Below are 143,595 nucleotides of genomic sequence, written 5' to 3'. Positions count from 1 at the left end.
TACTGTGGAGGAAGCAATTGCCAAGGATTTATCGTCTTTGAATTATGGGATGTTGAAATTTTCTTTTTGAAACTCATGATTTTAGAAAAGTTAATTTAAGACATTACATACATATTTTAGAATAAAAAATTATATTTTTTATTCAAGAATAAATGCGAGTGTTTTGACTGGGAAATAATTTAATATAAAGTTCTTAATCATTAATAAAGAACATCAAATTTAGAAGTTGATTAATAACAAATGAAGAATACATATATTAGAATTTTGTAAAAATACTTATGGAACAAGTATTTCACACTTGGTGAGCGGTAATTTTAGGTTACATGTTATTCTCCATTAGTAATAAATAAGTTGTTTATAATCAATGGTAATGAATTATTTTTATATTGTTTTATTATAATGTACTAAATTTTTTACACTTTTGTAATAGATAAAGAATATTGGAGTAAATTATTAGAGAATGGGAACATGTTTTTTTTATATGGTTGTTAATGTGATCGAAGGTGAAGTTTCACTTGAAAGAAAATTGTTCACTCAAGTCCTTATACGGAATAAAAACGATAAATGTTACATTGTTTTTGGTATTTGGTTATTTCTTATTAAAACTTGTATCTTTTTATAGGTTTTTCTTCTCCAAGAATCTAAGGACAATTAGAATGTTTTTGTTATCATCAAAACCTTTACACAAGGATTACATATCATTAGACATTAGACGGTCTAAAGAGATGTACACCAATATAAGATCTTAAACTGTGTTTATCTTAACACAAAGACGGTTCCTGGAAACTTATGGGAAAAGAGGGTGGTGAATTGGATTACATAAGGATTTCCATACACAATTTCTTGGGTGAAATAGGATCACAGGCAACACTCTCTACTTCATACTAGAATTTTGACTATACTTTATAATCAAAGGGACTCTTATGTCATACACTATATCCAAAAGGTTTTATGTACATGATGATTACCCATGTTGGTGAACCACCTACATGACTAAGGAGTCATGTAGGTAATGGGTGCTTTGAGTACCATAAAAATGTGAGTAGGAAATTATGGTTGACTTTGTGTTTGTTAAATATATGCAAATGAATAATATGTGACATGTGGAGTAGCAATTTGGATCATTGTGGACAAATTTAACGTTGAGATGTGTACATGAGAATATGGTAGTTGCTTTCAAATTATTGTTTCATTAATGTTGTTGTAAATCCTAAGTGTGTAAGTCATTTTAGAATAATGTGTATGTTTAATATTTCATGTACAATGTATCTTGATTGACGCAACTGATAAAGTATAATTGACGCAACTTTATATCTTAACTAATTTTAGACGTGTATTCTCACAAATCAATTTTCTTCCAAAGTTAGTTCATATGATAATAAAATGCAGTATAAATAGATAAATGAAATATGACAAGGTATTTTAACTAGTTTGTGTGACCATGCTAACTACATGCAGTTCTCAATCAATAAATTGAGTTTCACTAAGCATAATAATATTGTGAAGTACAATATGAATATTCTTTAGACCCATAGTCACTTTTGGCTAACCCTCGTATTCTTTGACAAGCAACTACTACTATAAGATACATGAAACATATAAGTGGTGATCAACAAATCAAGCATTGGAGAGGATTATCGTTTGTTGATTTATATGATATTCGTACACTCTCTTGTAGTTAGTTAATAGAACACGAATATTGTTGTCTATGAAGCTTTTGATGCGCATAGAAATTTCTGCAGAGTTTCAACATAATGCAACATGGTCTATCTTTGTTTTTATATAGGCTTTTTGAAGAAAGTAGTTGTTGTAAATACGCTTCTAACCTTTTAGCATCTTCAGCTCTTTCGAATTTCCTTTCGTCCGATGAGCTTGAATATGGAGGATACATTAAATGCACTCCATTTAGCATTAAATTCTTGTTTATTCTTTTACGTAACTTCCTAAAAGTTCGATGTACTAATCTCTTCTTGGACAATGTGTCTTTGGTTGACTTTGTCTAAAGTGCATATCATACAAAGCAAATAGTCTTTCTATAGTTGTCAATGCTAGTCTAAGAATTGTTGAAGAAAAACAATTTTATTTGTTTATCCATTGTACTTGCAAACGAAACTCCTTGTCAGATGAAAGTAAGAAACATCTCCTGCAACATAAAATAAGCATATAGATATTCGAAAGATATAAGGTTACCTTAGACTATGTGTGTATCGTCTAAACATCAATTATGCATGTCAAACATAAATATAAGACTACATAGTGTTGTATCATCTAATAGACAAAACATTTTTATCTTCAAATGATTTGTTGTTGAACTTAACTATCATCTTGCAGATGAAACATAATCGTGTTTATACTTTAGATATTACCAACAATTAATCAAAATCATAGAATATTCAACTTTTACTCTAACAAATTATAAAACAAAATATGAACAAATACTTTTTATAAAAAAATAATCAAAATCAAATTATGTGCACATAAACAAAATAATCACTTAGTCTAATTTTTATTTTATTTCTTAACATGTATCCTATAAATCTTGGTTAGTACTTCCCTTTTTCTTTTATAACACACTTTGTCCATTTTTCACCCTCTACATGCATCATGGAAAAAACCCCATAAAAGGGGTCCTCTTGAAATGGCTTTATTAACACTCACCATTTCTTATGATGAAGAATAAGATCAAAAGAGTGAGACCAAAAGAATAATGCCAAATCTTAGAACCCTAATAATAGTGACATCTAATTTGGATAGTTTATTGGTATGATCATTACCATAATGCAACTACACAAATGATCAAAGTGTCACAGGTCCCACCATACCCACTATCAGATTCTCACACCAATTTTATATACTTGTGAATCCTTTCAAAACCAACTTTCTTATGAAAAATGTAAACAAGAAATGGAGACTAGACAAATATCAATTATTTAGGTCAAATTTGTTTTCTCTTCTTTTTTTTAAGAACTAAAAATGTGTTTGATGAACTAATTTTTGGTTTAGAACCACTAGTTTTTTAAAATAAAAAATTAAAACTTACTTTCAGGTAATCTAAGTAAATCGTTTTCGAATTAAATAAGATTTTAAATTCAAGTATGGTAAATAAAATAAAGTAATTAAAAAATTAATCCAAACTTTCAATAAAATAATTTTTTTTATAAAGTTTTCGTGCAATAAAATAATTGATAAAGTAAATATATAAAATAAAAATAAAAAACAACTCATCAATTTTAAACTATTTATATTCTTTAAGACTGAGTACATTAATTCCATAATAAATAAAGTAATAATTAAACTACGGTAAAACTAACAAAAATTGTCTCGGAATTACTGTAAAAAAAAACTAAAAAAAATAAACATATATAATAATCTTCATTTATGATAATAAATAGGAAAAAAAAAACATTTTTATAGCCTAAAAATACCAATAATGTAATAATGACCTTAAAATACCATCATCTATTTTTAAAGAATTAAAGCACGAATTAAATAACATTATAAATAATATTTAACCATTTAATTTTCTTTCTTTTGAGTCTTTGACCTATCCCGTTACATAACACGTTAAGAACTATTTACTTTCAATAACTCAAATTTTTCATTTCATCTTTTTTATTCATTTTATTTTAAAAATTATCTTAAGTAAAGAAAAAATTAGATAAGATTTTGAAACATGTTTTGAAAATTAAAAATAGGATATTATTTTAAACAAAAACCTTTTGTACCTCTGTTTCTTTTGTACATGCAAAAAAAGTTATTATCATTATCATTTATATTAAATTTGCTATCAGCATCGAAAAATTGTTATCTAAGATCTTATTTACATATACATCCTATTATTATTATTAACTATTGCTGTTCTTATTATTATTTATTATTATATCTGTCAATTGTTATCTTTCATTTATTTTTTATTTACGATAAATGAGTAAAATAATAAAAATATAATTAAAAAAATTATTTCTCGACTTGGTTGTTTTGTACCACAATTAAAACATTTTATTTTTTACTCTTTCAAATTTTGACTGCAAAATATTTTTTTTTTCGCGTAAAATTAGATGGTGTTAGTAATGATTAGGAAAATGGTAATCTATTTAATATTTTGAAAGATTATTAATTTTTTATTGACTCCAAATTATTTAGAAGGATAATATTTTAGCCATTTTGTAAATGAATTTTTTCAAATAATTAAAAGTTCATCTTTTACTTTAATTTTCTCTTTATTAAGATTTTTAATAAAAAGTGACATTATTTATTTTTTATAAAGAAAATTTGGTAGTATTTATGTTATTATGTCTTTAAATACTTTTGGAAAGTGAAAATGTTTCGATTTTAAGTTCGTTGAGATAATATTGTTAGGATCAATAATTGTACTTGAGATATGTTGGAGATCTCACATTGACTAGAGATTAGAGTATTTCATTGTATATAAGTGGGTGCAAACCTCATCTTATGAGCCGGTTGTATGGGTTGAGTTAGGTTTAAAGTCCATCTCGTAATATGATATCAAAGTCCTTTAAAGTTTATCCTAACAAATGTTTACTGGCCTTATCAGGTCACTCGCTACCAGAAAAAAAATGTATTTTAAAGTGCATTAACATCAATAGGATTATATTGGAAAAAAAAAGGTTGGTATTTTGAGAATTTTGCTTAGATTGAAAATTCAAATAGTGTAAAGGATACGTAACTAACAATATTTAATCCATAGACTCTGAAAATAATATTTCACAAGATCCAAAGACTTGAAGACTTAAAAGATGACAATTTTCAATTAGAAAAAAACATATACCTAATTTGAAGAAATAAATATATTTAAACTTTCTAAAAGATCATGCCATTTAATTTAATTAAATTCATGTAATAAATACTAAATAAATTATTATTTGTCACATTATCAAATTTACTATGTTCAGCACCATGAATTAAAAATGACGTTTTACGAAATATAAGGATTAAAAAAGTGAAATTTTCTTATTAAAAGATAAAAAGAGATAGTGCTCCAAATTTTGCAAACTAAAAAATATTTAATAAATCGTTTTTGTAATAACTTTATATGTTAAAGTCTCATGTAAAATATACTTATAATATCTTATACAAAATATTAATTAAATCTTCTTTAGTATGTGTTTCTAATATAAGATTCAATAATATAGTTCACTCTAGTTGTTTAAACACTAAAATATGATATATATATATATATATAGTGATTCGAATTAAGTTTTGAAGCAGCTTAATCCGATTAACTATTTATTTATTTATATATATATAAAAACTATTTTAAATAATTTTTTAATCTAAAAAATAATATTTAATTTAATTAATACAATAACTAATTATTTTTTATCTCAAATTATTTTCTATTTAATGTTTTTTTAAGTTTATCTCCAACCACATTAATTTAATTTTACGTTATTTTTTATTTTTTATAAGAAGAAAAGGTAATTTTTAATATATATTTTAAAATAAATAATTTTATTATAAATATAATATCATATTATATAAAATATTTTCTGTTCAATAAGTTTTTAATATATACATATATTATTAATAAAAAATATAAATTAAAATATAAATTACTATATAATTACCAACTGTAAAATATAAAGTAGCTGAATTTAGAAATATTAATCCAACTTTGTTAGAATTATTTGAAGTTGTTGAATTTAAATTCATTAATATAGTCCAATTAAAAATTGAAATCTGTTAGAGACAAGATTAAACTTTTTGTTTTCCAATTTGTCCCAATTTGAGTGTTCCAATCTTCTTGCTGCCCATCATTATGAGCACTACAATAACACCAGTTTTCAAAATTAAACAGAAAAAAAAACCCTAAAAAACATCATGTAAGAAATGTTTTGTTAATGATTTACCTAAATTAAACAAAATGTGAAAAATAAACAAATGTACAACAACATAAAACAGACAAAACTATATATACTAGTTATAAGTTAAGGAAGATATGCACTTACAAGTTCTCTTATTCAAGAATCTATCACATTATTTTAGTCAAAAAAGTTATGTAAGTTTACACTGCTTATCTATTAAATATATTATTTTATTATTTTATTAGATTTTATTTACTTAACTTGGGCATGCTTTATTTTTTTAATCAAGTGGTTCCAAAAAGTGTGTGCTACAAATATCACTAATCCACTTTAATTATTATCCCCTTGCTGCAGGAATATATATATAATAATTTTTTGTCATCGTGGTTAATTTTATTAATAGTTATATGTTTTAACAACCTAATTGATATTTTCATTAGAGCATGTTTTTAATGCTTTTTCATCCATAAAACTCGAATTTGAAAATTTATTTAATTATTTAAACTCAGTCATTAAAAGTATATTAATGTCATATCACTGAAAGAAATTAATTCATAAATAATAATAATAATTTTACAGTTTTCTTTAGTTTTATATATTTATATGATATTGGTCATGTTTGAGACATCCTTTTTATAGACTGAAAATTTGCCAAACCTTATCCTTAGTGTTTGAAAATAAGTTTATTTTTAGCTTTAACAATTTTGTAACATACCACAACCTATATAAAGTAGCATCTAGCAGTGTAACATCTAAAAATACACTTATTCACTAAAAAAAACAAAAATAAAAGACTAAAAAATTAAAATCAAGAAAAAGCACAATTAGAAATAGATTTTTTTTTATAAATAATATAAATAACAAAATTCAAGAATTCAAAGAAAAACAAGTAAAAATTAAGGAAAAATTAGAAGATGGCACAAAAAAAAACCTAGAGAATATATCAAAGTGCATAGTGATGTTTACCATTAGTTTTTATAAATTCTTTGATAAAATTACTTTTTTTTTAATTTTTTTTAAATCCACTTGGAAAATACTTGGTGTATTACACTTGAATGGGAGTTGTACTTCAATAACTTCTCCATCAAACAATTTGAATCTTAACTAAATCATCAATCTTTAATAGTACTTAAAATATCTCTAGAGTTCATCAAACTACATCAATTCTTAATAAAAAAACTTCTCATAAATATTATGTCATCAATTTTGATATTTTTCCTAATATTATATATATATATATATATATATAAATCTTTTGAGGTCATTAATATATGATGTTTATCTTGAGACTCTTATTTAAACTTTTGTTATAGCTCTTATATTTAACGATATTCCTCAAACTAATTTCTATTAACATAATAATAGGAAATATATTTTTCTTATTAAGATTATAGACATGTACAATTTGAGAATAAAGAAACTCAATCATGGTGAATGATTGATATGATGACAACTTCTTTGCATTTCGTACACTTTGACTTTTTCTTCTTTATAGTTCCTCCTATTCTCACTCATGTTTTGTATATTAAAGACAGAACTAATTTCACCATGCTAAAAGAAAAAGAAAAAAAATTAAACTTCTCTTTAAATATCTAAATTTTATTTTTCTTACAGTTAATATACGTATTAATAGTGTAAAAAAAGGTATTCCTGTCAAGTGTCCACTAAAAAAAAATCATTAGTACAATTATAAAATAGTTATTATAAAATTTAATAAACTTGTAATATATGATAGAGTGTATTTAAAAAACCATATTATTCATTAAGTACGTTGCTGATAAAAAAAAATCATTAAGTACGTCATATTTCTTAATAGTTTTTAATACGGAGACTTACGTATCTTTTACGTATCAAATTATTCAAGTCAGCTCTTGCAGTTTAGTTAGGCATTTTGTGAGAAAATAATCTTTTATTCTCTTCAAAAAAATTGTAAAATTTTCACTCATCTTCATGGATAATAATAGGGTAGCAAGATAAAAGAAAATCTTCTGCAAAGAATATGTTATTAATTGTAATTTGAGAAAGTTTTTATTTTAATTAAAGAATCTTAATTTGGTAATTTTAAAATGAAAGATGAAATTGATTCTCAAGTCAATGTAGCTTCTTCCTATATACATGGTCGAATTTTGAATAGGGTTTCTAGGAAGTTGATGATCCAACAAGGTTCAATTCGAGATCCAATTAGACTCACATGTATTTCTACAAAAAATTCTACAAATTTATAAAGAAACTACATTTATGTAATTATCTATAATAAGAAGAGAAAAATGATATTTTAATAGTCTACACTTCAAATGAGGAAAATATTCTTCTTGGATATCTCTTTTTCTTTAATTCTTTTAGTTATAGACATTGTTAAGGATCCAATGTGATATTTTTTAGATGGTTCTTCATCATAGATAGTGACCAAGTAAATTTTATAATAGGTGTTAATATATGTCCTTAGATGACATGAACATTATATTTTTATTCATATTCAAATTTATTGATTGTATTATTTGACTTTAATTTTGGTGGAGTTAGTACTTGCAATGAATAATTGAAGATTTAGAAGGGTAATTACATCAAGTACAGTATACTTGTTTTAGATGTAGTTGTATAAAATGCTTTATTTATCTTCTTGCTGAAGATTGTTTGAAATATAAATTTATTGTTATGTTGTTCGTTTTTATATTAGACCAGTCATAACATCAAAACTATTACTTTAAGTGATTACATTTGAGTTATGTTCCAATTATATGTATGAGAAAATTAATGAGTTATTTTACAAAAAAATCAAGAAACTGCATCTAGGTATTTTTTTCAAATGGTTCCATTGGTGTCATATTTTTGTAAAGATCATTCAAGTCAAGTTAAAGGAATTTTATTGGGAGCTTCTCCAATACTTGCTTTTAAGCACTCCAAGAGAAGACTAAGTGATGTCAACTTTGGTTCATCAAATGCAAGTAGTAAAGCAAAAATATTGAACAAAAAGTTGTAAAATGGAACATGAACTTGCAAATGTTAAGGGTCAAATGCACACACTTCTCTTTTTTCATTGCATCTAGATGCCACATTCATGAAAATTTGGTTGTTATAGTAGTGGTTGTTATAGTAGTGGCATTAGTTAAATCTTACATATGTAGTTGGTGATCGAAATTGATTATATTATTTTATTTAATTTTAGGCATAAGTTCTTATGAGAGTTGTTCCGTCACTAATTAACTTAAGAGGATCATCGAAAGCAAGCAATGACGAAAGAAAAAAATATGATTTGCTAGTTTTTTTTATGTATTGCTTTTGAATGTTTAAGATTTTAATATTAATATAACAATGTTTGAATGCTTGCAGATTATGCTTCTTTACATCAAACAATTTACATTAATGAAGTATCTTTGCCTTTCTCTTATATTTTCTCTTTTATTTACTCATGTATTTCTCTCTTCAAGGAATGATCCATGAAGGAGAAAATGAGAAGATTACTCCCATTTTGACCACAGAATAAGAAGACAATCATATAAGTAAATTAATTCTCATTCATTCAAAGGTGATTTTTGCAAGAGGTTATTAGCTCTATATATAGATGTTTTGGCCCTCTTGCCCACCTTGCTAAAAAGAATGTGAGACTTAAAAAACAAGCCAAAATGCAACTACAAAAGAATCAAATTTCGAGTCTCTAAATGTCCAAACAAGGATTGCCCCATTTTGCACTAAAATTCTCCTATTCCACTCGGTGTGGTACTTCTACTCTACACTATCTTTTCCTCTATTGATTGGCCAAAAAGATGAGTTTTCCTAATGTTCTTGGTCATCCAATTGAGGTCAAAAAAGGAGGCCCAAATAAAGCCCACATATGTCTTTACAAAATTTCACAACAAATACAAGCGAAACTACACGTATACAATATCTACAAGATTAAGAAAAATGAAGAAAATCCTAATATTCTACTCTTCAAGTGTAGAGTTTTTCTCCATGGTGTTATCGTTGGATGGTTTCCATCAGCTATATAACAATGTCAATACTTGTTAGAACAACTGACTCTAACAGGGGGGTTGAATAGATCTTGTAGATTCTTTCTCGCAACAGACTAGACTAGGTCGTCTAATATTAAGCCAAGCAAACAACACAACAAGATTTATATTGGTTCACCCTCAACACACGAAATACGTCTAGTTCTCCCTTAAGCATACAACTTAAGAGGTTCCATGAATCAAATGAATGATTACGAGTACGCCAACCTCTCTAGGTTATTCTAAGTAGACAAACCTCTATAGGTTACAACGAGTACACTAATCACTCTTGGTTTAACCTCTCTAGGTTACAACGAGTACAATAACAATAATAACAATTACTATAAAAAATATTAAGATTATGCTTTTAAAAATTAAAAACCAAATTTACAATATTTTTCTTAATTCTAAAAATGTACCGGTCGAGACCGAACGAGTCCCGGATATCTCGGTACCCAGTACCAACCAACATGTTTAAAATGCATTAAGATCAAGAGATAATTAATTAGGCTAAGTCGTATAGAGAATTAGGTAATACACTCTTAATCACGATCCATATGTTAATTTCAGCTCAACAGTAATAAGGCTCATCATAGCCATGTAAATAAACATAACTTTCAAGGAAAATGTACATCATTATTACGCATTTATTGCATTGAATACCAAACACTTACTAGAGGGTCGAAACACCTCTTGCAGTTGTCCTCCCGACCGAGAGCAAATGAAGAAAGCAAAGTTTGACCGAAGATAGTGAAAGAAAGAAAAGAAAGGAAGCAGAGTTCGATCAAACCTAAAAAATTAGAAAAGAAGGAACGAAGAAAGACAGTACCAACCAATGAAAAAAAGTTAATTGTTTAGCAGATAGAAATTCTCTATACCTTTTATACGAAAAACAAAACAAATTTAAAAGTGCTTCAAAATTATTTAAAAACAATCAAATCAAAAATCCATTTTTGACAAAACTGTTTCATTACATGAGATTATTCTACAAATTGTAACAATCAACCATACTTCATTCTAAGTGCAATTCCTTTAATACCCTTGTCATATAATAGATATCCCTATCTCCACCTAGACTTTAAACTCATAACATTAATATGCCCTACCTAACATGCTAAATACCAGAGAATATATATATTTATATTAATTAGAAAGGGATATGAATGAGAGTATTGACTTTGTCACAGCAAGTACCAACGAAACCAGGCAGCTGAGAAGAAAACAAATGAAGAAGAAGTGTGTTTGGTGAATGGTAAGTCTATTATGGGTTACGTGCAGGGAAAGAAATTTATAAAAATAAATTATACGAATAAGGTACAAAATATCATTCCATTATGCACTGACATAAGTCAAAACAATTCATTATCTTATACTATATAATAATACTATATAATAATACAATATAATAATGCAATAATATGTGCATGACATTGCTTCTCAAAATTAATAAAAGAGATAATTCAAGTTTTGGTTGCAGTTTTCTTGTGCTTATCAAATCAAACTATTTATGAATGAGATAGTGCCAGCTTCTAGGTTAATTAATACGACACTCACATAAAATTACAAATAAAATATCGCTTTCATTTCATGAATTCAAAATCTTATTTATAATGTTTAGGTTTAATTATGTATCAATCCCTAAAATTTGAAATAATTTTTATTTTAGTCCTCAATTTTATTTTTTTAGTCTTTTAAAAATGAAAATCAAAACGTGATTTTACTCCTTGGATTTTAAGTTTGTGAGACTGAAATGAGTTTTATTGTATTGGACTTCTATAATTAATTACATTTTAAAATTTAAGCTTTTAGATTTCAAATAAAACGATTTCTAATACCAAATTTAATATTTAGGAATTAAAATTGCATATTTTATTTTAATATAGTTTAATATTTATATTTTTATAACTTATTTCTACTTTGTAATGCAATTAGCATTCTTCGAAGAATGTCTAGTCCCCTAGCAATACGGGATCCTTACATAGTTTTTAACAATATAATAAATTATTTTTATTTTGTTACGTATATTATTCTATTTTGTTTTTTACCTATATTTTATGTGAGATCCTCTACATTTTCATTTCATTTCTTGAAACTTTTTTTCTTTTCCTAAGACAATTTTTTTTTCTTCAAACTTCTTTCTAAAATTTTGGAGAAGTTTTTCATCTTTTCTATAAATCAGTTCTATCACTACAAGAAAATCATTAAATAATTTTTTTTTTAAAACAAATAATTATTATTAATTATATTGACTAAATTATACATTATTTTATAGACTACAAAATTATTGATAGTTAAAGTAGTTTTTATTATTAATAAAAAATTATCAACTAATTTTTAAAATAGTATCTAACTTAGTCAATATAGTAACTACTTATTTTTTGTCTCTAGAATTAGTTTCTATTTAATAATTTTCTAGTTGTGTATCCAAGAAAAGTTGGTAGAGTAAAAATGATTTATACCAAGTAAGTTTCTCTTCACTCTAAAGTTTTCCTTTCTTTACTCTTTTTGCCTCAATATGTGAGTATTTTAAGATCTTATAGGTTTCAATTAAGAAAATTATTCTCTAAACTTTGTCAACTTCTAATAAGTGTTTTAATTGTTTATGTGGTGTTTCCTTATGTTTTTTTAAAGTGTATTTGTACTTCAATTCTTTTCAATCTTAAGATTGTTATTACTTATTAAACAAACAATCTTTAGATGAAGATTTATTTTTTTTAATTAGTTCAGTTTATTTTGAGTTAAAAAGTATGTGGAACATGAAAAAAAGTTTGGAGTTTTTTTTTTTGATATAACACTATATTAGATACATGTTAATGAATTGGTATGACATTGATTGATTTTGATTCAGAAATACTATAATAAATATTATTAGCAAGAATCTATGATGATGAAATTGAAATTTATATAGGTGGAAAGAGATTTGGAAATGTTAATAATGTTTATGTAAACTTTTGGAATTGAAATGAGTTGTGATATGCTTTTTTAACTTGGTTAAGTATTATACAATAGAAATATACATTTTTGTGTTGTTTTAACTTTGTTTTTTACATTGTGTTTGATTGTTGGAACCCTGGGTTAGAAGAAAAATAAGTAAGAACGAACTAAACTCTAAACCCTAAACTCTGAACTACAATAATTTAACTATGGTGTGTGATTTAGTTTGTGTACATTAAATTGCATGTTTTGTTAAGTTTGAGGTGTTTGACCATAAAAAAATTGTTTAAAATTAATATGAATATGTTATTTATGTTGCTTTTTGAATGTTTTATTGATTGGAAAATTGAAAATATTAAATTTATGTTGTTATGTTGTCCGTGTAATATTTGTAAGTAGTTATTAGAGTGATACTATTGTAATAACTACTTGTGTTATTTAGGTATTAACTACGGAGGTACCATTGAGTTTGTGAGGCATATTGTGAGCATTAGATTAAAAGATTCAATGAGATTCTAGATTTTAGTGATATTTTGAGTCATACAGTCAAATGTATCAAATGCTAAGAGTTAATGGAGATTTCTAACATCAAGCCACAAGTGAACCGTCTATGATAATCTACTAGATATATGTAAAAAAATATCATGTCACGAGAGGTTGAGTATATTTTGATGTTGTTCTTTACATACTTAATAAAAATAATAGTTCACCCTTATTTTGTGTTTTGTTTATTTTTGTGTTTTTCACTTAACCAAAATCTACACATGTACCTACACTAGCTTTCACAAACTTAATCAACCCTTCCAAGACTTTCCCTACAAGAATATCTTCAACACTCATTCAAAATTTTCAATACCCAACCTATGTTAGCCTATAACTTAAACATTATATCCTTAAGCCTAACCAATATGTAACCTACCCAAAACCCAAACAAGAACAAACTAAGAAATCTAATCTTATAAGCTTAGTTTGTCTTCAATCTTTTTCACTTATATTGTTTTGGAAAAACATTGACACCGTTTGTGAATCTGTTTCAAGTATTTGTGAATCTCTACTTAGATTCTTTTTTCTTATTTGTTATCTATTTGGGTATGTAATATAAACATACATCAATAAATGTTCAAAATTCGATCTCTTTTTATTATGATTTTCTTTATATTTATAGGCATCAATTTTCATAATTAAATGGGACAATAAGAAACAATATCCAAAAATTTTACAGTGTGATAATCCGTTAACGAAAATTACACAAAAAATTTATGGTGGTTGAGACCATGGTTTATAAGGTTTGATCGCCCCATACTCGTCATGGGAGGTATCACACCTTATTCTCAATTCCTGATTTCGATTCGAGGTAATTTTTGTTAAAACTTTGTTCAGGCTGGTTTCATCTTGAGATTATCATATGAGGTACTAATTCCATCATGGACCTCACCTTCTTATTGTCTAGGACCAGGACAACATACTTAACCAACTACTTACTTAACAAATTAGTGTTACTCATATGTTAATTAGCACAAAACAAGAATTTAATTGGGTATTCAAAAAGGAACTTTATCTTTATATATTTTAAGAATAATAATAATTATTATTATTATTTAAAACAATGAATAATTAGATGATATTCACCTTTAATATTTGAATAGTTAGTTTTATTTTATTTCTTTAATTTTTAAATATAATTAAAAGTAAAATAAAACTAATATTATATTTATATATTGTTATAATTTTTTAATAAAAAATAAAATATAAATATAACATATGTATCTTCAAAGCAAGTGTCTCTAATTTTTTTATGATAAAAAAAATAAAATTTCATTCTTATCATAATTATTAAAATAAAATATATTCTTAAATTTATAAAAAAATACATTCATAAAAAATAAGTATAAAATAAATAATTTTATTATAATTAATATTTTTTATTGTAAGTAGTTAATTGAATTTTAAAAAAAAATAGTTACAAAATATAAAAAGTAAAATAGTAAAATAAATTATATTAATAAGAATAAAATTGGTTACACTAAAAATTGTTATAAAGTAAGTATAAATAGAAATATCTTTATTAATAGTTAGAAATCATTGATATGTTATATTTAGATGTTTACTATTATAGATTAAATTATTGAATAAAACTTGCTATTAAAAATTAAAAAAAAAAAATAGTAGTATAAGTAAACATGAATGAGTATCATGTCGTTGTCTCACCAACAAACAAAAAACATTGTTTCGTTTTGAACTCTTTTTTCTAACTTTGCTTTTGTCTCTTCTCAGGTTTTGATTCCTCGTATCTCATTATAGACAACAAACCATAAAAATAAAAATAAAAATAAAATACAATATCTTATTTTTCCAAATATATAATTTACTTTTTTTATTTTTTTCAAGATTGAAATATTAAGTCTGTTAAAATTATAAAATTAGTAATTTTACTTAACTGTTGTAATTTCTGTTGTTTGATAATTCTATTTTGTTATAAAAATTTAAAACTTATGTGAAAATTAATTTTAAAATAACTTTAATAACACAATATAAATAAATAATTGTAGCACGATGCTAATTAAAGTGTATACGTGAAAATCAACATATAATATGCATGATTAATGTTTTAAGTTGGATGGTTGAACCAAGATTAATATAGAAAATAATTATTTTATTTCTAAATCGAAGTAAAATTTGTGATAAGAAAATTGAAGAACAAAATTATGTTTTAGTCAATTAAAATTGCCAGGTGTCAACGTATGGAATAAACCACAAGAAAGAAAAATGGAGCAAAAGATAATAACTACAAAAGGAAGGTTTGATTAAGAATCAATTTATGGAAAAAGAAAAAAAAAACATTAAAGCGACATTTTATGTTTATCAAGTTCTATTTATATTTCGTATTTGTAGTTTTATTTTAATTTATCTTTTTAAATATTTTTTTGTAAAAATAAATTTTGCTACAAACTGAATTTGAAAAGTATTTAGAAAAACATTTGATAAAACAATATTATTTATTTTCTAATAAAAATAATTTTAAATATACTGTTAAAACATTGTTATACTATTAAAATACAACAGCAAAATGTTATTATTTAAATTTTAAAACTAATCCCAAAATTGTTATTTTATATTTTACCTACAAAACAATAAATAATAAAAAAAAGTGTAGTCCCACTTTTTTTTTTCTCTTTTTCCGCTTTCTCTCATTTTCCTTTTTTCTCTTCTTTTCTTCATCGAGTGAAGAGACATGTATTAATTATATTCAATCAAATTTTCAACAAAAAGTAAATTCATATTTATTTAAGCTCATAATGGGTCTCTTAATTTTGAGGGATTCTCTTCTTTAAGTTAGAATTTTTTCGTAAAAAAAATTATTTATGTTTTTTTTATAGAATTTTAGGATAATTGATATGGATAAGAAGTTAATCTAATAATTGGATTCTGGATGATAAAGTATATAGTTTGTTAAACCGAGTTTTGATGAGTTTATGAATTTTAATAATTAAGATGAGTTTATGAATTTTAATGATTAAGATTGAATTTAAATGTTTGAAAGATAAAGTTTGAACAAGTCATGATTTGGATGGATCATTTTGAACTATTTTGAAGTTGTATTATTAGAATGTTTTTTAGAAGAACTTTGAAAACACATTTGATTTTATTGATGTTGATTTTTTTATATTTTTGTTCAAGCGAGTTGCTCAAGCGAAAATAGTCTTGCAACTCAACCTTATTTTTTGTCATGTTTTCGCTCAAGTAAAGAAATTTTTAGTCCAGCGAAAACAACACTAAAAATCAACCCCAAAATTTCACTAAAGCTAAAATATTTTCACTCAAACGAGTCTATTCTCACTCAAGTTAAAATTTTTTTTTTTTCCTTGTCTTTGCAATAGATAGAAATTGTATATGAATGTTTATTTAAAATGTGCAATGAATATTAAGTTATAAATTTAATTGATTTTGTGTTTTTATTTAAATAATTCATTATATGGTGATACTTGCTAAGATTGATGGAATTTGCATGAATTTGTGGTCTGATATTTGGGGTAGTATGTGAACTATTATTTAATTTGTGTATTAGAGTATTGACTCCAGTGTTGTAATAGATATCCCCTTACTTCAATGATGATCTAAGCTATAGAAACTAAGATATTATGCGATGAGAGATGAGTTCTTGCACACTGACATGTAGATGCACGACCTTGTATTGAACTTACTCGGATGTCATGATTCTTGGATTCGCTTGTAAATCTAGGTACTATATTGGATTAGATGTTAGTCTTTGGTAGGACATACTTATTATAGGTCTTCCATGAGTCATTTGTCGATATCCTGCTTGTTGAATATCCTTGATTGTATAAGTTCATGTGTGATATATATTGTTATTATATGACTGACATTTGAAGGAGATTGATTTGTTGTGATATGTTAACTAAAATGTCTTCTTTTACAAATTTTTTTATGTAAAAAATTTATTTCAATAGAATAAATTTATTTGAAAAGGTCTGCATATTTGTTCTATGTGTACGTTTTGTGAAAAACACGAGTAATCTATTCAACATTTATTTTTTGAATGTTCTAATGCTTTGTGTATTTAGAGTTGCTTGAAATTATTTTTTTCATGTCTTAAATTTTTTTCTAACCTTATTTTTTCTGAAAATACAAAAAAAATGATAATTAAGATATATAAGATATTGTCTTTTGCAGGTAAGGGTAAAAAAGGTGGGTCCCTTTTGATCCAAAAAAAAAATGGTACCATATTATTTCTTCACAGATGTAATGCAACTGTGTTTATCCTTTGATCTTCATATTGACAAAATTCCAACTGTCTCACAACGTACACAGAGGCAGCCTGAACACAATATTAAAGACACTTGTGTCTGATATGTGTATGTGTATTTTAGCTGGTTAACACTATTTATCTTAACGGTGTAGAAACCATAAGAGCACGCACTTCTCCTCGTTTTACCCTGTGTTCGATATGTGTATGTGTAAAATCATAAATGTTTGATTAGACTTCTACTTGTAAATATCTTGTATTTATCGGTTTTATGCGTTTATAAATAATATTTTAAAATGCTATCTACCAGGTACACCGTAAATATTTGAGTTGTTAAAAAAAATGTATAAATAAATTACTTATAAATAATAGTATATATTACTAACAACCTAACAACCCCTTAAAAATTAGGAGAGGATAAAATTGAGTAGGGTATTTCTTCCTATAAATACACCTACTCCATGGAATGAGAGGTAAGTGATTCATTTTTCTAATTCATTACCATTATAGATACTCAAAAGTTCTAACATAAGGTACTAATCTATTATTATTGGAACAATAATAAAAAATTAATGTATTACTTTTTCTAAAGATAAAAAAAATACTATTTTATGTGCCAAAATTTTCTTTTATTTTGAAACGACCAAATCTAGTAATTTGACTTGCCAAATTTTTCTTATCCACCCAATTATTTTCCCTATTTTATTAAATTAAAAGAGAAAAACCTTCACCAAGTAAATCTTATTTTCCCAAATTTTCTTAAAGTAAACAGTGGTTTTGTTAATAAAATTCTTCTTTTTTAGCAGCACAATTATAGAAAATTGCAAGAAAACGCGTTAGAAAACACATTATTCGTAGTGATAAAATCATAAGAAATAAAAGAAAATACAAACTTAGAAAATTCTCAAACGACCCTCAAAATAATGATAAAATTATCGATTCGTAAATTTCTTCACATTTTCATCTTCTTGTTTGCACTTTCATTCCAACACGTTTATTACCAAAATTTTCCCATTTTTTTATTTATAATTTATTTATTTTTCTCAATTACTCATTTAAATTAATTATACTTTGTTCTCTTATTATTTTTTAATATTTTTTAATTTTTCCTAATATTCTTTAAAGTTTACTTTACCCAAAATGATTTTGTGCTATATGCAAAAATATGTATATATATATATATATATTCACTTTAGGAGGATTTTCTTTTTCCTTTTGTTTTCCATTTTGAAAATGGAATATAATTTAAATTATTATTTTCCATATTTGTTGTATATTTTTAATCAGTTTATAGACATGCATATTATGAGAGAGAGAGAGAATCCACTTAGAGATTTTTTGAGTTCTGAATAAATGATATAAAATCAATAAATGATATAATAAATAGTAAGAGTAATTTTGATATTATCAACGATGTTAATCAAGTTTTTAATGTATGCATAAATAATCTTGTAAAGACAAACTAAAAGCATTTTATTCCTTTTCTTGTTTGTTAATGCTTATAATGGATTATTTTTCCATATAAATAAGATTTATATTTAGATGTATTTGGTAAAAAGGTGATTTGAAAAATCAATTTCATTTGTTTAAAAAATAAAAAAATTATGAACTTATTTATGAAAATTAATTTCATACAAAAATAATTAATTGTTATAAATAAAATAAGAAAATAAAATTTAACTGTAAAATATTTTTTCAATTTTTAATTACAGATGTCGAATTTTAGAGATAAGGAAAATAAATAATATACTATAAAAATATTAAATAAAAACTAATTTATGAATTATATTAACTAAATTTAATATTATTTTAAATATTAAAAATGTTATTAATATTTAAAATATTTTTTATGATTAATTAATAGCTTTTAAATTTTTATTTAATTAATTATTAAAATTTTAATTAGTGATTAATTATTTTTAATTTTTAAAATTAGTCCTTATTTAATTATTTTTTTGACATATATTTTTATGCATTTCATAATTTACCCCTGTGAGGAAAAGAAGACCATAAGAAAATTATTAACCAATATTTTTTTTTGTAAAATTTAGCTATACATACAGTAGTTGAATATGATAAACTTTTATATATATATATATATATATATGAATAATTATAATAAATAAAATAAACATTTTTAGAAAAGACTAAGCAAAAGAATGAGTTATTATTACCTTAAGAGGAAAAAAAATTATCTTAAGAGGGTTATCACCTTACCATTAACAATTAAATACGAAAAATTATATAATTATGTCAACTTTATTATATTCATTTATTGAGTATTTATTTTTTTAAAATATACGTAAATCACAACTAATTTAATCTTCTAATTTAAAAAAACGAACCAAATTTAAAAAAATAACCAATTTTAGCCTATACTAATATGTCACGTAATTACTTCAAAAGTGTTACATGTTTGTATATGAAGGACAATTTTTAGTATATATATTTTACATTTCTATTTTATTTTTAATTGTATCTTAAAAAAACTATATAAGAATATACAAAAATAAATATATATTTAATATTAATGAGAATAATGTTATTCTGACACATAAGTTTTAATATTTTTCTATTATAATTAAAAAGTAGTGCATAGAAATTGCTTAATGCTTTAAAAAAAACAAATAATATCTGTAATTAAGATTTTGTAAAGTTACAGCATTTAAGCTTAATCTTCTGTCTAAAATGCCATTCATTTAATAGAGGCTTTGTTTTCATTCACTTTTTTATGCTGTTTATCAAATTTCCCAAAAAAGAAAATTGAAAAACTTGATTTAAAAATAAAAATTAAATGTTATAAATTGATTTTTTCTTTACAAATGTGAAGTTTCTTATTTTTAGTGCCATCTTAATATTTCACATTCTAAATTGAATTTAGCATATGCAACTGTGTTCTTCAAAATTATCATTATTTCCAATTACACCTCATAGTTCTGAATATTTATACAAAAATAGTTTTTTACTTAGTTGTTTCTTCTTCTTCTTCTTCTTCTTCTTCAACTTCTTTTTCTTCTTATTTTCTTCAACAATGCATTAATTAGCTGTGAATTCTCCTCTGGAGAGAGAAAGAGGGAGAGAGACGTGTCTCTCACCATTGACGAGCTTCTAAACTTTCTTTCCCGCGAAATGGAGAAGAACACATAACAACACAACTTTCTCTTTCTCTCTTTCTTCCTTTAAATTTTTATAACTTTTTTTTTCTTTTTTGAAATTGTAATTTATAATTTTTCATCCTTCGTGAAACTTTGGATGCCCCGTTTTGCCATGGCACTGTGGAAAAGTGGCGCAAATTTGAATTCTTCTGAATGGTAATGCGCGTCCACGGAGAAATGTGAGATCCAATCAGAGTCTTTGTTCAACGCTGTTGTTGACATTTCCACGACCACCACCACAGTGTTATTTCTTCTTCTGAATGTTTCACCTTAGAGGATTATCAAACATGGTGAATTTCTAGTCGTTGGCCTTGGCTTCCTTGAACATTCTCTTGCTAAGTTGATTCCTTGACCGTTTTCTGGGCACCCTTTGACGTGTTTGTTTCTGGGTGTTCTCTGTTTTCTGCATATATATATTGTATACTTGGTGCTTTTCCTCAGCATTATCTACAGATATTCTAGCAGCATCTCTGAACCTTTCTGTTATTTTGGTAACAGCTTTTGTAATAGTCTTTTTCCTTCTTCTGTGATCAGCCTTTCTCCTTTACTTTTGGGGTTGTTGGTTTGATTTGTTTTCTTCAGTTTCGTTGACCCTTAATTGGGTAGAGGGGTTTTGAGTATCTGGGGTTTGGAATTGTGGTTGTGCTTGAAGAGGGGTTGTGGTAGGATGCATTGAAGGGTTTTATTTTTATTATATTTGGAAATTCGAGAGTGAGTTTGAGTTTGACAAGGACTTGGAAGGTTGTTAGTTTTGGTAGTTGTTGTCTTTGGTGGTTGGTGTTTAGAGGTGGAGCAAGTAGCTCTTCTTTCTAAGGGTGTTTTTCTTCTTCTTTGTTGTTGTGGATATTGGTTATTGAATAGTGGACTTGGGGAGGAGAAGAATGAAGGGTGGGAAGAGAAGGAAGTTGCATCTTAGCAAAATCTATTCATTTGCATGTGGTAAACAATCTCTCAAGGAGGATCATTCGCAGATAGGAGGAAGAGGGTATTCCAGGGTGGTGTTTTGCAATGAACCAGAGAGCTTTGACTCTGGGATAAGGAATTATGCTGATAATGCTGTGAGCTCTACAAAGTATAATCTTGTTACTTTCTTGCCTAAGTCACTCTTTGAGCAGTTTAGGAGGGTGGCTAATTTCTATTTTTTGGTAACTGGCATCTTGGCCTTCACAAAGCTTGCTCCTTATACCGCTGTCAGTGCTATCCTTCCTCTGATTATTATTGTTGGAGCAACTATGATCAAAGAGGGCATTGAAGATTGGCGAAGGAAACAGCAGGTACTAAATTCTGTCTTCTACTTTATCATCATAGTGGCTTGTGAGCTTATTTTATTGAAAGTAATGTTCTTGAACCTTTTTGGCTTACACGCTGCAGAACAACTGTGTAGATTTGGAACGACTCTGATTTTTATTTTTTTTTAATTTGATTTGGATCACTTAAAGTATCTGTAAACTCTATAGGGTATAGCAAAGACCCCATGACTTGAAGAATATCAGTAATTTTTGAAAGAAAATTGTTGTTTCTTGAAAGGTGGAGGGATTGCTAGTTTATAAAATGATTCTCTGTTTCCTTTTATGGAATGTCAGTTAGTTTATGGAAAATTCTAGCTATTTTGTTCAGATCCTTACTGTGTCTTGTTTGAAAAGGATATAGTTGTTAATGCTATCTCCCTGATTAAATTTAACACTGGAGTTGAAACCGCATAATAATTTTATACAATTACAGTGTGCTAAAAAAATCAGAAAGTCCTAAAATAATATCTAAAAAAATTTCCTGCCAAAACTTTTCCTACATTTAAAGTCCTGTTGTCTGTGCTAATATGATTTTGATTTTCAATTTGTTTAATTAAATATCTGTTTGAGATTAAAGTAGTAGAACGCTAGTTATTTATATTAAGAAAAACTAAAGTGCTAATTGTTCAGCATTGTTGGAGTTTATAATCTAGCTAGTGGAATCCTGCAGGACATGGAGGTGAATAATAGAAGAGTTAAAGTGCATACAGGGCAAGGAAGTTTTGAATATACTGAGTGGAAGAATCTGAAGGTGGGGCATATAGTGAAGATACTGAAGGACGAATTCTTTCCTGCAGACCTCCTACTGCTTTCTTCCAGTTATGAGGATGCATTCTGCTATGTTGAGACCATGAACTTGGATGGGGAGACAAATTTGAAGTTAAAACAAGGGTTGGAAGTAACTTCTTCCTTACACGAGGACTTTGAATTAGGTGATTTTAAAGCAACAGTAAAATGTGAAGACCCAAATGCAAATTTATATTCATTTGTTGGGAGCATGGAGTATGAAGAACAACAGTATCCTCTTTCTCCTCAGCAACTTCTTCTGAGAGACTCTAAACTTCGTAACACAGACTATATATATGGAGCTGTCATCTTCACTGGTCATGACACAAAGGTCATTCAGAATTCCACTGATGCCCCTTCAAAGAGAACAAAGGTTGAGAAGAAGATGGATAGGGTTATCTACTTCATGTTTTGTATTGTGTTTCTAATGGCATTTGTTGGATCTATTTTCTTTGGCATTTCAACTAAAGATGACTTGGACAATGGAGTAATGAAAAGATGGTACCTAAGACCAGATGACTCTACAATTTTCTTTGATCCTAAAAGAGCACCAGCTGCTGCTATACTTCACTGTTTGACAGCCTTAATGTTATATGGTTTCTTCATTCCCATCTCTTTGTATGTTTCAATAGAAATTGTCAAAGTCCTTCAGAGCATCTTCATAAATCAAGATATCCATATGTACTATGAAGATGCAGACAAACCAGCCCACGCCCGTACTTCAAACTTGAATGAGGAACTTGGCCAAGTTGATACAATACTTTCTGATAAAACTGGAACTCTGACCTGCAATTCAATGGAGTTCATCAAATGTTCCATTGCTGGGGTAGCTTATGGCCGTTGTGTTACAGAGGTTGAGAAGGCAATGGATAGTGGTTCTCCTTTGATTGATGATTCAAGGGGCTCTCCTGCCAGAAAGGCTCCCATCAAAGGATTTAACTTTACAGATGAAAGGATAATGAATGGAAAATGGTTTAATGAGCCTAATGCAAATGTTATTAAGAATTTTTTTCAGTTATTGGCAATCTGCCATACAGCCCTTCCAGAAGTTGATGAAGATACAGGAAATGTTTCATATGAAACTGAATCTCCAGATGAATCAGCATTTGTGATTGCAGCGAGAGAAATTGGTTTTGAATTCTATAAAAGGACTCAGACTAGTTTATCAATCTATGAATTGGATCCAGTTTCTGGTGAAAAAATTGAAAGGTCAGTTTTATTAATTGCTTTGTTTCTTTAGTAGCTACAGTTTTTTAATGCTGCATTTTTCAGTGCTAATGAACATAAGAAGATTAAAATTGAATTTTCGCTGAAAAAGACAGATGCAATTATATATTATTGTCTTGTAATAATAACAACAGCTAATGCAATAAAAATTACTTGGAGATAGCAAACTCTCACTTCTGCGGCTAATCTTAGTCAATAAATTAGTGTTATAGCTGCACAGGGATGTGGAGTCTTATATTGATACTTTTAAACTAGAATGACTGGCCAAGTAGACAATGGGTGAAGTTATGTGTTTTATATCTGTGTGGACCCCAAAGATGTTTTAATATTGTTTTACAACCTATAGATGGAGGAAAATAAATCTTTTAGTTAAAATTTAAAATGGGCTAGGCCTAAAATGATCCATAATAGCTAGTTTGAGGGTGGATGATTTTCCAAGCCTTATAAGGAGTATTTTGATTATTACAAATTCTCTTTGTTATTTTTAAAATAACTTTTAAAATGTAGTATAGTATTCCTAATTCAGGTATTGTTTATTGCCCTTTGGAATCCAAGTAATGCACAATGCTTCAGATATACATATACACTAACTAATTTCGTGTTTCAGGACATACAAGCTTCTCAATGTTTTAGAATTCAATAGCTCAAGGAAGCGAATGTCAGTGATTGTGAAAGATGAAGAAGGGAGAATTTTGTTACTCTGTAAAGGTGCTGACAGGTTTGTGATAAACTAACCTGTGACCACAGTATATTGGAGTTCTTACTGGTGCATTTAACCCTTTTGACCCACCTTTTTTCTTATTTTCATGCAGTGTCATGTTTGAGAGGCTTTCCAAGGATGGGAGGGAGTTTGAGGAGAAAACCTTGGAACATGTGCATGAATATGCTGATGCAGGTCTAAGGACTCTAATTCTGGCATATCGTGAACTTGATGAAAACCAATACAAGGAGTTTGATAATAAATTTTCTCAAGCAAAAAGTTCAGTTAGTGAAGATCGGGAAACACAGATTGAAGAAATATCAGATAAGATAGAAAGGAATCTAATCCTTCTTGGTGCCACTGCTGTAGAGGACAAGCTCCAAAATGGGGTGAGTAAGGAAAAAGAAATGGTTACATACAAATATATGACAATTGAAACCGAACTTGAAATGATGCTTCTCATATTCTTTTATAGGTTCCTGATTGCATTGACAAGCTTGCCCAAGCTGGAATTAAGATCTGGGTTTTGACTGGGGATAAAATGGAGACTGCCATCAATATTGGGTATAATATACTGATTATTCCCTTTTAACATTTGCTTCAGAATGAGAATTTTTCTCAAGATGTATGACATCAATGTACATTTCAGTTTTGCTTGTAGTTTACTTAGACAAGGAATGAAACAAATTGTAATCCAATTGGAAACTCCAGAAATTCAAGCATTGGAGAAGGCCGGAGACAAGGTGGCTATTGCTAAGGTAATATAAATTTCAATCTTGAGTTTTTATTTGTGATGATGTAGTTTGCATTTTAAAGAAGTTATTATTTTATTATAATATACCAATAACGCCTTCTTACATGGACAGTTGATGCATTCATTGTATTGTGCTTTACACAGATGATGATTTGAATTTATATTTCATGAACTCATCCATTCTAGTCTTGCAAACAAAGCATCTTGACAGAGTGATACTAATACTAATTACAATAACTGCATTTTCTTGGCATTGTTGATGCAAGGATGCAAGGATGCAAGGATGATGATGCCTGCATTCTGTTTCTTTCCTTTTGTTTTCACACATTAAAACTGTTCCTTGCCTGTGTAATATGTTGAAAGTGAAGGAATTGCTTGACGTGTAAGCTTGTTAATTAAACCAGAGTTAGAAATTGAGGTTCTGATATTTTTATACTGATTCATGTATTAGGCTTGTAGAGAAAATGTCCGCCATCAAATATCTGAAGCTTCTCAGCAGCTTACTGCCTCCAAAGGAACCTCTCAGCAAGCATTTGCTCTAATTATTGATGGAAAATCACTTGCTTATGCTCTAGAGGATAATATGAAGAACATGTTTCTGGACCTTGCAGTTCGTTGTGCATCTGTTATCTGCTGCCGTTCCTCACCAAAGCAGAAGGCACTGGTATGTTTTAATCTATTCTATTTCTTCCTCTCTATTTGATATCATGCCCTCATTCTTGTTTCAATTCTGATAATGATTCTGGTTAGCAAGCAAAAGTAATGTTTTATTTATTGGTTCCCCTCTATTAAAGGTCACTAGATTGGTAAAATCTGGTACTGGTAAAACTACATTAGCTATTGGTGATGGAGCTAATGATGTGGGAATGCTTCAAGAAGCAGATATAGGGATTGGAATCAGTGGCGTTGAAGGAATGCAGGTACTCACCAAACTGATTAACTATTTGTGTTTTGTTCTTTAATGGATTTTGTTTTCTTACACTTTTTTAAATCCTTCTGTTATTATTGTTCCTCCCAGGCGGTTATGTCTAGTGATATTGCAATTGCACAGTTCCGTTATTTGGAAAGGTTACTTCTTGTACATGGACATTGGTGTTACCGAAGGATCTCATCAATGGTATAGGCACTTATATCCACTTCTCAACATTCTATTGATCTTGGGGATTTTTGGAAACTTGGAAACAGCCTCTTTAAGTATAGTGGCTACTTTTTAAAAATATATGGTGTTTGGTACCTATATTTGATAATGGTTCTTAGGGAAGCCAATTTTGAATCTTCCATAGGTTTTTGTTAAATTATTCTTGGAACCACTCATTCGTCGAAAGGTCGATAAATACCACTTGGTTTTGAGATGAAATTTGACAAAAATAACCTAAATTTATGACTAGATTATCTTAAGCAATCCTAAACCATTAAACCAGTTTTACGAGTTGCCAACTGACCCATAGACCATAAAAGATAATCTGAAACCTTTGGTACTTGTATTAACTTGTTTCATTCTTCTTCTGACAGATATGCTATTTCTTCTACAAAAACATCACATTTGGCTTTACTCTATTCTTATATGAGGTGTATGCATCATTCTCTGGGCAACCTGCATACAATGACTGGTTTTTGTCAGTCTATAATGTCTTCTTTTCGTCACTTCCTGTGATTGCTCTTGGGGTCTTTGACCAGGATGTGTCTGCTCGGTACTGTCTGAGGGTAAGCTTACAGTTCAGGACATGAAATTGTGTTTCTCTTCTCATGATGATTTTGAAATGAAATTTTTCCTTCGTAAAATAGTGAGTTGAGTGATGGAAGAGTAGAGAGAATCCACCATACAAAAAAGATAACAAAACATTGCAATATCATATGATTACATCCACATTAGACCTATTTGGTTTTTAGTTTTTACCCTTTTCTAGTGGCTTCAGTTGCATCATGATATTAATATGATGACTTAGGATGCACATTGCAAAGGGTAGCAATAATGTTAAAATAAAAAAGTCACCTTTGTATTATACAACTTAAATAAGCCCCCTTTTGGCTGTATCCAAAGTAAAACTCAGTATGCATTGATTTACTGCATTTGGGCTCTTAGTTTACATCTCTGATGCTCATTCCATGTTGTTTGCATTTCACATGGCAGTTTCCTATGTTATATCAAGAAGGCGTGCAAAATCTTCTCTTTAGCTGGCGGCGAATTTTCAGCTGGATGCTTAATGGCTTTGTTAGTGCCATATTAATTTTCTTTTTCTGCACAAAGGCAATGGAGATTCAAGCCTTTGATGAGAAGGGAAGAACTGCTGGCAGGGATATACTTGGAGCAACAATGTATACTTGTGTGGTTTGGGTTGTGAACTTGCAAATGGCTGTTGCTATAAATTACTTCACCTTGATTCAACATATTTTCATCTGGGGTTCCATTGCTATCTGGTACCTTTTCCTCCTGGCATATGGAGCAATGTCTCCCAGCATTTCAGGAAATGCTTACAAAGTCTTCGTTGAAACTCTTGCTCCTTCGCCTTCCTTTTGGATTGTGACATTGCTTGTTGTGATCTCAACACTTATCCCATACTTCTCTTACTCAGCAATACAAATGAGGTTCTTTCCAATGTATCACGAAATGGTACAATGGATAAGGCATGATGGAAAGACAAATGATCCTGAATTCATGGCCATGTTGCGGCAAGGATCATTGCGGCCAACAACTGTCGGTTCAACCGCTCGCTTAGCGGCAAAGGATAATGACTTCAAAGACAGTTCAACTAACCATAGATAATATATGTTGACATATTTGTTTCAACAGTCAAATGATGATGCATAGTTAGAGTTTACCAGCTTTATTGTGCATAGAGTTACCGGCTCCTCTCAACCAGAAAGCAATGTTGCTTACATCTACTTCCTTGGTAATGCCATGGTTCATTCACATAACCAAACCATCATTTGGCTGTCAAATTTGACAGATGAATAAAACGTATACCTATTTTTTTAGCCATTTGAGGTGTAAGTGTTAATTTATAGTCTGCTTTTTGTATCATAGATTGTAGCAGTTAGTTACCGTGTACAGCTTGAATTCTTTGTATGATTATATAGCATAGCTTCATATTGTAGAAATCAGTTCCTTCATTCCTTTTCAGTAATTCTTCTGTTGCACCTATCATCTTAGAAATGCCTTCATTACTCCTTGTTTTTCTTCATTTCTGTTTTCTTCATCTTTTGGAAATAATTGAGAAATGAAATGTGTGAAGTGCTGCTACTCACCTTTGTATCTCTAGTTTTTGGGAAGCCTCAAACTAGAAGTATGATCAGAATTGTGGCCTGAACTATTTGAATTTTTTATGATCAGAATCATAACAGCTAAATTCCTTCCACTTGTTTTTTCTCCAAACTCTTTTAACCCTCTTTAGTTCTTAGAAATCCATTGAATAATTTCATGCTCCCACTTTATTCGTTCAGCAACACTGTTCTTCTTTGCATCAACATAATCAAAACTCTTAATCTGCAAGACCATATAGATTACCTGCTTGTTTGTTTTAGATTCTATTATAACTGTCTTTGATAGAATTAATTTGGAATAGTTATATATAGTGAGATGTATATTCAAATTGATATTAATCTCAATTTTTACATTAAGATGCATGTCATATCATGAAGAAATTAAGAAATATAACCAAACATGCATGGACATCCCAAACAGCATCATTTCCCACTACTTTTGACTGAATTACACCTCCAAGCTCAGTATGTTCTGCACATTTCTACTTTCCTTTGAAAAGATTTCTTCCAAATTGTTTACTCATGACACTTCCATCTGCTTCTTATTCTCATTTCTTTCCTAAAAGCATAAAGGGTATATTTGAGAGTAAGGTTTTAAGGAAAAAGAAAAGGAAGATTACTCTTTTTCTTTTTAAAAGGTTAACTCTTTATTGTATAGAGCTCTTTTACTAATGTTTTGAGATACTTTCTTATTATACCAGTTTATTAGTTTTGTAAACTCAGGGTAAAAGTTTAGATTTTCTTTTGTAAATGTATATGTATAAATAAATATATTCTTTTTTTTTTATTTATGTTTTTTTATTAAATTATATATAGGGAAGTTACATCTGATTTGATGAGCTGATATGAATAGTCTGTAAATAGATTTGGTTAGGTTGAAATTATTAGAGACCAAAATTAGGCTTTTTCTTCTTGTACCCTCATAATTGTTCTTTTTGTACCCTCATAATTACTAATTGCACTCCCATAATCTTTAATCTATAGATGCACAAATCAACAATGGAAGTGAAGGAAGAAAAAACCCATAAATTAACATGGTCCAAATTTGGCCTAACATGTTTAGTCCACAATATAATAATTATAATTTTAGAAATAAATAAAAACCATTTTTTTAAAATATATATACATATATTAAAAATTATATACCAAATCACTCGCCTAACAATTAAGATTATTTTTATTTATTTGTAACTTACATTTTCGAAAACAAGTATTTTACCCATTTAAAATATAGGCCAAGCATTTTTTTTCCTAACTGTACTTATTTCTCTCTTATAAATATGTAGTCTGAGAATAAAACATATGTATATGCTAGCTAGAATAGAAAAGAAATAAAATATAAGACTTTATAATATATTTATGTTAATCACAAATTAGTGCCAATTAAATTTTTAAATCAAACCTTTAAAAAAAAATTATCAAAAAAATCTCAAAATATATCAGAGCCTGGTTTCGATCCAGGGACCTGTGGGTTATGGGCCCACCACGCTTCCGCTGCGCCACTCTGATAACTGATGTATATTTTAGTTTTCTTTTTTAATTTATATTAATTTATTATTTTTTAAAATTCAATGTTATAATTGGACGTTGTTGGCACTGATTGAGCGACACCTTCTTCAACCTCGCGGTATGCGGAACGGCATCGTTTCGTTCTCCATCTGTCGTTTGCCACTGCATGAGCGTCGATTCCTCAGCCATTTCATTTCCGATGACCTATACGACCCGCCGTTTTCCCCTTCTCCGAAACCCCTCAAAGCAAACAAGAAAAACAAGGATTCCGAAAACGGAGCTACCAAAAAAAACGGAGCTCCGAAGAAAAACGGACCCCCAAAATTGCCTTTTCAATCGAACCTCCCATTCGACTTCAGTTACTCTTACTCGGAAACCCACCCTTCCGTTGGGCCCATAAGCTTTCGCGAATCGCCCAAATTTTCCCCGTTTGGGCCTGGTCGGCTCGACCGGACATGGACCGGCGTTATTGCTCCGGTTCGGAGTGAACCGGACTGGAAGAGGGTAGAGGAGGAGCGAAACCGGGTTCTCGGAGCGCCGCTCACTGAAGATGAGGTGGCAGAGCTCGTCGAACGCTACCGTCACAGTGACTGTGCCAGGCAAATCAATTTAGGTTTTGCTTAATTTTCTCAACTATTTTCAATTTTTCACGAGGAAAAACTAAAGTAAAAAAAAAAAAAAAATGTTTTTGTTTTTATTTTGTTATCATTTTTTTATGGTTGTTCCTGTTATTTATACTTCTGGGTTAACACTGTACTGGAGATGCTTGTGTAAAATCACTGAAATGAGTTTACTTATAATTCTGTCAATTAATTAGAACTTTATTCTTTTAAATAATTATACATAAGATGGTTTGAAAAATCACAAAATTTCTAATGTTGTAGGTTTTTTGTTCCCTAAATACGTACACTGGTGACATTTTTTGCTGTGAAAGAACGAAAAATTTGATTCAGTTTCTTGAAGCAAAGTGGGACACTTAACATGTTCAGTTTCATGAGATTATTTTGTGGTTAAATTTTAATGTTTAAGGATCAATCTGAAGTTCAATCATATTCTTTGAAACACTAAGTTGAGAAGGTTCAAAAATCAATTTGACATTAAATTATATATTTTTATGTTTTATGCTAGAAAAACATGGTATTTAGCTGTTGTTTTATTAAAGCTAAGTGTTTTTGGTACAAGTTGTGATGCAAATACACATGCAAATCTGTAATGAATGACAAAGCAGTGAACATAAAATTCAGATATAAACTTAATATTCGATTTGTGGTAGTTTTTAATAGGTATGCCAGATTTGTGGTTGCACAAGCGTTGGGTTATTGGGTTTGAGTGACAATGAAGGACTGTAGAAGAAAGAATAGGAAGAAGTTGACGAACTGAAGGAAGAACTTCTCTACAAATATACTTATCAAAACTTTTGAAGTTCTTTGTTTCAACTTCAACTTTAACCAGTTTTTATACATAGAAAGGTAGGTCAAACACTACCTCTGAGTTATAACTCTTCACTGTTCTATCTAAAGAGCATTCAGAGAAGATAATTTGTTTATACAAATCGATGAGTTGTTGTGTAATTAGCTAATGATGTTTGTGTTGTTGTTCTAGGAAAGGGTGGAGTCACTCACAACATGTTGGATGACATCCATAACCACTGGAAGAAGGCTGAAGCTGTGAGGATTAAGTGCTTGGGTGTGCCAACTCTTGACATGGACAATGTTTGCTTCCACCTTGAGGTCAACATTACTGTTTGTTCTGCACTTTCAGAGGATTCATCATTCTTAATGCATTTCTTTTCCCCTGATGTGTGTTGCTGTGTCCACAGGACAAGTCTTGTGGGAAAGTTATCTACCGCAACATTAATATACTGCTTCTGTACAGAGGGCGGAATTATGATCCCAAGAACCGTCCAGTTATTCCTCTCATGCTGTGGAAGCCTTATGCACCAATATATCCTAGACTTGTGAAGAATGTGACAGAGGGTTTGACATATGAGGAAACAAGAGAAATTAGAAACAACGGATTGAACTCAGATCCTCTCATTAAACTCAGTAAGTGAATCATTGGGCACCAAAGCTTGCTTTTTGGTTATAATCAAGCTTAAAGTAGTATTGGATTGGTACATATGCTAATATAGTAATATCTGATTTCAATATTCAGCTAGAAATGGTGTGTATGTGAATGTGGTGGAGAGGGTGAGGGAGGCTTTTAAGACTCAGGAGGTGGTGAGACTGGACTGTACTCATGTGGGAACCAGTGACTGCAAAAAGATTGGAGTGAAGCTAAGGGTATGTCTAATTCTCTATAATCATGATAAAATTCACTGTTTTTTTTTGTCTTTATGTTAGAAGATAAAAAGTGCATGTGGTGCTTGAGATTTGAATGGGGTTCCTGCTACTGCAGGATTTAGTGCCATGTGTCCCTATCTTGTTTAAGGATGAGCAGATAATCCTCTGGAGAGGAAATTTGAGTGAAGAGCAACCTTCAGAGTCACAATGTCAGCAAGTAATACAAAGTTGATCTTCATTGTTATTTGAAATTACAGTATGTAAGGCCCCATTTATTTGACTAAATGACTTGGTTTAGAATGAGTTTGTTTGTCAGTCACATTTGTATTCATCACATAATAATTGAATGCTCAAGTCCATCTGCAGGGGAAAAATGCACTGTTTAGAACTGAATCCCCAAATCATCTTGCAAAAGTTCTTCCTATTTTTTTTATTTTAAAAACTTCTAAATTATGTAATTGAAAAACAATTTTGACTTTTAGATTATACAACCCATAAGTCATATTTCACATAATTTTTTTTCTAAATTACATAATCTAAAAGTTATTTTTTACATAGTTTTTTATTGTGTAATTTAGAATATATTTTTGACTTTCAGATTACATAAAAAAAAAAAATTATGAAAAAACTATCATAACTTTACAAACACCTAAGTTGTAATATAATTAAAATGTATAACAATGTAAATAAAGCCCCATCAATTCATGTGGATCTCGACCTTTAAGAAGAAAAGTAACAAAATACATAAAATTGTTTTCTTTACAACCGTGTCGAGAAAATTATCTCTATGTGAAAACAAAGACATAAAAATATCCAACAAAAGGAATAAAATTACTAAACAAGGAAGAAATAGAAGAAGGGAGAAGAATAAGCATCCTTCTAATTATACTACTTTGACTTTTACCCTAATGAAATCCTAACCTAAGACAAACGACAAGAGAAGAGTTTTTATTTATAGGTGAAGATAATTCCAAAGGATAATAAGTAAGTGAAAATAAAATAAATCAAAATTCCCACAAAAAGCCATCTACAAAGTCTTCTAAAGTTATACTTCATCAAATCAAGAAATAGTATTTTCCTATCATTATCTCTTACTTTCGAGAGATTTTCAACAATAAAGGAGTATGAAATTGATTACTTTTCTTTTTCTAATGAGACTCTCTTTGGGCCAATAAAATCCAGAAAAATTTATAGCTTATCATGTTTATGACTTACATAATTTGTATATTAATCACACAAAAAATTAAAAAAAATCTACATTTTTATTTTTCACTCTTTCATATCATTATGCCTTGATTATTATTGTATTATATTTTCATAATTAAATTAATATTTTTATTTAATTTTGTCTTAGTCTTTTAAGAGTCTTCATTTAGCATTAAAAAGAGAGAATTAAAAATATTCTTTTAAAGCTAGTGATGAGTTTGCCTCTTGTTACAATAACAGTGCAATGAGCCTTTTCTCCAATGAAAATTTTGAAAACATAACTATGTGCTCAATAATGATGACATTGAGTTAAATTGATAAATTAAGGTATGTGGCTTGTTTGATTATTAATTAAATAGACAAAACAAGGAAATTAATTTAAATATATCGTTTATCTAATTGTTTATATCTAATGATGTTTTCTCTTTAAAATAATTATGGACATATCATAACAAGCTTTCAAGAAAAATAAAATAAAATAAAAATGTATGAATTTCATTATAAACAAAAACTCATAACATAAGTTAAACTTTAAAAAAAAAATTTAATATAAAATAAATGTAAATCTTGTCTTATAAATCGATTTTATAAGGTTAAATTAAACTTAAAATTTATTTTTTAATAATAAAGTGAAGGGAATTGTTTTAACTATAATTATCTGCAAACAAAAAATAAGGCAACATTTCTTGCATTCAAAGCTAACATAGACAGAAGAGATAAAGAAAAATCTAACATCTCATCATCCAATTTTATGCTTTAAATGATTACAAGATCTAAAACTTGAAACAGATCTGTGAGCTTTGACCCAACCCTGAAACAAAGACTTTGCCATGAAGCAAGAAATTATGGCCTCATCAACCAGCACCAAGTGAGAATTGAATGAGTAAGATTTGAGTTCTGATTCCAACATAATAAAATATGGTGTTGATAAAACAACATTTGCACAAACATTCATAAAATTGTCACTTATTATCAGTGCAATGTCACAACAAAGTCCATTCCCTCCCACCTTTCAGTCTCATGATGCAAAAAACAAAAAAGCTTTTTGCCCTCCTATTAGAAATTCATAAGAACATGTTTAAGACACACAAAAAAGAGTCACACATCTACTCTATCATTATTACATAACAAATCAACAAATATGTTAATCTTTGTCATGGTGAGTGCTGTAGAAGGTTACTTTTTACAAATTCTAATTACAAAAGCAAAATTGCTGCCAAAAAAACCAGCTAATGAAAAGAATGATGAAATTCAGGCACAAGAATGAGGATATTAACCAGAAGCTGTCAATTTCACAATCAAAAGCAAGAATGCACCTTAGCTTAGCCATATCTGCAACCAACAAAAACTCAACCAGAATGTACACAGTGCCTTTTCATGGATTCATACTAGCACGGCTAAAGAAGTCTGTGCTGTAATTTTGACTACCAAATGCCATCCTCCGAAATAATCTTATTTCTTCAGATTGTTGTGCAGAGTCAAACACCTCACTTTCCCCAAGTTGCATTCCATTGGTTAGATCAGAACCTCCTAAGCTATCAAAAGCTCTAACAACCTATGAAACACAACAGTTCAGGAAAACCATGTCAGTAGTTTGTGCTTTTGCTTGTTGATATGATCCAAAAGAACATTTTGCTGCTTTTCCAATATCCAATATTTACCTGTCCCATGCGAGGTCTCTTTGAAGCTGAATGCCGCACACAAGCTGCAGCAACCTCAATCATGCAATACAATTCACTCTCAATATAATTCTTTTCCAGCCTTGGATCTGCCAAAGTATTGAATTCCTCAGTATCGATTGCCTGACTCAGTAAAGGCCGAGCCTGAAAAATAAAGTAGTGGCATCTTTAAGTGAATATGTTTGACTTTTACAAGTTTAGACAGGTTCTGGCTATTAAACTATACAATCTTATGCTTTCATGCATGCATGCAACTATTGACCCAAGTAGAATCATAATAGCCAAGCAATATCCAGAGGCATTGTTCTTCATCTTTCTTCAGCAAGATTGAAGGCAAAAAAGTCATAATCTTGTTAAATTATGAAGGACCCTGAAAGTTTCAGATACAAAGTTGTGAACTAAATTATGCATGCTAAACTCAAAACCAAAAAGTTCCAGTCTTTTAGCTTGGTTGCAACCACGGCTATTCTACAAGGCTTGCAAAACAGTAAACATTTTTTCATCCTTATCATACTTCAGTTACTATGATAAATGATACAATTTCAAAAGGGAAGAAAAACAAAATCAAGAAATAGACTTTAATCCCATATGTTTTAATAGAGTCTAAAATATTGGGCTTCTCAAGATTCGAAAAAAGATAGCAACACTAGAAAAAAAGGCATCTTTGTATACCCATTCAACCAGGCTTTCATCTCCCAAAGGTTGGGATACATCTACAGGCTTCCGTCCAGTAATTAGCTCCAAAAGCACAACTCCGAAAGAATATACATCAGACTTCTCAGTCAATTTGCCACTTGAAGCATATTCAGGGGCAACATACCTTACAAGAGGGTGGAAATCAATGTTAATACAGGATTTTGCTCTGAATAGTCTGAATGGAAAATGAAATAGTGAAAAAGAAAAGAGAAGTTTGGAGACATAGTAACGAATGCTCACCCAAAAGTTCCCATGACACGGGTGGTAATATGTGTGTTTGCATCAAGAGCTAATTTGGCTAGCCCAAAATCTGAGACCTAACATTACAAATTAGAGTATAAGATTTGGATGGACATAATAGAACAAACTATCAAACTTTGAATAAGGAGTATAACAGATACCTTAGCTTCATAATTGAAATCTAAAAGAATGTTTGAAGACTTGATATCCCTGTGAATGATCCGAGGGTTGCCTGAAATGTGAATGACATTCAACAGGATTAATAATAAATAATAATACAACATCTCTAACCATATCCTACTAGATGAGTCAGCTACCTGCATCAGTTGATGCCATTGAGTTCTAAAATTGATACAAGTCATAAAATTATCCATATTTGACTGGATTTTAGGTTCACAGCATATTAACTAACTCGGCTGTCCTATTTTATGTAGCACGGATACACTGGACACGACACTATGAGTTTATAGAAATTAATTGTATTTGTCCTTTTTAAAATTGTGTTAGAATTGTAAAATATCCAAAAAATTATCTATTTGATTGGACACTTCACCGATTCGTATCGTACGCGGGTCAGTATCCAATAAGTGTCGGACACAGGAACAAACCAGTTAAGAAGTGTGTCCGAGCTTCATAATTTTGTCCAATCTTGTTTATGATAAATTTATGACTAAAAACCCCTATATTTGGTTATGTGGTTCCCCCTTTTGTCAATTATTACTAAAGAGATTTACTACGAAATGACTTCTAAAATTTAGTTTATATATAAATTAACTTTATTTTATGGAGAAGTTAATTCACTTTTATTTTTTATTTTTCTCTCCAAAACATGTGTTTGTTGAATAATAAGACCCTTCTTTGTCAGGAAAAGTTTATGCATGATGTCCACTCTCCTAGCTCCCAAAGTACATCTACTGTCTACGCTAAAACGTTTTCTATCACCCTCATCAATTCACATTCATTCAAATTCCGGACTAGAGTTAAGCCAATTCCAAAAATTAAAATTTGCAAAAAGAAAGTGGAGTGATAAGCATTTATGTGCAGACAAGGAAAAAAAAAAGGATTGATAATTACAGTCTTCATGCAGATAAGCTAGTCCTCGGGCTGCACCAGCTGCAATTTTAACACGGTTTGCCCATTCTAGCACAGGCTGGCTTTCCCCTGCAAATTACAATTTCAGTTAACAATCTAAGATAATCATCAAACTGAACTGAATCATTCCTTTATCAGAAAGATGGAGTTTACCATGTAGATGGAAGTAAAGGGTATCGTTAGAAACGAAGTCATAGACAAGTAGTCTTCTGTTGTCTTCAATGCAGTATCCCACTAAAGAAACCAAATGGCGATGATGTATACGACTGATAATTTCCACTTCAGCTTTGAATTCTCTCTCTCCCTGACCTCCACCAATCTTCAGTTCTTTCACTGCTATCTCTCTTCCATCAGGAAGCTGTCCTTTATACACACAACCAAATCCCCCCTCACCCAAAAGATTTTGACTTGAGAAACCATTTGTGGCCTTGATTAGTTCTTCGTATGAAAACCATGATCTTGAGTGGCCTAGTCCACCAGGATCAGATGGTGTGTACACAACATCACTGCCAGAGCCACTTTGTACAAGAGGAGCTGAGGAGTGTGTCTTGAAAAAGGATGAATCTGGACAAAGTCACACACTTCAATGAATTTAATGCCAACAAATCGGCTAAGGTTTAACCTTCTTAGATTACGAAATGGTTCAACCAATCTAGCATATGTATTAAGAAGTGGACTTTAAATCTAATTCAACCTCATGAAATGTTCTAATCTTTAGTTGATATACAAACAATATGAACGAACAATAAACTGGTTCAAGCCACATAACAAGAGTGAATTTACCTGATTCAGGAGATGAGGCCAGAGTGGATGGCATAACATAACCACCATTCACAGGAATCTTTCTCTTTTGCCTCCTCATGCACCACATAAGAACACCGATGAAGCCAAGAAGCAGAAATCCACCCACCACACTAATAGCCACTACACCAGCAGTGCCAATTCCATCTCCACCAGGGGTTGAGTCTGATGTCGCATTGGGAGGCGGGGATGGGGGCGATGGTGGCGGTGGCGGGGCCAATGGAGTAAGTGAAGGTGGTGATGGAGGTGATGAGCTTGGCGTAGAATTTGAAGGTGGAGGTGGTGAGGAACTTGGTGTGGGAGGAGGACTAATGCTAGAAGGAGGGTTGGAGGGTTCAGGTGCTGGCGGCGCCGATGACCTGGGTGGCGGCGCATGCGCTGCTGGTGGAGGCGAATTTACCGGCGGCGGCGACCTAGTTGAGTTACTGGGGGGCGGTGCAGCCGGAGCAGGCGGTGAATTTCGTGGTGGCGAGGCTGGTGGCGGCGTGGTGGCCGGAGGAGGTGGTGAATTTCCCCGCGGCGGTGGTGGTGGGGTGTTGTTAGGTGGTGGCGCTGATGGTGATGGTTGTGGGGGTGGTGGTAACGGTGGTGGAGATGTGTTATTAGGAGGGTTTGATGGTGGTGGCGGTGAAGGAGGGCTTCTTGATGGAATTGGTGCTGATGGTGGGGGTGGAGGTGGAGAGCTCGGTGTCACCGGTGGCGGTGGAGATGGAGAGCTCGGTGTCACCGGTGGCGGTGGAGATGGAGAGCTCGGTGTCACCGGTGGCGGTGCATCCGGAGCTGGCGGCGGAGATGGCGGTGGTGATGGTGGAGGTACTGAAGGAGGGGTTGTTCCAGACACGGGGGGAGGTGAAGAACTGGGCGGCGATGACGGCGGAGAAGATGGCGGAGAAGGCGGCGGAGAAGCAGGTTGTTGTGGCGGAGAAGTGGAAGAAGGGGTTTGTTGCGGAGGAGGAGTGGTGGTGTTGGAGGGTGAGGGACCAGTGTTGGAGGAGGATGGCGTCTGTGACGGTGGCGAAGCCGTGGATGCCGCCGGCGACGGCGACGCTGCCGACATGTGACGTCTCAATCTCAACACAAAGCAAAGTTCTAAACTTTAGATCCCATAATAACAATAATAACAACCAAAATTCTTAGAGCCCAAGCAAAGATGAAAGCTTTGGATGAATGCAAGCAATTATCACCAAACTTTAACAACCAAAACCAATGTCTCAAGTGTCACACCTCAAAATCTTGTCACAGAACAAAACCCAGATCACAGAACAGTGCCAATCTCTGCATCACATGGGAGGTTCATAACACTCAATATTCCTTCTTCAATGTCAACAATATGGTTATTTATGGCACTTTTGTTCCCCACAATCTACGAAGATTCTTTTGTTGTCAGATTTTGCTGACATGGTGGGAGCACCCAAAGCAGCACTAGGAGAAAGAAGAAGCAAAAGGGTCCTCCCTAAAACCTCAAATACCTTTTCTTTCTCCGCCTTGTTAGAACAGTGCCTAAGAAATCTTGAACGCGTTTTCGTGTTGTGAGTTGAAGGCAATAAACATTGATGAAAAATTCAACATAGGAGAAGATGTTTGAATTGAGGGTGTGTTAAGTTTATCTGTGTCGTGTCTGCATAGGCTAGGCTTCCATGGGGTCAGGAACACGGTTAGACGATCTGTGTTGTGGTGTGGGGTCGCAAATCCAAAACCCACGTGACAGCAACTCCCCTGAATGCTACCTCACAATTCTCTTCTTTTATAACCTCAACACCACATTAATATATGTTCTTTTTTCAATCATTTTTCCCATTACAATCAATATCGATATATTTATAGATAGGTTGGTGATCTCACATCGATTAGAGATTATAGTCTTTATTATATAAAGTGGGGCAAACTTCAATCTCATGAACCGGTTTTGTGGGATTGAGTTAGGCTTAAAGTTCACTTCATAATATGGTATAAGAATCATTTCGAGATTTTCCTAACCAGTGTTTGTGTTGGGTCTATCGTGACACACTCTATTGAGCCGCTAACCCATAATATATAGTTTTACGCACGCATATACCATTTAAGAGACGTATCTGAGTTTTATATCATCACCGCTGCCAAAGTACAAGAAATTTTAACTATTATGATTTAATTTTTTAATTATTAAAATAAATAAAGCTTTAAAAAATTAATAAAATTAGTAAATTGTGTTAAATTACTTTGACGCATTGTAGTTCACATTGACACAATTTTACAATTTTAATTCAGGTTAAACACGTCTTGGAATTAAAAGGTTCATTCTCTTTATCCAAAAACAAACCTTTATCTTCAAAATTTATGTGTTAAGTTTCCTCACAACATAAAATGTGTTCTTAACAAGATAATTTAAAAAAAAAAATACGAAACTCAAATCTTATTTATATTTCTCAATTAAAATCGTTTTCACGGTTGAAGTAAACGGTGTAATAAAATAACTGTATTTATGATTATTTTAAATTGATGTGATGAGACCTCTAATTAAAAATGAAAATTAGTCTGAAAAGATTAAAAAATTATATTTGAATTTGTCTATTTATATATTAGAAGAAGTAACATTTTTCATTTTAATTTGTCTCAATAACGTAAATACTGTTCAATTTTATTTTTTTTATAGATGGAATTCAGAATTGTGTTCCAACTTTGACATTAAATTATAATATTATTATAGCAAATAATAAATAAAATAGGCCACGACGTAGCGGCGCCGTTAATAGAATTGTCAGCTTTATAAAACTTTCCATTTTTTACATTTTTATCATAACTTCATGCCATTAGTAGATAAATGATGTGAATCAATTATAATTTAATTTAAAAAATAAATAAAATTTTGGTTATGTCTTTAAATATATAAAAAGATAATAATTATATCTATACAACTTAATTTCATATTGATCACTGAATTTTACAACTTAATATAAAAACATCCTAGAAATATAATTATATATTAAATTAGTTATTATACATTGTAGCTTTATAAGAAAATGGTCACACCAAATTTAATAAAAAAAAAATATTTATAGTACCTTTTACTCCCTCGATAATAAAATAATAAAAAGTCGTTTTTTAAGTAATTAATTTGTGATACCTTAAAAAAATTATTAAATAAAAATTAATTTTAAAAATTAAAAAAATTATTGATTTTTAAATTATTTTTTATTATTAATAAATAATTTTTAAATTAGTATCTAATTATATGTTTTAAGGAAAAAAATATATTTTTTTAATAAATTTGATTTAATCTCTCATTTTTTTTTTAGTTTTATACGATTATATAATATCTAACATGATTTTTATATATAAAAAAATTACCCCTTAATTATTACTTTTGTCTTTGAAATCCATGTCGCAAGGTTTGATACTATTTCTTATGTTTGCAACATTTTTCTATGTGTAAAAAAATGTGATTTGATACTTGAACAAGTAGTAGATAAAAATATATAATTAACAATAACTAGATCACATCATCAATAATAACATTAATTAATTTAATTTGTCATTACTAATGACCTTTTGGTTCTTGACTTAATTTTTTAGTGGATAATCTCCAGCTTTAGTTTCGTAGACAGATTATTTTATGAAATTGAACCATTTTATAGTATTATTTAGCAAAGTGGGGATTTAATATTGAACTTGGACATGCATGAGATTAAGAATAAAATATTAGAATAACGTGAACATGTTCACATTATTAATTAGTGAATGCAAAAGACAAAAAAAAAAAAACATAACATAGTAAACTCTTACTTTTCTTCTTGTTTTTTTTTTTATGTTCTTGTTCTTGTTTTTCTATGTTATTGCAGAATTCATGAGTGAGTTTTGTTTCATGATCATTTTGTTGGTTAAGAAAATTGCTGTTGTAGGTTGATTATTGGAATTTATAAATCAAATTAGCAATTAAAAGAGTAGTCTTTCTTAACTAACTTATATTTATCAATTTAACTAGTAATATATTAAATTTGTTAACAATTTTTGTATTTTTTATATCATTGTTAAAAGTTATGGAAACTTATATATCTCACTGTTTTTACTTAATTAATCTAAATGACTATACTATATGTTAGTCCTCTTTTCTAGACTTCATGAGAGAAAACATGACTTTATTTTGTTAATTTATAGTATTTATTATAAAGTAATAAAAGTCTAATAATAATTTGAAATGATTAATGTATCAAACATTTTTAAAAAGTTTCTAAAAATATAAACAAATTTTCAAAACAATATCTTATATATAGTGACAAAGTAGAATATCCTTGTGTAATTTTAAATAAATGTTAATTAAATGTTAAAAATTTCACATCGACTAAAAATAAGGTCAATAGTATATAGGTGAATGCAAATTTCACCTTACATGTCGGTTTTGTAAGGTTAAGTTAGGCTTAAAGTTCACTTTTTAATATGGTACTCGAGTCATTTAAAGTCTATCTGACCAAGAGTTTGCTGAGTCTGAGATAGACTTAAAGTCCATTTCTTAAGATGATATTAGAGTTATTTAGAGTCTCTCATAACAAGAGTTTGTTGAGTTTATCGTATCACCTTCTATCATACCGATATCTGATTACATATAAATATATAGTCTCACGCATGAGTTGCTTGGACTGGACGTGAGGGGGTTGCATATCTCATATCTGCTAGATATAAGATCAATTCATAGTATTTAGCTGATTTGTCGGAGATATTTCTCACATATTTCAGGATATGAATGTGACTCACTAAGTACTATTGTAACTATCGTTAGTATCATTTATTGCATGCCTTAAGGTGATTTTTTACTTGATCGATCGGTCATCAGATCCGAGACTGAATCGTCCGGTACCAATCGGTACAACTACAAACCTCAACTTAAAGTCGATTTTAAAAAGATTAAATTAAACTTTGTACTTCTTAATATTTATTAATAAATAAGAATGTATAATTATTTTGAGGTGGAAGATCTTTTTAGTGAAGCAAAAGTGATTATTGGTTATGAAAGTGCAAAACCTAGATTTGGTTGAATTAGAAAGTAATGATTGTTAGATGATGAATGCAAGTGGACATGTGGACCACCTTCTCCATCAAACCTTCTTTCTTTGCCTACCCGTGATCATCAAATATCCTCTCACACACCAAAATCCTTTAATTTAAGGTAAGATTTTGGATCAACACCTTCTTAACACTCATTCCAAACCTTCAAATTTGTCCCACTTTTTAGCTTTTTTTTTTCCTTTTTTTAGTCTCTTTCAAAGTTGCGTTTCTTTTACTTTCTTACTTCTTCTGCTTTTCTATTTCCTTCATTTTATGTTTAGGAAATTTCTTCAAACACTTGGTAGCTTTTAGTGGAAAAAAACTACGTCTTATTTGGTCCACAGATAATAGAAAAAAAAGTATTGTTATATATTTAGAATAATTAAATAAAACTCTTAAATGTACTTCTTTTCGATGTTATTATAATCCAATAGATTATTAATGTTTGTTCCATCAATCACTATTAAGTATAAAGTTACCAAATAGAGTATCAAAGTTATTTTTGCAACTTATTTAAAAAATATTTTAATAGTGTGTTTAGATGAAAGTTTCTTTAAAGAGTAATTTATTTTTATAAAAATTGAAATGTTTCATGATAAAATATTTAAAGAGAAATTGAAATTTTTGAAAATTATAACAACATTTATTTAGATAATTTCAAATTTTATCTAAGATTACTTTCCACCGATGTCAATCAGGATTTTTTTTATTAATATTTATCATAATGTACATTGGGATTATTTTTCGACCAACACTAATCAAGGTTTTCTCGACTAATATAGACAAAGTTATTTTTTTTATGCCACCAAAGTTTTTTTATTGATGTTAATGACATTATCTTTTTATTGATGTAATTTAGAATTTTTCAGTAGATGTTTATATTTCAGTTGACACATTGAAATTATTTTTTTGTTGATATAAGTCAAGATTATTTCTTAGGTAGTTTTTTGACCAATATTGATGACACTATTTTTTATGGATGTCAACTACATTTTCTTCGTTAGTAATTATTTGATGATTTTTTTTATTTGGTATTACTTAATGATAATTATTCTATTTGATGGTCATTAAAATACTATATCCAAATAAAAAAATAAAATGCAATATATATTAAAATGTCATTCATAAATTACATGCCTTAATAGTATAAAATGTTTGTTTGATTTTTTTTTCATCTCTATTTTTATGTGTTTGATTGTATTTTTAACATGAAATACCATATTCAATCGAATAGTGGATGAATACACAAAAAAAATTATTTTAATTTTTTTTATAATTTCTTTTGAAATTTTTATTTTCATTTTGTTCTTAAATTATTTATTTTATTATAAATTAATATTTTGTTGGAATTTAATTTCATATTTTGTTTTTTAATATTTTCTATTTTTACAATTTTTAAATTAAGTTAATTATCTGGCAAAGTCAGCTTACGAGTCACTCTACTTGCTTAGCAGTAATTAATTAATTCACTTGTAAAATTAAGGAAATTAATCATTTTAGTAAATAACATTAAATTTGTTCTAATTAAATAGATTAACTGTGTATCAATCTAGTTTTCCACTAATCATTAAAAATGCAAATTATATAATAAGAAAACAACTTTGTAATAAAGGTTTTAAAAATAAAAGCTTTAAAAAAAAATAAAAAAAAAAAAAAATAAATAAATAAATATATATACATATATATATATATATATATATATATATATATATATATATATATATATATATATATATATATAATAAGAATACAACAACTTGTGCCTACCTACAACCGATGATTTTTTTCTCTTTTAAATAAAAAAAAGTTCATTTCATTTTATATATATGTCTAGTCTGCTTATTTTTATTTTTTAAGTAAACTTTATCTATTTCTTAAATAAGTGATTATTTAAAAATTTATTTATTTCTTTTAAGTTTAACTAAAATTGATCCTATATTTCACTATAAGAATTATAAAAAATGAACACTAATATCTGTTTCCATTGTATGATAATATTTATTGGAAAAACAAAATCCAGTTGAAGGTGATTTTGTTTGTTGAAGATGATTCATAGTTCTAAATTAAAAATACAAATTATTCTCTTATCTTTTCATCTTCTTTTTCCTTTTTCAATGGACACCTGAGAAAGCCATTGTTCTCTGCAATTAAAGTTCTCTTCATTAACCTTTAGAGTGAGAGTTTTAGATGCCATTTTCCTTCTTCATCTAAGTGTCGGTGATTCATGAAAAATCTTATTTATTATTGTCTCCTAAGGTTATTGAAGGTTTTTTTTTTAAATGTTATATTTGTTCTTTGATAAAATAATTATAAGATTCTTTCTTTTATTCCTTTTACTTTTACATCAGTATATATGATTACAAAATTAGATGAAAAATATGATAAAATTATGTAAAAGAATAAAAGAGTTAATAACATTGATATTGATGCTATTAATTGTTGAGGTTGAAGAAATTAATTATAAAAGGTTATATATTTTTATAACTTTCAGTAAAACCTTTTTCAATTAATTTCTTCAATCTTGAAATGTCAATAACATCAATATTAATTTATATATATATATATATATATATATATATTATAAAACTAAAATATTTAAATATATGATTTATTATATATTGTATTAAGATTATACTGTAGTAAAAAAATTAATTATGTACAAACCTTTTTCAATTAATTTTCTCAACTCTGAAATGTCAATAACATCAATATCAATGTTTATATATATATATATATATATATACATATATATGATTTTTTATTATATAAAATTAAAATAATTAAATATATTAAAGTTATATTGTAGTAAAAAAATTAATTATATACAATTAAATTATATTGTAGTCTAAATAAACTTTTACAAAAAGCAACTACATAAATCAGCATTTACTATATTTCACTCTAAAATCTTTGCAACTACTCAAAATTTTCATTGGTTCCTTTATTTTTAAAAAGTAATGCTCTTATTGACTAAATTTTCTGCCAAATGCAAATTTCTCATTGGTTACTTTATTTTTTATTTTTTAAATTATTGACTAAATTTTCTTTTGACTATATTAGAAATGACATATTTCTTTTCATGTCTTTTGCAGTACTGAAGATTTGATGGGTCATGGTTATGCATAAAATACTATTTGGGCATATGATTATAACATATTTGTTTCTATTAATCATAAGTCACCAAAGTGATATAATGGGACAAAAAGTAAATAAAGTTTTATGAAAAGCAACATCACATTCTAAATACAAATTGGATTGGGCAGTATGATTCAAGCAAAGATGGTAATCATTTTCCACTGTCATTAATTAATTTTTTTAACCATATTATTGATATTTAGTATTTTTTATTTGACTCTCTTAATAATAATAACTAATGTTCATTGAGAAAATAAATTGATTATTTTTAGTGAACCTCTTCTCCTAATTTAATAATATTTTTTATAAATTCAAAATTTTACTTAAAGAGAACCAATCAAATAATTCTGGGACCCCATTTTCTTAATGTGTTTTGGACATGATTGTGCTTAAGGTGAAAAAAAAATCCAAATTGAAAAATCAAATTCATAATTATCCATATTAGTTTTAATTTATTTAAACGGATTTATTTCAAATCCAAATCCATATTTTTAAAATTCAAATTCAATCCATTTAATTGGATATGGATTAGATACAGTTTTGGATTATCTAAATTGCTTTTGGGATGAATTTTGACTTGACCCGATCCAAGTTAAGCCAAGACAATCCAGCCGAGCGGGCCCAGGTCGATGTCTAATCGAGCAGTCCCGGACCCATATCGGGCCCGGGCTGATTTCAAGCCGAGCGCGCCCGAACCGAGCATTCCCGAGCCGAACTCGAGTCGAGCAAGCCCGGGCTGATTTCGAGTTGAGCCAAACAGGCCAGGCCAATGTCGAGGTGAGAAAGCCCGGGTTGATGTCAAGCCAAACGGGCTCGGGTCAATGTCGAGTTTCCCAAGCCCGGGCCGATATCGAGTCGATTGAGCCCGGGCAGATGTCGAGTCGATTGAACCCGGACAACTCGACATCGACTCGAGCCCGCTCGACTTAACAGCCCACTCAACTCTACATTAGCCAGGACCCACTTAACTCGACATTAGCTAGGGTCCAATCGACTCAACATCGACCCGGGCTCGCTCTACTCGACATCTGCTCGAGCCTGGACGACTTGACATCGGTCCGGGCCAATCGACTCGACATCGGTCCAAGCCCAATCAACTCAAGGTCGGCACGACATCGACCCGGGCCCGGACGACTCGATAATGGCCTGGGCCCGGATGACTCGACATCGGCTTGAGCCCGCTCGACTCGACATAGACCCAGGCTTGCTCCACTCGACATCGGCCCTTGGCCGGGAGACTCGACATTGGCTCAGGCCCGATCGATTTGACATTTGGTCTGGGCTCGGACGACTCGACAATGGCCTAGGCCCAGATGACTCGACAATAGCCAGGGCCCAATCGACTCGACATAGACCCATGCTTGCTCAACTCGACATCGGTCCAGACCCAATCGACTCGACATCAGCCCAGGCCCGAACGACTCGACATTAACCTGAACCCGAACGACTCGACATCGATCTAGGCCCGGACGACTCGACAATGACTTGGGCCCAGATGACTCGACATTGGTCAGGGCCCACACGACTCGACATAGATCAAGGCCCACTTCGCTCGACATCGGTTCGGGCTCGTTCGGCTCGACATCGGCCAAGACCCAATCGACTTGACATCAACTCGGACCCGCTCTACTCGACATCGACCCGAACCCGCTCGTCTTGACATCGACCCGGGCCCGCTCGGCTCGACATTGGCCAAGGCCCAATCGACTCAACATAGACCCAGGCTTGCTCCACTCGACATCGGCTCGGGCTCGTTCGGCTTGACATCGACGCTTGCCCGGGAGACTCGACATTGGTCTGGGCCCGAACGACTCGACAATGGCTTGGGTCCAGATGACTCGACCACGGCTCGAGCCCGCTCGGCTCGACATTGGTTAGGGCCCAATCGACTCGAGAATTTCCAATTTCCAATTATTTTAAAAATATGAAACAACCTGAAATTATATTACAAAATAAGCTTTTAGTAAAATAGACCTTTTTTCTAAATTTCTTTCTACTAATAGTTAAAACTCACTAATTTGTAATCTTTAATCTATAGTAATAACAAATTTTAATGAATCCCTTTTTCTCACCTTCACTAAAAAAACTGTGTAAATTACATCAATGTGTGTAATTAAAACATAATTATTTTAGCTTCCATAGAAAACATTGTTGTCATTATTTGCTCAAACTAAAATTTAATTAATTATTCAGTGCCTGACTATTTGATTAAGAAAAGATTCATATTCAATTTGACTTCTAAAACATCACTAATAATCATTACATACAACTTCCAACTACTTTAGACAAATTACAAAAAGTGTTCAATACTTGCCTAAATATTTGATATTAATTTACACTACCAATGTTGACAAAAAGAAAGAATGAAGAGAAAAACTAAGATTAAATGTGTCACCAAGAAAGATAAAATGATTCCAAGTTCAAAAAAAAGAACTTATCAGGCAGGGACAACAGATAGATGTCACCATAAATTATGTTAAAATTCCAGAACCGGTTCTGCAAAAAATTATGCTTATTGGTTCTGGTTTAACTTACCTTTTCTGTTAATCTGGCCAACCATAATCACTCAGCTCTATATCAACTTAGCCCTTTTTGCTGATATTGATTTTCTTCTTGAGATGATCTCAGCAGCCCAACTTTTTCCTATTTCAGTTTGAAACTTCCCTGAAGACCAGGTAAAAGATGAAGTGATTGACAAAGGTTCAAATAAAATTTATGAGCATTTCATTTATAGCTAGAGTTTCAACTCTACCTGCAGTTGAAAGGAAAAATTCATCCAACACTTTTCCATGTTCTGCACAAGATATATAAAATTTGAGATACTGGCATTCCAAGGCGTATCATGATGAAGAGTATGTACCAAAAGCTAAAGTACCATTCACTTTGGGAAGAACTATCAATTATCAACTCATTCAACATAAAAGAGCTGGAGGAATTCAACTGTCTCAAGAATTCCAAACTTAAAGTGGTGTCACAGTAGGAATTCAACGGCCACATGCAATATATCTATTTATAACGTACCTATTTCATACTCCAATGCTTGTAGAATCAGTTCAACCTGATCAGAATGTTAGGAAAAGGACAAAAATACAATTAGAAATGAACTGCAGTGTCATGAAAGCATAAAAGGCAATGCAATTTATACTTTAACTATGATATTTTTTTGCCTAAATTTGTTACTAAAAGTTTTAAACTCCTTATATATAACAACTTTCACGTTTCCCTTAATTATAAAAAAAAAAATTGGCATGTAGAGGTCATGTGCCATGTCATGTCTGTGCAATATTTTTTGCCAAAACTGTACCAACTGAATATATATAGTTTTTTAATTCTCTGCAATTAATTTTGTATAGCCGGTATTCAGAGAATCAAGATCTTTTCTTTATGTGTGGAACATACTATCTGTCCTAGTCTCCAACCATAGACAAATCTAAATGTTATTTATTTGGTAAATTCTGTTGGATTTAAGAAAAAAAACAACTGATTGTTATAATGTAAGCTTTGGAAACTTGATGGGTGTACATCATAGGATTTGAACTTGGTGGTGCATTAGAGTTGATATGGATTGTTGATGCCCAGAGGAGGAGGAAAAATGGAACATGAAAATTTATTACTAAAAGATTAACTAACTATACACTAACATACTCTAACAATACATGGGATTCATTACATTGTACTTTGAATCTAAGTGTTAGTCTTTTACTTCGACTAAATTGAATTTATAGGCCTCATATTCCTTTCTCTCAGCCTTATCTGATATAGCACAGAAACAAACATTAAGCCACTTATTCTTGCAGTGGAAGAGTAAGACAGCTAAATTCCTATGGAAAAATATTATTGGGATCCTAGGTGAGCATTGGGTGGTGTGCACTTGTATATTGAAGGCAGTTTCTGATGATTTGATATAAAGGACATGCCATTATGAGAAAACTGATAAAAACAGTTTTCATACTAGGGAGCACATTTGTACCTTGTCAAAATCCTTCACAAGATTGGCCTCTAAAGAAGAATTGTTTTCATACTCTGCCCAAAGTTCTTTAATCTCTTCAGCTGCAATAAGACAAAAAGTGACCTTCAGTAAATTTGAGGTCAAATTTGGAATCTCAGTAAAAAAATTCAAGAAAAATAATTTATGAAACCTCTCATCCCTCCACCAAGAAGTTCACACATTTTGTTCAAAGCTTCCTGCTCCCTTCTGCTCTTTTCAGCCTTGGGCACACCATCAGAAGGTGTTATATCTCCTACAATAGCTGTTGAATGCAAAACCAAAGTCAAACTTCAATAAATTATAAATCACCAATGTATCAAAGAAGACTTGATACCTTAACGAATTCCTATGTATACTTGAAGAAAAACAATGTGTTCAGTAATCACAATCACATACAACTAATTAAAAGTTCATATAACAAAGTCAAATAATCCAACGTACTTTAATTGAATCCTTTTTATTTTACATATTATAATGAAATATGTAATACAGCTGAAAATGAAATGCAATACCTTTTTTCAAATGTTTATCAGGCTATGTTTGGTCCACTTTCTTTTCCAGCTTAAAAATTACTTTAAAATTAAAGCTCAAAATAAGAGCTTTTAAAAATAAAGTAGAAGTTGTTTTGACAGTTTTCACTTCTTGAGCAATTCATCCAATGTAAAATTTTCCACTAAGATTTAACATAAGGAAATACAGCAACATTTCAATCAGAGGAAACGAGAAAGATACCTTCTGCAATATCATGCACGAGTGCTATTTTAATACATCTGTACAGCAGGAAAAAAGAGTTTAAAGAGAAACTCAAGGGGATAACCTAAAGCAAATCTAATAATAAATATAAATAAAAGGAATCTTACTACAACAAAAATAAATCTACAAAGATAAGAAAGTTTTGGACCAAAATCAGTGAGGTGAGAAAAAAATATACTTGCTCATACTATTACACAATTAGACAGATAATATTCACAAGGGAAAAACAATCTATTATTTTGGGTTATAACGAGAGTGTATAGCTTACATTTGCGTAAGCTGTCTAGACTGAACTGAGTACAAATTACAGATCTCATAGAAAGAGAAATATCTCACTAATCTGTGACAACAACAAATTACCTAGCAGCTTTGCAAATGGATTAGAGGGGTCAAGCTTGAACAGGAACTTTGAAAAGGGAAATTCATTGTCCAGCCATGATTTAACGCGAGATTTTATTTTTTTTAAAAGAGGAGAAATAAAACAGCAAAACAGTAGAATGGTATGGCCCTAGCTTAAGTCAATATCTCTAGCAGCACAAATTGTTTCTTATTTTAGGTTATTCTTTCTAAGAAAGGCTGGTTCAAAGTGGTAAAAATGATCTATTGCAGGATTTGCAACTTAAGCCATAAAACAAGCTAACACTGAAAACTTAATAGTTAGTACATTGTTCAAAACCAATGTCGTTAAAATTGCAAACTCGCATGATTCTGCGAGTATGGAAGAGGAACCAAGCTAATATGGAGGGTGGATCCCATGCTGCGCTGAATCGGAGCGAGTATGCGATGACGCTTGCTGAATCGGGGGATTGTGGGTTGTGTCGATCCTTCTCGTCTTCTGATGCTAGGATTTGATGGCCCATTATTGATTAAAAAAATCCGACTCAACCTAGAAAAGGTTCAACACTCATTACCTTTTTTCTGCTAGGGTTGCAATTGCAAATAAAAAACGAAGAAGACCCACGAGGCATACGTAGAGCCTTCATGAGTCACGACCATCGTCGACACTGCAGCACTCATCGATGGTCACCACCTTCGTAGTCCCCGACGCTCGCTGCCTTTGCAGTTCCCGAAGCTTGTTGCCTTTGCAGTTCCTGAAGCTTGTTGCCTTCGCAGTCCGAGGCGATCACTTCTATTATCCTTCTTGCTTCTGTTTTGCTTGCCGCTCTATTCCTTTTGTTGTAGTGTTTGTCGGTCGGTTCCTTTGGTTGTTTTGCTGGTTGCTCAATTTATTTAGAATTTGAAGGGAAAAAAAGTGGTGTCAAGTGGTTTAGGTTATGCTCCTAGAAGAGGAAGTGGAATTGGAGCAAGGACTGATCTAGCATGGAGTCATTATGTTTCTATTGACGGGAAAGCAAGAAATGTGAAATATAACTATTGTGAGATAGTATTAACCGGTGGGATTTAAGCATCATCTAGCAAGGACTTCAAAGGATGTTGGAGCATGTATAGCCGTTCTTAAAGATGTTAAAAAATTAATGTTGGATGTGGTTTCTGTGCACAACAAAATTTGATTAAAAAAATCAATAGCTAGAGAAGGCTTTATGGGATAGTATAGTAGCATAGGTGAGTTAGAAAAAGACTAAGTCAAGAAGAGAGTGAGGAGTTGTCAAGTATTTTCAAGAAAAGGGGTGTTCATACTACTACCAATGTCATTTTCAAAAAAAGTGATAGGAAGGATGCGTGTCAAGAAATTGCTCTATTTTTTTAAACAATGTTATTCCATTTAATGTAGAAGAGTTCAAGAGGATGCTTGAGTTGGTTGCAAAACATGGTGTCGTATTTAAGCCACCATCATACCATGAAATTAGGGTGAAATATTTGAAGCAACAAGTTGAAAAGACCAATCTGATCTTGGAAGTACATAACCTATTTTGGAAGAAAAATGGGTGCACAATAATGACATATGGATGAACTGATAGGAGGACTATAATATTTTGTGGTAAATAGTCCAAATGGGGATGTCTTTTTGAAGTATATTGACATTTCTAACATATGCAAAACAACTGAAAAAAAAAATGCAGGATGATGGATGATGTTGTTGAGGAGGTTGGATAACAGAATGTCATCCAAATTGTAACCGATAATGCAGCAAATTACAAGGCAGTGGAGAATTGTTAATGCAAAAGAGACGAAAGTTATTTTGGACACCTTGTGCAGCCCACTGCATTGATTTAATGTTGGAAGATTTAGAGAATCATGACACAATAGTATTATTCTGTATCCCCTTTCCAATCCTCCCAGGATCCTTGAGTTTCACAACATTGTTCCAAACATTGAATGAATGCAAGAACCCATATAATTTACCCTTTAGTCTTCAAGGACATTCTAAAGATTTATCAAAAAGGCCAATAAAGTAAACCAAACCGAATATAACAAAGCATGGGATAGAAAGGAAATAATGTAAAACATAAAGGCCACGACTACTTAATAGAAGACACAATTCATTGAAACCTTTCAACATTCATCAAATGGAACACATGTTCCAAGCTAAGTGATTTCAATATCCAACCAAAGACAATACTAAAGCAATGTACCCTACTTTCACAGCTTCAACCATGGAATCTAAGCATGCATCTCATAATAAAACAAAACAACAAACCAACAACAAAACAGAAATGAGCATCACACAAGTATGTATATATTGAGAATTTCAATGTAAACCTTTCTCTATTCAATCCTGGAACATCACCAGCAATCAACGCCATTAAAGCCATGCGGTACATATGATCAGCAATCGATTCAGCACCTTTTATCCCATGATTAACCCATCCTTTCCTTTTTGTGGTCTACAAGGCATATATATATGACAGAGAGAGACCATATTACTTTTTTTCAGTATAAAAAATCTAAAAAATACTAGGATACAAATGTATAGTACAAAAAAGAAAAATCTTAAGCTTCCTAAGTCAAAGTGTGCACATTTATGACAGGTATATTGTTTCAGCATATGAAAATGACATGGGAAAGAATATGTTACTGACGATAATGACTCTATTTTAGTTTATGTGTTTTCATAAAAAAATGTACCGATAGTAAACCTCCAATAAGAGGGTCTATGCTTAGAAGAATAAGAATGACAGCGGTGGAGTAAATCTTAGTGGCTACTAACAGAGAAATAAAAAAAACTGGTAACTGAAAATACGAGAGTAAGAGTGCTGGATCCCTGGTACATAATAAACCTTTACAGTTTAAAGGTTTATTATAGGAGAAAGAAAGGATTAAATAAAGGACAGAAACATTTTTTTATACCTGTTATTATTAGTTGGAGTTTTTTTATGCTTCTGTTACATTTGTTAAAGAAATGTATTTCCCTTCATATAGGTGCCCTGGTTTCAACATGAACAGGGTAGGAAGTTTTTGACTGTGTAAACTGGAAATTCCAATGTAGAAAAAGAGAGTGCTCCTTTTGGGGATGAACGTGTTTACATTGGTCTTTGAAATTCTTGATACTCGGAGAAATAGATATTCCAGTGACCTATTCTTGAGAGAAGGAGGAGTAATTGTTATTCTCACTACAGTTTGGCAATCTCAGAGAGTGAGTCCTAACAAAGTGAATATATTCTTGATTTAAATTGAAGTATCTCAACTAAACTCACTTTATATCAATGATAAACACATTCTTACTTTCTCACTTTACACATCCATTAGAAGAGTTAAATCCTTGTCAGCTTTACTACAAATGCATCTAGTGTTCTTCCCCTAAGTAAATTTCATTTTAACGTTAATAAGATCGAACTGAATATCTATTAGAAATACATTCAATTTCTAAGGCTTCTTTACCATCAGCCTTTTCAACCCTCACTGTTACAAACCAACCCAATAGTATAATTTGAAAGTAGCCACAAACTATCAACAACAAAGAAAACAGCCAATTCCCCAAGAACCCTTCTCATGCAATGGTACTACCAATAAAAGATGCACACACCTTCAACCACACAAGCATGCGTTTCCTTAACCAACACAAAAAGGGAACACTTTCTTACTTTCACCATTTCCAGTACAAGGGGCCATTTGAAAGTGTTCATTCGACATTATAAAACAATGTTAACAGAAAACAAAAGGGCAGGTGACACTCACAAACCTACCCAACCGACGCAACATAAAGAAATGACATCATACATAAGATCACAAAAACCATAGTTTTTTTATTCTTTTCCATAAAAGGGGGTAAAACGGGAAGTCCAAGATCACACATGCAACAGAAGATAGAACCAATGAAACACAAATTCCACAGGAAAAATTAAGTGATTGTTCTTGTGGCATTTGTAAGGTACCTTAAGGCGGTGACAGAGAGTGAGAAAATCAATCACCGACGAAGAAGATGATAACCCAACTGCAGCATGAGAGTGTTTCTTGGCCGAACCGACGGCATCCGAGCCTGAGGCCTGGGACCGAACCGAGACGAGCCTGAGGGTGGGAGTGCGGAAGAAGATCGATGGCGCGAGAAGCGAGCGAGAGAGCGAAGCGCGATGCAGCGCTGGAACGCAACAACGGGGAGTGGGTGAATAATGAATCGCCATTTGTTTCGTTGTTTTTAAGGAAAAAAATGTTTTGTAAAATTTGATGTTGTCGAATGAAGTGAGAGAGAGGAAATGAAGCGTTTTGATCTTTGTGGGACAATGTTTTTTGAGTGTGTTTGGTTTGGTGGCCGAGTCGTGTGATGTTGGTTTGCGATGGTTGGTTAACGATGAAGCTATGTATTGGGGTTAAGTCGTGAATGGTGGAAATTGTTTGAACATGACTTCACCATATTATTATAAAAATAAAAAATAAATCATTTTAAACTTGTTATAAAAATAATTATGTTATAAAAAAAATTAAAATATATTTATATATAAATCTTTATTATCAATTTATTTATATATATATAAAATATAATTTTTTTCTGTATTTTTTATTCGTGTGCATATTAGAGTTTATGTTACCTAACTTGTACCATTTAAAACACAATTTACAATTTTTGATGATATTATTTTATTTCAATAAATTAATACTTTATATTTCGATGTATTTAAATTTTAGATATATTAAATCAAATATATTTATTATTATTTTATGTAACTTGATCTATTATATTCATAACTATATATACTCTACATTAATATATACACCAAACAGAAAATTTCTTTATATTGATCCTCGCTGGGCGCGCATCTTTATTATTTTTTATTATATGAAAACATATATAAATTTATTAATTTTACAAATAAATAATTAAAAACTAAAAAATTAATCAATTTACATATAATTTACAATTTAAAAAATTAATACGATTTAAAATATATTAATGAATATATTTATGTTTATCTATAATAATATTTATCTTTATGTTGACTCAGGTGGGGAAAAGATGGGTCTGAGGGAGAGAAAATTAGGAGGAGTAGAAGAGAGTGGTTACATAATGACTTTTTATTTTTTATTAAAAAATAATATTTATAAAATTATTTATTATTTATTGTAAATATTTAAGATAAATGTTTTTATTTAATTTTTTGAAGATTTTTAAATTAGTTAAAAGCATTTTTTATTTAATCAAATTACTTTTACTAATATTTTAATATATATTTAATAAAATATTTTTATATGTTTTAAATTAAACTAAATAAAACATTTTTTTAATTTAATCCCTTTTAAACTTTTATCTTTTTTATGTTTTTTAAATTTATTTTATTTCATTTTATTTAACTGTTTGGAGTGAGCACAAGGAACAAGAACAGCAAGAGAGAGAGCGGAGGGGCAATTTCATCTTTTACATACTTGTAGGGGTTGCAAGAAGAACTTTCGGGGTTTCAAAAGGTAACTTCCACAAAGCCTGCACCCCAACAAATGGCTGCCTGCACCTCAATTATTTGGAAAATATCATTTTATCCTTCTTAAAAATGATTTCCAAATTACTTTTTCTGGAATATTTTCATAATATACTTTCCAAAACATATTATGAATTACGGATTTATCATTCTAAAAATTAAAAAAATATATTCCAAAAAAAATATTTCATAATAATCTTTTGTTTTTCGAATTTTCTATTTCAGAAACACACTTTACTTAAACACCTTTTACTTACATAAGTCCTATTCTAGAAGACAATTTTTTCTTGCACCATATCAATTCTAAACTCCACCTTATCATTTTTCTAAATTTTCAAAATTACCCTTATTCCAAATTTAAAAATCCAGAATAGTAAATATAATTCAAAAATAAAAAATACATTATGGATAAAAAAATCTGGAAAATAATTAAAAAAAAATCTGGATAAAAATATCCAGAATTCAAAAATGTGTTATGGATATCTAAATCCAAAATATTTTCAGATAAAAGGTTTTTGAAGTAATTTTTATTTACACCTTCTTTTATTTAAGGTTATTTCTGTCATTTTGAAGGGATATTTTTGTCATTTTTCAATAAGAAGTTGGGTGCATCTTGGAATTGACATGGTGCAGGGAGCATTTTCCATTCTGGAATCACCCAAAATTATCAAGAATAATTCTGGTATTTCAAAGAATGTAGAGGTGCAGGAAGTAAAATGTAGGGGTGCAGGAAGAAATACCTATGATCTAAATGGGTAATATTTTTTTCCTTTGGCCCATTGAAAAACGACGTCACTCACCTTCTCCAAACGACACTGCGTTCTCTAGTATCAGTGGATGAGACGAGAAGAACAAAGCGAGCAGTGAGCGCCATCGGATAATTCGCTACAGAGGTAACGGTTTCTTTCGTTCCTTCAACACACGTTTCCTTCGAAATCCTCTGTTCTTCCATTTATGTGCTTTTTGTAGGGAAATAGTTGTGTTGAGTTGATGTTGTTTTTGGGGTTTAAGAATTTTGATTGTTGGTGCTAAACACGCTTGTTTCAATGTTGCATATCTTATTCATTTCTCAGAGAACTAGCTCCACATGTTTCACTTCGGGATTTTGTTTCGTTTTAATAATCACATCATGAAAAGAAAATGTTAGTGGAAGGGACTTATTTTTTTCGATTTGAACTCATTTTTTATAAATTATTGAAGAAAATGATGCTGGAGATATGTCATTGTGTCTCTTGTTGCATGTTTAGTGGCGTGGTAGCTAGTTTTCTAAAAACTGACAGAAGCAATTTGAATTGAAGTCTGATTATGTGAAATGCTAGTGTCTATGAGCTTACACTTGGGGATTTTGTTTCAATATTCACGTCATGAAAAGCAAACGTGTTGGTGGAAGGGATTTATTTTTCAATTTTGGCTTGATTTTATATGCATTCTAAACTCATTTCAAACCTATTTGATGTTAATTGTTTTCTGGGTCTTATTTGGGGGGAAGGGGCTGTTATGTAATGACTATTTTCTCTCTCTTTTTTCTGTGAGGTTTTGGTTAAGTTGTTGTTGAAGGTGGCAGTGTTTTGTTTTGCAAATTTTTGAAGAAAATTATGCTGGAGACGTGTCATTATGTCTCTTGTTGCATTTTTAGTAGTGTGGTAGCTACTGTTTAAAAAGTTTCGACTTAACCAATTTGAATTGAAGCTTGATTATGTGAAATGCTAGAGTGTAATGTTTGAAACTCGGGGGTAGCTGAGCTGTTTGACAAAAATGAACATTGCACAAGTTACTGCATGCCAGCCTGGGATTTCTGGGAAAAATATATCTCGGTTGCACAAGCTTCATTCAAAACCATATGGTTTACCAAACAGTTTTGGTCCTTGCTCTTGTGCTCTACTCACCGTAAGAGCAAGACAATCGTTTGGCTTGAAATGTTGGCCTATTTCACAATCTCGGAAACCTCTCCATATTTGCTTAGCTGGTGAAAAAGGGATGATGGGAAATGATGATGAGGTATTGCATATTATTTTGACTTTTGCTTTAGTTTGTTGTTGTTAGAATGTCATAACATGTTAAGGTTTAATGTAAACATGCATATAGTACCCTAATGAAATGGAGTGTAATCAATGATTTGGGGTATGTGATCTTTTTGACGAAGAAAAATCTCCGATCAAGTTACTGCAAGTTGCTATTTTAGTTAAAGAATTATGTTAGGAAATGACGAAGCTAAGCTGCAGGAAGCTGTGTTTTTTAAGAAATATTTTTAGCAGTAGACCAAACAGTTAAATAGAATAGACGAGAAGTAACCCTTTTCTTTTCAATGCCTCTGAAGTACAAAATTGTCATTAATTTTGTCTATCATGGTGAATCTGTGGGAAATGGGAGAGAACTACTCTTTTAGTTATATATACATATTTTCTATTTTAGTTAAAGAATTGTGTTAGGAAATGATGAAGCTAAGCTGCAGAAGGCTGTGTTTTCGCAGTAATATTTTAGCAGTAGACCAAACATTTAGAATAAAAATAGACTAGAAGCAACTCTTTTCTTTTCAATGCCTCTGAAGCACAAGAATTGTCATTAATTTTGTCTATCATGAATCTGTGTGAAAGGAAAGAGAACTACTCTTTTAGTTATATATATGTGTGTGTGTTGGGATATTCCTACATTTTACTGACATTATAAATGTAATCAGAATTCCCCATGGAAATCTATTGAGAAAGCTATAGGAAAATTTAAGGGGCAAAATTCAATAGAGGATGTGTTACGGCGGCAAATTGAAAAGGGTGAATACAGTGGTGGTGGTGGCGGGGAAGTGAAACCACCAGGAGGAGGAGGCGGCAACAGTGGTAGGGGTGGTGGTAGTCCTGATGGCTCTGGTGATTCAGAGGATGAAAGCCTTGCTGAGATGTGGAAAGAAAATCTCCAAGTGTTTCTAGCTACCCTTGGCTTTATATTTCTGGTACTCTCTCTTTTGATGTGTCATGTGTGCACAAATAAGTTTTTTTTTTCATTTAGCTCAATTCTGAAGTATTTGTTTTTATTGTGTGTGAAAATTAAGATTATGAAAACGGGAAGGTGACGTTTAGGTGGAAGTAACATAATAATTGTGTGTATTATTAATGAAAGAAGTCTTCCGAGTTGTACTAGTGTATGATGTAAAATAATGATAGAAGTAGCTAATTGCAGAAGTACATGAGAGTGTAGGAGGCTTTTAAGTTTGTAAAAGATGTCCATATGCAAACTTTTGATGGTATAGAGTCACATTGGACATGAAAAATGATTAGAAGTTAATAGGACATACGCCATTCCTCATTTCTTACACATACTTTTTGCAGTACATTTATATTATCACTGGGGAGGAACTCACAAAGCTAGCTAGAGACTATATCAGGTATATATTCGGTGGAAGTCAGAGTGTTCGACTGAAGAATGCCATGTATCAATGTGGTCTGGTCTACAATACCCTGACGGCACCGAAAGAAGAGGAAGATGACTGCGAGTTTTGGTTGGAGGAGACCATTCTGAATACCCCAACATGGTGGCACGACCCTGCTGATTACCGGGAAGTCCTTAAAAATTACTTTCTATCAGGATCAGATGAGGCCATGGAGATGAGGAATTACTTGGGACTAGAATCAGATGAACATGTTAGGTATTACTTGGAATCAGAAGATGAAGACGAAGATGATGAAGACGAAGATTATGGAGATTATGAAGATGACAATGATGCAGATGACTATTAAATAATTTTTCCCTAGACTCCAGAGCATCCAGTTTTGCTCTCTTTCAGCTATCTTCTCTCAAGTTTAATGGATCTCTGTATGCGTTGTATCATCCTGGTTTTAGTGGATTACCCTTTCCTGCATTTAGGGTTTATATGAACTGAAGTTTATGTGCTGTGTATGTATTTGTTCTATTCATGCTTTTGTTTAATAATTGAATTTAGATATTTTCATCATCTAATTAACATCTAATTTGGTTATTCGTGATTATTCTCTGTTACGGAGTTGTTGGGTTCATTCTTCTTCCCATTTTTGTTATGCAGAATAGAAATAGTATTTGTAAAAGATTTTTTTAAAAAAATGGGTTGAAATTAAATATTTCTTTTGAGTGACTTTTTAGAATATTTCAAAAAATATTTTAAATTATTTTTCTAAAGCAAATATTTTCTTTAGAAATTGCTAAAAATTCTTAGCATCTTCTATAAAGAAAGTTGTCAAAAATTATTAAGTGTCATTAACTAACTTTAATTAGCACCCAGATTGATCCCTAAAATCTTCAATCCATCATACAAATTGATCATGATAACACAATCCGTTTGTAGGTAAGGCTTTCCAAGATAATGCTTATGTATATTCGAAGATGATTGTTGTAGGTGTTGAGATTGACATGCTCCTATTTTGGATTCGTTACTCAAAGACCATCCTACAATCCAATCACATATGAAATTGATAATCACATATGGTATTATATATTGTAATTTTCACTAAACATTGTTAGATAATTTAAATCAAAGATAAAACATATTATTCAATAAGATATTTAATCTAAATTTTGTTATCCAATCAATCATTTTTATTAGAACGTCTATTATAAACACATGTATGTTATAGATGTTTAGAGAGTATATTAAAAATTGTAGCAGTATAAAACATTGTTAGAACAATCAAGATACAAGTAAACCATTCAATCAGCTTTTGTTATCATCAAAACATAAAAACATAAACTCCACACATGATTTTTTGATAAACAAACTATCTAGTGTCTCAATAGACCTCCTAGGGACTTAACAGACCATCTGGACAAATCATCCAAATTATTCAAGGTCTCGATAAGTTCAAGGTTATGTCGTTCCTCTTAAAAGATTCTTTCTCATCTACTTTATTAGAGGTTTATATAATTATCTGATAAAACAAAAGACCAACATCATATATTTTGATTAAATGTTATATGTTAAGGCACTAACATATTTATCAAAAAAGTTTTATTAAAAAAAAAATTAAACCTACTTATTTTATCAAAAAAGTTGTGGCCTTTAATATGGTAAGGCACTAACATATTTATAGAGAAAAATATTGATCATATAAGGAAAGAAGTATTACTACACGATAAAGTTCTTTACTATATTAATATGTAGGTGATATTATTTTATGAGTTTTAGTGTTAACTTTTAGGATAGAAGAAGGAGCAAAATCAAATGAAGCTTCCATTGGTATTTCTTAAAGTTTGTAGCAGAAGATGAGACAAAAAGTGGAGTCCATGAAGATGCTAAAAAAAATGGGACGGTGGTGTTTCCCTTTCAAATTACTCTTTTATTGTATCAACTTTGTTCCCTTCTGTTTGCTTCTCTGCCAAGCATATTCCTCTCATCTTCTCAAACTTTCATAATAATCTTAATTAATATTTTTAGTCTTCTTGTCTTAATTTACCCTATCTAAATATTTTAAGAAAATCAATTTTAAATCTGAAAAAATAATATATTTAGAGAAACTCCAAATGATACAATTGTAAGTTACATAGAACTATAAACATTCAATAGTTTTCTATAAAAATGTATTTTGCTTTTACAAATATAACTCTCAAACTATAATTACATAGTATACTACTGGAGGTTGAACACTCACATACACGTAAACACTCCACCAACTAACTTCTTAGCCATCCCGTTTACATTTAAGATTAATCAGCAATGTCATTAAGTAGGTATCACACAATCATTCAAATTATGATTAATAGGTAAATTAAACTCAGTTGGGTTGTATTAGTACATAACGTCCTAAAACTAAAATCATATTTATAAATAAGAGGTTAGCCTCCAAAAAAAGGTAATGAAACTCTAATCCTATAAAATCTTTGACACTCTTATCCTTAAAATTGACTTAAGCGTCAAAGTTTCATCGCAAATACTCTTACAGAGAAGACTGAAAGAACGATAAGACTGAAAACTAAAACACATAACAAGTGAGGAACACTCCATCCCTACAATAGTACTTTGTAAGAACACATAGTATCTTATCTTTGTGTGCTAAATTTTTAAAAAAATAACAATAGAATGATAATAAGATAGTATGTAAAGATAGTGCATAATTTTTTTTATGGTAGTTTTAAAAAAAATCTTAAGGGTAGATGAATAATCATATCATTCTAAAATTCTATTGTAGTGTCATAAACTAAATGACAGAAAAACATTAAGAAATAATATGAATATTCTATAAAATTTCATTTATAATATAGAAGGATAAAGAAGGGTTATAATTATAAGTAGATCCCATGAAGTGGTAAAGATAATGAGAATTGGAAAACGTAATACGCAAGTGGAATTTGATGAGTCATAAAGCTTTAAGAGTATATAATAAGGACATAATGCCCTTATTGATTGGGGTAGCAAAAATAGACATAGCAAAGGATGAGTCCTACAATCTCTCTTTCTTCAAATATAAAAACAATAATAAGGTCAATTATGTCGACATGAACCAAATGCATGCATGTGGACCACATATCATGTCTTTGCTAAAAACTTATCCTAGCTCAAAATTACAACATCAAATTTTATATTTTTTTATTAAATTCAAAATTATTTTAATTTTATTCATACCAAGTATTTAATTCAATCTTGCTTTAAAAGTTTGGTCGAACAATTTTAGTGAAACTAACTTCTTCTTTTTTTCTAACTTGTTTTTATTTATTTTTAGCGATTGAATAAGTCTTTTACATAAAACCTCCCATTATTAATAGTTTATAATTTATGAAATTTATAAACTTTTTTATTAGAAGTCATTTAGATGGAGTGAATTATTATGTGTGAAGAATCATTTAATTTTTTTTTTATAAAAAACTTTCATGTTAGGCATCACTATGCTACTTGACATCTCAGCTAGGCTAGACTGACACCTAAAGTAACAACAATCATTTGTCATCACATGAAAAAAGTATTATTAAAAAAAAATACAAAAATATGGGAGAGCTAGACCAAAACTCATATGTTAACAAAAACGATACATATGTAGACTATATTAATTTGAAGACAAATTTATTTTTAAAAGATATATTTATAATTAAGAAAGAAAGATATATATAAATAATTTTTTTGTCTCAATTTCTTAGAAAGTGAAACTTTTAGTCCCACTCAAACACAAGTCAAGTCAAGAACTACAATATAAGAAAAATTTGTTTTTAAACATATTTTCCATTTCTATAGACAAATTAAATTTCAACATCAAATACATAAATAATATTGTTAAGGTCAATGAAATAATTTACTAATTATTCCTAATAATGTTATTTTAAATACAATTCAAAAGTTGAAACACCTTTGAAACATGAAGAGAGTTCAATTTCCATAAACAAAACTTATCATTATCTTACCACAATTCTCTTTAAGTTCATTTATTAACCATATATAATTTGAAGTTATACCATTTTATGAATTTTCTCTTTTTATTTCAACATTTATTGAATTTTGAAAATAAACTTGAATAATCATCACTTGTGCCATTGAATATGCAACGAATTTTGGAATGAAATGGAAAGTTCTTGAATTTTATATATAATATATAGAATGGTCAATGATAGTCTAATATCATTTGATCCCAAAATCATGTGGCCACATGCATATCGAATACCTATCAAAGAAGATTTGCCATGTGAAGCTAAAGAAGCTTCACAAAATAGAATAAACAGAAAAAAGAAAAAAAAAGAGTTACTTTATCATCTTCTCAAGCCTCACACTTTAGAGATACCTCTTCCTATGTCTACTTTGATTCAAAAGTTTGCATCTAGATAGCAAAAAAAGTTATAATATTTAATAAGCAAAGTTTTGATTTTGCACAACTTTTTTTTTTACCCAGTTAATTTTTTTTTATAATTTTCTATTCACTACGAGAAAATCAATAAATAGTAACTAAATTTAGAGACAAAAAATAATTAGTCACTATATTAACTAAATGAAAGATTAATTTAAAGACTAAAAAATTATTAGTATCTAAAGTGGTTTATATTATTGATAAAAATTTATAAAATAGTCTATAAATTTGTATCTAAATTAGCTACTTAACTTTTAGTTCCTAATATTTTATATTCTAAATTGATCTTTAAAAGACTAATAGAGACTAATGTATAATATAAAATAGTAAGTAGCTAAAACATTGGTAACTAAATGTTAAGTACTAATTTAGAAATTATTTTATAATTTTTTTATTAATAATAGAAACTAATTTAGATATCAATAACTCTTTTAGTTTATAAAATGGTTTCTAATTTACTCAAATAATAACTAATTATTTTTGGTTTTTAAAATTAATTTTTATTTAATGATTTTCTGGTAGTGATTATATCACACATACTTTGTTTTTAAATTATAAATGCCATTGAGGTGTCTTTACAAATAAAATTATGTAAAGGGGAGATATGAATTAATGGATGAAAATATAAAGATTAAACCCAACTCATGTGGCAAAACTCAACCACCCAAAGTGGATTTGATTATTGTTAATTAATTATAGAGGTTTTGTGGACTTGTATCCATGGTGGAACCCATTGCATACATTAATTTCCACATGCTAGTGGGAGATTAGATTCCACATGATAAGAGTCCCTCCTACTCCAAAGGACCATAATAGCAAGTGCCACCCAACTTTTCCATCCTTGGAAAACCAAATTAATTATCATTCCCATAACCTAAAAACCTCCTTCACCCATAGTTTTACACTTCCCATGCACATTCCTCTCTTCAAAATCCAATGCCCTACAACAATCCCACACAAAAAACCCCATAATTCAAAGCCACCACCCCAATTCCAATCAAAACCAACCCACACTATGGCCACAAAAACCCATCAAACTAAACCATCAAAGATCTTCACTTTCATCCTTGTGCTTGCTTTTCTCACCACTCCCATCAAGGGTGAGGAATCAAGGAAGCTTGATGATAATGGTAATAATGAGAAGTGCTCACCATGTGAGGGTGGTTACACTCCACCACCACCAATAGTAGAGTATTTATCACCACCACCACCAATAATAGAGTATTTATCACCACCACCACCAATAATAGAGTATTTATCGCCGCCGCCGCCATCGTCGCCGCCACCGATCTTGTATCCATCTCCACCACCACCTTCACCCAAGAAACCTCCCTCAACATATTGCCCTCCACCACCATCATCAGCATACTTGTACATGACTGGTCCACCAGGGAACTTGTATCCAGTGGATGAGGATTTCAATGGAGCTAGTCCAAAAAATTTGGCTGTGTTCTTCCCACTTTTGGTGATTTTGTGCAGCATCATGGTGTTTTGGTGATTAGGTCAAGAAATTAGTTCAGATTCATATGTGTACAACAATTATTGATGGATTAAGGTAATAATAATTAATGCTCAAATAATTTTATTTTATTGTTTCAAATTAATGCTTCCTTCTTCTTCCTTTAATTTCTCATCCCAATTTGTACAATAATAATACCAATCATCCTTTTCTAATTTCCCAGAATTCTGAAAACTGTTCTTCTCTGTTAAATTTTTCCTCTCTTTTCTTACCTTACTGGGTTTTCTGATATGTTTGCACGAGATTGGTATTTTATTTATTTATTAATGCTCGTATTTTTTGGAAATGGTATATCAGTCGCAATTTAATTTTTGGAAACACTAAAAATAATATTTAATTTTAATATAAATAAAAAATTCAGAAATTATGTTGTAATCCACTACAAGAAAATCATGAAATAGAAATCAATTTTCAGAGACAAAAATAATTGTTAAATTGTTTCTAAGATGGTGTCTAATTAACAACAAAGGTTTTGGCTACCAAATTTAGAATCTAAATAATTGGTAGCAAAAACCTTAGTTGCTAATTAGATATCAATTTAGAAACCATTTAACAATAATAGAAACTATTTTAGAAACCAAAATTTTTTTAGTCTCTAAAATAATCTTTAATTTACTCAGTATAGCAACTAATTATTTTTTATCTTTAAAATTGGTTTCTATTTCATGATTTTTTTTATATTGATCTTAAGTCTATTAAGATATGAACGCATAGGATGAGTAAAGAAGAATGATGTATTTAAATTGTTTTTGACTTTGAATTTTAAGTAATGACTTTCTTTCTTTCGATATAATTTGTCTTTAGAAAAAAATTCTACTTTTCAAGGTGTCCATGCTTCTATCTTAAATTTTTTTAAAATAATATTATTAAATCAATCACCGCATCAAAAATATTAATTAAATTTAAAAGACACATAATAATAATAAAAAATATACTTAAATTACTCTTGACCTAAATTATTAAGTTACGTGATATTGTTAAACGTACCAAAATAATTTTATATATTAAATTCATACCAATTTATATTTTTAAAGACTATATATATCATGTATATATATATATAGAATTATTTAAAAAGTCATAATCTTAATAATTCATAAACTTATAATAATATATATTTTTTATCTCTCTGAAACAAATATTCCTCACCCTGAATTAAGTTTGGGTTCTGGTTTAGAACCGAGTTTTAACGATTAAACCGGAGCGGACTTTCCGGTCTGATCATTTGAAACAGAAAACGGATACAATCTGGTCCACCCCTTTAGACCGGTTCTGTACCGGTTAAACCGGCTAACCGGTTATGTGTGGCTCCACGCACACGTATATAGAAGATAAAAAATGGGTGAGTGAGAATTGGTATCCATTTGTTTGTAATAAAAGATAGAAATATTACATATATATATATAATTAAACAAAATATCCAAATTAATCAATATATAACTAAAATTAAATTAGAAAACGAAAATAAACAATTGCCAAATTCATTAAGAATTCTACATTATTTTAGAAGTAAAAAGAGAAATTTAATTAAATAGAATAAATAGAGAATATAAGCAGGTAGCAAGAATCGAACCCCATTATTAAATATAGTAGACATTGATTCATTTTTATTTTGATTTTACATCTCTAATTCAATTATTTTGAAAAATTTGTTTCATTCCTTTTATAAAAAGAACAAGGGATAGAAAACAAAGAAAAGACATTAATTAATTATATCTAACTCATCATCTTATCGCTATTGTAAATATACAATTACAAGTAGTCCAACCAAAACTATTGCAATTAAACCTAACACAATTCCAAATAGAAAAACTTAAATGATATCATTGAAGTCGATTTTTAAATAATCATTGAACAAATTAATTAGTTATAAACTCAATGTGAGAGGTAACAAATGCAATGTAAATTCTAAACGTAAAGAACAAAAAACTATTCTTACAAAGACTAAGTAGATCTTCTTCTCGTGCACAACTAAGTAGTTCATGGAGTTTTGTTGTCCAAGGTATGATGAATGTTTCGGGTATGAGAGTACGTACTTGCAAAAGATACTTCGATATTAAAGTCAGTCTTAGGGTAGTTGAGAGAAAAAAGTTACTAAATGTAATCTTACATGTCCCAACTTCAACCTATTTATAGAGTTAGAATGATATTTTTTATGGATGAGCCTAGATCAGTATGGACATGATCCTTAATCTTGTGTTAATAGAGATGTATGATTGTTTATCATGATTGATTTGATTTAAGGTCATTACTTTAATAAGCGTTAATCTGATATTTGATTTGGAGTTGTTCTAGATTATGTATGAGGCTGAGATGGTCTCGACCACATAGAATAGTTGTGAATGAGTGTAAGATGATAACAATCATATAAAGTACACAAACTATTAAAAGTACCAGTTGATAAACATTAATATTAAAAATACACATATTGCATAATTAAAAATAAAAACTAGTACTTACAAAATAAGTTTATTCATAAAAAACACTTATAAAATTCCAATACATCAAACTTTTAATTTTTTTTAAGGGAAAGGTTCAAACTGAATCTTTTCCTCTACAATATTCTGATTTTTAACCAAATGGTTTTGGGGTTGGGGAAAATATTATTTTATGTTGATGAAATTCATGAATATATTGAAAAAGTTAGGTGACTCCTATATACTTAGAAGCTTAGAATGTAGGTTTAAATGTAAAGTTAAAATTTTGTAATTATCATAATATTTAACCATCTTAAAATACGACTTTCTTAATATTCAACCATCTTAGTAGGCAACACGACTTTCATTAATTCTATCTAGTAGAATCATTCTTAATATATGTCTCTTATAAATCAGATGTTTCAACTTATTATTTGAGGAATCAAATTTTATGAATGATCAATAATATGTCTTGGACAAACATAAAGTAAACATTAACAAGGTAAAGTTCAAAACAAAATATGGATTAAGGTAGAGAAGATGAAGAACAAACTTTCTTAATTGATGATCAAAGATGTAAGGGTAATTGCATATAAGGAAACATTTGTTAAGGCGTGCACAAATAAGCTATGTGAAATTACTTATCCAGATACTATTAAGATTCGGACAATCTACACTTATCTAAAACTACTAGACCATTTCTTTGTGATTTTTTTTATGACAACAAATATGACCATGCCTTATACATACTATACTTTTAAGTTATGGACCTTCTAATGTGTGTTCTATGTAAGTTAAAATTTCATCAAACTATAAAAAAAGGACATAAGTTCTAAGCTAACGATCTAAGTTCTTATAAGTATAATTGTAATAAAAAGTCGCAAGAGGTTGTTAAGAGCATAAATGATTTTATGCATAAATATTTATAAAGAATTTAAGATCATCATATTTGCACTGAACATAAAAGTGCTAAGTTTTTATATAAGGAAACTAAGAATTTCATCAGCATTCAATTTTTCACATTAAGAAACAATTAGTTGTGAGAAAATGCGCAAGAATATTTCTTAAATTATTTATTCTGCTTTATTTGAGAATATATTCGTGCATTGTTTTTATGTTTAGCCTTGCAACATTCATAAGGAAGTGTAACCTTCATTTCTTAGCTTTGAACCAGTCTTTTAAGGAAAAATGGAACAAATATCGTGCAAGAGAAAAGAGATTATGTTATCAAGAAGAAGAAGACTGTATCTAAAGATTACATAGAGCATTATATATGTCAAAGATTATATAAAGACTCAAGATCAAGAGTTCAAATCATCAAAGTTTGTAAATCTTAGAAACGCACAATGGCCCAGTGTTATTATTTTTTTTGGGTTGTGCTTAACATTTGTATTCTTCATGTTGCAAAATAACCTTGTGAGATTATATCCTCTCTTGGAGTTACCTTCATCACATAAAGTCATATTATGTGTTTGTAGTCAAAAGTGTCAACTAAATAATACATGTGTTCTTTATCATAGAAAGATGTTAAGAAGGGATGATAAGACGTGGTTTGTATACTAGGTGTAACCAGGAATTGTGTGTGTATTTGAGTTGCAAGCGATGTTGGGAGATTACAAATGGGTAAGCCAACTAAAAATATTATTACTCGTTGATGATATATTAATGGTAAGTATTGTGTAAGTGTTTAACTTTATGTTTTTTGTTTTTACAATGATATGATTACAATCAATTATCTTTTTAGGTTAGTGTAGACAAGTGGATGACTATACATGATATGAGATAGGTTATTGCAAGAACATATAATGTTATGTTGGTATCTTTATCATTGAAGCAACATGTGACAATATTTCCACTTATTAGTTATTTTGTAGGATTGAGTTAGACTTAAATTTCACTTTCTTAATAATGTTGAGCAACCAACATTGACTAGAGGTAAGGCTAAATTACAATATATAAGTGGGTGCAAACCTCACCTTATAAGTTGATTTTATAAAGTTGAACTAGGGTTAAAGTCACTTTCTTAATAAGCTGGTATCAGAGCTTACCTAGTCATGTTTGTTGGGCCTATTGTTTCATCCACTATCGGGTTCCCCTTAGTCCTACATTCAAGATGTCCACTCCTCGACATGAGAGAATATATTAGAGATGTCATGTCTTAGATAAGGTCAAATTATATTATAAAAGTGAGTGCAAACCTCACTTTACTAGGCCAATTTTGTGAGATTTAGTTATACTTAAATTTCATTTCTTAGTTGTCCCTCACAAAATCTTGATAACATGATTAACATAGGTGGTCAATAGGGATGTATCTACTATTTCTCTTTTATCTCTTAGACTTTTTCCCTCCTTTTATTGGTGAATTTTTCATTTTGCTCTTATATTGAGTTATAATGTTGGTTCTTGGAATTTTTTTGTGTTGTACATTTGATCATGTTATCATGCAAAATAAAATCTCTTTATGTCCTTAAACTCTCTTCTTTCTAGTGCCTTCAAATACTTTGTTTTTTTTTTTAAGATTATATGATGCAAATTTTTCCTAGAATCCAAACTTAAGTTTGATTCATTTCTTGAACATCTCTGACATTTATAAATCCAAAATCCAAATGTAACTTAAGATATAAGATGCCAACTTGACATTAAAAGGATTTGTTATGAAGAATCAATACTTGTTTCGTATATTTGTGGACAGATCTTGACCAATAATTTTTTTTGGAAAGAAAGTAAAGGAAAAGTTGACCTTTGAAATAATAAAAATACAATATTCAATATCTTCACTCAATTATTCTCATATTTATATTTAAAACATATATTTTACAAGAACAACAACCAAACCCTAAAAGTACCACAAATGAACTATGCATACAATCATTAAGTTGACATGCATAAAATAGTGCAAGCATCCACAATGAGAAGCATATATAGCATTATCACATACCCAACTTATTAATACTTAATAAGCATTAAAACTAGCAAGCCAAAGCCACTTCATCACCACATGTGCCTTCTTCTTTCTGGTGTTATTCCTTGAGAAGATGATCATCAATATCTTTGGTGACCACAGAAGCAAACTCCAAGTATGATTCAGGAGATGCAGCAGTGATATTCTCTGAGAGTTTTTCATATTCAAAGGTCCATTTCACAATTCCCCCATTATTCTCCTTGTCAATTACTTGCAGTGTGCCCTTAAAACTCTTGTAACTCTCACTGATTTCCCCATCAAAGAGGCTGTATGTTAGGATCCTGTTATCATCGTCTATAGCTTCAATTTTCTCCTTCACACTTGTCTTCTTCCCTTCTACATCGTTCCATAAATTTTTTTTTTTATCACAAAAAATGCAAATGAAGTTATACACATGTATGTAAAAGCCATTGCAGCAAAAGATGAGTGTTTCAATTAATTAATTAATTAACTTGACTAATGATAAAATCATTAAATAGTAATTAAATTTAGAGACAAAAAATAATTAGTCACCGTATTAACTAAATCAGATATTAATTTAGAAAATAAAAAATTATTCATATCTAAAGTGATTTCTATTATTAATAAAAATTTATAAAATGGTTTCTAAATTTGTATCTAAATTAGTTACCTAAGTTTTAACAACTAATATTTAAATTTTAAATTGGTCTCTAAAAGACTAATAGAGACTAATTTAAAATATAAAGTAGTAAGTAACTAAAACCTTTGTAACTAATGATTAGATATCTTAACCAAAATAATAGTGATGTACACACCTTAACCAAAATCAAACAAAGTACTACCAAGATCAAAACAGGAATTTGAGATTATAAAAAATTTCAAATTCTAACTTTCTAAGTAGAATTTAAAATTATCTAATTTTAAGCAATACGATTACAAAAAACAACATAAATGAATTATCCTTTCAAAATTTCCTGTTCGAACACACTATAAGTTATTTCAATGAAAAAAAAAACTCATAAAAACCAATAGAAAGATTTCTATGTCAAAATCTTAGTGTGAACACAAATTTTAGATTTTTAAAAATCCATACAAGTATGTCATAAATATCAAGTTATTAATTGGATTGATTTTAAAATATTTAAATATAGAATCAACTCCTTAAAATAAATTTAAAATAATTTGTATGTAGTACAAGAAAATCATTAAATAAAAATATTGTTATTTAAAATAGTTTCTAGTATTAATAAAATTTATAAAATAGTTTTTAAATTAATATCTAATCATTAACTACTAAATTTTAGCTACTTACTTCTTTGTATTATAAATTAGTCTATATTCATCTTTTAGAGACTAATTTATAATCTAAAATATTAGTAGCTAAAATTTTGGTGACTTATTTAGATATCAATTTATAAATCTTTACTAATAATAAAAATTACTTTAGATACTAGTAACTTTTTAGTCTCTAAAATAATATTTAATCTAGTTAATATAGTGACTAATTATTTTTTGTTTCTAACTTTAGTTGCTATTTACTAATTTTCTTGTAGTATTGACTTTAGTTAATTGAATTTTTAAACAGAAGTTGAAACGTAACAAGAACCTTACCTATGGTAATATCCCAATGTTTTACAGAACCAACATTTTCCCAGTCACCTTCATGAACTTTAGCTGCATGTATCCTTTCAGAGGAGATATTAGGAACATGGTGAAGTTTCTTTCGAAAGATGTGGAAAAACTTATCTGCAGATGCTTGAATCTCTACTTCACCTTCTACTTTCCCACTTAGACTCATCTTTCTACACGTTCTAAATTTAGGATTTAAAATTTAGGGTTTAAAACAAAAACAATAACTCAAATTATAACCTAAATCCTAAGAAGGAAAACACTTTGCTTAAATAGAATGTTTGTTTGACTAAAATGAATTATGCAGATTGCGTGCATCTTATACAGAGCAATAATTTTATTAACCATTATTGTCTTACCTTAAGAAATTGATAAATAAAATAACCATGAAATTATGGTGGAGATATATTATTAATATTTCTTGATATTTTTACTTTTGATTGCTCAACATTTTGGCATTGAAAACGACTAATAAAACTGATTATAAAAGGTCAAAATGGTTGATTGAAACATATACAGAAAACTGGCCTCAAAATGTGAGAACTGTTCTTGGACCAAATATTTGCTTACATAGGTTTTTTTGCTTACATAGGTTTTTGGATTTGGTTGTATTAGGGAATGATTTGTGGGTATTGTTTTGACTAAAGACTGGTTATAAGGATCTGGATAAAGTAGATGATGATTTCGGTTAATGTGGGTTATCATGTCTTTCATTTGAGGATTGGTTTGGTGGTTTGCAAGGTCTGAAGTATGTTTGGAGATTAGGTATGAGACAGATTGATCTTGATGACTACTTTCTGTATAAGTGTTTGGACACTCCTGAAGTGTCTCTATAAGGGTTACAACATTTCTAAAATGTCTCATTTTATTTTATTTTATTTATTTTTTTGGTGATAATTTTTTTTTCTTTCATACTATTTATTGATTACAAAACGTTTTTCTTGTATCATGAGATATGAATTTTAGTTTTTTTTTTTCATATTTTGAGCTGAAGATTTATTGATAGATGTAGCACAATAGGGGGAAATAATAAATAATAATAGCTATATGCATCAATTATTCAACCAGAAAAAAAAAAAAAATTTCAGAGAGTACTATTATAGCTCACTGACCCAACAATTTGATGTGTTCTTCTACGACACTCAAATGACTTTTATAAGGAAATAAACCTATACAAGTAAAGAAATTTGATAAGATGATAAATGATTAAAATTATAATGAAAATATTGGCCTAAACATATTGAATTTGAATTAAATTTATTTAACTTTTAATTTTTTTGTTTAGATATTGAAATTTAAATTTAATTATTTTTTATTTATTTTTATTTAAATAGAGTATTTTAATGACTAACAAGTATAAAAAAATCAGATACAAAAATTACTGCTTCAAAGCAATATACATGAAAAAAAATAACTAATACAAATCTTTACTAAAAAAATCGGATTGACATCGACCGAAAAATAATTTTATTAATATTGATTAAGAAAATTTTAATAAATATTTACTGAAAAATAGTTTTGATCTATATAGCTAACTAAATATTTTTTACTATACTTCTGAAAATTAGTCTCATTAATTTTAATAATAAAAAAATAACTGACATCAACACTATAAAGTAATATTGATAGATAAATTTTTGATTAATGTTGATAAAATATTATTGATCTTACAAGGACATTTTAGTTCTTATAAGAATATTTATTTTTATGACGAGGTGAAAATAATTTATTTAATTTTTAAAATATTTTTTTATCAAATTAAATTTATATTATAAAAATATTATATTTTAAAAATAAATCACGCACGTTTCACGGTTAAAAATACTAGTTCTTATTATCCTATGTAAAATTATATTAATCAAAGTGCTTAAATTTTAGTGTACTAATAAATAACAACTAATTGATTCTAACTTATTTTCTTCCCATATATAATTTCTCTATATATCTAAAACTATAATAGTCCTCCAGTATTTTTTCATTCCTATTCCTATCTAAATAATATGTTCAAAGTTATGGTATTAGAGTCATTTAAAATCTATCATAACAAGAGTTTGTTGGGTTTATTGTGTCATTCGTGAGTCGTTATCAGACCACCAATAATATATTGTCTAACGTACGAGCTGTCACTCTTGGAGTGAGGAGATGTTAGAGATCTCACATCAATTAAAGATTAAAACATTTCATTCGTTATAAGTGGATACAAATTTTATCTCATAAATTGATTTTATGAAATTGAGTTATACTTAAAGTTCATTTCTTAATCACTCTTGTACATTAATTTGATAAAAAATTCATTACATTGAGATTCTTTATAAAGAGATATATGAACCTTTACACATGCTAACACAAATTTTGTTTGTGTTAAACAAAAATGTACAACCAATAAAACCCTAATTCTAAATGAATTTATTATTAATAATTTTGCACACACTTCATATCTTCGTACTTATACATTATAGATTTTTCTTCTTCTTCTCATGATATAGCTGTTTTGAAAGATAATAGTTAGAATGAAATCAATACATTCAAATTATTTTCACACTCGGTCTAATAATTTTATTTTGATTTATTTTCTATGAAATAAAAGGAGAATGTGTTTATAAAGACTTAAACAATGTAAAACTTTCTTAGTTTTGGAATAATATGTTAAAGCATATAGCTCTATTTTCTTACCGCTCTCTTATGTAATTAATACCTCTCTCACACACTCAAGCTTTCTTTCCCATCATGCTAAAATGAAGGAAAACATTTAAAAACAAGACCCACAAAAAAAAAAAAAATGCTCAAACTCAAATATTAATAGAACAAAAGGAAAAAAAAGTTCGACAAAAAGATGAAAAAATAAATACCTTATTTAATAGAATTATTAAATAAAAACAATTTTTTAAAAAATAAAATTAATTAATATATCAATTAAATTAAATATTATTTTAAATATTAAAAAAGTTATTAATTTTTATTATTAATAAATAATTTTTATATTAATATCTATTTAACTATTAAGAATTTACCTACCAATTATTTATATTTTATTATTAATATAATATCATAAAATTTATTTTATTTTTTTATCAGCAAAGTAAAAGAAAAAAAAAATCGCCAGCATCCCAGAACAGAGTATGCATAAACCCCTTCACAGAAGAGTAGCTTAGTCACGCAAAGAATGATCTTTTCCATTTCAGAATCGGAATAAAATTTCAACTTGCTTTCATGGTCTTTGTGGAAAAGAGGTCCCAATAGAAAAGTTGATGCTAAAATGCACACACTTTTGTGTATAATGGTGCAACAAACACTACTCAATTTTCGCAATTCATGATGAGTAATTGAAGTTGAAGAGAGAAAAATACCCTCGAATCGCGTTTTCACATGGCTGTAAGCTGCGGCGTTCAAGGGTTTCCACTACAAATCGCGTTTCACACCGCAGCGTTTGCACCTGCACTAAGGTCTTTCTTCTTCTTCCTTGTCCCGCAACAAAACGCCGCCGTTTCATTTCATTGCTTCCGAATTTTTGTAAGAAATTCTCACATTTTTTACGTATTTTGGTTATTTGTTGCAGCCTCCCACTTAAACTTCCACCGCAATCAAATTCAAAACTCAGGTAAAGTGCTTTTTTTTTTTTTGGAAATATACATAAGGACTTTTCCTAGAATAAATAAGAAAAATAAAATTCTCCTTTGACTGAAAATAGCTTATGAATAAATTAAAAGTAAATTTTATAGAAACTAGAGGTAAGAACTTTTATAAATTAAGCTAATTTTAATTTTTTTCCTATTTTTTTTCAAACAGCCATACCCTCTTTATTATTGAATATTGTTTGTCCTTTGTGAAAAGGCACTTGTGATAGTGGTTATAATTCTGGAATAGGGTATATAGAGAGAAGTGTTGGGTATGTTGTTGATATTTCAAAATGTTGATATGTCTATTTGATTATATTTAAAAATTCTTTGTAATTTTATTTAGATTTTATCCTAAAAAACGTAGATATTTTAGTTTACTTGTTGTTCTTGACTCGTCTTTGGTGGTTTTAGAATCTATGTTTTTCATTATAAATATCTGTTGCTTGTGTTTTTAAGAGCTATCTCTGGTATAATTTTTTCTCCCTTTTCTCTGAGTTTCTGGGTTATTCATTCTCACTAAAGGGCTTGACTAGTTTTGTTGCCCCGACCATTTTTTGGGTGAGTCTCTTATATCTTGGAGGATGTATTCATCACGTTGATCATATAGATAGTTTTTTTTCACATTGCTCAGACTTGATTTGTTTGTGATTATAAGTGTTTGTGGGTTTATGATTGCTCGAGAATTCCAAAAAGTAAGGATAACAATGACACTTTTCAAATTAAAGTCAAACGATTATCTTGCTCGTGTTATTTGGTGATATATATGGTTCATGCTTGACTTTGCTTCTATTTTTAGTTTGTGAATGGCAACATACGCATGGTTAGTATGGCTTAATTGGCTCTGTTTGAGCATAAGTTCTGACAATTGGAATTAAATAATCAGTTTCATATGTAATTGATTAAGGCTCCATTTGAAACAGCTTATTTACAACTTATAAGGACTTATTTTGACTTGACACAAGTACTTATGTAAGTGTGGGATAACTTATGATATGTTAATAAGTTGTTTTCAACTTATTTTAATAAGCCCTTAACCCCAATTGTTAGCTTATGAAAACAGCTTACAACTAATATAAACATAGTTTAGCCCTATTCCCCGTTTGATGATAAAAACAACTTATACCTAAGTGGTTAGATAAGAAGTACTTGTTCAATAAGACATTAATGAAACTATTTATCTAAACCAAACAGTTCTTAAATTCATGAAAACTCACTAAAGAGTGTGTTTGTTGATCATCGTGGATGGTAGTATTTTCATGTGCCACTTTATACACATTATGTATTTTCTGATCAATTTGTTTTAAATCATGTACAATTACAGGACGGTTGTTAAAATGTCTGCAACTGAAGTCACAAGCTCTAGGATATCATACGAGTCCTTTGCCATAAAGCCTCCTGAGCACCCAACTTACGATTTGAAGGGCATTATCAAGTTAGCACTTGCAGAAGATGCTGGGGATCGAGGTTTATTCCTGTTCATGTTTCTTTTCTTTCACTAGGTGCCATGTTTCTTACTGAGTTTTAAATCTATAAATCACCAGTTGAATTGTTAATGTTCACTGATTATTATAAGCAAATGTAAATTCTTCCATGCTGTTGGGCTTGTGCAAATAAATGATACTGATATGCAAACTTTTATTTGGTAGATATAATGCACTCATGGTTTCTGTATTGTTTCAATTGTAGGTGATGTAACATGCAAGGCTACCATTCCATTTGACATGGAAGTGGAAGCTTATTTTTTGGCAAAGGAGGATGGCATCATTGCTGGAATAGCACTTGCAGAGATGATATTTCATGAGGTTGACCCTTCTTTGAAGGTATGGAAGCATTACACAGAACGTCAGTCATTATATGCATGGTTGGTTCTTGGCTGAATCATTGAGGATTACTTGCAAATATCAGGTGGAGTGGTGTAGAAATGATGGAGATTTTGTCCATAAAGGGCTACAGTTTGGAAAAGTTCACGGTGAGATAATTATTAGGAAATCAAAATTGCAAAAGCAAGTGGAATAAAAAACATTATTCATTTCTAATTAATTCATGAACGGCTTCTATTGATTCTCAGTATGTTGTGGACAGGACGGGCACACAACATTGTTGTAGCTGAAAGAGTAGTACTAAACTTTATGCAGAGGATGAGTGGTATTGCAACTCTAACTAAGGTAATCTGTTGTTTACTTTATCCTTTTTCTTTTGTTAACTATTCTGTATTGTGCTTGCTACTACCTAACTGATTAAGATAAATATTGAACTTAGTTAGCTAACACTATATTCTGTTAAAGGTCTGTAGGCTATTGAAATGAAAATATTTGATATCAATCATTGGAAGTGTAGATAATATTGCATCTTAATTACAAAATGGCTGAATTGGATATATTTCTGAAGATGATTTACTTGGGTTTGTCGCTATTCTGTTTAGAGCATATTTGTTAATACCATGCCACTGCTACTGCTAGTGTTCAATGGAATAGGTTCTTGCACAATGCTGCATGTATAGTGTGGCACTTGGTTGATTGTAGCTTAATTAAAACTAATAGTCCAGAACCTTATGAGATGAAACAAGCCTTTCACTTGTTGGAGATGAGTCCTACCCATTCTGGGAACATAAACGCATAGGAATAATTACTCAGAAAATTTGATTAGCTGTTTTGGGAGCATAGTTATCTTGAATGGTATTGCAAATATATATTTTTTATTAATATATTATTTCAAACCTATTACATAACCACTATAGTGGCACTATGGAGCTATTGCATTGTTTAAATCCTTGGATCCGTGATTGTGACTCTGTTGCTTTCCATGAAAACGGCTATTGTGGGCACAATGGTTGTCTTGGTTTCAGCATGTGGCAAGGCTTTGAGAGATGGAGGTGGGACTGCATGCCATTCAATCCCAGTGTCTCACTCCCTATTCACGAAAAACCTGTTAAAATGGTGACAAATAATGATTAATGAGATGTGTTCCCTCCAAAATAGTGGTACTTGGGAGTTAGTTCCTCTTCTAGCTGACAAATAAGTTGTTGGGTGTCGGTAGTTATATGCTCTTAAAATAGGTTCCGATGGTGAAATTGATTGCTATAAAGTTCATTTGATTGCCAAAGGATACACACAAATATATGAACAAGATTATATTGACATTTTCTCTCCTATTGCTAAAATTACATCTATTTTTCTTCTCTTGTCAATTACAATTACTTGTCATTGGACTTTGTTTTAGTGACATCAAGAATGCATTTCTATAATGTGATCTTGATGAGGAAGTCTTCACGGAGCAATCTCCTTGATTTGTTGTTCAGTGTCTGTGTAGCCTCAAACAATCACCTCTTGCGTTGTTTTGGCAGTTTCAAATTTTCATTCAGTAGTTTAGAATGATACAAATAATATTGATCATTCTCTATTTTACCATTATTCTCACCAAGGGTATCTATCTCATTGTATGTGTGGACAACATTGTTGTTACAGGTAGTGATAAGGAGGGTATTGTCCAACTAAAACAATTTCTGGATCAACAATTCTAGACAAAAGACCTTGGACATTGAGGTATTTCCTTAATATAGAAGTTGCACAGTCCAAGGATGACTTGGTCATATCTTATAGAAATTATGCTTTGGACATTCTAGAAGAAACAAGGATGTTTGACACCAATGGATTCGAGTGTCAAACTTGTATTGGACCAAGGAAAACCATATTTTGACCCTGGGGGATACAAATGGTTAGTTGGTGAGCTGAATTACCTTATTACGACTTGTCCTAACATTGCATTTGCAGTGAATGTAGTTAATCAGTTTTTAAACTCTCCTTGTCAAGATCATTGGGATGTAGATGCAGTTGTACGGGTCCTAAAGTATATTAAGAATGTTCTTTACAAAGGCCTCATTTACAAAGACAAGGGAAATACTAAAATTATTGGGCATTCTTACATTGTGAAGGCAAAGTCACCTAGCAAACCTCATTGGACTCTAGGTAAGAAGAAATAAAGCCACCTCTTTTAATTCATTTATGTTTCTCTAGTTTAGCCTAGAATTCTTAGTGTAGTTGAAGCCTTCCTATCACCGATTTGGAGTTCTCTTAACATCAGAAGGGAATGTTGGATGGCTTGTAATTCCATCCTTAAGAAAAGAGACTCCCTGAGGGAATTCCAGCCTTACAAATGGTCAATCACACTCAACACATCCCTTTGCACAATTTTTTGTATGCACTCTCCACTCCCATACTTTCCTTTTATCCTCTTGTCCCAGCCTCATTCCTTTCTTCCACGCTCCTTGCCATGTTTGCCTTTGCACCCTATATTCTGTATCTAGTTACTCATATTGTCTGAATGAAGGCTAACAATTCCACATATTGTTGATAATATGGCTGTTTTTTTGTAAATGTATTGAAAACATTATTGTCACAACTATGGAAAATAAGTTGACTTATGAATTCATATTGAATATAAAATATGTTAATATGTTACATCTTACTGGCCCAGTAATACATTACAGATTTTGTGTTTTTCCACAGGCAATGGCAAATGCAGCATACCCTGCATATATGCTGGAGACTAGAAAAACTGCTCCAGCTTTACGTTTAGTGGATAAGTGGGCGGTCTGGACTTTGGATCACTTCCTTACAATTATTATTAATAATTTATACTTTTAAGCATGAAGTTTACTCAGTAAGCTAGAAACATTTGCTTTTATAGGTATTAATAGGTGGAGGTCGGAATCATAGGATGGGTTTGTTTGATATGGTGATGATAAAGGATAATCATATATCAGCAGCTGGAGGTGTTACAGGTGCCCTTAAAGCCGTTGACCTGTATCTGGAGCAAAATAGTCTTCAAATGGAGGTTGAGGTAGTGTTCTCTTCATTGTTTTACTCATTTCTTTTCCTTTTCCATTTCTGAGTCTATTGTTCTTATCTCAACTTAGAAAGTTCTTGAAAATTGTTTTGCCTGCCAGGTTCCAACTGACTTATTAGCAGTTGTTGTGATGTGCTATAGGACAAATTAATAACTATTTCTGTAACAAATTATTTGTTGATGCAGAAACAAGATGATGGGAACATACATTACTGATAAGTAATAATGGAGATAATTCATTACGAAAGGAAAAATCCCTCTTTATTACACTGAAAACAAAAAAACACGGATAAAAGGAAATACATGGGGATTTATTAGAATTTAAGAAGTTTCTATTTGATGGGTTACCTTCTGATGGGTTCCTTATTATCATTTATTGCTTTTTTAAATTAAAATAAATTGGTTCTGAAAACATGAGACGATGAATAATTTGGTACATGTTGAGTAAGTGTGAGCACTTTTTGTAGCCTACAAAAACAATTCTCGGGGTTCATTTTGTATAGAGTGAATTTGTTTGATTGTTAAACATTCTCTTATGATAATATACCATACCTTCTCTTATCCAAATTTATTCTGCATTTACTCTGATAATCTCTTCCATTGTTAACACTTTGAGGGTTTGTGAAAGAAAAAAAAAGAGATGTCGAAATCAATGTGAAGGTTGTAACAGATGAAGTAACTTCGGTGGTTTCCCATTTGTGTTTCAAGGTTTTTGTGTTTTTTCCAGGTTGAGACCAGGACTCTTGAGGAAGTGGAAGAAGTGTTACATTATTCATCCCAAACAAAGACTTCTTTGACTCGAATAATGTTGGACAATATGGTTGTACCTCTACCCAATGGGGATGTGGACATATCTATGCTTAAAGAAGCTGTGCAGTTGATCAATGGGAGATATGAGACTGAGGTATTCACGACTAAATGTTCTCAGTTAATCTTTACAGTAGTATATTTTGGGTTATTTCTTACAATTAACGATGCACAATATTTTGATACTGATTTTATATACTTTTTTATTACTACCATTTTCTTTTTGCTTCTGTCAATTTCTTTATAAACAAGCATGTTTACTCAATTGTCTAATAATTTAAAGAGGTATATCGAAATATGCTAAGTGATATGTAAATATAAAATTATGTGTTTACACTTTGAGGCAATTTTTTTATGGATTCACACAGTGAAAAGATGTTGTGCCTGCTAAGTCATACTCCATTTTTACTTGGACCAATTAGCTTTTCTTGCATTATTGGGATCGTTATTAATTTGGGCTACTTAATAATTTCAGAATCTCAGGTATTTTGTGGATACCATAAATTTGGACGAGGATAACTTTAGTTGCTAATTTCTAGTTTCATTTTTGTGATGTCAGGCATCAGGAAATGTCACACTAGACACTGTACATAGAATCGGGCAAAGTGGAGTGACCTACATTTCTAGGTAAACTTCTAAGTTTGGTAGTTCCACATCATTTCATAGTATCTGGTATTATAACCCATTTACCTCATTTAGATGTATTCTGTTTTTGGAAGTTGTGTCTCAATCAAGTAGTGATGTTTCAGATTGAAATGTTCACAAGTTGATCTGATGAACAAGACTGTCTAAACCAATCTAAATTAATTGATTCTGTTAATGAGTTTTTTTACTTCACATCTGAACTATTATTTTCTAGTAAGCAGGTTAGCCTTAGATCAAAACAAGATTGACCCATTTATCCAGACTGAAAAAAATTTATACTTGAAGATCATGATATCTAAGCTTAATATAAATAAGGTAATAATACATTGACAACTCACAATTTTTATACAACCACATTCAAACTCTCAATACTATTATTTTAATATTTTTTCATATCATTTAATTATAAATTTATCCTTTATTATATATATTTATTTCTAAACTCATCCCATCGAGAGTTGTATACAACTTCCTGAGTGGTCAAAACATCATTTTCCATATAAATAATACATGGTGTTCAACTCTTCAGCAATTACTACAAGAAAATCATGAAATAGAAACTAATTTTTAGAGACCAAAATAATTAGTTGCAATAGTAACTAAATTAGAGACCATTTTAGAAACTAAACAAAAAAATTGGTTTCTAAATTAGTTTCTATTATTGTTAAGTAGTTTCTAAATTGGTATCTAATTAGCAACCAATGTCTTAATTACCAATTATTTAGTTTCTAAATTTGGTCTCTAAAACCTTGTTTGCTAATTAGATACCAAAATTTTGTTTAGTTTCTAAAATGGTCTCTAATTTAGTTACTATTGCAACTAATTATTTTGGTTTCTATTTCATAATTTTTTTGTAGTGAATCTTATCCAATGCCTCAAAAAATATCCTGTTTTTATAAATTACAATCTTGAACAATATTACCATGCTTGATGACATGTTTTGTGGCAGTGGTTCGTTGACTCATTCAGTGAAAGCACTAGACATCTCTCTCAAAATAGATACCGAATTAGCACTCAAAGTTGGAAGGCGCACTGGACGAGCTTGATTATATGTTATCTATCTCTTAATACATGTATGCTTTCTTTTAGCTGTTTCTCACTCTGCTGCATCTATCTACTTTATCAGTTTTTCTTACCTATTTTCTGACTTTTTAATTGCTTCTCAAATAAACAACATATCAGTGGTTTTTGTCCTGAAAACATTTGTGTTAATTGAAGATAGCTTAGCTTATACCATAGAAACATGTTTCAGAAGACTAATACAGAAAAATAGAGTAATTTTCGTATTTACTGCATGATCAAATCGTATCATGACCTGAAATCTCCAACCATGTCATTCCTATGCCTTATACTTAAATCTAAATATATTAGAAATGACAAAGCATCATTGTACTTGTATTTTCAATAAATATTATCTACTCGAATAAAAGATCATATACCTAGTATATATTGTTGGAGATCTCACATCAATTAGAGATAAAAACATTTTATAATATAGAAGTAGATACAAACCCTATTTTATAAGTCGTTTGTGTAAGGTTGAGTTGAACTTCTTAATATGGTATCAGAGTCATTTAGAATTTATTCTAGCGAGAGTTTGTTGATCGTCATCCGCTAGCGAGTGACTATCAGATCATCCATAAATATATAGTCTTACACACGAGTTGGAGATTCTCGGCGTGGTGTGTGTTGGAGATTCCAACTCTTTTAGAGATAAGGACATTTCATAGTATATAAGTAAATGCAAACTCAAATTTTATTGAATTTTTTAGAAAGAGACACTAGAGAGAAAATCAGTATTAATGGATCATAAATTAACCATATAAGAGATTATTATATTATTTATAACCTTAAACTTAAGATAAAAGGTTTGTGTATATTTTCTTATATATCATTTATTTTGTCCATCTTTATTTAGTGTAGGATTTCGATTCTGTTTTGAATTTTTAACACAAACAAAGTAAAATGAGTAAATACAATAATTACAGTTAAAAAAGTTTTGCAATCTAATCTATTGCTTCACTTAATAAGTTATATTGAGTTTGTGAGAGAAGTGAAAGAAAAGTGAAAATTTTCTAAATGTAATTAAATTGCAAAGGAAGATTAGTTTTATGGAATACTTTGAAAATACTTCAACTATAGTTGTTATAATAAAAGAAGAAATAAATATTATGAATGACATGAACTATGTAATTAAAAATTTTAAGTGTTTTGAGTATTAGGCTTTAGGTTTAGCATGTATTTATAAGCAATAGCATGACAAATAATAAGCTATGTTTTTAATTTGGATGAGTGGATTAAGGATTTTGTAAATTTCTTGTGCTTGGTTATATAGATAAAGTATAATTTTTTTAAATGTGACAAGTTGATATTAATTCATATATGATAATAGTTAGGTGAACTTTTTTGTATTTTTATTATCAAGTCAAATTAATATTTCCCAGTATTAAATAGATTTGGTATTGGGAATTTTAAAAACAAATATTAACGTATATTTAACTTGAAAATTTTAAAGTAAATAAAAAAATGATTTAAAGTTTGTCTGTATTAACAATATTTTAAATACACTTTTAATAAATATTTGTATCAGTCAAAGTTAAAAGAACAAAAACAACCAAGAAAAACTAAGTCAACACTCCTACAATACACGGTTTTAATATCATAATCTTATAATATATTATATTAAAATCATTTAAAAAAAATTAATTATTCTTATTCAAATTGGAATTAATATATAGTTTGTGAGCACGTGAAAAAAAAATGACATTTTATTGTTGTTTGACTAATATGTATTCTTACAGTTAAAGTTAATGTGTATTTTTATATGTTCCGATTAATGCATAAAGTTTCATTTATCATTTAAAAAAAAAGTTATAATAGTTGTTTTAACTTTATTTTTTATTAGTAAAAATTATTATAAACCTATATAAATAAATATTTGGAGTGCTCTAGTTCATTTACTTGAAATATACAACAAGAATTTTTAATGGTTTATCTCTTAAACAAATTCTTACATGATATATTTATTCTTCTTTTATATTTCTCGTAGTAAACAGTAATTAATTGAAGGAAAATATAAAAAATTTGTACAAAAATTATTACATAATTTTTTTTCTATCTTCAAAACTGTTGGAGATCCTACATCGACTAGAGATTAGAGCCTTTTATTGTATATAAGTGGGTGCAAACCTCACCCCATTGAGCCGGTTTTATGGGGTTGAGTTAGGCTTAAAGTCCACTTCGTAATATGGTATCAGAGTCATTTCGAGTCTATCCTAGCGAGTGTTTGTGTTGGGCCTATCGTGCCACCCGCTATCGGGCCGTTATCGGACCATCCAAAATATATAGTCACACACTAGAGATTAGAGTCTTAGCTTAAAGTCCACTTTGTAATAAAAATTAATTCTATTAAATTTATAATAACATGATCAAATATTAGAATAATTTAATTTTCACATATATATAACATAAAAAGTTAGAGTTATTGATGATGTCTCTTTCTTTATACACTTGAACAATACACACAATAATTTAAGAAGAAATGTTATTGAAAGCACATATATATTCACAACTAGAAAGGTATGAACAGCATTTTAATTTACTGTTCAATGAAACTAATATAAGAAAACACCCATATATAATTATTGCAACAGTTTGTGATAAAAATATATAGCAAGAAAATGTAAAAAAACATCACTCTTAATTAATTATATTTAACTAATAAAGCACCATGAAGCTCATTCATTCATCTGGTGAGATAAATTTGAAGGCTAGTTCTTGTAAAATTACTGGTCAAGAAGCCACTGCTATGGAACTCCCTCCTTCACTTATTGGCATAAAACTCACCCTTTTCTGCAACAATTCATAATCCAAACCCATTAATTTATGGGTACAAACTCTTCTAATCATGTTGATATTAAAAATAAAAAATATTAGTAAAAAAAATATATAAATAAATAAAAGGGTATTCAAGATACCCTAATTTATCTACAAATAGTCATCTGTATAAAAATGTGACTATAGAATTGTCCATCCAAAATAATCATAAACCTATCAACTTCTTTCACACATTTTATTTGTCTACACTACAAGAAAATCATTAAATAGAAATCAATTTTAGAGACAAAAATAATTAGTTGCTATAGTGACTAAATTAGAGTCCATTTTAAAGACTAAAAAAATTATTGGTTTCTAAATTAGTTTCTATTAACTAATTAGATACCAATTTAGAAACTAGTTTAGAAATCAATAATTTGTTGTCTTTAAAATGATCTCTAATTTAGTCACTATAACATCTAATTATTTTTTGTCTCTAAAATAAATTTCTATTTAATGATTTTCTTGTAATGGTAACAACAAACATATAAGGTAAAAATAAAGTCAATCAAAATTAGATCCTTTTGATTGACACAACAGAGAAAGACTCAATGAAAGAACAAGAAAATCATCTTCTTCATAATTCAAACATTAAACATCATCTGTAATACAAATTATTTGACTCTATATTTACTACTTGTAAGTCGCATGATCGTAATATGGAGTGTAACTTTTTAAAAAAACCTCTTTGCATTATTTAGAGGACATTAAACATATTGATGAATGCATAGAATAGAAAGGTGTAGAGAATAGTTTGATTTTGGCAACCAATGATGAATGCATAAACAATGATGATCACCATGCAAGTTTGTGTTTATTAAAGCAAAGATTATGTATAATATGTGTGGAAGAATCTTTATTTTGTGCAGACCCAACAACTTGAAAAGGACATGGCACTTAACCATTTTGATATGAGTTTTTCTATGCCTCAAATGCTGTTCTTTCCTTATCCATTCTGTTTTGCTTGTCGTCAACTATATGAATGCGAATGCAAAGGAATATGGTTCTTCTCTTCTCTTACAATTGTTCAATGTTTGTTTAGTATCTATGTCATTGCTCTTTGATTTATGATGTAAATTCAATATATTACACATATAGGAGGTGAAGATTGAAATTTATCAAATAGTTTAAAAAAGTTTTAAGAATCTCCCAATTAAATATTATTTAAAAGATTAAAAAATTACTATATCTAAAATAGTTTATTTTCTTATAATGTAATAAGGATAATACTAAAAAAAATTATTTAAACAATTATTGATATCTAAATTAATTTTTATTATTGATAAATAGTTTCTAAATTTATATCTAATTAGTTTTCAATGTTTTATCTACCAATTATTTAGGTTCTAATTTAAATACTAATAAATTTTTTAGTCTCTAAAATAGTATATATTTAATTAATATAATAATTAATTATTATTTTTTGTTTATTAATAATTTTAATATAAACTTCACTTTAATAAATTAATTTTATAATATTGAATTAAGATTAAATTTTATTATTTTAATATTATATTAAAGTTTCTAAAAATATACATGATCAAAATTTAAATTTATCGCGTCACTATTAGATATTTAGATTTTTCATGTTATATGATCTTTTATGTCTAAATTTTTAGTGTAAATTCAACAATTGATAATATAATGGATATTTAGATTTTTCAAATTATATGATCTTTTATTTTTAATTTATTTTTTTAAAATTGGTTTCTATTTCATAATTTTTTATTATTATAAATTTAACTATTGATAATAAAATAACGTTAGACATGAGGGGGAGATGGATGAAAAAATTTAATACTAAAAAAATATTAATGAAAATATTATTTGAATAGCTAAAAATGTTCAAAAGTCGTATATAATGTTAAGCATTGTATGTTTATAAAATGAATGGTGGTGTGAGAAATTGATAAGAAAATGTGGTCAATACTTTGTAAGTAAGTACTATAGTCATTACCATATACAACTTGTATCACTTTAATACATCTAACTACTGCATCAATTCATGGTCAAATTCGAATATAAAAACACTACTGTTTAAAATAATTAAAAATGATTAAATATTAATAAATTTTGTTTTGTGCAAAACATACATAAATGATTAACAAAACGTCTTATAGTTTGTCCCTTTTACAAATTTTCTATAAATCATTGACCATTTGACCACCAATAATGATTTATAAAACAAATAAAAACAACAAATTTTCCGTTTATAATAATATAGCTACGTCAACTTGTTCACATAATCAATTCTACTACAACTATTGACTAAAACGTCATTAGGTCGAATTCTGTTATTCAACTCCATTTTCTAAAATAAATGCAAAAATTTATTTCTCTAAAACTTTTTTGTATTCTTTCGATGTAAATTATAAGTTATCTAGTAAAAAAATTATTGAAAACAGTTCGTAAACACATTATCCTAATAAATACTTATGTATATCATATAAATTTAAATAATATAAAAAGTGCTTATATATATTTTGTTCAGACAAAATTTTAACCATTAAAAATGAGGGAAATTTGAGCATGCTTTAATGAGAAAAACAAAATAAAAATTTATCAATTTCTTTAATCAGAAATCAAATACAAAATTGGGTTATGATAAAAAAAAAACCAATTTAAGTTCATTAAAAAATTAATTTGTTCAAGAATACAGATAGAATTGAATGATTAAGCAGTGGTAATGATGCTACACATATTTTAAGGGGTTATTTTTTTTCCACAAGGCTTATATTAATATTAATATTAATTAATAATACACAAATAAAAGTTTACAGAAAATATGCAGTATAAAAGAGAATCAAGAATTAATGCATTTAAAAATATATTCTTGCATGGTAAAGTCTATCATTAAAAATCCAAATAGTTTGGTGGTAATTTTTTTATCAGAATGAATAAATTGGTGGTATAATATTTGGTTTTGATTTAATCCTTATATTTTTTATATAATAATAAATTATTATTATTATTTGAATTTCGTTGATATTAAGTTAAAAAAAATAAAAATTACATTTTACTTGCATGAAGATACCTGACGTGGTTTTGAAGCCCCGCCGGTTTTGGCCATGCAGAGTCCAACGATCTTCTCCGCCGCCTCGGCCTCCGTTTCGCAGCCGCGCATCACCCTCTCCACCTCCGCCTTCGCCACCCTCATCCTCAGCCGCACTCCGCCCTTCTCCGCCCCTTCCATCCCCTGGCCCTTCATGATGGTGAGGTCGGACGCAGACCTCCGCGCCAGCACCAGGCTCTCCAGCCTGTCCTTGGCGCTCATGTTGATCACCGACCGCACCCTCCGCGGCGCCACCGTCGCCTCGCGCGGCAGCTCCACCAGAAAGTAGAGCCTCTTGGGCGCCAACTCCCTGTGGACCTCCAGCGGCTTGGCCCTCACGCCGTAGTGCTTGACCGCCTCGGATTCCAGCAGCACCAGCCCCGGGTGGTCCTTGAGGACGTCGGCGACTCTGATCGGAGTCTTGAACTTGAAGGTTTGGCCGTCGATCTTCATGACCTTGGTGGTCTTCTTTCCACCCAAGGCATTCCCCATTGGAATGTTATGAAATGAGGTTGATGGTGGTGAAGATGATAACAATGGGGGTAGTGGAAGAAGAGTCACAGATGTGGGAGGTGGTGGTTGTGTTTGTGGGTGGTTGTGGATTTATGCCATGTTTGGTCAATAAAATAAGGCACTCTTTGAAAATCTTATCATAATCCATAAATTAATAATAATATATGGTTGTTACACTGTAATTTTACACTCAATTATCTACATCTTTCATATTAAATATTTTTAAAAAAATTATCAATAAACAATATATATTATTCATGAGACACAATACTACAAAATCATTAAATAAAAATTAATTTTAAAAACAAAAATATTATTAATTTATATAAAAACTAAATTAGATACTATTTTATAAACTAAAATATTATTAGTATTTAAATTAGTTTATTGATAAATAATTTTTAAATTAGTACTTAATTAGCTACTTAATTTTAGCTACTAATTATTCAGATTCTAAAATTTATATCTAAAATATTAGTATTTAATTAAATATTAATTTAAAAATTATTAATTAATAATACTAATTTAGATACTAATAATTTTTTTAATTTTTAAAATAGTATCTAATTTTATTAATATAACAACTATTTATTTTTATTATTTTTAGTTTTTAAAATTTCTCAATCATTTACAAAGTATAGTAGGATCCTAGCTTTACACTAAAGAACAAAACACTAACATAATAATCATTAGGTTCTACCAGTTAAAAGATTAACCTCCTTCATTACTAGTCTTATTATACAAATTTCTCATCTTGTAATGTAGCAAAAAAACCTAAATAATATTTCTGTTCAGAAAAAAGAAATGCTTGTGTTATATATTTCCAAAGTCACTGAAAGTTTAATTAGTAAAATTTTCTTATATAACTTCTATAAATTAAAATTTATATATAAACTAATTTTATTTTATGATTATTGTACATTTGACCGAGTTCATTGAGGGACCATCTAGGAAAAGAGATAGCGTAAGAGTTTAGCATGGGCTGCGAACCGTCCTAATAGGCCCAAAAACACAATGAGTTTTGATCTTAGCCCAGTACTGCGCAACGCAAGCGATGAACAATTCCACTTAAGGAAAGTGTAACGTTTTTTCTATACACATATTCCTGATAACGTAATAAATATAAATACTATATTCCCTATAGTTCATTCAGATGGAGAGTTTGATTCAGATGGAAAAGCATTTTATATGTGATAATCTCTTTTTATCATCACATTATTTACTGTATTTTGTAATATTTTCTTTCTTAGTTCTCTTTTAATTGCATAGTTCATTCTATGATTGGTTGCAAACGGAAAACACTAAATTAAGCAGAGAAATTGGGATTTGGAAGAGAAAAATACAAGAGTTGCAAGTTTCAACAACCCTAATTTCATCTTATCTCTTCAAACACAAACACCAATCACGGAGGAACAAAACAAATTTTCTAACACCAACGCAGAAAGATCAAATTTTATTTAAATGAAATACAGGGAACACTGTAAAAGAAAATAAATATATAGTGAAATATTTGTTTATAAAAATATAAAACGTAATCAAATAAACAAATTTAAATTGCTAGGTACATAAGTCATTCTTTCCCATAATAACTATAATTCATGATTTTTTTTTCATGCCTGTTAAGAATAATTTTACTAAAATAACTCTACCCTCTCAATGCATTATATTTTTGAGAAATAAATTTGAAGATAAATTAAAAATAAAAAACTGTTTATCAAGGAATATTTATCAAATTTGTCTCTCTCCATTAACATGTCTCAATTGAATAAAACTACAAAGAAAATTATCAAATAAAAAATAATTTTAGAGATAAAAAATAATTAATTGCTATATTAATTAAATTAGATACAATTTTAGAGACTAAAAAAAATTTTGTTTCTAAATTAGTTTATATGATTGTTAAAGAGTTTCTAAATTGATATTTCCTCAGCTACCAAGGTTTTAACTACCACCTATTTATATTATAAATTTGGTAACAAAAACTTTGGTAGCTAATTAGATACAAATTCAAAAACTATTTAATAATAATAAAAATTAATTTAAAAACTATTTTTTATAATTTTTAAAATATCTTTAATTTAGTTAATATAACAACTAATTATTTTTGTCTTGAAAATTAATTTTTATTTAATAATTTTTTTAGTATTTTATTATGTTTTTACAATCAACTTCAAAGTAGGAGCTAAAATTTGTCACTTATGCAAAACAAGATTTGACCTAATTTCATGAAACGTGTGGATTTTTTGAAAACCTAAACCAAACACACCCACACACACATTCCATTTTCATTGATATAACTTTTATTATATATCCAAACATATCTTGAAGCTATACACTTGTGGCATGTGCAGTGAAATTGGTTGACCTTTTTCTTGCAGGTATCTTTGAAACACTCTAAATTTCACCACCAAAGGGTTTTGTGAGTAGTTGAAAAGTGATTTAGGTTCAAATCAATCTTTCTTCACAAAATTCAGAAATGTGCATCCAAAGTTCAAACAAAGTAAACATGGAATTCAAGAACAAAGTGTGACATATTTTCAAAGTGAAAGAAAAAGTGAGATTAGGAAGAAATATTATATGTATAAAAAGGATTTAAAGTTTGATAAGACACTAAAGTCCAAATGTGAAGTCAAAATTGATGGGTGGCTCATCAAATTAGAAGTGCTTCATTTTCAAACATTATATTAGGCAAAGGGTGTGAATTTTTCACTTCATGTTTGAAAAGTTACACTTTTGCTTTCTTCTTTGGTTGACTCTGCATGAAACTAATACTACTAAAAAAAATCATTAGATAAAAACTAATATTAAAAATAAAAAATTATTAATTTTTATAATAATTAAATTAGATATTATTTTATAAACTTAAAAAATTTATTGGTATCTAAATTAGTTTTTATTATTGATAAATAGTTAATTTGGTATCTAATTACCTACGTAAGTTTTAACTATCAATTATTTAAATTCTAAAGTTGGTATCTAAGTTGTTGGTTATTCAGATTTTATTATTATTAATTCTGATTTTATTATCCTTCAACTATTTTACCGTTATATTGCATTAATGGTTAGTTTCCAGACATGTTAGTATTCCTATTTTATAGCTTTCGGTAATTGTAATTTTATTATATATATGATTGAGTAAATCAAAATGAATCAGATCAGTATTACAATTTTGTGCAATTACATTCAATTAGTTTATAGAACTTTTGTCTTTTCTTATTTCCTTCAATTAGTTCCTACATAAGTCGATACCAATTTAAAAATTATTTATCAATAATAGAAACTAATTTAGATACCAATAATTTTTTAATCTCTACAATAGTATCTAATTTTATCAATATAATAACTAATTATTTTTTTTCTCTAAAATTGATTTATATGAATGAATTTTTTTAGTATCTATCATTGGAACCTTCCAAAATGACCAAACCCCCCTCCCCTCTTCTCCACAACATGCAGGAACAAATGAGGGCAAAGAGCAAGTATGTGTTTGGAATGAAACGAACAATTTGTTATTAATTTATTCAAAAGTGCAGCACACTTAGTCTACAAAGTGTAAAGCCAAACACGCTCTAAAAAGCAATTTAGCATACCCAACCCACCTTCACTTTCTGGTATAGTTTTATTTTCTGCCACAATTTTATCATAATGGGGTTTAGAAAAAGAAAACAAAAATATTTAAGTGTTGCTTTAACTACAAAAAAATCTTTAAATAAAAAATATTTTAGAAACACAAAAACAATTAATTATTAAATTAAATACTATTTTAAAAATTAAAAAAAAATATTGATATATAAAGTAGTTTATATTATAAATATTTATAAATTAGTATATAATTATCTATCAAAGTTTTAATTACTAATTAATTTAAATTTTAAAGTTGGTAACTAAAATTTTAATACCTAATTAAATACCAATTTATGAATTTTATTAATAATAGAAACTATTTTAGAAATTAATATTTTTTTAGTTTATAAAATAATATTTAATTTAGTTCAGTGACTAATTATTTTTTTTCTATAAAATTAATTTTTTTAATAGTTTTTTACTCTTTTGTTTTTAATACAAAAACAATATTATACAAATTTGATATTCTATATATTCAAATTATGCAAAAAAAAATTTCAAGAATTATAAATATGTCGTTTTATTTTTGTAGGTTTTGGATGTACCAATTAGGTTTTTTCAAGCATTATTCAATTAGATATTTTATTCCTGAATATACAAAGGTGCAATTTCAGTCTTTATCAAGTGGGTGTAGGTGACATCAATAAATTTCAATTAATTGAGGAACTAAATTAGTACAACCACCATATTTGATACAATAATTGACCAAATTAGAATAAGAGAGACCACAATTACTACCACATAAGAGATTAAAATAATAATATAATTATAATATTTGAAAGACAAAAATAAAAATATATACTTATCTACAAGTTCTTCTAGATATAGACACCAACAAGAACCTATTTTCACACCTCACCTGCTTAATTTGTTGGGTTGTTGATTTTTTAATACCATAAACATATCATGCACTAATTTAATGGTGTTTCATTAATGAGTATTGTAGGAATTATCAAAATTCTAAAACATTAAATTGACCACTCTAATGATTTCAAATGGAAATTCATTAAATAATGGAATATTGCATATTAAATTATAGTACTTGGTTTGGTTCTTCGATAAGTCTAAGAGCAATTTGGCTCTGCATTTAAACAACCTATAAATTACGCCTATAAGCATCACATTATCAAATTTTGACTAGGAACCTGTGTTGTCACAGTTTATTTGGTACACAAAAATTAGTATACGTACATAAAATCTTTAGCAAATATAAAATAAGTATATTTAATAAGGATATATACTACATAAAATAAATATATTTAATAAGATACACTACAAACTACAAGAAAATCATCAAATAAAAATCAATTTTAGAAAAAAAAATAATTAGTTGCTATAATGACTAAATTAGAGACCATTTTAGAAACTAAAAAAAATTATTAATTTCTAAATTAATTTCTTATATTGATAAATAGTTTTTAAATTGGTATCTAATTAGCTACCAATATTTTATTATTTAGATTCTAAATTTAGTAGCAAAAACTTTGGTAGCTAATTAAATATCAATTTAGAAACTATTTATCAATAATATAAACTAATTTAGAAACCAATAATTTTTTTAGTTTATAAAATGACATCTAATTTAGTCACTGTAACAACTAATTATTTTTTGTATCTAAAATTAGTTTTTATTTAATAATTTTCTTGTAATAATATATGTTAGTTCTGAAAGGATTTTTTATTCTGACAGTTACACTTTAGCCAGTAGAACCAACACAAATTTAGATAATATATAAAAAAATTATGTCCATTAAAAATTAGTATAAAAACTATATTTACTATATGTTAAAAAAATCATATGAATCTAACACTAAGAGCATTAACTTCAAAAAGGTTATTCTATATTATATAGATAAATTATATATACACCTCTTGTTCCTGCTAGGGAGATGAGACCTAGAGAACTATTGAAGTCTTTGTCTTCTTCCTTCGGTTGGGCAGGTTGCTAGGGCTTTGTTGGGATCCTTTTCTCCTTCGGCTCTCGGTCTCAGGTGAATGCCAAATGGGGGAGGTACCTGCAGAAGGCTCAAGTTAGTAAAACGGGTGATCGACACTCAGGTAGGTGCACAGTAATAAATGACGTACCTTATTCCTTGAAATGTGTGTTATTTATATTATTTTAATGGACTTATCTCATTAGGCCTATTAGTGAAATGGATCACACTTATGGTTACATTACCTAATTCTTAATGGTAGTTTAACTTCACTGACCTTGGTTTAAGTATTAATGGTTATATGTGTCGGTTGGCCTGGTTGTGCGTGGTATCTCAGCCAGCTCGGTCAAAGAGACCGAGCCACGTCAGCGTGTGTCTCGGTCAACTCGGTCAGGGAGACCGAACCACGTCATCATGTCGGTCGGCCATACCAGTACACCTCTCTTTTAAGCATTTGTACTTTTGTTTTCTTTTCTATTTTATGATAAACTTGTAGTACGAAAAGATTTGTTATAAATTTTTATTTATAGATATTATAAAAAGATTCGTTGTGTATTTATGTGTGTTTTTTTATTATAGGTTTTTATTATAAATATTTAACTTTTATATTTTTGTTAAGAAAAAAAGACACATTTTATCCAAATAATTATATTATCTGACTATACTGAAATGAGCATACATCGTTCAAACGATATATTATGTGTGTGTCAAGATTTATTTTAAAATTACGAGGCTATTATTTAAACGTATAAGATCTTCTAGTCATCCAATGTTGCATTGGATTCATCATTTGTTCTTAAGGTCATTTAATACTTTTTCATGTGTTTTTCACTTTTTCTTAAGCATCTAGTATTTAGTCTTTAGCTTTGTCACAAAACATTTATCCATGCTTTGTGCTTCTTATACATCTAGTAAATAATAGACTTCATTTGTTTTTTATTAAAGGGACTTTATGTGACTCACACTTAGTAAACTCATAGGATATATCGAAGCCAAACTCATAAAGCATGCCCTCAATTTACTTAAACTTTTAAATAAAGAGTCAACTTTCAAGAATCTATGTCTTGAATCTAAGTATCAAGTAAAAAATAGTAATACATTACACACCTAAGAAGTCGGAGGATAAAAACTTATAAAGGACAAAACTAAAAGAAATAGATGAGATAAAGCAAGATAAAGAGAAAAAGAATTGATAAATTATAATAATAAGGGACTTGGATTGTCAATTATATTAATAATAATAAGTATAATAAAAATGATAATTTGTATGGTCTAGTGGTTAATAATGTTTCTATGATCACCGAAAGGACTTGAGTTCCACTGCAAATTTCAATTTCAAATGAGAGGAAGAGTCAATTTAAAAAATTAAAAGAAAACGAGAGAAAATTAGATGAAGAAACAATTTCTGAAATTGAAAAGTAAATATACTATTTTTTTTCTACATGTTTAAAGCACATTTAGGCTATATAATCTAAAGCATGAAGTAAACATGAGCCTAAATGTGGGTTCTAATTAGGTCCATAAGCTCAATTACAAAATTTTAAATAAAAACAAATTCATATGAGTTTCTTACAAAAGTTCAGCAATTTTGCATTAACTTCTAAAAATTGTAGAAAATAGCATAGAACTTCAATGCAACAAACCACATGTCCTTTTTTAAGCCCTAAATGTGGAATCCAGTACAATTGAAATAAGCCAAAAATAATTTTTAGAAAAAATTTATGGTCAAAGCAATAAACAAATGTTATATTAACTGAAGAAATAAAAATTAAAGTAAATATGAACCCAATTTATTACTACTAAAAAAAATGAGTTAAAAAACTGAAAATAAAACATAAAGTGCTTTCCGGTGTACAATAAATTTATAAATGTATGTATAAAATATGTGTCATTCCTAACATGAATACAAATAGTGTTCAAAGTTTTCAAGATTAGAACTCGAACATTACTTAACAATTGCAAGAATAATGTTATTTTCATTTTGATCGACCTTTTTATTATAGATGACATCAATTATCTTCTATAGAAGGAGATCAATCAGATGGAACAAATCACAATTAATCATAACGTTTGAGTTGGTACACTCTTAATTACATAGAGTTGCACCTTGACTATTTGATAAAATTTATCATGTGTTGCATGACATATGCAAGCTTTTTTTATCGGCAAAGAATAAATAAAATAAAAAAAGACACTTCAAGGGTGTCCCAACCCTTATACAAAACATCAAAACCGACATATACAAGCTTTTGATGCCATCAAACGAAGCCAATAGGGTTCCAATCATCGTCCTTGAAATACAATCCAATATCACACAAAGGTTGTTAGTTAATGTGGCTACACAATTTAGATATTTAATCAACTGAGAAAAATATATCAAATTACAAGTTTCACGTGTAATGATAATATTGATATCAAATTGCAAGTTATGAAACATGTTTAATGGCAATATTTTAATAATAATATTGATACCAAAACTTGTTGTTCATTATTGAAACATTGGTATATGTTCCCATGCAACATAATAGGAGAAGGAAAAATGTATGAGACATCCACAAGTCTTTAGTCATGAATGCCCATCCAATTTTCAAGAAGAAAAAGACTTGTCTGCAAATTTTTCATTGGAGGTAGAATTATTATTTAAAGATTGAAACATATTTAAGATGTCAAACCCATTAAATCTGCAGTTCTTAATTCTCTTATAGGAAAAACTATTATAATACTTAATATATACGTCTATTTCGTTACATTTGAGTAAGAGATATTGATGTATTGGGTCCATAGATATAGAATCCAAAAAAAACTATTTACATTTTTTCTTGCCTGCAAAGAAAGAACTAAATATCGACCACTTCTTTTCATTTTACTGCAGAATCAGGCGAATTGAAAAAAGCTTGATCTCAACATGGTATCAACTTTAGATACAAAATTTTGTAGATTATTTCAAACTCTACTCGTTAAGGAATTCATAATTCAAAATCATTGGTTACCCTGAGTTTTCACATTACAATATGATACATTCAAAATAAACATCATTATCCTTAAGAAAAAGGAAATTTTAACATACTGAGCAAAATTCTTTGTTACAGATGGAACGTGAAGTAAATTATGCGACCATTCATGACCAATATGAAGAACATCTAAGCCTGTACTATTAGCAATGTTCACTTTTTTTGAACCTGTGTTTAGGAATTCTTGACAGAAAGATTGGACTCTTCATCATGTTGATCCATCCAAATTGAACATAAATTCTGCCTCTGGAAAACGATGGTTTCACATAGAAAACAAACCTTATTTCCACACGAACAATAATCACATACATACAGAGTGGAAGATAAACATGAACCACATCAATTGTTTATATTATTATGATCTTCATTTTTTGTAGCAGACTCTGTGAGAGATGGAACAACATTTTCTTCATCCAACTTTGACTCACTCATGCTCTCCACTCTCTCCTTCTTCAGTATCTGTGCCATGTCATAAGAGGCATGCAATCCCACAAAGAGGTAATACACCAGCAAAATCGCAGTCCAGAATCCAAATCTTCTAAACGAAGCCTTGTCCAACGACCCCAGAAGGAAAACATTGATGCCAATGGAAGCTGATGGCAAGAATGGCACCAGTGGCACACCCCAAACTTTTGGCTTCTTCGTCATTGGCACCAAAAGCCAAATCCCCACTGTTCCCAGGAGCCAAAGCGGCACCATGATTGTGTAACCAACCCATTTTGTGGTGTTGGCCCAATAAACAGCTGAGGCAACAGAAGAACCCAATATGAGAGCAATGCAGAGAACGAACTTCACTATGTTGGCTTGTGTAGCCACCCCTCTTGCACAGTAGCGGCGAACCAACAAGGCCAGTGCCACAAGACTGAACAAGAAGAGAGTGGAGATTGAAAGAAGGTTAGCAAGAACATCAAGGCTCGTGAAGAATGCAACAATTGCAGTGGCACCAAGCATCACAACCGTGGCATTGATGGGTGTCCCAGTTCTCTCATTTACCTAAATGGGGTTGCAATAAAAAGGGTTGTAAGCTACATAGCACAGACACAAATACGGGTTTTTATCATGGGTTACTTTTTTTTTTTTTACTAAAATAGGGTTTGTTTAAAAAAAATTATAAATTTAGGAAGTCGTGCCAATTCGGCACGACTTCATATGCACAAATCGTCTCAATTAGACACGATTTCTGCCTTGTCATACTGAAGTCGTGCCAACTTGACACGACTTTTGTCACGTCATAATTTGTTTAGTTCTAATTAATCTCTTTTCATCATTACGTGTTCTGTAAAATCATTACTTCTCAAGCTATTTATTTTGCAAATTCACAACAATAATTCTCTATTTATTTTCCAAATACAATAAATTTTTATTTATCTATTTATTTCCAAATTCAATAACAATTTTCTTCATTTTTTAATTAATCAAATAATCAAGTTATTGTATTACATTACCGTCAAACATGATCCATACACGATTATCCAATTTTTTGTTCCTTAAAACTAACACTCTTAGAAAATTATGTATCAAATTAATTTTTAACATTACATAACTTACTACCCAATATATAAACAATAAAATATAAAAAATTATGACGTGGCAGAAATCGTGCCAACTTGACACGACTTCACAGAGCAGGAATATGACAGGACAGAAGTCGTGTCAAGTTGGCACAACTTCATATGCACAAATCATCCCAATTAGGCACGACTTCTGTCTTGTCATATCATATTTTTTAAACAGACCCCATTTTAGTAAAAAGCAAAAAAAATAACCTAATCATGGTTAAAAAACCCCCACAAATACTAAAGGGTTATGCATTTTTTTTTTTCCAAAAGATTGTTTGATACTAAGAAAAAAGTGATTTGAATTGTACACACCATAAGAGTTCAATCTGAGTTTCACATGTGAGTTCTCTGATGTGGTTTGTATCATTTTGGCAACATTTGTTACGTACCTTAGCAAGCCATGGAGGTAGCAATTGTGTTCTAGCAATATGAGTGAGATACCTGGCTTGTCCCACAGCGCCGACAAGGAGAACACTCGTCATTCCTTTCAACGCCCCAAATGCAACAATGTACTTCGCCCAACTCATCCCCACCGCTTCAAACGCCACAGAGAAAGCAGCATTCTCGTCAACCTCCGAAAACCTCTGCATCAAACAAAGGGTCACCGACAGCATGCAGTACAAAAACGTCGTGCACACCATCGACCCTATCAGCCCCACCGGAATATCCCTGCCAGGGTTCTTCGTCTCCTCCGCCATCGTGGAAACCGCGTCGAACCCCACGTACGCGAAGAACAACACCGCCGCCGCCTGCAAGTAGGGATGGATCAGATTCATCAGCTAAACTACTCTGAAACTAGCTCTACCGAAGTAGATAATGAATCAACTAATCAAACTGATTTTAAATTATGCAAATGATTCAAAATTTTGTTTACCTGGAAGATGCCGCGGGACCCGAAGGGAAGAAAGGAGGAGTAGTTGGCGGCGCGGGCTTTGGTGAGGCCGGCGATGATGATGAAGAGGAGGACGAGGAGGTGGATGATGGAGGCGAGGTAGTTGAAGCGGGAGGAGCCCTTGGTGCTGAAGACGGCGAAGAGGCCAATGATGAAGAGGACGACGACGGCGATGGGGTCGAGTTGGCTGTAATCGGGAGAGAGGTGGTGGGCTTGGATGAGGAACTTGTCGGAGTCTTGGTTGCAGAGAGTGGCGAAGTAGGAGGTCCAGGAGCGTGCCACGGCGGCGCCGCCCACCACGTATTCGAGAAGGATGTTGCCGGAAGCTATGTACGCCACGAAATCGCCAAGCTCCACTCTCAAGTACGCAAACGAACCTCCTAATTAATCCAGTATTGGTGATTGTTAATGCATCATTTTATTTGTTTAATTTTAAGTTTTCTATAAGAATAACATGCTAAAGTGTAGCAGAAATTTCTATGCATGTGTGCATTTTGTTTTAGGTAGGAATATCGAGGGTAATGATATCATCTAATTCCAAACTTACTATCTTATTATATATATTTATTTTTAAACTCATCCATTATATCAAGCTTTATGCTTAAAAGTATTTTTTTTTTAATATTAATAAAAAATATTCTAAACTTAATTCAATCTCATAAAATCGACTTATAAGATGAGATTTTCACTCATCTATAAAGAATGAAACGTCATAATCTCTAGTTGATATGAGATATTCAATATACCCCTCATGCAAAGACTACCAACTCATGCGTGGAAGTATATATTATGAATGATCCGATAGTGAATAACCGGATAAGTCCAATAAACAATCAATAGAATGAACTCGAAATGAGTCTGATACTATTTTAAAAAGTAAACTTTAAACTTAACTCAACCTTATAAAACTGACTTATAATATAAACTTTACACTCGCATATAAAAAATAAAATGTCATAAAGTCTAATCAATGTGAAATATTGAACAATCATTAGTTTATGGGGTTGTAATGAAAAACAAAAACTTGAAGACTTATAGTATATTTTCGGACCTAATCATTCTAAATTCAAAAATGTTTTTTTTACATGTTTCACTTACAACCTATGTAGTACAGATACGGATACGGACACGGAGATACGGACACGGAGATACGTATGATCTCTAAAATGAAACACACGAGGACACAAATTTATATATTATATAATTTTGAATTATATAAATTGAAAATAAATATTTATGTGCAAAAGTGTCAAATATTGCATATCAAACGCTACTTGCGACATTCCGATGGCGAACGGTGTTGGACGCGCTGGCTGGAGTGAAGGTCTAGGGCGTGGTAGGAGCGGAGGTCAGGGGTATAGTAGGTTCAAAGAACGAAGGAATGGCGATGTGCTCTCCACTTTCTTTTTCTCGAACATCCCCCATGGGTTTGGAGAAAGAGATATGGTAAAGGTTTTCCAGAAATGGGCAACGGTGAGTGAGGTCTTCATATCTCGTAGGCTTAATAAGTGGGGGAGGAGGTTTGGCTTTGTCAGATTTCTGGATGTGAAAAATGTGGCGAGGTTGGAAGGTGAACTGGATAAGATATATATAGGGAATCAGAAACTTCATGTGAATATTCCAAAGTTTCGGAGGTTCCAGGATGCCACAAATAGGGAGGACTGGAGACACGCGGGGAGTCAAAAGGAAGTTGGATTTAAACCCCTGTTGGGTGAAGTAGGGAGAGGTTCACAAGGAAGGAAGGGGATATGGGTGGAGAAGAGTAGGAAAAAAACCTTTGCCGAAGTTGTTAGGGGTACCCCTAAGGAAGGGTGGAAGGGTCTAGCCATTAATACTCATTATGACGTGCCAAAGTGGCTGGCCAACAGCTTTGTAGGGACTCTGAGTGCAGGTATGGAGTTTGTTAAGCTGGAGGAGGAGATCGTGAAAGGTGGTTTGTCTATGGTTAGGGCGCGTTTCATGGGTGACAACATGGTTCTGTTGTCACCAACTAAAGGGGAGGACCTAGCGATCATCATGAAGCAGAACACAGGGTGGTTCGAAAGCGTCTTCTCAAGTGTTAACCCTTGGTTGCTTAGTAGTGGTGCAAGCCATAAATGTGTCTGGGTGAGGTGTTTTGGGGTGCCCCTACCAGCATGGAATAAGGATTGTTTTATGAAAGTGATAGATGCAATGTCAAGGGAGGCAGAGGTGGTTGCCATAGACGAAACTACCCTTTCCTGGGAGGTGGTGGAATTTGCCAGGGTGAAAATAAGGGTCCAGAACAGCGGTAGCGTGAGATGGGCGAGAAGCATCCAGATTAATGGTCATAAGTGCAGTGTCTTAGTGGAGGAGGAACCATTAGGTTGTCTTGGTTGGGGATGCAAGGAAAACCTCTCTTGGGAAGCTTCCTCCGATAGTGTTTCGTCTTCAGAGACGTATGTTGAGGAGACTGTTTTAACCGAAAGGAGTATTGAGAAGTGTTCTCGCTGTTCTTGGGACGACGGCGGAAGGGCAGTGGGGGAGGGAGGTAGAGAACGTAAGAACGGAGAAGGGGAACACCCAGGGCTGAAGTCAACTTTGCCGCTTATGGAAACTGGAAAAGATGGTAAGGGGAAAGGAAGGTTTTTTGCTCAGCCTAGTGCTAGACAGGGACGTAAGGGGCATGGTGGTTGCTTGTCTGACACTTTTCTTGATCAGCTCTGTGGAGATGCTGTTCCTAGTAACCTTTCGAAGTACGAGGCGGCCAGAACAGTAATCGAGGTGGAGTGCCCTTTTATCCAAGTGGAGTCACCCAAAGTGTTGGGCCGGGTGAACAATACCGAGGCCCATTTACGTATGGGTAACACTTTGGTGCCAACCCAGCAGGTAGAAGCGATAGAAGAGAGTGAGGGGTGTTTAGACCTATCTGGGCAGGAGGCGGTTGGGCCGAGGGGTGTTGGTAGCAATGAAATTATCACGAGCGGAATGGAGGGCAGCGTACATTCTCTGAACAGGGAGAGGAATGAAGGCGTAGCAATACCCCAAGGTAACAGTCGTTGTAATCTGGCCAAAAGTGGTATGAATTCTTTGAAGATGGGGCGCGAGGACCAGCATTGCCGCAATCTAGACCAATTTAGAGCTGACGACGACAAGGAAGGAGGTGAGTTCCCGTTGCTGTGCGAGGAGGACGGGACCAGAAGGTTAAGCAGGTCGATTTCCCCGCCGCGTAGATGGAAAAAGAAAGGGTTGATGGAGTTAGGGGACTCGTGCCCCCAGCTAAGGAGATCGGCCAGAATAAGTGCCAAACAACTTAGGGGAGGGTCGATACCGCTTTTCCAAGCAGGTTCGTCGTCTCTTTCAATTTCAGACATAGCCATTAGAAACTGTAATTCTCGGTTGAGGGACCCTGTTGATGAGGAGGAACCGGATAGAATGTGGGCAGTTGGCAAGAAAGCTGGGTTAATTTTTAGGGGGGAAGAGAAAGAGGTCGTCGCTGAATTCGGGAGAATGGAAGAACGCGACCTTGAGGTTCTGGTGCGTGCTAAGAGGGGAGGTAAGAATGTCTCCTTATGATAGTCGTCAACTTGAATATTAGAGGCATGGGGGGACTATCAAAACGAGGTATCTGAGTCATGTTATAGAAAATGAAGGGGCAGATTTTGTGTGCCTACAGGAGACAAAGGCAAAGGTTATTCCGGAGGCTAGATGTTTCTCAGTATGGGGGAATAATAGAGTTGGTTGGTTGCATAATGGAGGGGAAAATGATTGTGGAAGCTTGCTATCTATGTGGAACGAAGATGTGTTTCTGTACAGCAGTCACGAGATGGGGAAGGGATATATAGCTATCTTTGGTAACCATCTTAAAGCCAATGTTAGCTGTGTTATGGTAAATGTTTATGCGGCCTGCTCGATGAATGATAAAAAGACACTATGGGAGGATCTATCTAATCTGAAACGGGCATCACAAGAGAAGGTGTGGTGTTTCTGTGGAGATTTCAACGCAGTTAGAAGTTGTACAGAAAGGAAGGGTACTAGGACGGGAGGCGACTTCTCCAGTGAGATAGTAGGTTTTAATAGCTTCATTGATACTAACCTTCTTTTGGATTTGCCTATTGTGGGTAAGAAGTATACGTGGTTTAAGTCTAATGGGTCAGCAAAAAGTAGAATTGACAGAGTGTTAGTCACGGAAGACTGGTTGGCTATATGGCCCATGAGTAAACAATATGTGATGCGAAGGGAAGTCTCTGACCATTGTGCAATTGTGGTGAAGTCAGTGGAGAAGGACTGGGGGCCTAAACCGTTCCGTTCAGTTGATGCCTGGTTTATGGAGAGGGGCTTCTGTGAGATGGTGAAGGAAAAATGGTTATCCTACCAGGTAGAGGGGAATGTTTTTGTGTTTTTCAAGGAGAAACTGAAGAGGTTGAAGGGTGATCTCAAGATCTGGAACAAGGAAGTGTTTGGCAATATTCAAACCCAAAAAGGTTTGATTTTAAAGGAAATTGAAGAACTGGATTGCAAAGATTGTCTGGATGGCCTGAGGGAAGATGATAGGTTGAAAAGGGGTGATTTGGTGAGTCGGCTGGTGGTAATTGATAAGAAGTTAGAGTCCCTCATTCGCCAGAAGGCTCGTGCCAGCTGGTTCAAAAACGGGGACTCTTGTACCAAATTCTACCACTCGTCTTTGAGATGGAGAAGGCTTAGAAATGAAGTAAAAGGGGTGGAGGTAGGGGGCCAGTGGATTGAGGAACCCAGTACGGTCCGTAATGAAGCGAAGAAGCTATTTGATAGTAGATTTAAAGCCACCAAAGACTTTGGAGTAAGACTTGATAATGTAGATTTTAAGTCTCTATCACAAGAGGATAACATGGGGCTGATTAAGGCTTTCTCTGAGGAAGAAGTTAAGGAAGCAGTATGGCTTTGTGATGGGTCAAAGAGCCCTGGACCAGATGGGTTCAATCTGTTTTTCGTTAAGGAGGGCTGGGAGGTCTTTAAAGATGAGATAGTAGAAGCGTTGGCTCTATTCCATGAGACGGGGTGCATACCTAAGGGTTGTAATGCCTCCTTTGTTGCTCTTGTTCCAAAAGTTAGGGACCCTGCTAAGCTTGAGCAATATAGACCTATTTCCCTGGTGGGGGTTATGTACAAAGTTATCTCTAAGGTGCTGGCAGAGAGGATTAAGAAAGTGCTACCAGATGTTATAGATGAGTGTCAATCTGCCTTCCTCAAGGAAAGAGGTATTCTTGATAGTGTCCTAACGGCTAATGAGGTGATTGAGGAACTCAGGAGGCGCCAGATGAGTGGGTTGTGTTTTAAGGTGGATTTTGAAAAGGCCTACGACTCAGTTAGCTGGGAATTCCTTTATGACATGTTACGAAGACTGGGATTCCATGGTAGATGGATTAAGTGGATTAAAGGATGTCTGGCTAGTGCTTCAGTGTCAGTCTTGGTTAATGGAAGCCCAACGGAGGAATTCTACCCGTCAAGGGGTTTAAGGCAGGGGGACCCATTAGCACCCTTCCTTTTCTTGGTGGTAGCTGAAGGGCTTGCAGGATTAGTCAGGCAAGCTACGAAGGCCAACCTGTACGACAACCTCAATATTGGCAGAAAGGAGGTAGGGCTCGGAATGCTACAGTTTGCTGACGACACTCTGTTCCTATGTCAGGATGCTTTTTCCAATGTCTTTACCCTAAAGGCAATTCTCCGAGGATTTGAGGTAGCATCTGGCTTGAAGATCAACTTCCATAAGTCAAAGTTAGCTGGCATAAATGTCTGTAAAAGCAATATGGACTGTTATACAAAGACTTTGAATTGTTCACAGATGGAGGTTCCTTTTACCTATCTGGGAATAGAAGTGGGGGGTAATCCGAGGAAGAAGAAGTTCTGGGAGCCGGTTCTGAAAAAGCTGAAATCAAGGCTAAGTGTATGGAAAGGGAGATTTCTGTCCATGGCAGGAAGGCTATGTCTTATTAAATCAGTCTTGTCCGCTATTCCGCTATATTATCTGTCCCTGTTTAAAGCTCCGGAGGTGGTCTGTAAGAGTATTATTAGTATTCAGAGGAGCTTCTTGTGGGGATGGGGTAAGAAGAAGAGGCCTATTGCTTGGGTGAAGTGGAAAGATTTATGCAGGTCGAAGGGGGAAGGAGGACTGGGCATCAGAGACATTAGAAAGTTTAACCATGCGTTGTTAGCTAAATGGAAATGGAGGTGCGTATCGGAGGGAAAAGGTAGATGGAAGGAAGTTATACATTCTAAGTACGGTACGGACCCAAGTGGTGCCGACGTCCCTCTGAAATACCAGTCCTGGTGGTGGAGAGACATAAAGAAGGTGTGTAGAGAAGGTGGAGGGGAGGGGTGGTTCCAGGAACAAATTGGGTGGAAGGTAGGGAGAGGGGATAAAGTAAGCTTTTGGGAGGATGTGTGGGTTGGTAATTCGAACTTGAAATCTTTGTATCCAAGATTGTTCTCACTGTCGTTGAATCAGGGTCAGAAAGTGGGTGAGGTAGGAGGGTGGGATGACGTGGAATGGAGGTGGTCTTTATCGTGGAGGAGAAGAAGATTTGAATGGGAATCGCGTTTGGAATCGAAGCTTCTAAACCATATATCCAGGGTTAGCTTTAGGAAGAACGAGGAGGATACCTTGACTTGGAAAAGTGACGTAAATGGATGCTTTTCGGTGAAATCAACATATGAGCTTTTAGCTATGTCAGATGCGGGTCCCCATAAAGAGGTGTTTAGTATCCTGTGGAAGGCGAAGACTTTCCCTAATGTGTTGCTTACGGCTTGGAGGGCGTTGTGGGGGAGACTCCCTACAAGGGAAGGCTTGAATAAGAGAGGGATTGTGATGAATACCACGGGATGTGCTTTTTGTTTGGTAGAGGAGGAATCCTGTCAACACCTGTTCATGGAATGTATTTGTGCACGAAGGGTGTGGAACATGTGCTTTAAATGGATTGGGATTCTGTTTGTCCAACACAATGACATGGCAGCTCACTTTGAAGGGTTTACCTTGATAAATGACAGTAAAAAACAAAATATGGTGTGGAAAGGGGTGTGGACAGCTATAGTGCGAAGCATATGGGAACATAGAAATGTCGTGGCATTCAACGAGGGTATAGTGGATGAAGAAGAGGTGTTTCATAAGGCCCAACTTAAATCATGGTTGTGGTTAAAACATAAGGGACATAATTTCTGCTATTCGTTCTCTGATTGGATAACGAACCCTTGGTCATGTATTAGTACCTATAAATAAATTGTTGCAGGTATCATAAGCAGCTGATGGAAGAGGATTATAGAGGGTTATCTGATCTGGAGCAGGGACGAAGGCGGGCTTCAATGTCGGCCTTCTGATAATGGGGTTGGGTTTGGGTACAATGCCTGGCAGGAGCAGTTGGAGTACTGGGGTAATCCCTGGGTGGTTGGCTCTGGTCGAAGGAGTCTATCTGTTGGCTGGTAATTCTGTCCAACTGCTATACGGCAGGTAGGTGGCGTACGCAAGGATTCATAAGAGGAGGTTGCTGGTTTATTTATTGTGAACGAAAGCAAGTTGTTGGTGGATAAGCAACAATTGGGCTTATGGAGTTGTTAAGTGCTTGGAACAGTTAGGAGGACATGCCAAGGAGTATAGCAGTCTGATCATGGTTTTTGCAGCAGGAAGTTCTAGGTAAAATTCTGGGATGGGAAGGTATTGCTTGCATTGCTTGCTGGAGTTTTTTGCAGGCTTGCCAGATGGTTTTCGGCCAACAGGTTAAAGTATCGATGGAGATAGAGGTTGCTGGTAGTATTACGGTATTGTCTATGTCGGTATAAAAGCTACTATGGTATACCTGTAACCTTTTCTGTTTGTGGTTATGCTTGCTTGGTTTGATGTAATTTGGTTTAGGTGCTTATACCAGTAACCTTTTCTGTTTATGGTTATGATTGCTTGCTTTGATGTAATTTGGTTTAGGTGCTGATCAAGTGCTCATGCTTGTTCAGGTGTTATTGGTTATAATCATGTAGGTAAGCCATATGTAGGGAGGTTCTTCTTAGCTCTAAGAAGAAGGCAACATTTTGTTGTTGTATACGGGTTGAGATACCCCTGAAGTATCCCAGTTTATTCAATTTATTTCTTGTTGATAAAAAAAAAAATGTGCAAAAGTGTCTTTCAGAGATTTTTTTAGGAGTAGAAAGATATATTTTTTTAATTTTTTTATTTATATATATTTTTTTTAATTTTTGTATTTAATTGTGGGTGTAAGGTGAGGAAGTATCAAAATATCATAACTACTATTCTATAGTTTTGTGAGGTTTGAATATAAGGAAGTAGCAGAAGAAAGCAAAGATACCAGCGACGGGAATTTCGATGGCGAATTCGGTGTAGCAGAAGACAGCAAGCATGGCGGAGACGCCGGAGATAACGTAGGACAAAACGACGGCGGGTCCGACGTGGTTCTTGACCTCAAAGCCGGTGAGGACGAAGATGCCGGAACCTATGACGCTGCCCATTCCGAACCATATGAGGTCCCACCACGTGAGCGTCTTCTTCATCTCGTGCTGGCTTCGCCTCTTCAATTCCACCAACTCCACCTCCTCATTCGACCGCCCCGTCACTCGATCCGCCAGCCTCCACGGCGTCGCCAACAACGCTCTCCCGTACTTTGATACGCTCGCAAACGACTCCAACTTTATCGCCTCTGAGCGCCTTCTGTTGTCGTCGTTTCCCTCCATTATTCTTTCTTCTGCATATGCTCCACAACAACACTTAACTCAGTGCACCATAACCAACCATTATTTCCTTGTTTCTCTACAACTCTTTTAGCTACCTCATTCTATTTTCTTCACAAGTTTTTTTGCTTTAAAAATATTTTGGTGCCCTTTCCATGTACAAAGAAAAGTTGCAGCTTTGGGAACATTGAAGATCATACAAGCTATCAAATTTTGGAGGCAAACAACAAAATTTACTTCTTTGAAGGGAGTAAATTATTATTTGTGGAACTAAACAAGTGAATAATATGCATTTTTACAAATTGGGATTATTTGTGAATGGGGTATTAAATAAAATAATGATATATTGATCCATAATAAAAAAAGGGTAATTTCGTCATTCAAAAAAATTGAAAATTTAGAGAAAAAAAATTGTAGGTTATCAATATCTCACTAAATAATGGTATATTGACAACTTATTTCATGAAAAATGATACATTGACAATTTATTCCATGAAAAATAATACATTAACAATCTTGTTTCAGTGTACAACCATATTTCTTGACCTAAAATTTTAATTTTTGTATAAAATAACAAAAATACTCTTTTTAATATTATCAACTAGAGGTTGTATAGTAAAACAGGTTGTCAATATATCATTCTTCCCTACTCTATTATAAAGCTTTTGATTTATGATATGAAAAAAAATGTATTCTCGTCATGAAATTCATGTAAAAAAACTGAAATTTAAAAAAAAAAAGGAATTATAAGCTGATGCAAGTTTTCAATATATCATTTCTTTTGGCTTAAATTTGATGATATCGTGTTGAGATTATTCCTATTAAATATTTGAAGTTTTCATGATTAGTGTTGTTGAAAATGGTGATAATTTTATTTTGAAATGGAGAAAGAGTGATGTTTTAAATATGGAGAAGAGAAGGAAGACATAGAATACTTCTGAATCAGAAATGCTCATTATTGAAAAAAGTAGATAGATATAGATACATGTATATCTAAACACATATATGGTTACCTCTTGTTTTTGTGATTTTGGAGCCAAAGATGAAAATCCCAGAGGCTCCTTCTGTGCCACTTTTGTTCTCAAACTCACGAGAAAGAAAGAAGAAAATAAAAAATCAAAACCTTTCTTATCTTATAAATTAATTTATATTGAATATATAGAAAAAATCGAATTAATGAATAACAAAACAAAACCCTTTGACTCATATGCAAGGTGCTGCCGGCACCAGGACAACCGTATGACAAATGCTTCCGATGGAAACAATTTTGCATATCAAAATGTCTATAAGGACCTAAAGATAAAAAATAATTCGGTATGTTTGAATAAGAAGAAAAATCATATATGTTTTATATTAAGAAGAAAAATCAGGTATGTTTAAGTAAAAATAAAGTTGTCTCCGTCATATCCGCATGATCGATTAAGGGACTCAGCATCTGATCAAGGTCGACTGATATGACCGAAACCATCACATCCAAAGAAGATTAATGAGACTAATCAATGATTAAGCACTAACTAATGCGTTTTTAATTACGATTCAAATCCTTAATTTGACCCAACAATAAAGGGTTCATGATAATCATATGAATAAGCACAAATTCCAAGAATCAGTTACGTCATCATACACTACTAATAACACCGAGTGTCAAACACCAAAATTTCACTTGAGCGTGTTTTGCAGGTACCATCCGAATTCAAAATTTATAGAGACGAGGAGTGGAGAAACAAGGAGAGTGCGAGGAGATCATTCAAGCGGAAGGGAGAAAAGGTAGACCGACCGACTGAGAAGGAAGACAATCGTTCTCTTCATTTTAACTCATTCGATAACAAAAACAAGATTCTCCTCTAAGTATTTTTAAGAGAGAGAAATTAAAATTATTTTCTCCACAAATTAAAATTAATTACTTTATAAAAAAATTATATAATTATGAATACATTTATTTCATTTTTTTTTTCAAAAGTGTCTTGAAAAAACACTTTAAAAAATATCCTTAATGCCATTTAATACCTTAAAAGAAAGATTCAGAATTGATGGAATCTTTTATGCACAGCTAACAAACATGGAGGTAAAGTTAGTGTAGGACTTTTGATAGTGTTATTCATAACCAGATCCAGTTGTAACCCTAATGAAACACTATGGTGATAGAGAAATATGAAGTATAAATAATTTAAAATAAGTCATAGGAAACTAAAAAATAATTAAGAAAGTGCATGAGACTTGAACGACACGTATATTGCTTTGTTTGTAGTGAGTAAGTAACATGTCCTTTTCTTGTTCAGTTGAGTTATTTATCTCTCTTCCCAATGCTCATTTTTTTTAAATCTTCTAGATTTCTATTGACTACATTTGAATTATTTGGATGAGTTTTTTTAATTTGTTTTATAAAGAGCATTAACAATTATGATTATTTAAATGAGTTGTTTATTTTAATTTTATAAGTTTTATATTGCCACTTTATATAAAAAAAATTTGCAATGTTGTATTGACCCTAGATCTTTCTAAGAAAACATTGTTAGAATTCATTATCACATTAAATGCATTATTTACTTTGGAATTACATATTTTTAAGCATAATTTTATGTTTAAAAGATGCATTAGTAAGTTATGGGAAGAAAATGTATATAAGTTATGTTTGGTTTGGACTACTAAATGAGTGTTGACATACTAAAATTGAGGATAGAAGTGTCAAACGAGTCAACTCGTCCTATTAGAGTTGAGTCACGAGAGAGTGAGTTGAAATGAGTAAGAGGGTGTGTTTCTAAGAGAATGGGGTATATGTAGTAAAATCATAGGCTTTTATTTTTAGGTGGATGACTAAACTTTTATATATATATATATATGTGACTCATTATATATCACTGCATAGGGAAAAAATGAAAATACCCTTAAAAAAATGGGTTAAATATAAAATTACATTCCAAATCCTTTTTTCTGGAACACAATAATCTTTTCCAGATAAATTTTTTCGGAATGTATTATTTTCAATTCCAGATTTTTTTTATCAAGAAGAATTTTGATTTTTTTTTCTGGGCTTTTATATCTGGAAAACAAAAATCTCTTCCGGATTTATTTTTCCAGAATGCATTATTTTCAATTCTGGATTTTCATTTTCGGAATAAAGGATATTTTTGGAATTTTTGAAACTATGTTGGGTGCAAGTTCAAAAGTGTTGGGTGCAGGGAGCATTTGTCTAGTTTTTTTCTTTTATTTATTAATTTTTTAAAATTATTAATTATTATGTTGAAAATTGAGTCACTTGATAATTACATTTCTTTTACACATTGTTTCGATAATTACTAGTTATCATTATATGTTTTGGACTTGTTTGATGATTAAAATTTTCATCTATATAATTAACTCAGAAAATTATTGATTATTATGGTGAATTTCAAACTCATCTGATAATTAAAAATTTTATTAATATAAAATTTTGAAAATTATCGATCATCATGTTTAGTCTCAAACTCGTGAAACCAGAGTGGATAAAACTTTGATTTGGTTTTCCTAAATTTTCTGTAAAATATGGTTCCGATTAACATAACGTATTTATTTTAAAAATTATTAGCATCAATTATAGTTTTTCTCTTCCACTACTATAATTAATATAATTAATTAGTATGTTTATTATAAAATTAATATATCTATTATGAAGTGGGCTTTAAACATAACTCAACCCCATAAAATTCACTCATAAGATTGAGATTTGCACCAACTTATATACAATGAAATGTCCTAATCTCTAGTGAATGTGGATCTCCAACAATATTTTCTTACACTTTGCTTTCATATTTCATATCTCTAATATTTCATATCTCTAATCTAATCTATGTAAAATTTTCAACATAAATAAATAAAGATAAAAAATATTTGAAAAATTCCAAAAGAACTTAATTTCTATTGTACATATTTTCCCACCTACATACATAGGAAATGTCTCTTTGTGCACTTCTACCTTTAGAAGCAGAAGTGAAAGGTGCCATCACACCTTTATTTCTATTTATACTATCTCACAATGAAAATTTACAGATTCATAAAAATAAACATAAACTTATTTGTACAGACCATGTTCAACTTGTCTATTGTACATTTCTCACTTTCATACATCTATGTTTTCCTTTGCATTTCTATCTACAACATTTGAAGATAAAGGCTCCACAATCCTTTATTTCTGTCACAATGCAAATTTTCCATCACAAGTGTTTGCAACAGATCCTTATGCTGATTCCCAAATGCATCTCCACAGGTATCATCATCACTCATATGCTCATACTTCCCTTTTTCATGGAGTCACCTGGAGGGTCAATTGTGATCCAAAGCAGTGCAATGGTGATGGAGAGAATCCCTGACCAGACATAAATAATTGTTGGCACCCTTCCTCTCTTTCCCATCAACCCTTTGGCAAAAGGGTACATGTGAGACAGCACCCAGAAGCTGAAGAACATGCTTCCCAAAAGCTTGTTCCACTCTGGTATCACACTGTACACAGTCCTTAAGAATCCCATCACCAAAGCAATGAGGTTGATGATGAGAATTGTTAGTGGCATGATGAAGAGACTTGTCCATTTGACAATGTAGAGATCAGCAAAGTCATCAACATCTTCATCTCCTGCTGACTTTGAGGTTAAGGTGAAGGAAATCTCTATGCCAGCCACCACCTTCAACAAGCCTTGTATGACAGCAACAAGGTGAGCACTGGTGCCACCAATCACCCAAAACTGCTCATTTCTCCACCATTCCTCAAGGGCTATGCCTGACCACTTCACTTCAAGGAGGGAGATGAGAGTGAGGCAAATGGTGATGAGCAAGAGATAGACCAAGAATGCCACATTCAAGCCTTCCACTATGAACTGGCCTGAGAAAAGGGAGAGTGCAGGAATGAAGCAGTACACCACCAAGAACAATGAGGTGAAGGGGTAGATGCCAACATTGAGGTAGGAAATTCTCTGCAGGAACTTGAGGCGTCTGCTGGCGAAAATGGCATTGTTTCTTGAGAAGAAAATCTCCACAGAACCTGTGGCCCATCTCAGCACTTGGTGCAGCCGATCAGTGAGGTTTATTGGTGCAGTGCCACGAAAAGCATCTCTCTTTGTGATGCAATAGATTGATCTCCAACCACGGTTGTGCATTCTGTAACCAGTCACCACATCCTCAGTCACTGACCCGTAAATCCAACCTACCCTGTCCCCCCACTCTGTCTTGTCCTCATACCTGCATTATCAACTCATCCAAATCATTTCCTGGTTTTCTTTCTGTGCATGATATCATGAAAGGAAAATGTTCCACAACCAAAAACTAGAAAAGTTAATAAGAATAATTCTTACAAATTAGCTGTTGATCTACAAATGCATAATCTGGAAGGAAAAAAAGATTCAAAGATAGACTTTGTTGTAGTTTAGGTACAGAGGATAAGAACTTATGCAGTATTCCTATTGAAGGGCAAGTGATGCAAGATTCTTAGAATCTCGATATAAGTGCCTCCATAATTCTTTATTTTGATATACATGTTTGAAGGTATATTTTATAGAATATGTTGTAAATATGGTACATCATGTTATGGGTTGGTGTTGGAGATCGCGAGATTAGAACATTTTATAGTATATATGTGAGTACAAACCTCACCTTATAAGTCGGTTTTATGAGATTGAATTAGGCTTAAAGTTCACTTCTTAATATAGTATCAGAGTCATTTTGAGTTTATCCTAACGATTGTTTGTCGGTCTTATCAGACCGCTATCGGATAACCCATAATATATGGTTCCACACACGAATTGGTATATTCGGCGTGAGAGAAACTTGTTGGAGCTCCAAGGACTCCATTTTATTAATTTATTATTAATGATTAAGAAAACACTCGTGTAATACTTTTGGTTGTATAAGAGCTCTAAGTAGAGAGGTAATAGTGAAGGAAATTACCAGCATGAGATGACAGCAATGGCCTCAGCAACAGTGGGGGCATCCAAAGGTGGACGTGGTGAGAGAAGTGCCCCTGCTGGTCTTCCATTCTGCACAGATTTGTGATCAGCAAGTGGCCTTCCGTTGTATTCAGCCACAGATATGGAATCTGTGAACATAGTTGAGCTTCCAAACTTTTGTGGATAACCCACTTCTGAATCAGATGTGAGGGGTTGCGTTTCATCATCTAATTTTGCTTGTGGTGCATTCCGGTTCACCTTGGTTTTCACTCTTCCAAACACACCAGTGTGCTCAATGAATCTCGGTGGTTCAAATCCATACAGTGCATACCTCCTAAACATGCAACCTGTTCCCACATACATTGGACCTTGGAGACCATCCAGTGCTCTCATATTTCCTAATCAATTACACATTGTTAAATGCAACTGCATCAAACCAAATCTCATAGCAACTCACACATCACTATGATTATGTCAGAACAAACTTCTTCAAAAACAGAGAAAATGAAATAAGTTTCTGCATAAGTTAACTAATGCAAAGTTAAAAATCAAATTTAGAAAAACTATATTAGAGAAGGAAAATGTTATTTTGACAACTCCAGCACTAGTTTACAACATTCGATCATTACAATTTCAAAATTGCTTCATTTCAGTACAAAATGTTTCTCTTTTCAGTTGTAATCTGGTGCATGATTGTCAATATATCGTTCATTAGATAATTTCTGTATGGAGAAGTTTATCTAAACCTCATGTTTTGCTTCAAATGAATAATGGCTAGCTAGATATATGTGACAGCTTGAATTTTGTTTTTACCATCAAAGAAGACTGTGTTGTGATTTGCATATCGATCAGAAGGATCAATCCCTTCAAACCTTTGTGGAAACTGTATGTAACATACGCGATCACCTCCACGGTCCATCATGAAGCACATTCCCTCCCTCAAAGCAAGGGAATTGTAGAAGTAGTGATCACAGTCCAAGTTGAGAATGAATGGTCCATTAGACAATATAGCTGAGGCTCGAACCATGGCATTCATGGCTCCTGCTTTCTTGTTATGATCATACCCTGGTCTCTTCTCTCGAGAGACATATGCAAACATTGGAATCCTGATGTCTATACCTGTGAAATCTAACGTTTTCTCATCTGCAAACCCCATCACAGGATCATGATGTGGGACCTTACTCATTACCTGTATATAATAAACATGCACATTCACTATTAATTCTCTATGACCAAATCCTTGTAATCAACTTCAGCTAAGAAACAAAACCAAATTCAGATTCTTGCAACAACTGTCATAAGCAAGAGTTTTACAGCATCAACTTAATCTGAAGACTAAGTACACCGAGGAAAGAAGGTTTAAATACGTTTTACTACAGTTTTTCTCAGATTTTGTTTTTGTTCCTATGCTTTGAAAATTTAGTATTGAATCTATTTAGTTAAAGAATTGGTTCCTACCATCATGTTTTGGTTTGGCTTGGGTTACTGAGTCTGGACCGTGAAAGAAACTATAGAAATTCGAAATCAAACTTCAAAAAAGTGTATAAATCAATACTAGAAAATACTCTAAAGAATGTTCTAGTCAGGAGTAAAAAACTAACCCTTGAAAGTATTAAAAGCATTTAAGAATCAAATCTGAAGATGGAACTTTTAACCATGCAAGCCAATGATATCATGCCATCATATTATCCAATTTCAAACCATTTAAAATTTATAAGAATCAAAACTAACTAGTAAAAACCTAAAATGGTTAAAATCAAACTTCACCCAATTCATATCTGCATATAATAAATAAATATGGATCATTTTAGGGATGAGCCAATCAGGCCTGTATATACCTGCAAGATTCCAGCATGGTCACCCTTAGAGTGATCAGGTGTAGGGCCATACCAAGTACCTGGCCACTGAGTGCCATCAGCCATCCATGTAGCTTTAGGGACATCACTGGTGTAATCGTTTGGTAGAGTTCCTCCATTTTTTTCCTTAGCTGACTGTTTTGCTTTCTTTTCCTCTTTAGAGTTGTGTGATTTGCTTCTTTTACGTATTACCTCAGGAAGTCCATTGATTCTGACCTTAAATTCATCATACTCCCTCTTGATCCATCTACGGTCCTTCACAAAATCGTGTCGTTTCTTGTTCTTTGTGGGGTCTTTCTTCAAACCGAAGTAAGCATCTGGATTTCTTGGTTCAATGTTGTGTTTTCTACAAAAGGGTACCCAAACCTGTGTATGCATATCAAGAACATAGTTCATGTTGTCTCATATTCAACCAAAATTGAATAAAAGTTGTCTGATCATGCTTGATGTACCATTCCTTAATTTTATGACATAATATTATTGTAACAAAGAATTATAATTAACCAAGCATATGATTTCCTTTTTGTATTTTATAAAAGTTCTAGCAACTGGGGTGGCTTTAGTTGATGAGATTGTAAACTAAAGGTTTTTTTATTGACAAAAAACAAATAAATTAAATTCAGATATTTCAGAGATACCTTAACCCTTATACAAAGTCAATTCTTAAAAAATCTTACATAGATCATAACACATAAAACTGAGGATCTTAGATAACAAACATAAACAACCCTACAATTCAACATAAACTCTCATTTTTTCTAACAGATCTCATGCATACAAAAATTTCAAGACACCCGTCAGAATACCAAAAACTTACACAGTAATGGAAAAACAAATTGTAAACTGACCTCAGCAAATTTGACAGCTTCAGCCATGGCTTCAAATGTGAGTATGGCACCACCATCATCTGAAATGTAGCATGATATTTTTTCAATTGGATAGTTTACACCAAGAATGGAAAGAATGGTGTTGGCAGTGACAAGAGGTGGTTCCTTTTCTGCATCAGCAGTGGACACAAAAACATCGATGCCTGGCAAGTCTGAGCGACCAGTTGGGTTGGTATCAGATGGCTGATCAAACTTGTCATGCAGTGCACCAAGGTCTGTGCTTCTGTTTATTGGATTCATTTTGGGGAGGATATCAAGAAGCCAAGAGAAAGCAAACCAAATCTCACACACAATTGATATTCCCCACAACCACATAGCTTCATGGTTAGGATTCCGAATTCTCCAAGTTAAAAACATAACTAGGATTACTATACGGACAACCACCAACAACCTGTTCACACAGAAAAATCATTCATATTGCAGAAATTTTCCATCTTCTCCAAATGCTAATTATTCCTGCAACTAATTAAGCTCCTGAAATTCAGCAGTATCAGCAATTACACCAACTAAAGTGCAGCATATGGATAACTTAGAATTACAGTTCCTCTTGGTGGAAATATCACCTTCAACAATTTTATTAATTAGCAAAGTTTAATTCAAAAATGAGTTTAATTCAGAAAATAAATGTGTGGAGAGTTTATACTGTAGATTATATTTAAAATCATAGTATAAATAACATATGCATATGCCTCAAATATGGTAACAGCAGAACATGATGTTGTGGTTCTCTAAGGCTAGTTATACATTAAAAATCTTATTACAACTTTGAATACTATTATTTTTCTCCAACTGTCATTTTCCTTTCTCTAAATAATGAAAAAACATGTGAAGGCAGAATCTGCATGTATGAGAAATGATACAAGTATAATTCATGTATATACCTGTAAGGGCTAAGTATAGCCCCTGGGATTTGAATCTTCCTAGTGAGTGGTTTCCATGGTTTGTCCATGAAATCTTGCATGCTCACTCCTTCTTCAAAAGTGTTCTGATCCTCCTGCCAAAATGCATTCCCTATCCCATAAGTCCCTTTGGTCTCAAACAACCATCGATTATGATCAAAATCTTGAGTTTGGCTCCTCAACAGCATCGACTTGTTGTTCACTGAACTCAACCCTGTGGACGTTCTTCTTTCCATCCTAGGGTTCCCACCACCACCATGCGTCTGAGATTCTGCACCAAACCTTGTAGTCCCACTTCCACCATCATGCTTCGAATCAGAGGTTCCAGGTTGATTATCTGGGGTGGGAGGCATCATCACAGTGTAATTGGTGTGGTCATTCGGGCCTGAAAAATCACCACACATGTCAATTTCATCATCTCTCAAAAGTTTTTTTTAAGTTTTTCGTATTCAGATAAGTGTGTTGAACCACTAATTTACATGATGTTAGTTAATTTTTCTAGGAGATAGTTAGCATGAATAAAACGGGTATGCATTTAGGTTTTTCTGTAAGGAGATTAGAAGATAAGGTATTCCTGAAATATCTATTTATTCATTAGTTTTTTTTCGGATAAAAAGAATCATCTCTTGAAAGACTCATAACCTGCCACTTGAAGTAAGTCTTGTCAATATGAACGGAGAATATAATTTTTATTTCATTGTTACTTTTCAAATTAGAATACAATCTTTCTAAATAGTCTTACAATAAACTTCTCAAATTCTATCTTCTCTTTCATAAAACCTATACTATAAACTACATTTAAAATCATAGTACAAATGACATTCAAAATTATAATTATTAGTTATTCAAATTTCAAAATAAAACTGATGTTGAGTTTAATGGGAACCATAAATTGCTTACCACCCGTTTTTTTTGTAGTATTTGATGAACGTGTCATCTCTAAGAATGTTTTTTCTCTCCTTCCTTTCTTTCTTCCTTCACATTTATGTCTTTGATTTTTGCCAATGCTCTTTTGTGATCATTGTAGGTGGAGAGTTTTTATGGGAAGATGAATTTCCATGCATGCCTGCATGCAACCATGAAAGTTAGATTGGGTGAGAAAAGCAAAAACATGAAGGAACAGTGTTTTTGGAGGAGAGAAATTGCATGGTTCCAAAATTGCTTCTGTGAGATGTTTGCATGCAGTTTGAAATTCTAACTCAGAAAATGCATGTCATAGCCCCTTAATTTCTGCTCAGCCTCTTATCACTATCTCCTCTTTCTCTTTCCTACTGGTTTGGTTAATTAGGGTCTGTGCACAAACACACATTTTCTCAGTTTTTTCCACCCTGTCTTACAATTACCATCACAAAAATTTTAACAGTTTCTTTCTTTAAAAGGAAAACATTATTAGACTTATTTTAAAATTAAGAATATATTATTAATTATACTTTTAATTGAACAAATACTGTGTTAAAAAACATTAAACTTATTACTCAAATGTGTTATGATTAGTTATAAAAGAAATATTATGGTTTGTTCTCTATTCAACTAATAATGGTGGAGTGATAATGAATAAATTTAAGCAAAGATATACGTTAATAAATATTTAATGGCTTATTTACTCATTCTGATTCATTTATCTTTATTCTTAAAATAAATTAAATGCATAGTGTTCATCTAATTGGAGAAATAAAAATTATTAACATATGTGAAATGCACTATTAATTTGATATTAGCATTGAATTAAATTAGACAATTATTTATGTCAATACTTCAACATGTAATTTTTTTATTAAAAAAAATATATTAACTCTTATCTAAAATGTAAGTATTCTAGTTATATACTTTAAAACATAATATTACACTAATAAAATTATTAAATAATAACAAAATTTAGATACAAGAAATCGACGATGGAAGGGATGGTCGAGATGTCCTACCTTAGATCGTGGTATATATATTTATAATTTCGTGAGCATCTTCAAACATTTAGGCTTTCAAGGTTGAGGCTATTGAGATTGGGGGCTAGTGTGTTGTACATGGTAGAGATGGGCAACTGAGGTCATGTTGAGACTGAGACTATGTCAAGAACTTAAAATGACTACTACTTCTAAATAATGATTAAAAATCAATTAATACATTAACTAGTTCGTACTATTAGAATTAAAACAAAATTAACCTAAACAATTGTAATAATCTGAGTCCAATATAAAAAATGTTCGTCTCACCTTGATAAATAGGTGAATGCTTGGTGAAATATATATTTTCCTACCATATATTACTATTTTGATTTTTGAATACTGATTTTTGTGTTAGAGAACTTTTTGCAGGTACCCCATCCTAACCAAGACCACATAAGCGACCGAAATCCAAGACACGATCAAAATTCAGGATTCCAAAACCAAGATTAAGGAAGACAAAACCTTCTAATTAGAGATAGCAATGCGGGCTCACCCGCCCACATAAAAAATGTTGGTTGATTTTATTGGTTTGCTCAACATAAGAGTCAGTTCACACAAAAAATATTTTTTTTTAAATTGATGAAAAAAAATTAAAATATAAATTTTGAATAAATTTAATTTTTGTTTATTAAGTTAATTCTTTTTCTTATTTAGATGAATTAGGTAAATGGTCTCGTAGTATTATTTTTACGACACATGCATAATAAGATATGAGGTTGCAGAAAGAAATTATAATGATTTTGAGAGACTTTCCAGGTTATAGAATCTAAAAGTTAAAATTGAACAATCCATATTTATATTTCAGATTGTAAAATGTGGAATAGATAAGTTTAGAATTTTTGAGAATGAGATTGTAAGAAGAAATTATGGGGATGCATTAAAAAAATTCTAGATTTTTAAACGTACTTATGCAGGACAAACCTAAATGTGTGAACGGATTGAAATAGGCAACCTACAACCCATATGATTTATCATTCCTATTTCTAACATGTATTAAAATGATTATGTTTCTTAAATAACTATTTGATGCAATTAATTAAGAAAAATCAACTTCTATAAAATATACACAAATATAACTATCAACTACTTTTTTTTTTACATATAAAACATATAAGTATATACAATTTTGTTCAATTTTTGTATCAACCTGTTAAACTTAGTCTTTAAAAAGTAAACACAAACATTATAGTTAGATTGAATGAAAAACATTGTGTATTTTTTGAAGTTAGTCTTTATCAAATATTCTTAAGAATAGCTTTTGCCGGTAAAATTTATAAGGAATTAATTTACCTATCATGTTTTATAAAAAATGTAATGCATTGATGGGTATAATTTAAAAATTTAGTTCAAAGTATTTATTTTATTTACTATTATTAACTAGTATAATATCTTTTTTATACTGATAATAGTGAATTAAAGACTAACTGGATGTATTAAAATCCATTTAAGAACTTCACTTCTCTAATATATATTATTTATGGGAGTATAATTTTCACAATTTTAAATAATATTTTTTTATTAAATATATCATGTCTGCAAAATTTACATAAAAAAATATTAATATTTCTTACTCAAACAAAACAATAGTAGTAGAAGAAGAGTTTATTTGGTTTTACTTTACTAAAGAAATAAAAATAAAAATAAATAAAAAGAGAAAGAGAAGAATTGTATTCATTGCTACAGAAACCAAATCTCCAATCTCTTCCAGAATCTCCCAAAAACCAAACCGTCATAGGTAAATTTTCTTCTAATCTTCTTTACTGGCTATGATTTTCAGTGTTTCTTAAACCTTCATTCATATGAATTTGATCTTTCTCTTAAACCTTCGTTCTCGTGTCTGCCATTAATATTTTTGTACACGAATCTAGTTCAAGCTTGCACTAAACCATGAAAAAAAAAGAACTTTCGCAAACAGAATAACACAGGGTATGAAAATTTTGAGTAAAAACCAAGAGGGTATGAGATTTAGGTTTCATCCCAGTTAGCAAAAGGATTTGCTTTATATGAGAATAATAATATTTAATGCATATCGGGTTTGAGTTCAAACGGAACCTGTTGTGTTATTGCATCCAAGTAACTGTCTCCGACACTTCTGTTAATGTTAAAAATGACTTTTGAATTTGTTGGACATTAAGTTTTGTTTGATTATTTGTCCCGATAAACGCTTCGTGGAGAAGAAAACAAGAAGCTAGAATGAATTAAACTTGTCGTATAGGTTAAAATTGACTTTTGTGTTCCAATTTTTATAGAAGATCTCTGATCTAACTTTCCCAAAAGTTAAGGTGGATAACTTAGAAAAAAAAAATTGATTTATTTTGTTTCCTATTTTTCTGCGATAAGTGTTACTGGGGAAATTTATTTGCTGGATTATATCATGGAAGCTCCTTATAACTTGTTTCTGTGTTTAGCATTTGGTCTGCAGCATTGCTTTTTGTTACTTCATTTGGAAGATATAATTGAATGAATGGTTCTCGTGTGGAATATAATGTAGTCAACTTCTGACAGAGAAAATATCGTTGTTTTGTTATATTTGTAAGGTGCTGGTGATGTAGGTGGTTAATAAAACGTGGCAGCCACATGGCAGCTAGCTAGTCTAATTCTGTTATGAATTCTAGTTTTTGCATTGTTACAAATAACAAACTATGTAAATTAACTGGGGTTTCGAGAATTTCTATCAAGCACCTCTTGAGATCTTCTTCTCTTAAATCAATACAATTCTTCAGATTCTATTCTTACAATTGGAATCCCTAAAGTTCTGTAGTTCTTCGAATAGTTTCTATTCCTAGTTCTACCTTCATCAGCTGGGAGAAAATGGCTTTAGACTAGTACCTAGTCTTTTGTGTAAGCAGAGTCTATAACAACAGTGTCTTGTAATAGTGGTCTGACGCAGTGTTGCTTTCCTGCTTTTCAGGTTTAGTTTTGGAATTTCGGGGGTAGTCTTTCATTCACTTTTATCTTCCTGTAGTTGATGATGATGTTGTGCTATCTTTGAGATGTGGGAATTTGCATTACTTATTATGGCTGTTGAATTGCTTTTGCAGAGTCAATAGAGAAAAAAGTCATCTTTGGATTGTGGGTACTGATTGCCATTCCACTCTTCAATTTGGACAACTAAAACCGGTTTGTATTGTTAGGTGGTCTAGAACACAACTATTACGTTATCAATTGATTTTTTTATAGTGTTTAAGTAGGTTTCTTATCTTCAGTTAGGCCGACATTTGCTTTTTACTTAGTTTATTGAATTTAACATAGCCTTTGATGTTAAATGGTAAATAAAACATTGACTAGGATATTGGAATATGAGCTAGGCAGGTATGTTTGATTTCAAAGTTAGAAGTGCTTTTGAGGGTATGAAGGAGGGTTGGTATGCAGCCTTAGCCTTGCATATGCAAAAAGGATGTTTCTGAATTGAAACCCATGACCAACCAGTCATGGCACAACTTTACCGCCGCACCAAGGCTTGCCCTCTAATAATATAAATATTTTTTATTACAAAAATAAGTTTACATCAGAAGTTATTTTGCCATGTAATCACAACTTTGCACTTAATTGGCAAAAAATTTCTGAATGTAAGAAATCACCAATTTACTATTTTGTTTTAGAATTAGACCTGATTGAAATTTCTGAAATTTTGAGGGATCGAATTAATTAATTCCTTAGTAACTAAATTGGAAAGTGGATCAATGCTCAGGATCAAAAGTGTATATTAACCTCGCCTGTCCTTCAAGAAGCACTTGAAGAAGTGATAGCACAGCTCGGATGAATAACCCAGGGACACTCAAGTCTTCTAGTTCTGAACTGGATCTTGATCAACCAAACATTGAGGATTACCTCCCTTCTGGATCCACCATTCAACAAGAACCTCATGGAAAGCTTTTCCTGTATGCCATCACTTTTTCTTTGTCTTGCTTGTACTGTTATTTGATACTGAATATAAGTTTGAAATGAAAAAGCAGTATTTTCTTCAATGATCTATTAGAGAAGAAATGTTCAGGCACCATTTTTATATTCCTAGTTTTCTTTCTGATACTTTTTCAGGCATGATTTACTCAATATCTCTCCTACTCTATCTGAGGCAGCAGGTGCCATTGTAGATGTAAGCTATTGCAGTGATATTTTATTTGTTCTTTTCTTGTTTTGAGGTGTCAGTATTTTCTTTCAGAGACCCAAATCAGCAACTACTGCTGATATTAATATAGTGAGAACTTAATATCAAACATAATTAGTTCACATCTTTTAAGTGCTGAACATTATCCTGCCAGCGTGTGTTGCTCCTTGATTAGGCTTAGGTGCTTTGCTCATTGGTTTAGAACATTTAATGTTGGGCAGGACACATTCACAAGGTGCTTCAAGTCTAATCCTCCGGAACCATGGAATTGGAATCTATATCTGTTTCCTTTGTGGTGTTTTGGAGTTGTGATTCGATACTTGATTCTGTTCCCTATCAGGTTAGCCTTATTCCTAAATCCCAATGCCACATATCATATTCGTATAATAACTATGAAATCTGGAATATTCCTAGCAGATTTTTAATGCTTTTTATATTATTTTTTGCCTTGTAGAATTAGGTATTGAGATTAGCTGTCTCAGAAAAATATGATTTTAGGAATTCGAACTTTGTCTTTGACCACATTGAGTTACGTCCTTTCTATTTGGTCTGTACGTCTGTCTGACTATCTTTACTCCTTTCCATGTTGATATATTGAAATGGTTTTCTGTTCTGAACTGCTTCAGGAAGTCCTTAGCAAGATTAATTTATAAGTAGATGGTTTACAATATCTAATATTAGGAAACTGGGAAAATATACAGAAAAATGTACAGACCCAGAATGAGTTACTTTGCAGTCATTTTTTTTGTCCAAGTGATGCCATCCTAATTGACACTGCAGGGTTATAGGGTTAACACTAGGATGGATAATATTTCTTTCATCCTTCATTCCAGTGCACTTCCTATTGAAAGGACACGACAAGTTAAGGAGAAGTATCGAGGTGCATATTCAACTTATTCCATCTTTTTCTATTTGATCATTTTGCTTAACATTGGTCTCCATCTCATTACTAAAACTACAGTTGATGACCATTCCCCCTGCCGAGTTGCATGAAATAAGTTATAAACAGCCAGCTATTTGTAGCACCCTATAGCAGAATTTTGTATGGTAATGTATCTTCTAATGGCAGTTGTTGCAGCAGTAAAACGGCTGTTCCCTGTGCTGCAGTGGTGTACTAGGCATTTTGAAAATCTATTTTTTGACCTTGAGTCATTTAGGAGTTAGGTGCAAACTCGAATTTTAAGATTGATCAATACCTAAACTGTGACACATTTACTTATATGTTTTTCATTCTTTTTTTTATTGTTAATTACGAATATAATAAGTGAGTTTTTCTTTTCTTTTAAATAAAAAACAATTCAAAATGGTGGGCCTTCCTGCTGTAGTACTTTTTGGGGTTGGTTGCTAAGTGTTACTATTAGCGATTGATAACTATAGAATATATACCTCAGATTGTGTCCAAATTTGATATTCCTTGTGTACTTTTATTTGAGCATTGTAAATTTGATGATTCATTTGGTTTCAAGTATAATCTAGCTTCAACATTTTGCCTCATCTTTTGGGACAACATGGTCTTGCCTTTCCACTTTTATTTTACGGTAAATGATGAAAAATTTTCTTCCTCTTGGAAGAAGAATATTAACATTACAATTAATAGTGAGGTTGTTGGAAAAGAAAAGGTATTGAATGGCCACAATTTAAAATGCAGACATGATTTAGATTAATTAGACTAATGGGACAATGAGTAGATGTTAAATAATGAAATTGAAAACCACTAGTGTACAAGGTGTCTTCTTTTATTGTTGAAGTTCCATAGTTTCCAGCCATTCTTTTTGTAGGCATTATTTAAATTGGTCCTCTATGTATTGACTTACTTGATTGACAGATGCAGTGGAGTGCATTGTTCATGTTATTTTCCTATTCTTGTTGTCATGGCATGAATTGGGAATGGTCTCTCTGACATACTACGTCTTTTCTCCCTGTGCTGAGTATTAATACTGGACGTTGTCCTTTTGTCATCAATTTATGTGCGTTGTAAATTGTTCTTTTCCTTCAGAGGTCTTTGGTAGAGATGATGTGCAGTTTCTTTGTTGCATCATGGACTGGGGTTGTTAAGTATCATGGACCAAGGCCTAGTAGGCGACCAAAACAGGTTTGATGAATATTGTTGTATTATCCTTATTTATGTATTCAAGAAAGAGTAAATGTTATCTATTCTAATTTGAGCTTCTCCTTCATTTATTGAGCAGGTTTTTGTAGCCAACCATACTTCCATGATTGATTTCATTGTGTTAGAACAGATGACTGCTTTTGCTGTTATTATGCAGAAGCATCCTGGATGGGTTGGTAAGCATATAAAGCTGCCATCTATGTTAAAAATATGATACACAAACTTATGTCTTCATCATCCATAACAAGCTGTGTATTCTAACTCCTAATCATTGGTACATTGATGTTTATATATGATTACACAGATTCTAACTACAAAAGAGAAGGTGAAAAGTTCACCAAAATATGCGTAAGAAAAGAAAATGAAAAGAAAAACGTAGGTTTAAGCACTATATCCTTTCTTAAGTGTTCTATATCTTGCTGTTGGGCAGTCTAAATGGCTGTCTGGAAGAATAGGGCATGTGAAAGTGCAGCACATTTAGGGATGATTTAACACTTCCATCTTTTGAAGAAAAAAATTGAATCATTATATAATTTATACTAAAATAAATATTTGTGAATTTTCTTAAAAATATATCTATTGTGCAGGATTATTGCAGAGTACAATTTTAGAGAGTCTAGGATGCATCTGGTTCAACCGTGCAGAGGCAAAGGATAGGGAAATTGTTGCAAAGAAGTGAGTATAAATAAAGATGTTATAAAATCTATTTCAGATGTAGTTCTTTTTTACTTACACAATATTTCATGTCCCAGATTGAGGGATCATGTCCAGGGAGCTGATAACAACCCCCTTCTCATATTTCCTGAAGGAACTTGTGTAAATAATCACTATACAGTCATGTTCAAGAAGGTATTTTTAATTATTTGCATTTGCTGTCCATTTAAAAATGCCAATGTTCTCCTACTTATTTTAGGAATATATTTTTTATTCTTTTATTTTGTACTTGCTGACTTCTATTCCCATTTCTGTTCTCAATAAATCTGTATTGAAGCTTTCTAATTTTTAATGGTGTCTAGGGTGCATTCGAACTTGGCTGCACGGTTTGCCCAGTTGCAATCAAGTACAATAAAATTTTTGTTGATGCTTTTTGGAATAGTAGAAAGTAAGAAGATGCTTCTCACATTAAATGTTTCTACAATGCTGTTTGTTGCTGCATATGACTTTGCATTTCATGCATTTTCAGGCAATCATTCACTATGCATCTGTTGCAGCTAATGACATCTTGGGCAGTTGTTTGTGATGTTTGGTACTTGGAACCACAGAATCTGAAGCCAGGAGAGACAGCCATTGAGTTTGCAGAAAGGTAAATAATGTTGATCCTGATTCTATGCTGGGAGATATATGTTTAGCTTTCTCTTGGTCTTGAGATAGTCCCTATTTAATTAACTATGCAGGGTGAGAGAAATAATCTCATTGCGTGCTGGCCTTAAAAAGGTTCCTTGGGATGGATATCTAAAGTATTCTCGTCCTAGTCCAAAGCACAGAGAGAGGAAGTAAGTTAAATTCTATAATTTTTTTTCCTAGTGTGCAATATGCTGTCATATGGCCTGTCACAAGGGTGCTATAATTTGAAGGTTTAAATGCAGGGTTCTGCATTCTGCAACCCCATATAAATTAAAATTCCAATTTTACCTTTCTGAAATTTGTATTTAGGAATATATATATTTTATTTTGTATTCTGGATTGTACATTCCGAAATACAAATTTTTGTATTCTGGAACTTGTTCTAGAAATACAAAATGCATTCTAGAAATTGGAAGTCTAATTGACTTGATACATATTAAAGTCTAATTGGAAGAAAGTGTTATTTTAGTTTCTTAGCAGTGGTGGATCATATTACTGATCACCAATATTTGCTGGAACAACTTAGGGCTGTTTCTCCCTGCACCCCCAACAAATGACTTCCTGCACCCATCATTCTTAGAAATGACCATTTTACCCCTTTTAAAAATGACTTCCGGATTACTCTTTCTGGAATATTTTCGGAACATACTTTTCAGAACACATTTTATGAATTCCGGATTTATCACTCTGAAAATTAAAATGATATGTTCTGGAAAGGATATTCTGGAATGAATTTTTGCCTTCTGGATTTCCTATTCTGGAAACACATTTTTGCTTACAGCACCCATATTCTGGAAATACCTTTTGCTTATGGAACCTTTATTACGGAATTATCCAAAATTATCAAGGATAATTCTGGTATTGCATAGAATGTAGGGGTGTAGGAAGAAATACCCACAACTTAGATGTGTCAAATTTGTTACTTGACCCTCTAATTTTTTTTCTCCAGTAATATTTATAGAATTGGTTAAATACTAGAAACATGACATTTTGCAAGGTAGAACAAATTCCGTTTGTTAGAATTTACATACACTAGAATTTATTTGTTTTACAATATATATTTTTGTTCATTTGAAGTTGATGTTAATTTGTTGGTTATGATGCATCTGTAGACAACAGAACTTTGCTGAGCTAGTGCTGCGGCGATTGGAGGAAAAGTGATGTGTACCTTTGTGTAGATTGTTCTTAGAACCCTTTTTCATGTATCTTTTTCAATGCTACTATTATGTTTACATTTGTTCAGATATGCATATATATATCACCCAATAACGAAGTTTTCCAATAAATTTTCCCATGGATTATTGCTGTCTGTGCAAACTGGTGAGAGCCAGATCTTTTAAGGATGAAGAATTTTATTCCAAATCTGTATCTTAGAAATGTATATTAAGAGAGATCTATTAACCCATATAATTTATGTCAATCATCATAACTTTATACAAAATGTAATCAATTTAACGGTTGAAGTGTAAGTATATCTTTTCTGCATCAAATTTTATAGAAAAGTTAACTACAATAAGTAAAGTTGTTTGCAAAATGAGCTTTGTTTGAGATAATAGTTGAAATTTTCATTACACAAAATCTTATGAAGATAAGTTATTTTCTTACATTTAAAAAAATGATTATTTTTCAATAGTGTTTTCAACTTCTTACTTTTGTGTCTAAAAATCTGGTTTTATTGTTACATCGAAGTAAAGCTAATCTTCTCAACTATTTTTTCAGTATATTTTTTCTCAGTTACAAATAATTATAATTATTATTAAAATAAGGTTTAGATAACTTTTAGTCTCATAAATTTGCAAATTTTGCATAGTGTATTTAATGTTTTTATCTCGTCTTGATCCTTGATAAAATTTATATTTATATTTTGGTTTTTTAATATCGTTTATTATATTTGTTAAGTGATAAATTTAAAGTGATATGCTAGCGACATAGTACAATTGAGATGTACATTTTATTTTCATTTTTAGCTCTATAAATTTTTATATTTTGCTTTGTCTTCACTTTTTTTTTTTTCTAATTTTATTTCTTATAAAACTTTTATTTGTTGTGTTCCTTGTTATTTATTAGTATCTTTTAAATGATGAAGTGTTGGTTAAATAACTGTGTCAAAAGAGTAAAATTGATACATATATTTATTTCGAAAAAAAAAGATAATGAATGTGATACAAATAGTGTTATTTTCTTTCATTATTTAAAATATACATCTCCTATTTCTTGTGATATTTCCTATTGCAAGATGAATCCTTAAACAAAGGGAAACAACATTATTTACATCATATTGTTTAATTTTTCTTCAAACAAAATATTTTAAAAAAATGTTAGTTATACTTACATGAGTTTTAACGTTAATTAGAGAAGACTAAAAGAAATAGAAAATGTAAACCCTAACTAATGGCAATGACATTGTTTACATACATCTCATTGATTGAGGTCGTTCCTTCAAACAAAATAATTTTAAAAAAATGTGTCAATTCTACTCAATTGCTGCAATTGTCACTTAATAGACAATTTATCACTTAAAAGATGTTGTACCAACATATTTTTAAGGAAAACCACCTCAACTTTCTAGTACTAAATTAATGTCACTAAAAAAATTGATTGTCAAAGCTAATATCCTATGTATAATTTAACTTATAAGAACTATTTATTTTATGCAGCTTGAAAATAAGTTAATGTATCATACAATCCAAAGAAAAGAAAATGAGTCACTAATTTTCACATGGAAAGAGAAACCTTTAGCAGCTTGACAAGAATGACTAGATAATATATAATCTACCTTCTGTTAAAGCTTTGAATTGTTTCAAGTTTAACAAATTGTTTCAAGCCTAAACATTTTAGAGACCCAAATAAATGTCTTAAATCAGATGTAGTGAGTGCTAAACCAGTCATTAAACCAATTCAGGTATATAGTGTGCATTTTGGTCATTAACACCAGCAATTTGTCACCACATGTACTGTTGAAAGAGACTACCATTGAAACACATAAGGAACAAAAATGTTTAAACAAAAAGAAACTATTGGATGAAATCCTAAAAAACAAAGCTATAAGCACTGAAACCAAACTTTTAAGTACACTGATTGATAGGTAAATTATATGGACCCAAATATGTGAATCAAGTACATATTTGGCTATTTGAGAATCCAAATACACTATTGCCTCCAGTGATTAATAACAATAACAATACATTATCATTAACTCTCCAATGTTAATCAGGAAAATATCTTCATTGGGAATGCTAGCCGTGAATTATATTGTGAATGGTTATAAACTTATAAGTCTATTGATTCGAACAAAATTGTGTCTCATAAGAGATACCTGTGAACTAGACCAAATGTTAATTCAGGAAACGACTCTTTATCTTGGAATTGTGTGACCATTGACAGCCTTAAAGGAACTGCACCCGATATTGAGAATTTTATCACGTCTGAGTGAAAATGGATCTATCCCTGCCTTGTGAGCTGCAATAACTCCAATGGCCTCCCAATAATTTGATACATGCAGCTGCCGAATGATAATTTTATCAACCAAAAAGTTCTCATTTCAATTGTAACAGAAGAAAAATGGACTGTCTAGATGGTGCCTACACTGAATTTTAGGGGCCAAAAACGGACAAGTTATTATTTTACTTGTCTTCTTATGATCTATCTATTTTAACTTTTGTCAAAACCCATTTTATTCTTTGGTGAGCAAATTTTAAATATAATAACTAGATTTTTTGTCAATTGATTTCTCCAGAATTTTGATTGAAGCAGATAAAGATCCTAAATTTTATTCACATCTTCTAAAATAACAAATTTACAGAATAAAAATCACGTACCACTTCAAGACCAAATTTATCTGCAGTATCATCAAGAACGGTTTCATTTTCTTCCACAGTTATTATAAGTGGCTACAAGAAAATTATACACCGTCATGTATAATGAAATAATGGTGTCATCAAAATTTCTGGTTAGACAGTTTGATTTGCTGAGCGGATGAAAGCTAAAATACCATAAGGAGATAATTGTTGTTTTTGCTAATATGATTGATCAAACCAAAAAATAAAAATAAGGAAAAAAAGCTAATATGTTTGTATGTATACCTTTTTGCTTTTATTTCTAGCAAAAGCAAGACATGCATCGCCTCCGCAAGCATCTTTGGGAAGGATTACGGAATCCACATCATTTGCCAATATGCACCCTTTTTCCAAGGATTTGGAGTCCATGGCCAAGTATTGTGGAGCATTACTTAGGCCAGCAAGCACACATGGTAGGAAGGTGTACCCAATCTACTTGACAAGAGCAAGTTATCCACAAGAACTATTATCCATCAAATGTGCAGAATGAGAAATCCCCATTTATAATGAGAACAAAATCGTCTTAACAATTTAATACAAGAAATGTTAAAAAGCATCTAGTAGAAATGTTAAACTTTCATTCATTTAATGAACACATCAATCTTGAAAATGAGTGACAAGGAAAAAAGTCCAGGAAAAAAGGGCAGGGGAAGAATGAGGAATAGTTTAGTGTGAACAGTACAAACTTTATAGCAACCTTACTCAAAATGGCTTTATCTAACTAAAAATTGGTTTTTGAGCAAGTCTAATCCATTTACCCAAACTTGCACCGTATTAATAATAGTAAGAGGCGACTTAGTTGTTAATTTTGTGTCCATGTTTGAAAAAAGCAAGGGGGTCTTCATTTTATAACAGTATTTTCCTTTTCTTGGAACCAAAGTTTCAAATTCCTATTGATACAGTATAAAATAAGACAATTTTAAATTCATCTTTACTGAAATTTTTAAAAATGCTACTTTGGGATAGATAGATTTCAAAACAACTTCAATAAAGCAGATGAGGGCTTAACGATTTCCAACACCTTCACAGTCAACAAACATACAAAATTCTGAACTACGTAAACTACCTTCTTCCTACTAGTTTTATTATACAGCCTCGAGTTTTCATCAGTTTTCAGAGTTTTAAGTAACATTTATCAGTAATTAATGTGTACACTCATACAAACACACACAAGACATACATACGACCGATTTGTGAAGGAAGAAAGATGCAAAACGAATCATTGAAAGGTGGAAAATAAATTCATCCTAAAATGCTAGAAACTTTTGTCAGAAAGCACAAACTACGTGCGAGGTCCACCTACACAGTACACGGGGGACCAGTAAGATATGTTTAAGATATAGACTTCTGATTCTTAGTTGTCATCTCTCATCAGCACACAGTGCAGACATAGATAACTAACAAAATTACTGAAACTGTTAATGCTCAACTAAGAACCTAATCCCTAGAAATCTTAAATACTATTTGCTTTGGTATGATTATCATCCCCATTTACCAAATCTACACTACACACACATGTTGAATTTAATTAAAATATACACTAAACTATAAGATATCAGTTTATCTTAACTAATGAAAAAAATGTATTACAACACTAGCTTCAGAAAATTTATCATATGAATACCAAATTTAACATGAGGCATCCCTACTTAGTCAGTAAAATAATCAATCATACTCTTAAGAAATTATAAGTTTTGAGTTACTGAACTTGGATAAGAGAAAAAGACAGTTCAAAGTAATAACTAAAATTATAATTCATAGATGAATGATTTTGACACGATACTTTAACCTAACAGTTACTTTAACCTTCACTACACCATTCTAATATAGTTGAAACAAATGTCAAATGATTTGTTATTTAGCGTTTACCCACCTCCTCAGCAGCTGATTTCGGGCTAAGAGATAGGCTCATCGGAAGTGGAGACATTGCAGGAGCGTGTGCACAAGGAATTTGGAACTCCTTCACTACTTGATGACTTATAACTGCCTCAACTCCTGCTAATAGGTCTATCCCCTAACCAAGGTAAAAATGGGGAAGGAAGTGTCACTGTGTCAGTAACCAAATACAAGATTCATTCCTGGAACTGCTGACCATACAAAGGAATGACTGAGGAATGTTCAAAAGAAAAATTAAGGAAAAAAAGAACAAATACTCGTTGGAATTTAGAGGACAGTCATAAGATGCAGACAGAATCTTTTAACGTCTGGTTACATTTCAAGAACAAATATCACAGATATGGTGAATATGAAAGAACCAAGAAAAGAAACAACCCCATTCATGACAGGACTTCTTTTAATCTTACAGAACTTGTACAATTAATCAAATTATATTCTTCTAGATTTATTGCCATACCATTCCCAGCCGATAGTCATCTACATCATCAATTTCATCATCTGGGAAACGCCCAACAACAGCAATGGCATTCACTTTTGACCTCTTTACTAAAGTATTCACAGCTCTAGATAAAGAATCAGGGTGCTTAATCCTCCCAGTTGATTGGCCAGTTTTTGGATCAACCCACTTCTCTACCTGTAAATTTGATGCTATGCAAGTCAGATTCAGGCATTAAATTGGATGATAAGCTCACTCTAACTTTGGCTAGGTATTTTATATAGCTCCAGATCACGATAATAGATGCTTGAAATTATAGACTAAGCATGGATAAAGATTCTACCTCCAGATTAAAAAATAACCAAGTCTGAAAGGCGAGAATAATTACATATACCTTTGAAGACATTCTGAAAAGAGTCAAAAGTGTTCCAATTTTAATTAGACCAGAAAAAATTGAGATATAGAAATATAACACATACAACAACAAGTTAAATGGCATGGTTTCCTCCAGTTAAAACTGTTATGTTACTTTTTTCTTTCTAGTGCACAACATAGAATACCTTGTCAAATGTTCACAACTACAGATTCCATAACTTTGATTTGCATAGAATTTATCCTACCACCAAAAGTTCCATCCTTTCCAGACCCAAAAAAAAGCAATTGTCACGCAGACAAGCTTGATTAAATTAAAAAAAAAATCTAGCAAAATGGAAAATTATTTTTTGTGGAACATCACATGCTTTTTATGACTTCAAGATGCCCCAAAAGATCAACAGCACTCACATGCATCTCTTATTGTAAAAAAACCTTTGGCTGAAGAACCAAATTATAAGTCACTCAGTCCAAACTGTTGAGACTTTATCAGCAAACACAAGTCTAGTGAATGGAAAATTGACAGAAAACACAGAATAGCTTAAGTTTCACTACAGCAAGAGCCTTGTCTCACTAGGTGAGGTCGGCTACAAACATCATGTGACAGCATTCAACTCGTTTAATGGATGGTTTATTTTTCATTATGATAGTTAATACAAGATGATTTATTACCTTCAACGGAGTGTCTGTGACAGTATATTCCACGACAGGTAATCCAAGGGACGCCCTTACAGCATCAGCTACTTGTAACTGGCGAACCCGGAGTTCCTCCTCTATTCCTGCATCAAGAACTAATCCCACCTGCTTCACAAGATAAAACTAGGTACATACTTTTAAATGGAATTAAATAGCATGACTAAGAAAGTAACATGTAAGGTTCAGCACACACTGCATGACATAAACTAGTCATTGATGCAGCAAATTCAGAATGTACAAATCTCTTTCTTTCCTCCAGTATCAAAGAAAAAAAGAAGAAGAATATACATATGTTTGAGTCATACCCTGTTTTGATGAACGGGCTGTAACGCCCATGACCCTTCTGCAAAACGGTCAAGAGCATAACCTTCAACATATAATGCATTAGGCATCGGCCAGTATAGCATTGCAGCATTAAGCACCTGAAAATTTTAATCTTATGCACTCAGCATTTTTCCCTTAACAATAGTTGTTTTTCTTTAACTTTTAACAAGTACAGTGAAGAGGGTATGATTGTGTTCCTTATCTACATATCCATCCATATTTATTTATTTTTCTTAATTCTAATTTTGTTAAATGTAGAATTTGAATTCTTATAAAAAAATTAATTTCTCAGTTGATCATTTAATTATTATTTTTAACTAAATAATTATAGTTATTGTTTATGTGTCATGTAATTTTTACCAGAAAATGTTGAGAAGGTGTAATTTTTAAATTTTCCGATTAAAGTGAACTAGAATGCATTAATTTAGAATAATCAGAGAACTAAACATGCAACTAAACTAACCTTATACAAAAATAAAAGTGTAGAATGGTAAAATTAGTTGAAGGATAAAATAGTAAAAAATGATTTTTTTTTTTTTGTATGAATGTTATAGATAAAATAAGTGGAACGAAGAGAGAGAGAGAATGGGTTACGTTAGGGTGAGAGATAAGGCAATCGACGACGGAGGAGAGAGCGCGAGCCACAGGCAAAGCGTCACCGGCGTAACCTCCAATGGCGGCGGCAATCCCCGTCGGCACTATCATGACGGTGGTGTACTCTCTCTTGCACTGCATCATTCCCAAACACCACACCACACTGATTATTATTTATCAATTCATTTGAAGCAACAGAAAAGCAGAAGAGAGAGAGAGAGAGAGAGAGAGACCTTGAAAGGTTGAGAAGAGAGAGAGCATGAAAGCGTTGGTTTGGGGTTGCAGCGTCGAGTGAGAGACGGAGAGAGAGTTGAAAGGGTGAGAGTGAGTGCCATTTCACCACACTCAACACCACAAACTGTTTGTGAAATGTTCTGAGTGTGAATTCAGTGTTTTTTGTTTACACTAATCATGCAATTTCTTTCTTATTTACAAAATTTGGTATAATTTTACCAAAATTAACAAAAAGGCTAAGTCTTATTTTTGGGATAGTAAAGGCTTTACATTTAAGTCCTTCTTCTAGCAAATTTCTATTTTAACTAATAATTTCTTCCTATACTCTAATTTTTCAAACTTCACATCTTGTCTTTTGTGGCTTATATGTGTATCAAGTTTTCATGTTTGGAAAATGATGATTTGATAAGTCAAGATACAACTCTCTAATAAATTTAGAAATAAATATATATAATAAAAGATAAATTTGTAATTAAATAATATGTAAAAATATTAAAATAATAATATTAAAAGTTAGAATGTGATTGTATAAAAATTGTAGATTGTCAATGTATTGTCATTTTTCATGTTTTTTCTTCATCGAACCGATCACTTTTTTGGATAGACAAGAATTAGTTGAAGATTAAGATTTTATAAAACTTCAAGTAGGTAATTTATTTGAGGAATGCTTTTTTTTCAAAATACAAATGAGTCTATGATATTTTTTTTTGGATTATACAATTTAAAAATCTTTTAAAGTTTTTTTTAGAACTTTTGACACCATATTGAATTTAGTAATACTTAAGAGAATATGTAAATTTATTGTCTTTTTTTTATAATTCAAAACTTGAAAATAGTATTTTATATTATACAATTTAAAATATAAATTTAAATTTTAGACGGGATAATTTGAAACTTGAAAATAGTATTCTGAATAATAAAATGTGGAATACAATTTTCACTTTTGAATCACATAATATGGAAGGTGAAATTTGTGGCTTGAAATGATTTATGTGATTGAAAGTAATAATGTTGATTATCCTTTTGCATAAATGGATTCAGAATTTTAGAGTAAAATATAGATCAAAGTGATATGTTATCTGATGAATAAAAATTTTGTTATCGTGAAATTTGGGTCAAGATGAATTAGTTAAAGGGGATTGTGTTGGAGTTTTCACAAGAGATTAGATTAGTAAAATATGTTATTATTTGTCTGACAAATGTGACAATATGTTGATATTGTAATGTATTTATACATGTATTCAAAATACGAGACAACTTACTTGAATGGGTCCATGGGATAACATTTAAATTTGGATTTGTGATGGTGATACTGAAATCTAGTACAAAAAATACGTAACAAGGAAGGGAGATATGTGTTGTTAGGTTGTGAAAAGGGTGACAAATTTAGGAATTACATAAAGGATTTACAATTCTTTGTTATTACTAGAACAAGGAAATGTGATTATTCATTTAAATGGTGTGGTAAACCAGTACGAAGTAGATGATGGTTGATTGTGCAGTTAATATGTAGAAATCATAATCATGACCTAGTTATATATTAGTAGGTCATCCATATGTTGACAAATTAAAACATAATGAGCAATTCATGATGGTTGACACGATTAAGAGTTTAGTGAAACCTACAAATATTTTACTAACCGTAAAAGAGAACAATATCACCACTATGAGTGTACAATGGAAGACATGTACATTAGAGATCACGAAGATTACCAAAAGTGGAAATGCAACAATTAATAATGTTGTTGGAGCATGACATGTATATTCACTGAAATAAGTATGGCGAGACATCATGAATTGTTACAAATTCTTTTTGGACACACAATGATTTAATGAAATTAGTGAATGTATTTAGCATTATATTGTTGATGAACAACAAATACAAAACAAACCCTTATACATTATTTTTATTTGAGATCGTTGGTATAATGACACAGGATTGACTTTCTTACTAAATTATGTGTTGTTGGCAAACAAAGAAGAAAACAATTTGAGTTCTTAAAAGACTTAGAATGTAGTTTCTTAAAAGAGAATATCCTCTCCCAAATTATTGTCAATTATAAACTGAGAAGTCACTTAAACCATCACACATAACACACTACATATAAAACATTAAATTTAACACACTTAGAAATAATTAAACCACGCATTTTATATAAATAAAAGATGACTCTCATTAAGCATGCAAATTTTCGATAAAAAAAGCATGCAAGTTTATTTTCAATAAAATTTAATAATTAGAAGTGAATTATTTTAAATAAAAAAAAATTATGATTTTTATTTTATTTTATTTAAGCTTGCTATCTATGAAGATATTCCATTTAAATACATTGAATAAAATTATAGATGTAAAAAAAAAAATATAGTTTTGTTCATTTTCGGTCTTGTACTTACTACGCCTTACTCCTTAGGTATTTTGGTCTGAAATTTTTACCAGACATTCGTCACTGTGTCTATTGAGTTTTGGATGAGATTTGAGCCCCAGATTCATCCCACAAGATTGACAATAAATTTTTTATTCGTCACTGTCAGGGCTGAAAGGAAGGTTCGTTTGTGTGTGAAGTTGTTTGATTTTTTTCGTGGGCGAATACTCATTCGTTTGACCTGAAACCTGTCGCATTTTGTCCCAAATTCAGTGGAGATTCTTGGGTGGAATTTCAAGAAAAAACTATTTTTGGGAGAATTTTTCATAAATTTTGTGCAAACCAAAGCTATCCTCTACCGAAACTTGTAAAATTTCGCCCTAATTTCTGCAATTTCATTCCGGGTCCGTATTGCGCTGAAAAAATTCACACAAGTGCTTTCATATGTTGTTTGCACCCAGGTAAGGAGGCACGTCCATAAACAAATCACAAAAAGAAGATACGGGGAAGAAAAGCCAGGACGTTTTGTTTTCGGAAAACCAGTTTTGTTCACTCTCGGTCTGGGACTTACTACGCCTTACTCCTTGGGAATTTTGTCTGAAATTTTTACCAGACATTCGTCACTGTGTCTATTGAGTTTTGGCTGAGATTTGAGCCCCAGATTCATCCCACAAGATTGGCAATAAATTTTTTATTCATCACTACCAGGGCTGAAAGGAAGATTCGTTTGTGTGTGAAGTTGTTTGATTTTTTTCGTTGGCGAATACTCATTCGTTTGACCTGAAACCTGTCGCGTTTTGTCCCAAATTCAGTGGAGATTCTTGGGTGAAATTTCAGGAAGAAACTATTCCGGGAGAATTTTTCAGAAATTTTGTGCAAACCAAGGCTATCTTCTACCGAAACTTGTGAAATTTCGCCCTAATTTCTGCAATTTCATTCCGGGTCCGTATTGCGCTGAAAAAATCCACACAAGTACTTTCATATGTTTTTGCACCCAGGTATGGAGGCACGTCCATAAACAAATCACAAAAAGAAGATACGGGGAACAATAGCCAGGACGTTTTTTTTTCAGAAAACCAGTTTTGTTCACTCTCGGTCTGGGACTTACTACGCCTTACTCCTTGGGTATTTTGGTCTGATATTTTTACCAGACATTCGTCACTGTGTCTATTGAGTTTTGGAGATTTGAGCCTCAGATTCGTCACACAATATTGCAATAAATTTTTTATTCGTCACTGCCAAAGCTAAAAGGAAAGTTCGTTTGTGTGTGAAGCTGTTTGATTTTTTTCGTGGGCGAATACTCATCCGTTTGATCTGAAACCTGTCGCATTTTGTCCCAAATTCAGTGGATATTCTTGGGTGGAATTTCAGCAAAAAACTATTCCGAGAGAATTTTTCAGAAATTTTGTGCAAACCAAGACTATCCTCTACCGAAACTTCTGAAACCTGTCGCGTTTAGTCCCACATAGAGTGGAGATTCTTGGGTGGAATTTCAGGAAAAAACTATTTCAGAAGAATTTTTCAGAAATTTTGTGCAAACCAAGGCTATCCTCTACCGAAACTTCTGAAATTCTGGCCTAATTTCAGCAATTTCATTTCGGGTCCGTAATGCGCTGAAAAAATTCACACAAGTACTTTCATATGTTGTTTGCACCCAGGTAAGGAGGCACGTCCATAAACAAATCACAAAAAGAAGATACGGGGAAGAAAAGCCAGGACGTTTTGTTTTCGGAAAACCAGTTTTGTTCACTCTCGGTCTGGGACTTACTACGCCTTACTCCTTGGGAATTTTGTCTGAAATTTTTACCAGACATTCGTCACTGTGTCTATTGAGTTTTGGCTGAGATTTGAGCCCCAGATTCATCCCACAAGATTGGCAATAAATTGTTTATTCATCACTACCAGGGCTGAAAGGAAGATTCGTTTGTGTGTGAAGTTGTTTGATTTTTTTTGTTGGCGAATACTCATTCGTTTGACCTGAAACCTGTCGCGTTTTGTCCCAAATTTAGTGGAGATTCTTGGTTGGAGTTTCAGGAAAAAACTATTCCCGGAGAATTTTTCCGAAATTTTGTGCAAACCAAGGGACCTGTGAAATTTCAGCCTAATTTCTGCAATTTCATTCCGGGTCCGTATTGCGCTGAAAAAATTCACACAAGTACTTTGATGTCTTGTTTGCACCCAGGTTAGGAGGCATGTCCATAAACAAATCACAAAATGAAGATACGGGGAAGAAAAGTCAGGACGTTTTCTTTTCGGAAAACCAATTTTGTTCACTCTCTGTTTGGGACTTACTACGCCTTACTCCTTGGGTATTTCGGTTGGTCTGAAATTTTTACCAGACATTTGTCATTGTGTCTATTGAGTTTTGGTTGAGATTTGAGCCCCAGATTCGTCCCACAAGATTGGTAATAAATTTTTTATTCATCACTGTCAAGGCTGAAAGGAAGGTTCGTTTGTGTGTGAAGCTGTTTGATTTTTTTCTTGGGCGAATACCCATCCGTTTGACCTGAAACTTGTCGCGTTTTGTCCCAAATTCAGTGGAGATTCTTGGGTGGAATTTCAGGAAAAAAACTATTCCGAGAGAATTTTTCAGAAATTTTGTGCAAACCAAGGTTATCCTCTACCAAAACTTGTGAAATTTTGGCCTAATTTCTGCAATTTCATTCTGGGTCCATATTGCACTGAAAAAATTCACACAAGTACTTTCATATGTTGTTTGCACCCAGGTAAGGAGGCACATCCATAAACAAATCACAAAAAGAAGATACGGGGAAGAAAAGCCGGGACGTTTTGTTTTCGGAAAACCAGTTTTGTTCACTCTCGGTCTGGGACTTACTACGCCTTACTCCTTGGGTATTTTGGTCTGAAATTTTTACCAGACATTCGTCACTGTGTCAATTGAGTTTTGGCTGTGATTTGAGCCCCATATTCCTCCCATAAGATTGGCAATAAATTTTTTATTCATCAATATCAGGGCTGAAAGGAAGGTTCGTTTGTGTGTGAAGCTGTTTGATTTTTTTCGTGGGCGAATACTCATCCGTTTGACCTGAAACCTGTCGCGTTTTGTCCCAAATTCAGTGGAGATTCTTGAGTGGAATTTCAGGAAAAAACTATTCCAGGAGAATTTTTCAGAAATTTTGTGCAAACCAAGTCTATCATTTGAATCGATGGAGATTATTTAAAAAAAAGTGTTTAATTTTTAAGATGTGAAGTAATATACATTTCATTCATGATTAATGGCAGAAAATAATGCTATAAAATAATTTTTATGATTAAGAATTAAAATCAAAACAATATTCTAGCGAGTGTTTGTTGGGTTTATCATACCACCCGCTTACGGGTCATTATCGGACCATCCATAATATGTTATTCTACATCGATTAGATATTAGAAAATTTCATAGTATATAAGTGAGTGCAAACCTCATCTTATAAACCGATTTTATGAGATTGAGTTAGACTTAAAATATACTTCTTAATATTAACAGTAATGATGTCAAGCAAATATTTAAAAGTTCAAAATGTGAAAAGAACAATTGGTGACATTCAAAGTGAAATATCATAAGCAAAAGTAATTTAC

At 31.2% G+C, this 143,595-nt stretch overlaps 13 protein-coding genes across 34 annotated transcripts; 6 read left to right on the top strand and 7 right to left on the bottom strand.

The window, feature by feature from the left end:
* Positions 1-20,343: 20,343 nt before the first annotated feature.
* Positions 20,344-28,545, top strand: LOC137806212 (ATPase E1-E2 type family protein / haloacid dehalogenase-like hydrolase family protein). The gene is made up of 11 exons (XM_068606208.2): positions 20,344-21,942; positions 22,628-23,952; positions 24,578-24,688; positions 24,783-25,059; positions 25,146-25,234; positions 25,320-25,428; positions 25,876-26,088; positions 26,219-26,344; positions 26,443-26,541; positions 26,937-27,128; positions 27,556-28,545. Exons 1-11 carry the CDS (start codon positions 21,550-21,552, stop codon positions 28,186-28,188), a joined length of 3,567 nt encoding a protein of 1,188 aa, XP_068462309.1. The 5' UTR covers positions 20,344-21,549; the 3' UTR covers positions 28,189-28,545.
* A 1,699-nt stretch (positions 28,546-30,244) lies between these two features.
* LOC137806211 (RNA-binding CRS1 / YhbY (CRM) domain-containing protein) lies at positions 30,245-32,877 on the top strand. 4 transcript variants are annotated; one of them, XM_068606207.2, is made up of 5 exons: positions 30,245-30,807; positions 31,797-31,924; positions 32,014-32,239; positions 32,349-32,476; positions 32,592-32,877. In XM_068606207.2, exons 1-5 carry the CDS (start codon positions 30,315-30,317, stop codon positions 32,706-32,708), a joined length of 1,092 nt encoding a protein of 363 aa, XP_068462308.1. In that variant the 5' UTR covers positions 30,245-30,314; the 3' UTR covers positions 32,709-32,877. The 4 variants fall into 4 exon arrangements, with proteins under 4 accessions (XP_068462308.1, XP_090156132.1, XP_090156134.1 ...); XM_090300008.1 differs by lacking the exon at positions 30,245-30,807 and adding an exon at positions 31,524-31,663 and having other exon boundaries at positions 31,802-31,924; XM_090300007.1 differs by lacking the exon at positions 30,245-30,807 and adding an exon at positions 31,524-31,663.
* A 1,899-nt stretch (positions 32,878-34,776) lies between these two features.
* Positions 34,777-39,930, bottom strand: PERK9 (Protein kinase superfamily protein). Its single transcript, XM_068606205.2, has 8 exons — positions 38,173-39,930; positions 37,543-37,953; positions 37,372-37,458; positions 36,459-36,529; positions 36,298-36,374; positions 36,034-36,181; positions 35,344-35,505; positions 34,777-35,237 (listed from the first exon to the last, which is right to left on the bottom strand). The coding sequence occupies exons 1-8, from the start codon at positions 39,245-39,247 to the stop codon at positions 35,058-35,060; spliced, it is 2,211 nt and encodes a 736-aa protein (XP_068462306.1). The 5' UTR covers positions 39,248-39,930; the 3' UTR covers positions 34,777-35,057.
* Positions 39,931-48,574: 8,644 nt separating this feature from the next.
* On the bottom strand, positions 48,575-55,833 carry LOC137806209 (uncharacterized). The gene is made up of 8 exons (XM_068606204.2): positions 55,360-55,833; positions 53,747-53,871; positions 51,065-51,102; positions 50,484-50,594; positions 50,315-50,394; positions 49,366-49,402; positions 49,097-49,138; positions 48,575-49,008 (listed from the first exon to the last, which is right to left on the bottom strand). Exons 1-8 carry the CDS (start codon positions 55,603-55,605, stop codon positions 48,917-48,919), a joined length of 771 nt encoding a protein of 256 aa, XP_068462305.1. The 5' UTR covers positions 55,606-55,833; the 3' UTR covers positions 48,575-48,916.
* A 1,801-nt stretch (positions 55,834-57,634) lies between these two features.
* On the top strand, positions 57,635-60,859 carry LOC137806208 (nucleusenvelope protein). Of its 2 annotated transcripts, none has more exons than XM_068606202.1 (4): positions 57,635-57,785; positions 58,603-58,890; positions 59,570-59,836; positions 60,213-60,859. In XM_068606202.1, exons 2-4 carry the CDS (start codon positions 58,648-58,650, stop codon positions 60,618-60,620), a joined length of 918 nt encoding a protein of 305 aa, XP_068462303.1. In that variant the 5' UTR covers positions 57,635-57,785; positions 58,603-58,647; the 3' UTR covers positions 60,621-60,859. The 2 variants fall into 2 exon arrangements, with proteins under 2 accessions (XP_068462303.1, XP_068462304.1); XM_068606203.2 differs by having other exon boundaries at positions 57,686-57,785; positions 58,582-58,890.
* A 4,594-nt stretch (positions 60,860-65,453) lies between these two features.
* LOC150028632 (uncharacterized) lies at positions 65,454-66,353 on the top strand. Its single transcript, XM_090300346.1, has one exon. It carries the CDS (start codon positions 65,458-65,460, stop codon positions 66,175-66,177), a length of 720 nt encoding a protein of 239 aa, XP_090156472.1. The 5' UTR covers positions 65,454-65,457; the 3' UTR covers positions 66,178-66,353.
* A 5,003-nt stretch (positions 66,354-71,356) lies between these two features.
* LOC137806207 (MLP-like protein 43) lies at positions 71,357-73,433 on the bottom strand. The gene is made up of 2 exons (XM_068606201.2): positions 73,150-73,433; positions 71,357-71,913 (listed from the first exon to the last, which is right to left on the bottom strand). The coding sequence occupies exons 1-2, from the start codon at positions 73,334-73,336 to the stop codon at positions 71,636-71,638; spliced, it is 465 nt and encodes a 154-aa protein (XP_068462302.1). The 5' UTR covers positions 73,337-73,433; the 3' UTR covers positions 71,357-71,635.
* A 2,814-nt stretch (positions 73,434-76,247) lies between these two features.
* Positions 76,248-84,384, top strand: QPT (quinolinate phoshoribosyltransferase). Of its 3 annotated transcripts, XR_016519396.1 has the most exons (12): positions 76,267-76,610; positions 76,724-76,765; positions 78,106-78,248; positions 78,471-78,604; positions 78,690-78,753; positions 78,867-78,949; positions 80,249-80,749; positions 81,290-81,373; positions 81,471-81,623; positions 82,357-82,533; positions 82,996-83,063; positions 84,031-84,384. XR_016519396.1 is itself a non-coding variant. In XM_068606199.1 (11 exons), the coding sequence occupies exons 1-11, from the start codon at positions 76,534-76,536 to the stop codon at positions 84,125-84,127; spliced, it is 1,122 nt and encodes a 373-aa protein (XP_068462300.1). In that variant the 5' UTR covers positions 76,248-76,533; the 3' UTR covers positions 84,128-84,384. The 3 variants fall into 3 exon arrangements, 2 of the variants coding, with proteins under 2 accessions (XP_068462300.1, XP_090156115.1); XM_068606199.1 differs by lacking the exon at positions 80,249-80,749 and having other exon boundaries at positions 76,248-76,610; XM_090299989.1 differs by lacking the exons at positions 76,267-76,610; positions 76,724-76,765; positions 78,106-78,248; ... (1 more) ...; positions 78,690-78,753; positions 78,867-78,949 and having other exon boundaries at positions 80,500-80,749.
* Positions 84,385-86,611: 2,227 nt separating this feature from the next.
* Positions 86,612-90,656, bottom strand: LOC137806205 (uncharacterized protein At1g66480). The gene is made up of 2 exons (XM_068606198.2): positions 89,992-90,656; positions 86,612-86,933 (listed from the first exon to the last, which is right to left on the bottom strand). The coding sequence occupies exons 1-2, from the start codon at positions 90,499-90,501 to the stop codon at positions 86,874-86,876; spliced, it is 570 nt and encodes a 189-aa protein (XP_068462299.1). The 5' UTR covers positions 90,502-90,656; the 3' UTR covers positions 86,612-86,873.
* An 8,443-nt stretch (positions 90,657-99,099) lies between these two features.
* LOC137806203 (cationic amino acid transporter 1) lies at positions 99,100-111,482 on the bottom strand. The gene is made up of 5 exons (XM_068606197.2): positions 111,220-111,482; positions 109,828-110,220; positions 101,525-101,922; positions 101,040-101,399; positions 99,100-100,084 (listed from the first exon to the last, which is right to left on the bottom strand). Exons 2-5 carry the CDS (start codon positions 110,207-110,209, stop codon positions 99,431-99,433), a joined length of 1,794 nt encoding a protein of 597 aa, XP_068462298.1. The 5' UTR covers positions 110,210-110,220; positions 111,220-111,482; the 3' UTR covers positions 99,100-99,430.
* A 2,575-nt stretch (positions 111,483-114,057) lies between these two features.
* Positions 114,058-120,975, bottom strand: CSLD1 (cellulose synthase-like D1). 3 transcript variants are annotated; one of them, XM_068606188.2, is made up of 7 exons: positions 120,661-120,975; positions 119,743-120,145; positions 118,823-119,252; positions 117,957-118,340; positions 116,932-117,307; positions 116,120-116,516; positions 114,058-115,414 (listed from the first exon to the last, which is right to left on the bottom strand). In XM_068606188.2, exons 1-7 carry the CDS (start codon positions 120,695-120,697, stop codon positions 114,463-114,465), a joined length of 2,979 nt encoding a protein of 992 aa, XP_068462289.1. In that variant the 5' UTR covers positions 120,698-120,975; the 3' UTR covers positions 114,058-114,462. The 3 variants fall into 3 exon arrangements, with proteins under 3 accessions (XP_068462289.1, XP_068462290.1, XP_090156139.1); XM_068606189.2 differs by lacking the exon at positions 120,661-120,975 and adding an exon at positions 120,240-120,356; XM_090300013.1 differs by lacking the exon at positions 120,661-120,975 and having other exon boundaries at positions 119,743-120,318.
* Positions 120,976-123,301: 2,326 nt separating this feature from the next.
* LOC137806202 (glycerol-3-phosphate acyltransferase 9) lies at positions 123,302-130,627 on the top strand. Of its 11 annotated transcripts, none has more exons than XM_068606192.2 (15): positions 123,302-123,438; positions 124,615-124,636; positions 124,745-124,823; positions 125,395-125,584; positions 125,742-125,799; positions 126,033-126,151; positions 126,592-126,691; positions 127,808-127,903; positions 128,001-128,097; positions 128,509-128,596; positions 128,674-128,770; positions 128,938-129,023; positions 129,105-129,224; positions 129,316-129,414; positions 130,378-130,627. In XM_068606192.2, the coding sequence occupies exons 4-15, from the start codon at positions 125,463-125,465 to the stop codon at positions 130,424-130,426; spliced, it is 1,131 nt and encodes a 376-aa protein (XP_068462293.1). In that variant the 5' UTR covers positions 123,302-123,438; positions 124,615-124,636; positions 124,745-124,823; positions 125,395-125,462; the 3' UTR covers positions 130,427-130,627. The 11 variants fall into 11 exon arrangements, with proteins under 11 accessions (XP_068462293.1, XP_068462292.1, XP_068462295.1 ...); XM_090300016.1 differs by having other exon boundaries at positions 123,375-123,438; positions 124,745-124,837; XM_068606191.1 differs by having other exon boundaries at positions 123,323-123,438; positions 124,615-124,823.
* A 1,692-nt stretch (positions 130,628-132,319) lies between these two features.
* On the bottom strand, positions 132,320-137,830 carry LOC137806200 (uncharacterized). 4 transcript variants are annotated; one of them, XM_090300629.1, is made up of 10 exons: positions 137,653-137,799; positions 137,420-137,554; positions 136,807-136,923; positions 136,478-136,606; positions 135,777-135,840; positions 135,455-135,631; positions 134,975-135,115; positions 133,348-133,533; positions 133,084-133,155; positions 132,320-132,767 (listed from the first exon to the last, which is right to left on the bottom strand). In XM_090300629.1, the coding sequence occupies exons 5-10, from the start codon at positions 135,837-135,839 to the stop codon at positions 132,621-132,623; spliced, it is 786 nt and encodes a 261-aa protein (XP_090156755.1). In that variant the 5' UTR covers position 135,840; positions 136,478-136,606; positions 136,807-136,923; positions 137,420-137,554; positions 137,653-137,799; the 3' UTR covers positions 132,320-132,620. The 4 variants fall into 4 exon arrangements, 3 of the variants coding, with proteins under 3 accessions (XP_090156755.1, XP_068462288.1, XP_090156756.1); XR_016519673.1 differs by lacking the exon at positions 135,777-135,840 and having other exon boundaries at positions 133,348-133,564; positions 137,653-137,830; XM_068606187.2 differs by lacking the exon at positions 135,777-135,840 and having other exon boundaries at positions 137,653-137,827.
* Positions 137,831-143,595: the final 5,765 nt, after the last annotated feature.

Source organism: Phaseolus vulgaris, chromosome 3 (genome assembly GCF_051622355.1).
Source record: "Phaseolus vulgaris cultivar YP4 chromosome 3, ASM5162235v1, whole genome shotgun sequence".
Lineage (NCBI taxonomy): Eukaryota > Viridiplantae > Streptophyta > Magnoliopsida > Fabales > Fabaceae > Phaseolus > Phaseolus vulgaris.
Note: the sequence above shows the minus strand (reverse complement) of the source record. Positions and strands in the feature narration are given on the sequence as shown.

Coding starts and splice junctions, on each gene's coding strand:
- PERK9 (XM_068606205.2), bottom strand. CDS start 39,247: ATGTCGGCAGCGTCGCCGTCGCCGGCGGCATCCACGGCTTCGCCACCG. Junction 37,954..38,172: donor GGCCTCATCTCCTGAATCAG/GTAAATTCACTC, acceptor GACTTTGTCCAG/ATTCATCCTTTTTCAAGACA. Junction 36,375..36,458: donor ATTTCAATTATGAAGCTAAG/GTATCTGTTATA, acceptor TTGTAATGTTAG/GTCTCAGATTTTGGGCTAGC.
- LOC137806200 (XM_068606187.2), bottom strand. CDS start 137,754: ATGGCACTCACTCTCACCCTTTCAACTCTCTCTCCGTCTCTCACTCGA. Junction 136,924..137,419: donor GCCTTATCTCTCACCCTAAC/GTAACCCATTCT, acceptor TAAAATTTTCAG/GTGCTTAATGCTGCAATGCT. Junction 133,156..133,347: donor CTAGAAATAAAAGCAAAAAG/GTATACATACAA, acceptor ATTTTCTTGTAG/CCACTTATAATAACTGTGGA.
- CSLD1 (XM_068606188.2), bottom strand. CDS start 120,697: ATGACACGTTCATCAAATACTACAAAAAAAACGGGTG. Junction 117,308..117,956: donor ACCATGCTGGAATCTTGCAG/GTATATACAGGC, acceptor TATTATATACAG/GTAATGAGTAAGGTCCCACA. Junction 116,517..116,931: donor CAACACAGTCTTCTTTGATG/GTAAAAACAAAA, acceptor GTAATTGATTAG/GAAATATGAGAGCACTGGAT.
- LOC137806209 (XM_068606204.2), bottom strand. CDS start 55,605: ATGGCGATTCATTATTCACCCACTCCCCGTTGTTGCGTTCCAGCGCTG. Junction 49,403..50,314: donor TTGTGAAGGATTTTGACAAG/GTACAAATGTGC, acceptor CATTCTGATCAG/GTTGAACTGATTCTACAAGC. Junction 49,009..49,096: donor ATTTTTCCTTTCAACTGCAG/GTAGAGTTGAAA, acceptor CCTGGTCTTCAG/GGAAGTTTCAAACTGAAATA.
- LOC137806211 (XM_068606207.2), top strand. CDS start 30,315: ATGCGGAACGGCATCGTTTCGTTCTCCATCTGTCGTTTGCCACTGCAT. Junction 32,240..32,348: donor AGATCCTCTCATTAAACTCA/GTAAGTGAATCA, acceptor TTCAATATTCAG/CTAGAAATGGTGTGTATGTG. Junction 32,477..32,591: donor AGATTGGAGTGAAGCTAAGG/GTATGTCTAATT, acceptor CTGCTACTGCAG/GATTTAGTGCCATGTGTCCC.
- LOC137806203 (XM_068606197.2), bottom strand. CDS start 110,209: ATGGAGGGAAACGACGACAACAGAAGGCGCTCAGAGGCGATAAAGTTG. Junction 101,923..109,827: donor CATCGAAATTCCCGTCGCTG/GTATCTTTGCTT, acceptor TGGATTAATTAG/GAGGTTCGTTTGCGTACTTG. Junction 101,400..101,524: donor GGTCCCGCGGCATCTTCCAG/GTAAACAAAATT, acceptor CCCTACTTGCAG/GCGGCGGCGGTGTTGTTCTT.
- LOC137806205 (XM_068606198.2), bottom strand. CDS start 90,501: ATGGGGAATGCCTTGGGTGGAAAGAAGACCACCAAGGTCATGAAGATC. Junction 86,934..89,991: donor GGGCTTCAAAACCACGTCAG/GTATCTTCATGC, acceptor GAATTGTTGCAG/AAAAGGGTGAGTTTTATGCC.
- LOC137806208 (XM_068606202.1), top strand. CDS start 58,648: ATGAACATTGCACAAGTTACTGCATGCCAGCCTGGGATTTCTGGGAAA. Junction 58,891..59,569: donor TGATGGGAAATGATGATGAG/GTATTGCATATT, acceptor AAATGTAATCAG/AATTCCCCATGGAAATCTAT. Junction 59,837..60,212: donor CCCTTGGCTTTATATTTCTG/GTACTCTCTCTT, acceptor TACTTTTTGCAG/TACATTTATATTATCACTGG.
- QPT (XM_068606199.1), top strand. CDS start 76,534: ATGGCTGTAAGCTGCGGCGTTCAAGGGTTTCCACTACAAATCGCGTTT. Junction 76,611..76,723: donor GCGTTTGCACCTGCACTAAG/GTCTTTCTTCTT, acceptor TATTTGTTGCAG/CCTCCCACTTAAACTTCCAC. Junction 82,534..82,995: donor ATGGGAGATATGAGACTGAG/GTATTCACGACT, acceptor TTGTGATGTCAG/GCATCAGGAAATGTCACACT.
- LOC137806207 (XM_068606201.2), bottom strand. CDS start 73,336: ATGAGTCTAAGTGGGAAAGTAGAAGGTGAAGTAGAGATTCAAGCATCT. Junction 71,914..73,149: donor ACATTGGGATATTACCATAG/GTAAGGTTCTTG, acceptor GGAACGATGTAG/AAGGGAAGAAGACAAGTGTG.
- LOC137806212 (XM_068606208.2), top strand. CDS start 21,550: ATGAAGGGTGGGAAGAGAAGGAAGTTGCATCTTAGCAAAATCTATTCA. Junction 25,429..25,875: donor ACAAGGTGGCTATTGCTAAG/GTAATATAAATT, acceptor TTCATGTATTAG/GCTTGTAGAGAAAATGTCCG. Junction 26,542..26,936: donor ACCGAAGGATCTCATCAATG/GTATAGGCACTT, acceptor TTCTTCTGACAG/ATATGCTATTTCTTCTACAA.
- LOC137806202 (XM_068606192.2), top strand. CDS start 125,463: ATGAATAACCCAGGGACACTCAAGTCTTCTAGTTCTGAACTGGATCTT. Junction 128,597..128,673: donor AGGGAAATTGTTGCAAAGAA/GTGAGTATAAAT, acceptor TTCATGTCCCAG/ATTGAGGGATCATGTCCAGG. Junction 128,771..128,937: donor ATACAGTCATGTTCAAGAAG/GTATTTTTAATT, acceptor AATGGTGTCTAG/GGTGCATTCGAACTTGGCTG.
- LOC150028632 (XM_090300346.1), top strand. CDS start 65,458: ATGATAAGAGTCCCTCCTACTCCAAAGGACCATAATAGCAAGTGCCAC.